Raw genomic sequence first — 136,083 nt, 5'->3', positions numbered from 1 at the left:
TAATATGTTTAACTACTTTAGTATAATAAATTATCTATCTATCTATCTATCTATCTATCTACTGTATCTATCTATCTTTTGTAACTGCCTCAGTGTTTGGGTAAAATATTTTGCGACATATTTTGCGAAAAATATTTTCGACAATGCCCTCCTCTCCCAAGGTATCAATAAAGCCTTCATCATCTTCCTCTTGTTCCTCCATGGTGATGTCCTCCAGCAACTCTGAGGTCCTGTCTGAGCCAGGGGTCATGTCCTCCAGGGGCTGTTGACTCTGCCTCAACAGGTATTGGACTCCAATGAGCTCCCCTAAGCAAGCATTGTAATAGGGAAAAAATAAAGGGAAATTAAAAAAGGGGTTCTCTGAAAGGTACACAATTGCTTGCATGCGCATAACATGATGTTTAATAGGCTATAGCCTAACGTTACATTCAGAACAATTTCGCCTCTTTATGATGACCTGACCCCATTAACTATAATAAACAAATACGTAGCAGCCTGAACGCCACTGCTTGCAGACCATGTCCATATTCCATAAAAGTGTCAGGTGTGCTGTCTTACAACTAACTTGAGTAACGTTAACTAATTCCGAGCATTCCTGTCTGTCTGAAATAAATAACGTTCACGTTAATGACAAGAATAACACTGCCACTGGCTTGATGCTAGCCTCAACTATGCTTAACTTGACCAAAGAAACGATATGCTAAAAGGCTACACATAGTCAGACGTCGGATGCTATTTACATAGTAATTATAGTAATTACAGTAATTACATACGTTCAGTATTTAACGTTACACATTAACTGAACATACATACATTAACTGAATGTTTTTAGCATTAGAAATCGCTAATGCTAATAGCCATCTGTAGTCGGCCAGCTAGTGATGTATAATTATCTGAATTCTGCATAACTTTCCAGAAATCTTTCCATAATTGAAACACAACAAAATAGCCATTTTATTAACAAAATATAAACAACATACCTGTTTTATGTTCTTGATTGCTGAGCTGGCAGATGAAACTGATGGAATGTACATTCAACGTTGTCAACAAATGACGTAAAGGTAGCACAAGGATTTCGAAAGATTGGACACCTGCGGTGATTGGAGAGAATTTGAGAGAAAGACTGATTGTGTACAGTCCCGCCAACAGCCGATGCCGGATGTAAAAAGCGGTGTAAGCCATAAAAACTTAACTGCACGTGGTAGACTTAAAACCAGCTACGGTTGTACTAAGGGATTGTATTATGCTCCTATAGACACCAAGAGTTCGTGGGGCACTAACCTTGTTTTGAGATAAATGCCTTTTATTCGCGATCTCTTGGATAAGTACTTCATTACCCACAATCCTGAACAATCCCACAATCCCACAGTGATGCCTCTGATTGGTGGAAAGTCCGTTATGGTCATAGCAGAGCCCGTCTACGGAGAGCCTTGCCACTCCGTATTAAGTCCCATTGTACCGAATTTTGGTTGCAGTTCCACTAGATTTCCACTGGGGGCGATCGCCATGAGTGCAGAATGAATGGGAGTCAATGGAGCTAGACGGCTAAATTTGCCTCTTTCACCTGATTGTCGTTGACAAATCTCAGATTTGATTGTAGTTTGTATAACTTCAACATGGGTTATAGGTCAAAAGTTGAATGAACGAGTACTTATGTCCTTTTGATTTCTTACAGGTTGGGTCGTTGTTGCCCATAACACGCTAGCATTGTGCTAATGAATGACGTCATTGACACGTTTGAAAGGCTTTTTAGAACAATTAAGTGACTTTAAAAAATATAATACTCAACCAAGTGTATTTTCTTTGCCTCCCCTTTCGAAAACAATATTCAAATTACTTGGAAAAAAATTATATCCAGAGAAAAGTGGATTTTGAGGGGTACAGCTCCATAGACCTCCATGCATTCTGCACTCGTGGACGAGCGCCCTCATGTGGAACCACAGAAGGAACTGCAACCAGTTCAGAAACCGGAAGTTTTCCGAGAGTGGCAGTTCTCCCCTTATTAGACATTCTCTGGTCATAGTTTGAAACTTTCTCAGCGGAAAAATATTGACAAAGATGGAGGAGTTTTTTACTGCCTATGGCGAAAATCTTAATGTGATTAAAAACTTTCTTGACTAATATTGGTACTTGTATCAACAAGGATTGGGGTTTATACATCACACGAACTTAGTCAGGGCCAATACACTATCAAATAGACCACTGTAAATGTTAGTTTAAACACTCAAACTTTTCAGGTAGGCTAGCACTAGCCGACAGGCTAACCTTTAGTATTTCCGACATTGTATGTCATAATGACATTACATAATGCAGCTAACATTAGCCTACATGCTGCAACACAGGTATGAATATTATGTTTTAGTGAGTGTCCAAAGGGTGAAAGCCACTTTAAATCGGGTCACATTATTGACTGTTGTGTGTCCGAGAGTCAGTTTGTGGGTTTTGTAAGGGTCAGCAGCATGAGGGACAAGACCTACAAAGTTGTGGTGAGTTAGCTAAGCAGGGAGGTTGTAATGTTAATGCTGCTAGCAGTGCTAGTTAACGTTAGCTAGGCTACTGTAGCCTTCATACTGTATGATTCATATTAATCATTAACCTAGGAGTACTTCGTGCATTTAATGAACATTTTGTGTAATAATTCACGGCAAATTAATAAACTGAATATGGTGGTCCAAGAGCAGACCATGCATCAGCCTGACTGAGCAGTGATGACAGCATAGGATGAGTCAGGTAGCAGCTAACGTTACGAAGCACTGCCGTTAACGTTAACTGCTTTCACACACACGATATAAAATACACGATGAAAAATATAAAATTCAATATCAAAACACTATTATTTACACGATTACTCCTGAAATAACTGCTATTAACTGCACATTCACTATGTAAAAATCACTGTTTGGAGGAAAGGGTTCGCTGCTGTCGCTGGTTGGAAATGAATGATTTTGCTCGGGTTCGTGCTGCTTATATATTTTCCAGTGAGGCCCGGTGGTTTATGGGATGAGTAGTTCCTTCGCTCGGAAATGAAAATATGTACACAGTCTTGTACCTTTGGCTTTTTTTGGATTTTCTCTTCGTTTTTTCACTCGAAATGATATGTTGTATGCTTATGAGTTATGCCGTAGCTGGTTAGCCTAAGACATGCTGTAAAACTCTTTAGATACGGATTTTTCCAAACGTCAATGGGACAAATGAATGGGAATCTTACATCCGGCACCTAACCGCGTTTTAGCTGTGGGCGGGACTGTGCAGCTCTATTGGATGACGAAACATAGGCCTGGACATTTGATTGGGGATACAATTTCTAAACCCACAACGTGGTTGGCCTTGAAAAGATGCTGTTAGGTACACCATTGGAGGAGGAGTACGGACCATCCGCTTGCAGGTACCACCAAAAGCCCAGGCTTCCAACTCAGCGGTTAGAAGCGTTCTTAAGGTTAGGGCTGTGAGGATTTACACGGGCAACTAGCACGCTAGCTCAGTCTGCCTCCGTTACACTCACCTCCCTAAATCCTCACTCCCATCCGGGTCACGGCACCAATGTCACAAGGTCGGTTCGTTCGCCGCTCACAGGCCTCGAACCTGCCACCTTGACACACACACCGGCATGGGAGACGACCGCTCTAACCACTGAGCTAAAAGCCCAGGCTTCCAACTCAGCGGTTAGAAGCATTCTTAAGGTTAGGGCTGTGAGGATTTACACGGGCAACTAGCACACTAGCTCAGTCTGCCTCCGTTACACATACACAACCTGAACCTCTTAAGACAAATATCTCCAAGCAAACACATATTTACTAGACACTGCCTGACCTGATGGAAATACCACAAAAAGCATAGAAGATTGTCAACTACCATCAGTGATGGCACCATTGATCTGTGCAATGCAATCGCATTCCTTCACTTAAAAGGAACTGTAAGCAATTCTGAGCCATTTCTAACCTGTACCACTTTTTGCTAGCCTGGAAAATCCAGATCCTGATAATCTAGAAAGATTAAGGGTCTGGCCAAGAACAATGTAATGGCCCAACTCGAGGGGCAGCAACAAGCATGCATTTTAAAATCTCACTGCACGCAATTGGATAACACTAGACCATGTTTACTCTAAATTATTTCGGACTTCGACGCAATTGGATAACACTACGACCAATGTATACTGTCCTCCAACGTTGCAGCGCTGTCTTCATCAGTTTAGCTGGTTCCCCAGAATGTTGGGGTAAAAGTAACGAGCATCACTGCTCTTTGCCAGAATGTCTCGCAGTGACAATTCCATTGTGCTCTCGCGAGAACTCTGGATTTCCAGGGTAACTTTTTGCAGCATTCAACAAATATCTCCTCTTTGTATACAGTCCTGGCTCTGTGAACTGGAAACAAACAACGTGGAGCAAGCCTGTCCCCCAAACATGACAAAACTGCTTCAGCCAATCACCAAAAGGAGGGGACGGGAGTTTGGGAGGGGTTTGGTGAGTTGGCTGTTGAGTTTTGTTAGTGATACGATGTGATGTCATCCAGAATTGCCTACAGTACCATTAAAGATTATGTCTGTAATGCTAATACAAACTTTTTTTTTTGACAAAGTCAACAAATGTTTGTCTTTGGCTGCCTTCTAAGATAGCATTCAGTGGCAGTGAAATATTTATATCTATAAAATGCTGCTTTCTAAAATACCTTTCCTTTGCCAAATTTGGAAGCAGCTTACAGGTATCTTTTGTGCTACCTTCAACCAAACAGGGGCGGAGCCAGACATTGTAAACATTCGGGGCTTAGCCCATTTAATTTAAAAAAAAAAATAACCCCTTAAATAATGACTTCTAGTGAATTTTGTGTAAACTAATGGACACATTGAGACTTAAAAAATGTGAAACTAACATTCAACAGATTCAAGGTATCTGACTGGCACACTGTGTAAAATTATAGTTTTGGGTCTTTCAAGAGCAATATCTGTTCATATCTGTTTAGCATGTACTTAGTTAATTAAGCGTTTCTTATGGTTTGTATATTATAGTATTTGTTTATTTTCATTAGACTATTGTTTGATATGACATTATTGTTTATTATTGCTATTCTCCTTCTTCCTCTTCCCTGATCTCATCTTTTTGACAAATATATAGAATATCTTGTACTATAATATACATAATATTATGATATAATTAGTATGGCCAGTCATCATGATACAAGAGTATTTTAGAAGGAATGCATTATCATCTTGACATAGGCGTTTCTAAATTATATTAATTTTGTAATTTAGCAAGATTATTCATTGGTTTAATCAGGTCCCTTTACACAGGTGCATAAAATCAAGCACCTAGATTATGAATGCAGACAGCATGGTGCCTGATTAACACACTTATGGAAAGGGCCCTTTCCTCTCAATATATCATTGTAATGGTTTTTTTTTTAGTTAATAATTAGTTGGGCAGCCAAAACAACATAACATGACTTTTATATTTATGTGGACTCTTGGATTATAAGATCTGTGGTGGTGGATAGGATATCAACAAGGTTTTAAGGTAGGCTAACAGTTAACATTCTTTTGTGCAACATATGACACTGAAAAGTTGACATGGGCAGATAACTGTTAATGGGTTTTTCTGACATTTCAAAACAGTGTAGCCTAATTTATTACAAGACGAGGATCACTTTGTTTTGGGAGCTGGAATTTCTTAGGCTTAGCTAACCTATGAGAGTACTGAATTTTCCGCCGACGAACGAGGACATTTAACGTTAACGTTAAGCATTTAGGGAGCTAGCCAAGTAGCCTAACGTTAGCCTGCCTAACTGACTGAAAGCTCTTAACGTGAAATCACCAACCTGAAACAACACCATCCGTCAGTTCACTGGGCGATGCTGTTGCTTGAACGGAGCTGGGTGGTCTTTTGAAAAACTTTCTAATATCCATAACGTTTCAACAACATGTACACAAAGTGTTTTATCACAGACTGTAAAAGTGACAGACTTCTGACAGAGGGTTTTTGGAACACCGAAGCCATGACGTAGCGTTGTCAAGGCAGCATTTTCACTGGATCTAAACAAATCAATCTAACCATTGAAATCACCATAGCGGATAGCCCAGAGACCTGGCATAGATCGTGTAGCAAGTCAAATTATTTTTCAATATTGGGCTTTGAAAATAAGGGATATATTTCCTCAGTAATAGAGCATTTTGTGACATTTATTGAGAAACCGAGAGGAAGTTATATTGGAAATAAGAGTTGTCGGGAATTTAAAACACTAAAAAAGATTCGGGGCTTTTGAAAAAAGATTCGGGGCTTAAGCCCCCTAAGCCACCCCCTAGCTCCGCCACTGCAACCAAAGATTCTTTTGAACATCTCTGCTTCAACTCCCACTGATTAAAGATAGCGGTCAGTATTCTGGCAGAGGTGTTCTGTGTTGCCATCTTGCTAGGCCGTCCGAAACAAAGTTCATAGCTACTACCTTGATGCCTGCTACAGCAAGTGACTTGTTACACAGTTGAAGGCATTGAGGCAGCAGACAGCTGCCTTCCATTTTGGATACACCCACTGTCTTCTAGTTGTCTATTCAGAGTGTACACAGTCCTGACATAAGTGAGTGAGGAAGTGTTGATAAACCATAAAAAGAAATGGGAAATCAAAACCAAATAGAGGACTGCTTCTTTAACTGAAGTAAAGTAGTGTCAACTGTCAAGTGCATAAGGGAGAGGATGTCAGCACCAGCCATCTCAAAGGGCCCCGGCTACACTTCTCAAAAACAACTATGGCACAGATCTTTTAGTGTGCTGTGCTGAAACTAGTGAGGGGAAGAATCTCCATTATCAGATAGAATAACTACCTTTGACATAATTTTTGTTTCATGGATGATTCATTTGCAACAAATTATTTATGTAATTTATTCACTTGAAATCAAAGTAATCTGATGGCTTCTTGTTGGCAATCATCTGCACACCTTAAAAAGGAAAATACATTTGAAGTTGATTTTTTATTATTATTATTATTCTGAATTTGCAATCCGAACCTATTTTTTTTCTGGCACTGCAATTAGTACGCAATTTTAATACTGTGTACAGCCGCCTTAACTGAAAGCTCTACATTAAACATTTACAAAGACACACATAAAACAAGAGCTAAATGGCCAGGATGAAAGTAATTACATAAAACGAATCAGCATGTGCGAGATTGGCTCTATGTGTGTGTGTGTGTGTGTGTGTGTGTGTGTGTGTGTTATTAAGAGGACAGCATCAAAGGTCACTGTTAGCAGTCACAGGCAAACAGAAATGAGAGGAGGAATGTGACCCTGTGGTCTGAGAACGTCATGGTGTTTGGTTAAAGGATCTGATCGTGTGTGTGTGTGTACGTCCAAGTGTTTCAGTGAGAAGGGGGAGGATGCTGTGAGAGAGATATAAATGGGAGAGGGAGAGAGAGAGAAAGAGAGAAGGGTGCTAGATCATTGAGAGAGAAAAAAATTAGAGAGAGAAAAAGGGTTGCTTGCTTGAGAAAGGGCGGAGAGGAAGAAAGAAGGATGCTAGAGAGAGAAATTGAGAAAAGTGGGGAGTGAGCGAGGCAGACATAGAAAGAGAGAGAGAAAGAAAGAGAGGGAAGGACTGACAGAGAGAGAGAGAGAGAGAGAGGGGGAGGGACTGAGAGAGGTAAGAAGCGAGAGAGGGGGCGCAGGGTTGGGGACCAGACATCACACTGACACTGTGCCCTTGAAGAGAAAAACACTCCATGACCAGACTGCAGAAAAAGGCCTTGGAGAGGCGCTGGGGAAAGAGCACCAGTGAACTGAATCATCACCATCACCATAATGAGAGGAGATCTGTCCTCAGCGACAGACAGAGAGGGAGAGAGAGAGAGAGAGAGAAAGGAAGGAATGAGGAGAGATTAGAAGGAGTGTGCATGTGAAGGGGAGGGGCAGCAAGGAGCAGAATATGGAAGATATAAAGGGCAAAAAGAGAGAGGGATAGAGAAAAAGGAGAGAGAGAGAGAAGGAGAGATGGGGAGTAGAGCAGAGAATACAGAATGAACAGAGAGAGAAAAGACAGGGAGAGAGATATGAAAGAGAGAGAGCGAGGGAGGGGCAAGTGCGTGAGAATAAGGCGTAAAATGAGAGAAAGATAGGATGAAGAGAGCAGGAGGACATAGAGAGAGGAGCAAAATGAGGAGCAAGCGACTGAACGAGAAATAGAGTGTGTGTATGTGTATGTGTAAGTGTGTGAGTGTGTGTGTGTGTGAGAGAGAGAGGGAGAGAGAGCAGTAGAGAAACAGTGACAAAGAGATAGAGGCAGGACTGGCAAGGCAGCAGATAAGTAGATGTAGTTATTTTGGATTCGGCTGCAGTGCTGACAAGCCAACATTCCAGGGTTAGATAGTGTGGGGTGGGTTTTTCACACTGCTGGGAGGCCGCGGTTGTCGCTGGAAACGACATCGGCATCGGAGAGGACGAACGCGCTGAAGGACGGAGGGTGTGGATGGTGTGCTGGTGCACAGCTCCGTGTGAGGGACAGGTCAGAAGTCAAACCCGCAAGTTCACAGTCAGATGACCGACGACGTGCAGGGAACGTCAAGGGAGAGTGATCCAGGAATGAGTGACAATAGATGCCACTTTCCATGCACGTTCCTGTCCTTGCCGTGATGGAGTATTCATTCATTTCCATAACAAGCCACCATTCATTACCATTCCCTGAGTCATCCGTTAGCGCTACGCTGAAGATAGAGGAGGAGGAGAGGAGGAGAGGAGGAGGAGGAGGAGAGAGGGAGGAACAACCCAGGCACCTCAATCTAATCTCCCCCCTCGTGATCCGCTGACCTTGTCACTTTATCAAAGCTCCGACCACTTCTCATCGCAGCCATACATCCTGGGCGCTCACTCTCCGCCAGGAGATGTGTCAGTCACGCCCGGCCCACTCCAGCCGCTGTCAATCATCTACGACAACGCCCGGCTCTCTGTCTCATCCATCACCGCCACTGCGTCCTGTACTGCTGCCGCCACCGCCACCACCACGGCAATGGCTGACTCTCTCATTACCCTCACGTCCACGGGCTGACCTGAATTACAAGTGCCGAGTCAGGAGAGTGGGGAGGGCAGAGAGATGGAGTTAGTGATAGAGAGATGGGGGCGGGGCTTGAGTAACGACCAATACAGGGGGGCGGGTGCCTCTGCACTTAGTTGGATAGACCTAAACAATGGGAGCTATGAAATAGCTTACTGCACTCTTAAAACGAATGTGATGTCCCTATCTGGACACAGAGATGTGAAAGGTGTAGGTTTTTGAACATTCTAAGTTCCGCAACAATTGAAGGTTCTAAAGATTCTATGTTGAATTCAATGAACCCAGATATTCTTTTTTTTGGGGGGGGGGGGCTTTTTATGCCTTTAATTGGATAGGATAGTGGAGATTGACAGGAAGTGAGTGGGAGAGAGAGTCGGGGTGGGATCCGGAAAGGACCACGGGGCGGGAATCAAACCCGGGTCGCCGGCGTACGGTACAGGTGCCCCAGCCAGTCGTGCCACTGCTGGGGCAACCCAGATAATCTTTAGAATGTTAATTTCCGGTGTGACGGTAGCCTACTCCTTTAAGGGTTAAAAAGACAACGCAAGTTGTGCTATTTTCAACACATTTTGTGCAACAAATTTAAAAAGGAAACAACACAAACTTAGTGGTCCCTATCTGGACACAGAGATGTGTTAAAACAACGCAAGTTGCGTTGTTTTCAACACATTCACAGTGTGTGAGCTGTAAGAAGAACACCCGAACCATCTTTCTTCTTCACAAATGCCTTAACATTGTTTACTGGTCGTTTTTTAAAGTTATTGTGCTGTCAATCAGGGTTGCCGTTGTCCGGTAATTGCCGGACATTGGCCGGAAAAAAACTGAAAATTCCGACAAAATTAAATCTCTCAGGTCAAATTGTCCGATTGAAATTGGCTAATAATCCCGCCCCCCTAACGCAATCTGAATTTGAGAATAAGCCTAAAATGTAGGCCGATACTAAAGCAAGCATACGTCCTTTGGGTATATTTGAAAGGAACAGGCTCTACCGTTTGAAAGTTAGCCTATTAGACAACACACATGCAGTGCACGCTTAAAACGTCTGTTAAACAATGAACGCATGAGTAAGACGGTTGAAACATGGCCAGGCCCAGGCAGACTAGCCTTAAACGAGGCCAGGCGCGATGGATGATTGTAAATGGGTAAGGCCTGAAGCCTCAGATGTCTGGTCAGCTCCACCACCACCAGAGAAAAAGCCGAAGTGTCGGGCGTATCTGTCGGAATCAGTGACGTTGGAAGTGGAGGTACAGGGGGTGTATATATCTATGCAGGGGGTGCAGTCGCTGACACTTGTCATTTTCCGTGTAGACCAGGGGTCGGCAACCCGCGGCTCCGGAACCGCATGCGGCTCTTTGATCCCTCTGATGCGGCTCAGCTTTTGAAAATAATTAATGAGTAGGCTATTTAATTAAAATGTATTTTATTTTAGTTTGTTCATTTTCAAAATGTAATATTGTAGGTCTATCAGAGTCATTTATAGGCCTATAACTTTCCACCTCACTTGACTCCGTAACCGTAGCCTGCACAATATTGTTACATTCACGGTTCGTTGCCATGTCATATCAAACAAAATCACCGATTTCCCTCCATTTCAGTCAACGAGAACACTTTAATTCTTATTGGTGATGTGTGCGCTTGCTGTAGGCTAGATAAGGAAAATGTCAAAAAGGAATCGGCAGAGGCCACAGCTTGCGAGCGTGAACACAAGCGGCTGAAATGGGAACGTTTCCATCCGAAGACGCGATTCTGAAAACGCGAAATGAACTGCGCCCGTTATATATTGCACACTGCAACGAGTTAGTATTGCTGTGATAAACCTATTCCACTTGCATGTGAGAAATCTTTCTCACATATGAAAAATATAAAGACAAACCTGCGCTCACGTTTAGGGCAATTCCGCGCAAAACTGTCACATCCATAACGTCAACACAATGTTGGCGTTATGGATAGGCTATATGACAGTTTTGCGTGGAGTTGCCCTTAAATGATTACAGCCTCAATTCTTGCATGAAACTTCACCTCACTGAATATGAGCCAGCCAGACTCCAAGGCCATCACCAAATCTAATCTCTGGTAGGCCTAATGTTCAATTTCGCCAATGACATGTCAACGAAAATTGAGTGTTGTTAACTATGATGTTACTTTGCATACCAAAGGACACTGGGAAAATAGGGGGTGGTGTTTAGCCTACATGGGAAGCCTAAGGCCTAAACTTCTGTCATTCCACTTTACATTTCAAGTTACTTGCACATTACTTTTAAAACTAATAGAAAATGTATAAAAAAATCCTCTGTTGAATGAAAGTAACTGTACGTTAAATATCCAAACTTTTTCTTGTAACCGTCTTTATGTGGCTCTTCTGAGATTAAATAAAAAGTATTTTGGTAAAAATATAGCTCTCCAGGCAAAAAAGGTTGCCGACCCCTGGTGTAGACAGACCCATGGCTACACTGGACATGCAACTGTGTTCTGTTCCCAGAGCATGCTTTCTCTGTCTATGATCTGCAGGGTTAGGGCCTCCTCAACAAGAAGATTGCTGGTCCGCGGATAATTTGCGGCACAATCAAATAGTATCATTGAACCGCGGACCAAAAGAAAAAGAAACTAAACATTTTCTAGAATAGGAAATATTTCTTAATTTAGTCAGTGTTATCAAATAAAGAGGCATAGCATTAGCGGGTAGTGTGAGCGCTCATTCAATGTGTGTGCGCATCTGCGCAAGTGAAACAGTTGAACCACTGGAGATAACATGGGTAGCAGCAACATACAATGTAGCCTATTTAAAAAAATGAACAAAGCGGATTCTTGCTGTCCATGAAAACAGCATGAGACTGGCTAGATCTTTAAATTGACACTAGTTAAGCATGTTAGGCTAATGAACATGTTGCATTCTATTCAGCCTGTCATTGTCATATGTCATTCTTTAAGCTACATAACCTGTCTCCAGTTTTCCTCAACTTGACTAATTAAGAAGCGATAATAGGATATTTGACCGGCATATCATTAAAATGTCCGGAAAACGAAACCTCTACCGGCACCATTTTTTTCAAGCGGAAACTCTGCTGTCCATATCTTGTACAATAGCCGATAGCTAATTATTCTATTAAAAACTATGAACACACAGTCATTGCATAATAACAGTGTGAACTTACAACATCTACTGTACATACACGCATACTTTCTGTCATTGCATTGATCCATTTCATATCAGATTCCATATTGCACATTATTTTTTTGCAGCATTGAGGGTGGTTATTGCAGTTGGGTAAAAACTGTGTTTGAGTCTATTTGTCCTTGCGTTAATTGATCTGTACCGTCTGCCTGAAGGCAACAGTTCAAACAGGGAGTGACCGGGATGGTGGGTGTCCTTTATAATGTTCTGGGCTTTTTTGAGACAACGGGAACTGTGTAGTTCTTCCAGTGTGGGGAGAGGACAGCCAACGATCTTTTAGGTGTTGTTGATGACCCTCTGGAGCACTTTCCTCTGAGCTGCTGTGCAGCTGGTGTACCACACGCACATACAGTATGTTATGCTCTCAATGGAGGCACGGTAAAAGGACACCAGAGTCTTTGTGTGATGTTATTCCTCCTGAGTATTCTCAGGAAGAACAGTCTCTGTTGGGCCTTTTTCAGCAGCTCAGAGGTGTTCACGCTCCAGGATAGGCTCTCCTCGATGTGGACTCCCAGGAAGCGGAAGTCTGCCACCCTTTCCACACATTCCCCGTTGATGATTAATGGCGGGATCTCTGTTTTCTTTCTCCTGTAGTCTATGATGAGTTCTTTGGTCTTTGAGGTGTTGAAGAGCAGGTTGTTGGCCCTGCACCATGTTGACAGCCGCTCTACCTCATCTCTATAGGCAGACTCACCCCCCTCCCACGAGAGATGAGCCCCACCACTGTGGTGTCATCCACAAACTTCACCATGGTGTTGCTGTGATGGACAGGGGAGCAATCATATGTGTAGAGCAAGGGACTCAGCACACAACCCTGGGGAGAGCCAGTACTGAGGCTTAGGGTCGTGGATGTGTGGTGACCCACTCTGACCCTCTGTCTGCGGTCAGAGAAGAAGCTATTGATCCACATGCAGGTGGTGTGTGGAAGGCCCAGGTCCTCCAGTTTGACCACTAGCTTGTGAGGGAGGATGGTGTTGAATGCAGAGCTATAATCCACAAAGAGCATCCGCACATAGCTCCCCAGCTGCTCCAGGTGTGATTACAGATAGTGCAGTATGGAGTGCTATGGCTAAGGCATCCTCTGTGGATCATTTCGCTCTGTAGGCAAACTGGTGGGGGTCAAGGCTGCGGGGTAGGGCTGCTGTGATGTGACAACGGACCAGTTTCTCAAAGCACTTCATCACCACTGGGCTTAGGGGCACTGGTCGGTAGTCGTTGAGGCTAGAGATGAGAGGTTTATGGGCAGGGTGGGACAGTGGACTGTGCCAGGGACTGGTTGAAGATCTTTTTTTGAAGATTCCAGCCAGCTAATCTGCACAGTCCTTCAGCACACGTCCCGGGACACCATCAGGACCAGCCGCCTTTTTTTTCTCGGGTTGATGGCCTGCAGCGTGCCCCTCACCTCATGCTCCTCAATTTTGAGGTTTACGCTGCTGTGGGCCGTGTGGTGTAGTGGTGCTGTCTCTGGTGCTGTGACCTCGAAGTGGGCAAAAAAAGATGTTCAGCTCCTCTGCCAGCGCGGGGCCACCTTCAGCAGCTCCGAGGTAGTTGGCCAGATGCTGAACTCCCTGCCACACACCTGCCTGCTGTTGTTACTGCTCAGGTGGTCCTCTATCCTCCTCCTGTAGTCTGCCTTGTCCTCTCTGATGCCCCTCTTCAGGTTGGCTCGGGCAGGGCTGTAGAGTTCTTTGTTGCTGGACCTCCAGGCGGTGTTCCTCTCTTTTAGCAGCTGCTGGAACCCATGTGTCATCCAGGGCTTCTGGTTCAGGGTAGACCCAGAAAGTGCAAAACTGGTGATATTGAGGATCTTGTAAACTCAATTTTTGTATCTACATGGCACCAATCATTATTTAGTCTGCAAGTACAATACTTTATTAATGTTGAGCCAATATTTCAGGTCTCTGCAACAAATGCACATGAAGATATTTAGGATAAAACAAGGTGATTGCATTTTTTGGTAATGTTCTTAGGACTAAAATGGTATGTGGGGTATGTATGTGGGGTTTGTGTATAAAGTGTCAATGATGTACCATGTTTCATTCATACATAAATACACACTTACTTGTTTATATTGTGTAACCTGATAATTTGTGGGTTTGCAGAGTACACACTCTCCAGTCTCTCAGATGTGGACGAGACGAAGACAGGTTACACTTTGGTTATACTTCTTTATTCACAACCAGATAAGACAACATGAAATCAAGAAGAGTAGAACAGAAACAGCTAATTGCAGACATAAAAACAATTGAGTGTAGACACAGCAAAACGAATAGCAATGAAGATAAGGAACAACTAAAAGAAAAACGGGAACAATTAGATAGAATACGTACGTCGGAGATTGAAAAGTTAATGACGTTCACAAAGCAAGAAAGCTATGATGTTGGGTCACTAAAAATACTGGCTTATAAACTAAAGAAACAAAAGTAGAAAGCACATATAACAAACTTAAAATCAGACCAAGGCACAATAATAACTGACGAGGATCAGATCGCAGAAGCATTTGCTAGTTATTACGAAAAACTTTATAGGGCAGAGGTAAGAGCAGATTGTGATCAAATTCACACATATCTAGGAAGTATGGAGTTACCAAAAGTGACACAAGTAAATGAAAAGTTGACAAATCCAATAACAGCATTGGTACAGATGCAAATACAGGGGTTGAAGGATGGGAAATCTCCAGGTGATGATGGCTTCACAAATTAATTCTATAAAGCTTTTAAAGAACAAATAATTCCGTTACTGGTTAGAGCATACAGGTACGCATTAGATAAAGGTAAGTGGGCCCAAACATGGTCATCATCAATAGTAACATTAATACACAAAGAAGGCAAAGAATCACTTCTCAACACAGATCATAAGATAATAACATCAATCTTAGCAAACAGACTAAAAGAAAACATTACAGACATAATTACTCCCGATCAATGTGGTTTTATACCAGGAAGAATCCTGGCCGATAATATTAGATGAACTTTGAATGTTATTGACCATGCACAAAGGGAGAATGAACAGCTATTATTGTTGACATTAGATGCTGAAAAAGCCTTTGATTTGGTCAGTTGGCCTTTTATGTTTGAAACAATTAAGGGATTTGGTATAGATGAGAATTTTTGTCAATGGGTACAAACTCTCTATAGCAACCCAGTGTCTACAGTTAAAACAAGGAAATTTACTATTCAAAAAGGCACTCGACAAGGAGACCCTCTCTCCCCACTTTTATTTGCTATATTGAGGTGCTGGCTGTAGCTATAAGACAAAATGTAAATATTAAAGAGATAAAGATAGGTAAAGAAACACACAAACTAGCACTTTATGCAGATGATGTAATTATCTATCTTACCTCCCCTGAAATTTCAATGCAACACCTACTGGAGGTGATTAAAGACTATAGCACAGTATCTGGTTATAAAATAAATGAAAATAAATGTGAATCTCTAAGTATTGGCACACAAATTAATCACTCTTTTAAACAACAGTATAAGTTCAAATGGGATACAGAGATGATAAGATATTTAGGTATTTTCATTAGTAAAGATTTGGATCACTTGTATAAAAGCACGCTTGAAAGGAAGACAAGGCAGGATTTAAATAGGTGGAAATTAATACCAGACGTATAGTAGAAACGATTAAAATGATGCTACTCCCTCAACTTCTTTTCTTATTCCAAGCCATACCTCTCCGATTACCAGAACATTTCTTTAACTCGTGGAACAAAATGTTTGCAAATTTTATATGGAATAATAAAAAAACAGAGTTAAATTTAAATGACTAACTCGACCGAAAGACGAAGGAGGGCTAGGCCTCCCGAATATACAAAATTATTATTATGCAATCCAAGTTCAAGTAATAATGAAGTGGATGAAAGGAGACCTAGAGAGAAAGTGGATTAATATGGGAAATGAGATGGCAACAGGATCAATAGGAACATTGCCTTTTTTAAAGAAAGAGAGACAAATGATGCATGATCCGGATTTTATACCAGGTAGAAGTGATAAGATTTTACAAGGTTGGGTTGGTAAGGGATTAGTTACTTTTTCACAATTTCTTGATAAAAATACAATAAACACGTACAACACCATGGTTGCTAGGTACGATCTGGAGCAAAAACACTTTTTAAATATATACAGGTAAGAAGCTATATTAAATATGCTTGGAAAATAAGCCAAAGATTTTTTATTACACCGAACATAATGAGTAAGTGCTCTCCTGCAACAGGGTCTGGCTGCTGGAGAGGTTGCGGAGAAGTAAAAGCAAACCACACACACATATTTTTAACTTGCCCAGTAATAAAGTCTTTCTGGGTAGGGGTAGAGAAAGCCAAAAACATTCTGGACATTAAGGAATCCCTCACATTCGAAAATTGGCTGGGCATTAATACACAACATAAGATAAAGGCTAAGGAGCGAAAGGTCTTTCATATATTGCACTTGACCGCACTGAAGCAGGTGACAAGGTTATGGAAGGAAACTTAAAACACCAGAACTACACCTGTGGTATAATACAATAAACAAAGTATTTGAAATGGAGAAGCTTACATGCATAGCAAATGGTAGTCTGGAAAGGTGGAATACAGAATATGTGTGCTATGTAGATAAGGTGGCAAGGTGCTCTGAAAGCATGGAAGGGGTCAGATAATGTGCACATGATGCATTTCATACATGCACGCACACAGACACACACACACTCACACACTCATGCACAAGCACACACACTTTTCTCTGTACTCTTTTTTTTTTTTCTGTTTCTGTTTTTGTCTGTGGTCCTTTTCTTTGAGCTTCGGCTGGTATGTATACCCTCTGGGTGATAAATGTTGGAAAAAATATAAATAAAAAATAAATAAAAAAACAGATAAGACAACATACAGTAGCCTACCGTGCGATCGCGATTGGGGAAACCACTACCCCCCAGAACCAAAACACCCAACACTCCAATGTATGGGGAACTAAAATCCTTATATGTTAATCATTTACCATTACATTAACACAATAATGGAGGAAGACTGAATTAAATAAAATGACATTAAACAAAATAATAATATAATAAAATCATTGTTTACAATTGTATATGGGCAAAACAATGATTTTGACTATTTATCTATGAATTGTATCTATGGTACAACACTGGCACTAAATACACTGAGCTACTTTCACATAGATTTTCAAGTGTCTACTAGCTACCCCATATGCCATTTTAATCATTTGAACATGACCCAAAAAAGCAACCTCCCCTTGTTTAATCCTTACCATCTTCAAACCCATTATATGTGGAGAGCTCATATATTGGTACAACATTAATAAAATATAGTATACATATATGTAAAGAACAAAATGATCGATACCAAATGCGTACAAAACAAGTTTATACTATCGTTAATGTCACTCTTTTTGCACTTTTTTTCCAAATCTAGGGCCTTGTGGAAATTCAATGAGAATGCCGTACAATCTTTTAATGGTTCAATCATACTGAGAACATGTTTGTCTTCCACCCTATAAAGTTTGGGCTGCCTATGAATAATACTCTTCATTATATTACTGCCCAAACATTGCTTACCAGACAATGTTATTTTCAGGCTGTAAAACTGAAGTAATTTCCAGGGCTGAAAATAATTGAACAGAAATATTTTACAGGCCTTGGTTTTGGGACCCATTCTTGATATAGACCAGGTTTGAACGAAATGTTCTGTTTGTGTATGTGTGTTCTGTGTGTGTGTGTGTGCATATGTTCTCTGTGCATGTGTGTGTGTGTGTTTGTGTGTGTGTAGGAAGCTGTTTAGTTAAAGCCTCCTTCTCAGCCCCCACCCCACCCCACCCTGCCCCTTCAACTCACCTCTTTCCTCAGGCACACACAAGGAGATGGCATTGATCAGGCCTGTGTGTGTGTATGTGTGTATGTGTGTGTGTATGTGTGTATGTGAGTATGCGTGTACGTGTGCGTGTGTGTGGTGTGTGTGTGTGTGTGTATGTGAGTATGCGTGTACGTGTGTGTGTGTGAGAGAGTGTGTGTGTGTGTGTGTGTGTGTATGTGTGTATGTGAGCATGTGAGTGTACGTGTACGTGTGTGAGAGAGTGTGTGCATGTTGGTGTGCGTGTGTGTGAGTGTGCGTGTGTGTGTATGTGAGAGAGTGTGTGGGGTGAGGGGGGCAGAGGCGATGGGCCGAGGACGCTCCTGGGGAGATTAAGTGGAAATCTACGGGAAGAGCGCAGGCTTCACGCCTGGCGGAGCCTGGCCCTGATGGGCCTGCCTGTGGAAGACCGCTGCTGAATGTCAAAACCCCCACGACCATCCACACCCGCCGACAGGCGGGCAGACGAAAACGACAGACACAAAGACAGACAGATGAGGACGCAGACGGGCACAGAGACGGGCACAGGGAAGAGAGCAGAAAAGGGGAGGTAACGGAGTAAGACTAACAGACAGATGGAAAAGACATGAGACATTTTCACAGTTACGCAGAGAGAGAGTGAAAAAGAGAGACAGAGAGAGAGAGAGAGAGTGAAAAAGAGAGACAGAGAGAGAGAGAGAGAGAGAGAGTGAAAAAGAGAGACAGAGAGAGAGAGAGAGATGTGAGGTAACAGAGGAAGACCGACAGACAGACGGAGATAAGGAGAGAGATGTGGACAGATGGAGTGTGATATTTGGAGGCCAACAGTAAGATGAAGAAGAAGGTAAGAGAGAGACAGGAGGTAGCCATGACTGGGGCTGGATGTAAAGGAAGAACATTTGTCCAGAGACAAAATATCAAGAACCAGCACACGTACTGTGTTACAGTCCTAATCATTCTCTAACCATTAATCTCCTGTGTCTATCAGAAAAAAATTGAATACTTATAGTATGCTTATACGGATATTGAGCATAGCCAAAGGGGAATACACTACATTATCATAGTTTCCCAACAACAGTTTATTCATGCATCCACACATACACACAAAAACACACAGACGCACAGACAAACAAAAATCCCTTTAGAACCTATTGCTCAATACAAGCCCCTCCCGGCGCTGACAGAAGACAAACATCAAGTTGATACACAGCCCCGCTTTCCCAATAGAAAAGAACAGAGTAGGGAGACCATCAGGAGCAATTTACTGGTGAGGCCGCAGGGCATGGTCTAAAGGACATAGCCTGATAAAAATAAAACACACAGAAGTAAAGTGACCACAGCAGAGGCTATCACTCTTCCCGGCGCTCGGAGAAGAGCTCCTCTGACCCTGCCACGCTTTTGCCTCGGAGGGATGCCTCTGCAGCAGGCACGACGGCCCTGACCATAAAACAAACGGACAGACATGCCACATTTGTACCGTCAGGTGTCGCTGGCCAGGGGTAATATTCTGTCAAACCTCGTTCCACCCACCCCCACCCACACCGCCATGCCATCCCTCAGGGTGATGCAGTGCTTCTGCTGCTGCTGCTGATGGTGGTGGGGGTGGTGGAGGTGGTGGTACTGGAAAGAGGCCCATCTTCTCCACCACCACCTCCCTACCTCCATCATCATAACTCGCTCACTCCATCACCGCCTCCACAGTATCAGCAGTGGAGAGCAGAGGAGGGAGCAACTGTTGCACAGGGGTGGCTGGGCTGACTGGGGAGATCAGGATGACATTTATTTCACAAAATAAAAGCTTGGCAAGTGAAGATCAGAGATGACAGGGCTTTGAGCTATAGCTCCTCTTGTATGTACGGTAGGCCTACTGCAACTCCACGCCACTTTTGCAGAAGAGGGCACAGAGCAAGGGTAGGAGAGCGCGCGCCACGCGACAGGAATGACAAGAGTGTGGCTGTCGCGAGCAGAGCAGTGAAAAACTGCACCTCTCAAACGAGGCGAGGGGGGGAAGAGAAGCAGGAAATTCAGCCCCCTTGTGAGAGCGAGGCATGGATGCGCAAAAAGCACAAACCCAATTATCCTCGGGGCGAGCGCCGCTGTTTTGCAGAGCTGGCGCGCGCTTAAGGACTCAACCACGCTGATTACACGATGCCTCAAGAGGCTTTGGGGTGGACACAAGACAGAGCCGGGAGTCATTTCCTTCTGCCAAATTGACTTCTCATTTGTTTTCGATCTGGGTACAGCCAGAGAAAAATGTTCTGTTTTTTTTGTCATTCTTGTGTCTTCCTCAATCATCACCAAAAGCTCACACGTCTACTCCAACCTATTTTTTGCTTTGATCTATGTTTACACCGTGTAAAAGGAATCACATTGTTTTCTTTTCTAACAGAGCAAAACATGGGACATGGAGGGGTGCGCATCAATTTGGCGTGTTTCCATTGTACATCCAGACTAAACAGTAAACACCAATCGGCATTGAAATGAAAGGGTAAATGTGCAGGCGGTGGCCAGCTGACAGATGGTGGCACGTGGGTGCGTGGAGGTTATTTTTGACCCAGTAGGATCATTTCGGCTGTTTGTTCCCATCAGTATGTCCAAAAGAATAATTTATTTTGCATCATTCTGATTTTGCAACATGTCCAATGCCTAGTCCTTTCTGACTTTTTTATATCTTAGATCCACACATTACGAGAAAAGACATTTATAGCTGGAATGACCCCTATATATTTATATTATCAAGATGCATATGGTATTTGTTCAATAGTTAATTTGAGAACCTTGGAAGGGAACGAATGCTATCTCTGCTCTATCCTATCAACTCCTAGATTTACCACAAATGGTTAGCCCTATGAAACAGAAAATCAAGAGGCAAAATGAAAGCCTAAGAGAAAATAGCATTTAATATTACAGATGTAGTTTTCCTTTTCTGCACAAAGTCTCATTAACATTGCCTCTTCATTTGTTGCACCGCACCACACCAGACCCCCTCATTTTCATGCAGGCCTATTGGAATCCCATTTGTTTTCCATCTAACTAGTCACCTGTGAAACAAGTTTTTAAACCATGGCTGGGGGGCACAAGTCCAATTCCTCCCCCTATTGCCTTTATTAGTGTTTATTTCTAACCATAAAACTGCCGAGAGGACACGCACAGCCGGCCACGGGTCGTTATATAGTTAAACAAAGTGACAGTATAGCACAGATCATTGCTGTATGGGAATTAAAACCGTTAGTCTGACTTTGGGATGGAGAGCAGCTTTACCAACATTGCTTTGGACCGCGCAGCACGTCATATTGAATAGGCTACCCCTTTTATTTCTATATTTGGAGCTGAAAGGGGGTTGTTCTATCTGTTTCAATTCAGCAGGCACAAACAGTAGCAGCCTGCAGTAAAAACCGCAACCTAACAACCTTATGCCTCATGAGTCAATAAGGTTTCACACCAACAAAATATTATTTTGGGCTGCAGTATCAAGGTCGTGCCCATGTCGTCAGGCTGTGGAAGCGCCATAGCTCCTGTTCACGTTACAAAGTATGCCTACATGTATGTAGAGTGAAGACTATGGGACAGACAGACATCCTTGACATAATAAACTCATTTACTAAGATGAAGCCAAAGAAGATATATATTCTAATAGTCACTTTTCATAATCTTACAGGGACAAGTTAGTTCTGGTAGCTTGTTCATTCACACCCACCCACATCCACACATTGAGCAGAGGGGGAAAAACACAGCCACAGTTACAATGTAGAAGAATCTCGTGTTTATTGAGTTTTAACACTGTTTTGTAACGGTGGTAGTGTTCATGTGAAATGCATGCAACAGAAGCTCACTCCCACTCCGAGCCACTTAACCAGCTGGAGCTTTGGTTCGTCGCATAGTCCGCAGGGATGCGGCGCCCCCACATCTTTACAAGGCGTGAGATAGGCATTACAGCCCACTAGCTCTGTCTGCCGACACACGCACAAGACAACAAAACATATTACATGATATGTGGGAAAAAATGACGGAAACGGTTCTAGGACGTGTGCGAGCAGGATTTGAAAGAGGGAGCTCTTGTTGTGATGTAACTGAGGGCATGTAAACAAACTCAAATCCTCGCCTGACTGCCCGTGACAGGATGCACTGGAGGGTAAGGAAGGGAGTCTGTTTTTTTTTTTTTTTTTTTTTTTTTGCTGCGCTAATGTGACAACAAAGAGATTACCTCCCATCTCCTTCCTACATAACTCAAGCCCATTCTAAATAGTCACCCTTTTTAACAATCCATTTGCACAACTCCTTGTCCATTCAGGCTCAAGTCCCAACACCTTACCCCCAACCCCTCCCTGTCCCTACCTGTCCTACCCCCTTATGCGGTTTGTCCCTGGTACTGTTGGTGGAGACGCAGGACGTCCTCCTGGGACACAATCTCCCATCCGTTGCTGTGGACGTGGTACAGGTTGACTTACCCGCCGCTGTAGGCGTCATGGTAGGTGGCCTGGTAGATTGCCCGGCGGCCGAGGTTGCAGGCCTGCTCGATGGTCAGGTCGTGCCGCAGGCCGCTGTCCACCACCCCGTAGGCGTAAAAGGAGCCCGAGCCCACGGGTCGCCACACGCGCGGTTGCCCTCGGAGTCCACATAGTAGAGCCCTGGAGACACACACACATGTAAGGGATAATGTATAGAACGCCGGTCATTGTCGGGAGATAGGTCCCGACAGGGCGAACCGGACCCCGACGCGCAGCGGAGGGGTCTTGTTCTGCCCTGAAGGGACCTATCTCCCGACAATGACCGGCGTTCTATACATTATCCCGCTTATTACACGGCTACTTACCAAAACGACACAATAAACTCCCCACGATATGACTCTTTAGCCTACATAGCCTAGGCTATAGCCTATTTGTTACCGTTTCATCATGGCTTTTGCTGAGAAACAAATAGTTCGCAACAACACACGCTGAACTTGAATCAAACATTCTTTAGAACACAGCTGATCAACCGTCTGCTTTCACTTTTGAATGAAGTTCCAATCCTTGCGTAGTGATATGAAAGAATTGACTTAGAAGCACAAAGCCCATTTTCCTTGACAGCGGTCTGTTATACTTAGCAACGGTCTGTTATTCAGAATTAGTAGACCGCCGAACGTTGGGAAGGCCCATTCAAGTGAATGGAGCATTCTGCAGCACTATGAAGAGCCGTATAATAAACACAAATAAACACACAGTCAGGAGAGGTGTGGAGTTCAGGGGCAAAGATTACACCTTCATATAACAACAAAAACAGTTAAAAGAACAGGGTGCATAATTCATGCTCCAGAAACCAAATCAATTGCAGTCATTAAACATTTACACACACACACACGCAATAATATTTAAAGGTCAAACCTCAGCAACACCCTCATCCTTGGGGAGAAATAATTATTATTATTATTGCTACTATTATTAACACTAATATTAGCATTACTAGTAGCATTATCATTAGCCCACAATTAATCCATCCCAGCACTCCCCAGCATCTGAAGGCAGCCCAGTACAGCTCCAGCACTCCCCAGCATCTGAAGGCAGCCCAGTACAGCTCCAGCAGGCCTCAGCCCATGTCCCCCCAGCTGTTCAGGCTCCAGCCGTCTCCCCATGCCCTGATTAAACAACAGGCCCCACATGGAAGCTGCTGACAAGGCAGCGGTGAGCGAGTGTGCAAGCGAGGGAGAGAGAGAGTGAGAACGCACTTGAGAGAGAGAGACAGAGAGAGAGACAGAGAGAGAAAGAGAGAGGCCCAGCTTCAGGCCTGCTCCAGGGCATCGCCCAAGGTGCTATTGATCTCTCCAAAAAAAAACACCCAAATTAATTATTGATCCATACCTGAGGACCTAACCCCGCACCTCAAATGATAAAAGACAGAGATTAGAATTGAGGCAGAGCGGGAGAGCGAGAGGGAGAGACGGAGAGTGTTGACGGTGTGGAATTACAAAATGCCCCGGCCTCGGCACCACCGTCACAAGCCATCAGGCAAACGTATATAGCCGCGTTACTAATAGGACTGGAGAAACAGCATGTTCTGGTCTGGAAAATGACACACACATGCACACACACACACACACACACACACACACACACACACACAGAATACAAGGAGAGTAGTTATGGTGACTCGCTCCCATCTGTGCTCAAGCAGGGCCAGTGTGCAGATGGTAAATTAATGAGATCAGCTCTGTCAGACAGACAGTCTCCAGCACGCAGCCATGCAAACCTGTGAGAAGGCCGAGATCTCCAGACACCTTGCTCTCACTTTCCATCTCTCTCCCTCTCTTTCTCTATTTCTCTCTCTCTTATGCACACACAAGTCCTCAGTTTTACTTAAGCTCATGTCTGCAGAAACAAACTCCAGAGAAGATGTAGGATTTCAGTCAGTTAGCTTGCGGACGATTTAAAAGGACCATCTACCGGCGAAACAGCCCTTCAAAAAAACGCAGTTGGGGAAAGCTCACAATAGCTTTCACCTGGTAAATTGAACGTTCCACACGCTCCGTTACCTCTGCCTGATAATCACTAGGGCTCTCCAGGAACATGGGGGCAATTTGCCATTCTGAACGTCTGAGGGCTGAAAATAGGTTAAAAGGGACGAGGGGAGGGGGAAAAAAACATAATAGCAGTGACTACTCACAAGCACACTCACAAGCCACCTCTCCTGTCAGGGGAGACGAGGAAGGGCACTTGAGCAGGAGGAAACATCTGGTACCTCCACAATGCAGTTGGAACTGTCTCAAAATGAAAGCCTCACATTGTGGTACACAAAGTGAGTGGATTTTGTCAAATAATATAATGAAGGATATTAAGGGGAGATTCGTATGGGTGTGTAAGAAGTCAATATAAAACTCGCAAGCATTGTACAGTGGGAGAGGCCCATGGGATACGAGGAGGGAGAAGGGGTGCTCAGCCTGGGGGTCACACGTGGGCGACTCCTTCCGCTTGGTTAGCCCCCCAGTGACAAGCCGTTAGGGCTGGATTCTTTTCAGAGGGCCTTTTGGAAAAAAAAGAAAAGAAAAGGAAAAAAATCCTGAGTTCTGACTGACATGCTTAGGAAACACATGGGCTATAAACAGCACGAGGAGACACTGAGCGCTCAGCTGACAGTCACACACCACTGCTTCGACTGGAGGGCAGCGCGGAGTTCCAAAAAAAAAAGAAAAGCAAAAAGAAAAAAGCACCCTAATAACTCAGCCACACATAAAAAGCCAGAAACATGAAATCACTACTCAATCCAGTGTGCTGAGATAGATGCTCGCTCGGCTTTACTGAATCCCCTTAACGGCGGTATTCTTGTGGGAGGTCCACGGCCCATCATGTCACGGTCGAGAGTGACGGACGGCCGGTCCCTGACTCCGCAGCTCGTCCGTTACAGGTGTGACGAAAGGGGAGGTGACGCCTGGTACGACTAAGCTCTTTAGCAGATATGCCACGGCATTAAATGTTATTACAGGCATATTTGTCAGGCTCTCAACTGTATGCCATTAAATCTATTCCTTATGGCACTTGGACACTTAATCACTCTGGGGGGAAAAAATAAAAGAGAAAAGAAAAAAAATGTGTGTGCCTGACATCAGTGAAACGGGGTAACGAGCTTTCTCTTAATCGAGATTGATTTAATTTACATGACAGTCACCTCTCCATTTAATCACCGGCATTGCTGCAGACAGCATGAATATTGAACTCTCTCTCCCCTACCTCTCATTCCTCTGAATCATTACTTTAGGAATTGATTGCCAGATTTACAGCGTCACTCTTGGTGTCTGGACAGTGGCGTACATTTTGTTTTTTGGGGGGGGGGGCTTTCCGTTGAAAACGTTAAAACTTGTGGCACGCTCCGTATAAACCCCATTGATCCCCCGGGGGCTCACATTATGCATGCGACCCGATTGTCCTGGCCGAGAGCCTCCGTCCATCATGCCACTGGTCTTTCCCAGCCCGCAGTCACAGCCGTATTGATTTCCCATTACGGTGTCACTGTGCTGGACCCATTTAAACACGTCGTCTGTGATGTACTGCCAGTTACAGCACTTTGTCTGGGCAATTTCTCCAAGTGGGGGCCTCACATCCCCTACATGTGTGGAGCATGTAGAAACACCTCCCCCTAGTGGCCAGGACTACAGCTGCAACCATGACTAATTTGTTTTCCTTTCCCCTCTGGTTAAATGAATTTGCTTCAGTACTGAAAATCCTGTATGAGTGATTTCACTGCAACTCCATTGAAATGTCACTCACTACAGTGCTTCTTTACTGGCTATAATTTCCTTCTGACACTGCTGTTATAAATTAATAAGTTCTAATTCATTTTCAATATACATACTTATGTCAGAACACTGTCTGTTATTCTTGTAGTTACATAGTTATTGGTGAGGTACACACTAAATGAACTCCCCTTTGCAGTGACACTATTTCAAACTAAGACAAATGAATGCAGCACAAAAGTAAACATACAGTCAAAAAGGTACCAACATCACCAAGGTCATGGGTTTGTAGTTAGGAATAAAGTACATACTATTGAGAGAGTGTTTCTGCACTTAAGACTATGACTAATTCACTTTGGATGAAATCATGAATATACATGTTAATGTAAGTGTAGAATATGCAGTTATGAATGCTTTGGAACAACAACAAATTCATAACATGATGAATCTGATGTAACTGACAATCAAATAAGTTGTTTTGTAAGCTTTTTCAAAGGTCTACAAATATGTCCATGATATTATTAAAAACACAAGGGATTGTGACGACTCCGGAATGTCCTCAACAGTTTTAAAAGGACATCTTATGTACAACAGGTGGGACCAGTCAACCACACAGGAGATATGAAAGATCAAATTTGTCCACTTCATAAATTCTGCTTTGCTTGACCAATGAGCCATGCCTCAGGACACTTAAATGCCTGTGAATTCATTTTTTCACATGAACAACTCATATACATATCTTTGGAGATTAAGATGTGGGGGTGGGGATCATTTACCTGACTGACTGCTGCTCTTGTCATTCCAGATAGACACAGGCCTACCTTTTTGTTTATGCACCACAGCACCAGAGTTCTGAGACACTACCCGCAGTGACCTCGCCTCAGACAGCATCTAGCCAAAAATGACATTTCATACCACAAGTCAATTGACTATATCCATTTGTCATTGGCAAATTGATTCCAAAATCTCTCTCTCTCTTTCTCTCTCACACACACACACTCACACACACACACACACACACTTGCAGTGAGGACTGATCCTCTTGTATCCCTCTCTCTTTCCCTCTCCCATCACACAACAATATGAATTTTCAATCAGAAGGACATTTTCTAATGACTAATTAAAGAACTCAATTTCTCTGCAGTCAATTTGTCGGACGCTAATTGGGAGAAAGCTGAAATGATGCATGGCTAATAATCCCCCAGTGCTAAAAAAAAAAAAACGCTCTCCTCCAGCTCCTCCACATTACATGACAGATGGAGTCCAAAGTCCTTCACACAAGTTAATCAAAACAACTTTCCTGAAGGAGCTTGTGTGTAGTGCTCTATGTCTATGTACATGGTTGCTAAACATGCCCCAGGAAATGTCCCCCACAAATCAAAACTGAACAACATATACACACATTTGCCAGGAAATTACTAGTACCGTCACCTAAAAGTAGAAAAAGAAAAGTACTATCATCTGCATTTGTTAAGACCAAAATCTACCGTCTCCTGACAATTTTAGACAATGACAGTCTGCACTAATATTCTATTTAATACAAAGTGCTGAGCTTTATTTCTTACCAGTTAAGTACTTTGACATTTCAGCAGTCCAAACGCAACACTATATGCCAGACAGCTGCACCACCAGCACTAAAACAACAGTCTGCACAGGCCATAAAAGTCCAAGTTTTATTTCTTGAAGCGCCCAATCCTTTTTAACACAGCAGCATGTCTACCCATTAATCACCTAAATCAAACGCTGGATTTCACCTAATAATGCAGAGAAACTTGAGTGACAGATTTTGAGAGAAGATTATTCTTGTTGCGCCTTAAAGGGCAGTGACTATTTTTTTTATCTGTTCCTTTTTCAGGCAAAAACAAGGAAGTGGGGCGATTGCATATCCTTGGCCCTGTCACACAGTATTAACTAAAGTGAAACAAAATTCCGCTGTCTGCATTCAGAGACAGATCCGGATGACCATGAAGGGGGACAAAGATATGGTGACCGTCTGCCTTGTATAAAATTGTATATTGGATTAGTACTTTTAAAGTTTTGTGAGCAGACCCACACAGACAGGAGGATCTGATTACAATACCCTTTCCCCAAACCAGGAGACAAGGGTAGTAAATTCTTTTTCAATTTGGTTATTTTTCTTTTTGTGTTCCACTGCAGAGATTTTTACATCTTGTCTTTTCAAGTAAATCCTATACTTATCATCCCCATTCTCTGCAATAACTTAATACATAAGGCAGAGAATGGTGCAAATAAGTTGGCAGACATATCACACTCCAATCAGTTAGCACTTCTTGTCTTGATGTGTGAGCATTGGCTCATCAATAACATGCAATGTATTTCAATATAGTCTCAGTGGATTTGTTTGTCACTGATCAAACAGCAAGTAAAGCAGTTAAAGAAAATAGCTGGAATCTCCAAATAGCAGACTGCAGTATTAACTGGCTGTATCACGACTGGAATGAAGAGGTATGTTAACCTGGCCCTCTCTTGTCCCAGCCACATACCATGGTGCCCTTGTGCCCTTGCCCATGCCCTTGTACTGGTACACCATGTTGGCCAGCAGCTTGGGCGCGGCAGCCACGGAGATGTGCTCCTCGTTGCGTAGCTCGTAGATGCAGCACTGCCGGGCTAGCAGCAGACGGTCCCAGAAGCTGCAGTCGGCCGTGCCGCCCGCCATGGTGTCCAGCAGGTAGGGACTGATCTCCTTCTTCGCTGTCTGCGAAGCGATGTACGAGCCCGCCATCGCCCTCAAGTCCACAGCCACGATGACAGCATGTTGGAACTGGGTGGACACTGAAGGGGTTTAGCATGCTTACATTCACCTCATCCCATTCAAACATCACATCACAAATCAATTTCACGGGCCAATGTTATGGCAACATTGTATCACATAAAATGTTCTTGGTTTAGAAGGATTAAAAACAAGCATCCATAAAAAACGGAATAATTTGTGCTTAGCCGCAATATTAGGTGTAGGTGTTTATCATGCATATATGAGAATGAAAGATTTTTTATAAGTTATCTTTCTGGCCAGAGGTGCTATGAACTGTCTGCCTGATGGAGCAGCTAAAATGACTATCAGAGGGGATGTGAAGGATTCTTAATGATCTGCTTTTCTTTCTAGTGTAAAGGTCTGAGAGTTGGGTCTGGGAGGTACCAGTGATTTTGGTTGCATGCTTTATTATTTTTGCTATATTTTCCTTGCTTCTCTTGGTCAGGAAGTTGTACCAGGATGCAATATTGAATGTGAAGACTAATTAATTTAGCAACACTGAATCATGCATTTGTTTAGTTTATGACACGATTTGCTTATTTATTTGTTTACACAAACACAAAGTTACAATTTTGACTACATTATTTAGCCTATACTTGATGACCATATGTGTTCTCTAGGGGCCCCTGTCAGTGCTGGGCCCTTAGAGTCATCCAAACCCTTTCCAATGCCAGTTGTGTCTAACAACAGTGTTGTGTTGACTTCTTGTGTTGAGGTGAGGCAGAAGTATGTTCATTTCATGTTTTAAAAGCAGATGAAACATCCATGAATAAAAATCATACAAATTTGGAGTCATGGTAGTCATTGTGTCCAGAAAACATAGGCTGGCATCCTCAAATCTTTGTTTTGCTTTCTCCCACCATAGTGGTAAAGTCCCTAGCAACCTCTTTCTCATGCATTTACAAAGGATCTGAGTAAGTGCCACAGGCCTGAAATCATTTGTGGCTTTGGCATGGGGTTTCTTGGGAACAGGAATGATACAGTAGTTGTCTCCTTCCATACCCTGGCAACAAAGCAACTGTCCTCAGATGCAGCCCGAAAGGATGGAGACCTTCCGCTCCTCCATACTGACTGGTGCAGAGATGCAGTTGGTGGTAAGGTTCCAGTCCACAGAATCAGTCCTGTTAAACCTTGTGTATAAGGTATTCAGCTCCTCTGCAAAGTAGGGTTCATCGGCCCATCATGATGTTTTGAGTCTGACCTGTCCATGCATCCCTCGTATCTCCTCTGGTGAGCTTTGCCATCTTTTTTATGTACCTCAGCTCCCTTCAGAGTTCACTGATGCGTTTTGTTGGAATATAGCCTGACCTGTTTAGTGAACAATCACACTGAGACAACTGAGTAACTAAGAAGACGAAATGTGCTGGCAAGGCATTTTCAAAGTCTTTACTGAGGTCACTGAGGTCATACTGTTTGGGGTGTCGAATCAGTCGCTCAGACTGTCAATGTACAATGTAACTGTTCCTGTCATATGGATCAACAGCAAAAAGCTCATCCTAATGTTCAGGAAGAAAAAACAGGTACCTACAGTTATGGCTATAGTTACAATATGTACAAGTAACAATGTCAAATGAGACACAGCCATTTTGTAAGCACTTACATACTTAGTACTATGTTCACATTCAGGTCAAAGCACTGCTACATGGGCGGAGTGATTTGCCATTAAATCTATTCCTTATGGCAGCACCTGAAAAGCTCCGGCATTACTTCTTCAACCCCCAAGGAGAAGTGCTTGTCATAATATAATAATAAAATAATATGTGTGCCGAGGCAAGCTCAGTAGCACACACGCACTCACACACTTTAGTAACTTTAGGATAACTTTTTAGGGATGCCTTTTTTTTCTCTGATCCACATCATCTGGAGAACAATAATGTATATATCTATGTACTAGTCATTCATTACATCATGCCACACTTGCATGGGCCTGATTCAGTAATTAATTCACACATGTGTACCACAACCAATTATTCATCTGATACACCCTCTCTACGCTGCTGAATAAGATATAAAAATGTATCAGATTCATACTCATGTCTGTGTACAATTTACAGAGAGAGGATTCAGGAAGTACCTTTTTCTGCCTGAACACATTACATTATGTGTAGGCCTATACTACATTATTGCTCTACGAGAAGCACCCCAAACTTTAAGAATTAGCGTCTCAGCATTTGAACAGTTCATTGGCAGATTTATTTGTCAGTGACCATGGGCAGAGTCACAGTGGTGCACAAGGATTTTTTTCTAGTCAGATGATGGAGGTGAATCAGGAAAATAGGCAGGACAACATGGCCAATCAGGCTGTGCAAAGGGATAGACCAAAGGAGCAATGGATAAGTTAGCCAATTATTGCAGACTGATGACAGAGAAATTGACAAGACCATTGGCAACCCTGAGTTGAAAAGTCAAGAGCTTGGAGTCAATATAGTGTCTATCATCTACCATCAAGCTAAGCTTCGGGTAATAAGTTAGTTTAAGTTCACTTTATGACGTTAAAAATGCAGGAAATAGGCTTAGGCCTAATATTAATTTACCTACCGACCCACTAGCAAAATTAATCAAACCATTTTGAGACAGCCACAGAAGCTGGCTGTATGAACTGTCAAGCCTTCCAACTTTGAATGCTATGTGGTTGTTCCATGCTCTGTGCATGACACTTACTGTTTACAATATGCTTACTTAGAGAAGAAAATGCTAGCACAAAAAAGTCATGATTTCACCAATTATTCCACTACGCCTATACAAAGTTAAGTAGGCCTATCCTTTATCATTTCGGTTGCCTTTCAAAACTGTCTACAAACATGCAACTAAGTGCAAACTGTAGGACAAAAATGTAGCCACCAAATAATCATGGCAATACCTGTAGTTTGCTCTTACCAAAACATCAAGTTGTTCCATAGTCACACAATTTATATTCTTTGCCTGACATGATTTAGTAGTTCTTCAGGACTGCATTTCATAAAAGTGCAATGGCAATTTTAGTATAAAAGAAAAAAAGAGGCATAATGAAATTAGAAAGAAATGATATTAGTCATGCCAGTTTTACATCTGATGGGAATAAGCTATTTGAAGGAACCAAACTGAGCCTATTCTGACATAGCTCTTTTTTGTTTGCTATATACAGATAGAGATGAAATAATGAAATGTGACCACCTACTTGCACAATTACTGTACTTATTGTTTACCCTGACACTTTTCAACATAGACTAAAACTTCTAGTTGTCTCACATGAAACCCTACATCATTTGGCTCATCCTCATTTCTTTCTAATCAGAGTTTTTCTTCTGCATCCTCTGTTCTGGTCACACATTTTCTTCTCTGTTTTTTTCTCTCTATCTCTCTCACTTTTGTGCATTCTCGTCTTCTCTGTCCCTCTCTATAGTACTCCTCTCTCAGGTTCTCTCTCTCCCTGCGCCTCCAACCACGGGCGGTGATGTGAAAGATGTCCACGTTGTTCCCAGAGTACGCGTCCCTGTGAGTGGCCCTGTACACAGCCTCCCTGGCCACACACACAGCCTCTTCCGTGCACATCTCCCACCTCACAGCACCATCCAGCACTGAGTAGGCATACGGGGAGCCTGAGCCCACAGAGAAGAGCTCCCCCTTCAGGAAAGTGCCATCACTGCACACATAGCAGAGCCTGGGACCAGATTGCTGTGTGATGGTGGTGTTTTGGGAGCTGATGAGGCTCTGATCTGAGGCTGTCTGTGTTTTCGTCCTTTGATCATATTGCGTCGACATGAAAGGTTCCACCCGACCTTCTGGGTCTTTCCATTTTCTTTGACTCTCAGACTCAGTGCGGCTGAGGGCACCCACTGGTGATGCAGCTGAAATACAAAAGCTAACAGGCTTTTCACCATCACTGAGGTCCTTGTTGCTTTTCACAGCCATGGAGACTTTGGATTCCACGGCTCGCTGTGCTTCTCTCTCCTTGCCTTGCTCCTCTCTATCCCATCCACACAGAGTCAAGGCCACACACACATCAGTTCCTTTAAACGGATGCAGCATCAAGGAGAGGAGCTTGGCGGCACTGACAATGGATAGCCTGCGCCCGTGGCGGAGCTGGTACAGACGGATCTCGCGGGCGAGGATGCGCTCCCATAGCATGCAATCAGCCCCACTGCCCGAGGAGGTGACCACCAGGTGGGAATGGATAGGAGTGATCTTCGCAACTTCCGGGCAAGCGACCAGGCCACCAGCACTGGCGCGAGAGTCGGCCGCTGCGATCACGCCGCCCTGGAAAGCAAAGGCCAAGGTGGTGGTGCCGTGAGACAGATGGAATGGACGTTTTACTGATGTAGTGGATGGATGAGATCTCAGAGAGAAGAAAGCATCTGTATGGTTTGCCCAGATGGTGTTTTGTGAATGAGGAATGGAGAAACTTAGAGGAACACCACTGTGCTTTGCTCTTGGTTCTCTCCAAGTGGAATTGTGTGAATCTTCAGAAGAGCTGTATAGTCGGTAAAGAGCAGAGTCATAAAATCCACACACATCTTGCAGAGCCATTTCTTCCACAAATGTAGGCCTTAAGAAAAAGAGATCTATTTAAAGGGTTCATCCCCCTCCCTGCAAAAAAACATTCACCTGCTGCGTGTGTGACTGTGCATTGGCGCGCGCGCGCGCGCACACACACAAATCCAAATCAGAAGGTTTTAAGAAGTTTAAATTACATGGGATAGGGCTTTTAACCTAACACCGTGATATTTAATATCCTGCTTGTATGTAATAACGCCAAACAATGAAGCGACTCTTCAAACACTGCAAAAGCTGACATGCATTTTCTATGCTTTTCTGGAAAAGACTGTAAAAAAAACTCTTAAGTGTAGCATCTAGTCTATTTTATGTCTGAAAATAATGCTGCTAGCATGTTAGCCTACAACAAATTACTAAACCAATTATTCTTGCCATTATTAATAGGCTATAATAACTATTGTATAGGTTCAAAATAAGTATGTAGCAACAATTTTGTAGTGAATACAGGACCACCATAATTTTCCCATATTATTAAGCTAATTGGAATCAATACATATTTTGCTGTTGGGGTGCTTTAGATTTGAATTAGCTAATGTGTTGGAAATCTCCAGGGAGGATATTTTGAAAACTGGATATTTTTGGGAAGGCTATCAAAATCAAGTAACAACGTCAGAATAAACCTTCAAACTCTTGTTTCATCTCGCAGGAGTTTGTCACAGAAACTGCTGGCGTACTTCGGTCATCTTGGCTCTACGGGTCAGGAGAAGGCTCACTCACCTTCACTTTGATTAGAACCAAAATGGCCTCACGTTTGCTATAGTCCCAGACGTCTTTACCATCTCCACTCGCTCATTCTCATAACCATGGCGTCTGGCAGTGCAATGAGCAAGGTCTCCTGCGGGAGAGATTTGGATTGTATACCTGAAGTAACGGATACCGTAGCTGCTGTGGCAAAACTTGGGTAAGCAATCTCGTGCATTATAAATAACACATTGCTAGTGTTGAAATAGCTGAAATAGGGAGCGTAAATCCATTAAAATTGCCGCTCGCATGATGTCTACACGTGATGTCTGAAGCTAGTGTACCACGGCTAGCAACCCCGCTAGTATTTCGAAAAGCTAGCTATAAACTAGCTTGCTAACTATGCCGGTTACTAGCACGTGTTGAATGAATTCACTGATAGTAACGTTAGTTAGCTAACTGGCTAACGAATTACTAGTTGAGTGCATTACCACGTTCCACAGTAGAAATTAACGTATTACCGAGGGTCAATAGCAAAGTGTATAACCTTACATCTGACCGGACAAAAGAAAGATAACCTGACGCTGTAACGTAAACGTTATCATGTTGCCAACGTTAGCTCATTCATCCTGATCCAATGGAACTACTGTTAGCTGTCACTTGGCATAATTTCCAATGGCCTAATGTTAATATAGGTGCACAGTTGACTATAATCAGAGTTATTATGTTAGTGCTAGTATGTTTAGTTTCAGAGTTATTTCAAGACTGTTGGCATCAACGACGTTAATAACCCCTCATACTCATGCTTGATGATGGCAATATACTGTTGGACCTAAAGTGACTGTTGTAAACTTATCATCAGCCAGACATAAACTGGTTAACTTAACTTATTGACATCGCATTGACAGGGAAGCGACCATACGTACATCACTTTCTCAGTCTCTGTGCTGCTGTTTTACGAACATTCCTCTGTTAATAAGTCATCATTTTCTTTCAGATTTGACTTCCTCTGCATGCCCCTGTTCCATCCAAGGTTCAAAAGGGAATATGAACTGGAACCTGCCAAGTCCCGAGCAGGGGCTCAAACCCGCTCAGACCTGCTGCTGTGTGCAAGAGGTGAGCTGTTCTGTGGCGGTCTCTCTGCCTGGGGGAACCTCTTTGCAACTAAAACAATGTGGTTTCAAGGCCAATGTTGAAATGTTCAGACTAGCATTTGTAATTATAAAGAGTCATCTTGATTATGAATGGCTCATTTTATTGCTGCAATGAATTGTTGGTTCAGATCAAGGGTTCACATGATCACAACCACCGCCCAGGGGTGCTGTTCTCTCTGGGCTGCAACTATTAAGTTCACGGAGGCTTTGAAAAAATACATTTGTCTTGTTTAGAATTAGGTTTGAGACAATGGCGCATCATATCTTCTATAACCCATGCTGTTCATCTCTTTCACCTAGACTGGAACACACTAATAGTTGGAAAGTTATCTCCATGGATAGAGGTAGACTCAGAGCTGGCGACCGTGCGCAGGAACTCTGAAGCAGTAAGTTAAGATTTCTTTTTGAAAACCATTTCAAACAGCCATGCCTGCCAGAGTGGCTGTTTTCTTTGTATTTCACAAAGGTGAAGAAACAGAGTACATGGATATTAATTTCAGATTTGACGTTCATTTCAAATTAAGTGATGTAGGAACTGACCATTGGTTAGTTCAGTTTAAGTGTTCTACAGTATGTACAGAATGGTCATGGCCTCTTGCTGTTAATTGTGTCCTCCAGGCTATGGTTCAGGAGCTGAATTTCTGTGCTTATCTGGGCCTACCAGCCTTCATGATTCCTATGAGAACGCCTCACTGTGCCAACCTGGCGCGAGTGCTACTCAACCACCTCCATACAGGACACCACTCCTCCATGGTAATGCCTCAAGCACACGAGCCCCCCCCCCCCCCACCCCCCTATCTGTTTACCACAACAACTACCCCCACTCATGTTGATTAGGCCATGGGCAAATCAGTCTTGACGCTGTAGACGATTTACTGTATTGATCTATGTATATGTCTGAGTGACCTCTTGGTGACCTTGTCCTCCCAGTTTTGGATACGAGTGCCTCTGATGGATACAGAGGATGTCCGTGATGACCTTATCGAGAATGAGCCATCCAAAAACATGGATGATGGCAGCAATGACGAGAAAACCTGGGGCTGGTAAGAGTGATATCTTAATGATGCAGTCACAATGCAGACCTCTTCATCGGCGGTCAGACAGCTGGATGTTCGCACGTCATGTTGCCTTTTGCCTGTTGTTTCTCGCTTGTCTCTTGCATGTTGTCTCATTCAGAAGTTGAGATTAGCACAATGTCTTGCATCGCAAAATTATTTCACCTGAAATGGCTTCATTTTATTAGCATTCCATTGTCTCTCGTGGCTAGTTGCCTCCTATCTGAATTAGGCTTTACTCAGTCCTTTCTGTCACATTACTTACACTCTGAAAAGAACTTTGAAGTACAAAGACAAATAAAGCAATTCAAAGGGGTAAGCATGAAAATGGAATTTTGGAGTCCCTTGGTCCACCCTAAGGTGCACTTTCATGAATGTAGGTGCAAGTGATGGGTTATGTCCAGAGGGTTATGACATGTCTTCATTCATGTGTCGTAGGTGGCATTCCTTCAGAACACTCTGTGACTATAACAAGCGGATCTGCTTAGGTAAGGTTAACATTACACAGAAAGGACATGTACTGAATTGCATACACTGTAATGTTGAGAATGGGGGGGGGGGGGGGTACAGATTTATGACAGAATTAAGTATGAAAATGTGATGGGAAAAGCTGAAACCAGAATGATCATCTCTATGAACATCTCCTCTATTCTTGTTGAAGCTATTGAGATTGGTGCTGACGTGCCTTCTGATACGGTTGTTGACAAGTGGCTTGGTGAACCAATTAAAGCAGCCATTCTACCAACCAGCATCTTCCTGACCAACAAAAAAGGGTTTCCTGTCCTCTCAAAGGCTCACCAGCGAATCATCTGCCGACTCTTCAGGGTATGTCAGGGGTCACAGTAGCACAGTAGTCTCTACATGTCTTAAAGGAGAAATCCAGCGAGTTATCACATAGATCTCTGCTTCTAGAGGTCACCGAGTATTGTCAATCGGTTTTATCTTTTATCTAGCTTGAGTTGCTACAGCCAGCAGCTAATGCAGCCAGGCAACTACAGTGTTACACTCTGTGGGCATGTAAATGGGAGCTCACGGACATTACTCGGTGACCTTGAGAAACTGAGATCTGTGAAAACTCGCCGGATTTCTCCTTAAAGTATTATTAAATAATCAGGAATCTGTTAGAATACTTTGTTTTTTTTCTATTTCAGCTGGAGGCTCAGTTTATCTTCAATGGGACAAGTCGGCACAGCGAGAAAGACTTCCGCTCATATTTGCAGTACCTGGAGTACCTCAACCAGAACCGCCCGGGACCCAACGCTTACGATATGTATGCTAAGGGCTATGAAGATTACCTGCAGTCCCCACTACAGGTGCGCGTGTGTGTGTCTGTGATTGAGATTGAAACAGAACAGAAAAAACAAAACAGAAAAAAACGTGTTAGCATTTTGTCTGATATGAGAATGAGCATTGGTATTATTATGATTTTTTTAATTCTAATTATCTATTTTATATGTCAAATAGCCTCTAATGGACAACTTGGAGGCACAGACGTACGAGGTGTTCGAGAAAGATCCCATTAAATACTCACAATACCAACAGGTGAGTTAAACCTGCTCTGATCAACTGGTTTTCCTTCCCCTGTTTCTCTTTAACGTCATTGTCAGTGTTCAAAGATGTGCCTAGTCATTCAGTATTCCCCTGTGCTTCCTTTGTGCAGGCAGTGTATAAGTGCTTGTTAGACAGAGTACCAGAAGACCAGAAGGATACTAATGTCCAGTAAGTGGTGTCTTTTTCCATAAGCACTCTATTACTTCACTATACACACTGTTCTTTTCTCCGCGGAATGATGGACTGAGAGATTCCTGCTTGTGCGTGTGGTCCCCTTTAGGGTGCTGATGGTGCTTGGGGCAGGCCGTGGACCTTTAGTAAACGCCTCGTTACGCGCAGCCAAGCAGGCCGACAGGAAGCTGCGTGTGTATGCCGTGGAGAAAAACCCCAATGCTGTCGTCACGTAAGTTCAAAAAAAAAAAAATAATAATTTTCCCCCCCCTACACAACCATGTATGAAAATTCCATATCTATTCCATGTTGTTTTTATTTGATAGATTTTGTATGTGAAAGGGGTTTCAGTCAGTAGTACTGGCTTGAAAAATATGTAAACAAAGTACAGTACAGTATTTTAACTGCAGGGAATCATACATCCTATGTTACCAAACAATGCTAAAAGAGAAAAAGAGGCTTGAGATCTTAGGATGTAATATTGAGCGGGGTTATCATTGCAGGCTGGAGAACTGGCGCTTTGAGGAGTGGGGCGACCAGGTGACCGTTGTGTCGTGTGACATGCGGGAGTGGGCAGCTCCGGAGAAAGCGGACATCATCGTCAGCGAGCTGCTTGGATCCTTCGGGGACAACGAACTGTCCCCTGAGTGCCTTGATGGAGCACAGCACTTTCTCAAAGGTAACAGAATGGTGGCTGGACAGACACAGGAACACATCTGTTCTCTCTGTGAGAATGCACATGACCCATTTCCGTCAAGTGGTATGGTGAAGTCGTACAAGGTTAGGAAGCACAATAGGTCAGTATTTGGTCCTTTTTGTTGATTGTCTGTATGTTCTTCCCCTCTGTGTTGTTGCTGTCCTCTCTCAGATGATGGGGTGAGTATTCCAAGCTCGTACACCTCCTTCCTGGCTCCTCTGTCCTCATCGAAGTTATATAATGAAGTGAGGGGCTCACGGGAGCGGGACAAGGACCCAGAGTGCCACTTTGAGACGCCCTACGTCGTCAGACTGCACAACTTCCACCAGCTGGCTGACCCCCAGCCGTGCTTTACGTTCACACACCCGACTACAGGTATGAAATCCTGATTGAACCAGAAGGGCTCTCGGAGAGCGCAGACCTCCGCCACAATCTTGCAATGTCAGTAAAAGTGAAACTAAATTTGTGGAGCAGCCCCGTGTGTTGGTTCCACTCCTCAATGCTATAGGTTCTTCCTAGGCCCATACTGCACCTTTCGAACAAGATTTAATGCTGCAGTCCATTTGTAACATTCCCCTGCCCGAGTTGCTCTACACGCGAATGTGACGTAATGTAGCACTTATAGCGTTCCCGTTTATCTTTGTGGGGAAGAACATGGACGCCACCAGGGCAGCAGCTGTCTCGGTAGTGCTGGGCGCTTGCCTAGAACACGAGAGCAAGCTCGGGGCTCATCTAAACAAGCTACGGGATGATTCACACTTACGTTCACATTCCAGCTTCATCACACTTACAATTTCAATATCAACAGGGGCAGTAGCAGGCTTGTTATTGTTAGCTACATTAGCCTTTTTAGCAAACCTGAAATGACGCGAGACAGCTTGGAGATTTCACACTTTCCCACATGGACGATGCAAAAGGAATGCAGCACAAGTACATCATGGCCCATAGTTTTGCGTAGTCCTGCTTGCATACAAACAAACTAAAAATGTAACTTCCTTTGCAGATATATATATATTGAAATTTTATAAAAAAGTGGAGTTCAGTTATGAAGACATAGAAGTACTTAACCGAGGCTTTATAGTTCACATTGGAATCATTTACTAATAAATGTAAGCCTTCCCATGCAACCTTGTTTGATGTACTGTACACTTCATAATGTAAAATGCTACCTGTTGTGCTTTCTTTACACCAGAATCTTATACAGACACTCCATATGCCATATACCTCATGACGTATGATTGTATGCTTGGACTTATGTGTTCTCTCTTGATCTCCCTACAGACATGAACAATAATAGGTACCAGTGCCTACGCTTCGCAGTGGGATGTAACTCGGTGCTCCATGGGTTCGCTGGCTATTTTGAGACCACGTTATATAAAGACGTCATGCTGAGTAAGGCTCGATCTTACAGTTGACATCAGTTCATGCTGTTTGTTTGTCCAAATGTTCTTCTGTTACTGCAGGGTTTCAAGTTGTCATGCACTGTGCTGGAATGTAGACGTGGACAGGGTTGTTTGAGATGGACAATTATATGTAATGTAGTGGTGTTGAAAACCTGTTTTGTAGTATGTAGTTTTGTGGTGGTGTAGCATCTGTTATTTCAAGTTTAAAAAAATGTATTTCCTTTAAATTCCTTTATTTTTTATTGATTAAATAGCTATAGATATGTATTAACTTTTCCTTTCACTCATTGTAGGTATACGACCAGAGACTCATTCCCCAGGAATGTTCTCCTGGTTCCCCATTCTTTTCCCACTCAAAGTAAGTTCTGTAATATGTAATCTACTGACACTAGCACACCAGCTAGCACTACAGTGCCGATTCCTGTCAACAAACATACATATTGTACCCTGCTGATACAAGCTTCAGTCTCTGGATTTTACTAACTGTGCCTTAACTCTTCTTTGTCTCCTTGCAGCAGCCAATTTCAGTGGCAGGTGGCGATCATGTTTGCGTGAGATTCTGGAGATGCAATAATGGGAAGAAGGTATGGTACGAGTGGGCAGTCACCGAGCCAACATGTTCTGCCATCCACAACCCCGCTGGGCGCTCTTATACCATAGGCTTGTGAAGACGGAGGATGCACACTTAAACATATCAGACCAACACACACACAAATACACACACACAAATACAGTACACACACACACACACACACACACACACACACATACATAAACATGTTGTAAATTAGTTCTGTGTGAAAATGAGTCTCCCCTCCTGCTGTTCAGGCCCTACCTTCAGAGCAATGGTGGGCATTATGAGTTGTCAGCTACCACTGAGAATTCCTGTAAATCCAAGGATTGTTTCTGTTTATTTGTTTGTTTGTTTGTTTTTATTCAAATTAAGGTCATTATTAAAACTGGATTTAGTTTGTAGGCACCAGAGAACAAAAAGTAGTAGAGAAGCAAGAGTTTACTTTTTTTTTTCTTTTTTTTTTTTTTCTTCTTCTTTCTGCTGTTCCGGTTTGTTTTTGAAGTACAACGAAATCTGTAAGTTAGCTATTAATGACACACCGTAAAACTTCGAATGTCACATTCAAGTGTCACAAGAGCCATATTTTCTAAGGCGATTTCTGTTTTGTGTTGTGTTCTGTACGAGTCAGCCACATCCTTGGTGCTACAGGTTAGAGGGAGATCTCAGAAACACAAGCCAGCTGAACCGACAGCCTTACCAGGCATGCATTCCACACTGAGATGCCATGCAAGTATGTCAGTGCCACACTGTAGACACACAGCAACTCCCACAGAGATTGAGCTTCCTGTGTCAAAAGAGGTCAGTTGATGATGGAGAAAGGAGAATCAGAAAACGACTGTCTTTCTCAGTTTCCCTTTTCTTCCCTTTTGTATTTTGTGTTTACCACAAAACCACAATTTCAACTAAAACCAGGAAAAAATATATAATAAAAATAACCCACGTTGAAATTGGACATGAATTGTGTACCTGTTTGTTTTCTGTGTTGTCATTCTCAGTATAATTAGACTAGAACTGGAGCAGAATCATAAGATTTCACAACGGAGGCTATGCCCCAAATGTAAAATGATGGTTCCCTTATTCCTAATGCAGCAGGTGGCATCACTAATAGAAATGAGAATGTCAAAACACAACTAAAGAAGCTTTAAGAAAAAGTTTGGTCTAGCAACAACCTAGGGTCTATTTTAGATGATGATTCGCAAATATGGCAGTTGTCTACATATCCCACCCTTTCCTGTACTTTAAGTAACAACTGCATTTTTGTCTTTTATATCCTTATCTTTATCAATTTGGGGCGAGATATGTAGCCTATAGCCTGGTTAACAAAACTCATTCCTTTCCAACACTTGCATCGCGACGGGCGCTAACTGGTTTGGCTGGACCAATGATTTCAATCACATTATTCAACGTTAATTCCTATTTTGACTAAAACTTTACAAACTGACACTCAACAGCATTGGCAGTCAGGAAACGATGTATGTGGGCCTACCTTTGCTGTAAATAAATGTACAAAATCTTACTGCAATTGTTGATGTTTGCATGCGTTGCTTACTAAATCATTCGACAAAGTAGTCTACAACAAATCTATGAAGTAGCCTGTCCAGGAAATTAATTGAAAAAAAGACTACTCTAATGCACCTTTTTGCATGCCTTTGTTAGATGAAGGTTATTTCATTTCTCACGTTAGTGCATCACATTTGGCTGCTATGATAATCTAAGGAAACATGTCCAATGCATCCCATTGCCATGCAGTCCTAGTTGTGTGATGCTTGACCCAGATCGCTACCACAGTAGTTAATTTGTGTAGTCCACATAAATATACATTTGACACTTGCAGACCATCTACCAATAGGCTACCACTTGCCGGCTTTCTTATCAAAACCTTGCACATTGTAGCCTCAGCAGCTAGGCCTCAGTGTAGGCTACTGTCTGCCATGTTTTTCTGGATAAGACCAATGAAGGAGACTACTCATGTAGGCCTACTGGAGATGTTTCAGAAAAGAGACTGGTTCAACAGAAGTTAACAGTTTTTAACATAAATATAGGCTTACATTTTCTCCTATAAAGTAACCTATGATGGAATACAGTCTATGCAGCCAATTAAACTGCTGAATTGAGATAGCCTACAGTCTGAGACCTCGTCACGACCAAAGGCTGTTATATGGAAATATGTTTAACATTTATATTAGGCTAGCATTTCTTTATGTCATTAGGCTACATGTCAAATTATGATAGATTGTTTAAATAAAGCATTGGCTTGACAGCGCATGACAAAGACACGTTTTCAAAGTTTCACTCATCAAACCACAAGTTCAAGAAATACTGAAAAATCATCCGTGAGCATAAACCATCACCGGTCATTGCTGTGCTGTATTCATAGGCTATTCATAATCACTATAGTTTGTTTTTAATGTATAGGCTACATATATAAAGGCTACAGATTGGACAAACACAGGAATGTGCCCTTGGCAAAGACAGTGATGGGCGGGGTCTGAGGAGTTTACTAAACCAGGTGAGCCAGACTGGGCACACAGGACACCTGACTGCATTCATTCTGCAGTCTTCAGGAACTCCGAGGACAGCGTCGGGTGTCTCGCTCTCGATGGATGGTTCTGGTCGTGCAGATGCCAAAAGAATGTCATGATTGGTCGAGGTTTATTCTTTCAGAGCTCAAGTTTGTCATCTTTTTGTGGATTTCTTTGTTCTATCTATGGAAACAGTTTCTGCGCATTTAAACTAAATTTAGGTCAGTTGCGCAAATACTCTTTTTCACTGAAAAGAGTGCGCTGTGCGTTGAGGTGTTTATCTCTAATTTGCGGGGGAGCGCATTTGCGGGGGAGTTGGTTGAACTACTGCGATATCCTGCTATGCTCACGTCTGCCTTATTCCCACCGGGTTGTGTGTTCTTTTTTGAGGATAGTAGCCTAGTCGGTTTATGTCATTACCACTTTATCAATATTTTGTCATTAGGCTACATCATATTTGTTCTGCTTAGTTTTTAACTGAGAGTCCTGAGGCAGTCTACCCTTGCCTAGGCTATAGGCTCAACAGTGCATAAGCTAGTCTTGATTAGTCCAGCGCTTAATTTTGGACAAAAATGACTGCTAGCCCTGGACTCAGTGGCAACAGTGTTCAGACGGACAGCCCAACAGACGAAGATGGAGGGCAGGCCGTTGGCCTAAAAAAGCAGATTGGTCTCGTCAGCGCATGTGGAATCATTATCGGTAAGTCCTCCATTATCCACGGCATCATCACAAACTTTGTAATGTGTGCGTGTGAGAGCTTTAAATGTAGGCTTTTTCCGTGTCAGAGATGAGTCCACGAATTTAGTCATTAGCCTATAGTGTTGCTGGGTAGGCTACTTATCAGAAAAATTCTACATTATTTGGAGAATAAAATTATTGTAGTTGCTTTTGTGGATTCATAGTTCGACTATAATGATCTGGACCAACACTTGATTGAGTGCACGATATGACACCAGCCAGTGTCTCCAAACTCATTGACCATATCTCTCTCACACGCACACACACAGGTGGATAGGCTTAACAAAAGGAAATAAACTTTGTTTAGAGTCTATTGTTGTATTGTTATAGGCTATATGCGATGCCGCAATTGATTGCCACAAATAACTATGAGGGCATTTTCTCTCCTTTGGGTTTTGTTATGCATTCAACAAAATTGTCTTTGAGGCATAACCAAAGCAAATATGCAAGAGAAAGGAATTCATGCACAGAAAAATATTGTGTAGGCCTACCAATTGTGTCTCTAAACAGGAAATGCTAGATGAAGGGTGGGGAAATGGCCCCTTCCCCTATCCAATCCTTTTAAGTGTGGTCCCACCGTGAGAGTGTGGGCGACTGACCTGAATCATTTAATTCCCTGCCAGTTTAATTATAGAAATGGGAGTTAATAGCTTAATTTGTATGTCAATGCACACCACATTCACTGAGAGATCTATTGTTTGCCCACATCAGAAAACATTTTGCTAACAATGTAAATACTTTGTTCCCTTATATTTGCAGGCAACATCATTGGGTCTGGGATCTTTGTCAGTCCAAAGGGGGTTTTGGAGAATGCCAGTTCAGTAGGCCTGTCACTCATAGTGTGGGCAGTGACTGGCATTATCACAGCCATTGGAGCCCTTTGCTATGCTGAGCTTGGTGTGACAATCCCCAAGTCAGGTGGTGACTATTACTATGTTAAGGACATATTTGGTGAAGTTGCAGGGTAGGTATTGCAGTTGCATACATTCATGGGTGGTGCAGAACATAATGGTGTTTTTGTGGCTAAAAAAAGCGATTGGCGTGTGAGTGTGTGTGTGTGCGCACGTGTGTCTGTGTCTGTGTGATTGCTTGTGTTTGCACACATGTATGCACACTCACAGGTTTCTGAGGCTATGGATTGCAGTGCTGGTCATCTACCCCACCAACCAGGCAGTCATTGCACTCACATTCTCTAACTACATCCTGCAGCCCCTGTTCCCCTCCTGCTTTCCCCCGGAGAGCAGCCTGCGACTGCTGGCCGCCGTCTGTCTTTGTGAGTACACCGCCCCACCCCCCAAACACACACACAATTTTTGATTTTTTTTTTTTATATAAATAAACAGCAACAACATAGCGCTCAGACACTCAAACAGCAAGGGCACACGCAGGGCAAGGGGGAAAACAGTAGTGATGTTATATCTTTTCTTTGTTCATGTTAAGTCTGGTAGCTGCATTCTGGATCAGTTGTAATCTAGCAAGGGTGAAATGCGTCAACACCAACAAAGGAATTATCCGGAGTAAAATGCACTTTAGATCGATTTACGGATGATTGGGGGTACATACGTTGAGTTGACATCAAAATCATGTCATTCGGATGTGTTTTGAGAAAGTTCGATTGTACTGTTTTTAGTCACAACTCGTAGCCTGGAAGTGAGCGGGGCATTTCAATTGCGCCGCTACAAAACCCTATTTTTATACCTCTTCTACAGTTCCAAACAACATAACACTTACGTGGTAGTGAGTAGAGGGTCCCTAAAGCCAAACCGAAGTATCCCGAGGTCTTTATGTGGTCGAATAGAGAGTCCAGAATGAATTTCATCAAGCCAGTACCTTTCCGGAAATGTTGCCATCTTTGCTGCCATCTTTGCCGCCATCTTCAGGGGAAAGTCCGTAGGAGTCTTATTGCTGAGTGTGTTGTAACACGCTCTGGAAATTCACAATTTCGTTGCGGTTTTTAAAAAAACAAAAAACAAATTTTGGCTTTGGCTTGATGAAATTCAAATTCATAAAAAAACTTCGGTTTGGCTTTAGGGACCCTCTACTCACTACCACGTAAGTGTTATGTTGTTTGGAACTGTAGAAGAGGTATAAAAATAGCGTTTTGTAGCGGCGCAATTGAAATGCCCCGCTCACTTCCAGGCTACGAGTTGTGACTGAAAACGGTACAATCGAACTTTCTCAAAACACATCCGAATGACATGATTTTGATGTCAACTCAACGTATGTACCCCCAATCATCCGTAAATCGATCTAAAGTGCATTTTACTCCGGATAATTCCTTTAATGTTTTATTTCTCAAAGATTGAGCCAGGGGCAAGCATGTGTAATGGATAGGGCTGTCAATCAATTAAAAAATGGCTCGGGGTCAAAGGTCATACGGAATCGATTAATCTGCTTTTTTTTTTTTATTATTCAGTTATTTTTTCTCAAATTAATGAATCAAAATTAATCAGTTATTTTGACAGCCCTAGTAATGGACATACAATAACAGGGCCTAAGGTACAGCTAAAGGTTGCAAGATGGGGATAAAAGCACCACTTTACCACTTTGGAGGACTTTCAAGGACTAGGCCTACATTTCAAACAAAATTAGCATGTTTTGGAATACGGAGCTAAATTTGTCTCAAGTTACAAATATGATTTTTTTTATTTGTGGATGTCAAAACACAAATGCAAGTCAAGAAATATTTGTGGATGTTGCCATCTACTGGATTGCGATTTCTGTGTGAAAGTAGGCCTATTTACGTGTGGATTTGTGTGACTTTCATGTGAAGAACGTCTCAAAAACACGTGGTGGCTTAGGTTTTACTGCCTCAGTGATATCGTTGTTGAAAACTCTCATTGTCTCTGAGTTTAATTATCTTGACATAATTCTCTAATTTTGGGGGAGATTCTCTCAGAACAACAAAGCAATACATTTCAAATTACCGGTAATTATGAGGTGTTCAATATCCCAGGCTAAAACTCCAGTGGTATTTATTTTGTGGACATGACTGAAGATTACTGAAGATAGTTCATCATCAGAGGGATTGTTTGTTGGAGATAAAAGTATCCTAACTAAATTTGCTGCAGTTAAATTTGTGGTGATTTGAGTTTCAATCAATCAGCACGTTTTCATGCCGGGAATAAACTGTATTGAATCAGTTTATTGCCCAAATTCCATTTATGTCAATATTCGGTTTTCTGTTAAACAAGCAAGTAGAATGTCACATTTTGAGCATATTCCTGTTTACATAGCATTCAAATAAGTCAGCGACGTAGCCTACAAATAGGCTCCCAACATCAGGACTTAAATCTCCGCTGGTGGAATTCCCTCTTTTGGCTGCATAATACAACGTCGTCAAGGTCTTCCACCTGTATTTCACTTCTTCAGGCGTACGTCGATAGCCAGCCTCATTAAAGCTGCAGTTGGCAAGTCTGACAGACTGAGGGGACTTAGCCAAAATGTTTAATGTTTACAACTCTCATGCCCCTCCCCCACTACCACCCAGCACCCTCTCATCGAGTTTGTGCTCGTCAATGCGCACCAGACTGTGATTGACAGCCAGATCTCACACAGCCCTGCTCTGATTGGACCAGAAGAACCGGGAGCTGTGGATTTTTGCAAAACAAATAACAGGCTCTAGGTGGAGGTAGAAGTGCAGGTTTTTTTCTAAAACTGGCTGATTTATGTTGTTCTGTCGGAGCATAGTGTCTGTTTCAGTGAATATGATGCAGCTTTAAGTTTTTTGCTAATCTTTTTAAAAACGTCACTATTACGAGATTTTCTCGTAAATTGGTTCATTTTATCCTAAATCTGTGCGAATTGATCATGTGCAGGCCTACAACACTTTTCCTTCTGGGAGCATATAAGGTGTTTTCATGACCTAATATTCCGTTTATGCTAGGGTGTGCAAACGGTTTATTAGTAAACCGAATATGGCTTTTTTCGGGTTTTTTAAATCAGAATAAGTTGTTTACAAGAGGCTACACGTATTCAGTTTAATCCCAATAGACTGATTCGAAACCGTTTATTGGCTGCATGGAAACGTGCTGAATTGCATATATTTGGAAAAATCCATGACCTGGATGGATTTTTATGTGAAATTATTGATGTAATAAGATTGTTGTGGTAATTTCACAACTGTTTGTGAAATTGAGTAATTTCACAACTGTTTTGTCTTGAGTAAAAATTGCACTATGTGAAATGTAAACTTATAGAAAGACAAACGACTCTATGACTAATTAAGCCAATGCCCCTAACCCTAGCCCTCTGTTTTTATAAAGAGAAGCGACTGCTGTTAAGGGAAACGTGTCACTCTGTCTCCTAGTGTTGCTAACCTGGGTGAACTGCTTCAGTGTGAACTGGGCCACCCGTGTGCAGGATGTGTTCACGGCTGGGAAGCTGCTAGCCCTGGGTCTCATCATCTGCATGGGATTAGTCCAGATCTGCAAGGGTATGTCTTTACCAACACATGAATAATTCAGTGTAAAGGTGGTGCCTTGCTCTCTGGAATTGTGCAATGTTTTTTTGTTTCTCATATATTTTTATTTTATGTTAATGCAGGTTATTGTTAAAATACTGTTAGGGGTGCTGTGGTGCAAGTGGCTACAGTGTCCGTACCACATTCGGGTCCAAGTGCCCATGGGTTTGAATCAGACCCGCGGTAATTTCTGGATTTCACCCCATAACTCCCTCCCACTCACTTCCTGTCTCTCTTCACTGCCCTATCTGAATAAAGGCAAAAAGTATACTCAAAAAGCACTGCTAACACCTCTGAGGATATCTTTTGTTTGTCGTTGCTTGATTTGAAGTTTGTTCATCCAGTTCAGCATTCTCCAACATTCAAGAAGAAAAAATAGCTCACAAAGCTGCCATTTTTTCTTTTGATAGTGTGTGAAGCATTTGCAGTAATACCACAGCCAGGGGAGGAGCCATGTCAGGAATTTGGATGGTGTAGTAAACCGCATTTGTGTTGGTTTATTGACCTATATTGGTGTTAATATGGAAACAAAAGAGCGGAGAAGAAGACTGACTGGAATGTTAGGGTTAGGTTAGGTTTGGGGGTTGGCATTTACAGGCATTTTCTATTAAAGGGCATGAGAATATGATCTGAGATTGGCACAAGCTGTCCTGTCTATGCCAAAGAAGATGCCAGGATTACAGTACATTTCCTCAATGGCATCTTGTGTATGTGTAACATGGTTGTGTGTTGCATGTTGGCTGCATGCTAGTTAGGTTCTACTGGCATGTGGGTTAATGAGGTTTTAACGGAGGAAGCTGTAAAAACATCAAGCTCCTGGAAATGGCAGTGATGGAAAGACATGGAATGGGAGTTAGGAATGAATGGGGCAAAATTTATTGCTGTTGAGTTTATATGCATTCTGTACACCAAAGTTTTACATGCTTATTTATGCTCTTTATTCATTTGTAGGGGAACATTACTGGCTAGAGCCAGCACATGCCTTTGACACTCAGCAGGACTATGATGTCGGAAGAGTTGCTTTGGCTTTCCTGCAAGGTTCTTTTGCCTATGGAGGCTGGAATTTCCTTAACTATGTTACAGAGGAGCTCATTGATCCATACAGGTAATGTGTAACTGATTTCACATTTTATGTTAATGATGCGTAAATGATATGTAAAGGATTTCCAAAAATTTCATTTCATAAATCGCAAAACGTGCGAAAATGAACTAGAGATCTTTCATTTTCAGGAACCTCCCTCGTGCCATCTACATCTCCATCCCTGTGGTGACATTTGTGTATGTGTTCGCTAATGTTGCGTATATCACGGCCATGAGTCCTCAGGAGCTGCTGGCCTCCAACGCCGTGGCTGTGGTGAGACGACACAAACACACACACTCCATCAGCCCCCTTTACTAAGCAGATTATACCACTCATTATGTAATGGTGCTTTTGAGGGCTAGTTCTTTAGGCGGGCAAAGATGTTTTTATGTAGTTTTTAAATTACAGCCGTTTGGCTGGCTTATCAACACTCAGTTGGCTAAGAGCATTTGGCCTCCTCTTTCTGTCTGTCTCCCAGACATTTGGGCAGAAGTTATTGGGAGTGATGTCATGGATCATGCCTGTTTCCGTTGCGCTGTCCACATTCGGAGGGGTCAACGGCTCCCTCTTCACTTCGTCTCGGTCAGTTCCTTCACCTCTCTCTCTCCCTCCTAATTCTCTTTGTCATATCACACAAGCATCATCACATACTACTGTCTAGTTCAATTTCCTATTGTGATATATTCAATGAAACAGCAATTGCAGATGTTTGCACACCCAATTCCAGTTATTTGGCTGTATTACACTTGCATATAAATTTGACAAAGTTTTGGGCTTGATTACTTTCAGCTTGTTTTTCGCTGGAGCGAGGGAAGGACATCTACCGCGTTTGCTTGCCATGATCCACTTGGAGCGCTGCACCCCAATCCCAGCATTGCTTTTCACTGTGAGCCTCCCACTTTCAGCCCTTTCCACTTCATCTCAATTCCTTTCACTTGTGATATTTTGCCATTTAATTTGTTTGAGAATTATTTATGTTACACCATTTTCCTTCAGTGTCTGTCAACACTCCTGATGCTGTGCACCAGTGACATGTACACGCTGATCAATTATGTCGGCTTCATAAACTATTTGTTTTATGGAGTCACAGTCGCTGGGCAGATTGTACTGCGCTTCAGGCAACCTGACCTGTATCGCCCAATCAAGGTATAGTTGATGGCCAAACAAAATCTCTTGAGGCATTTCCCTTACTGAATTTATTTACTTTGTTGTTTGTTGTTATGTGCAAATTTGTTGTTTGTTGTTGTTGTTGTTATTATTATTAAATCTGATATAATTCTATGATCTGTCCGTATGATCTTCCTTGGTTTTCCATCTTCACAATGACATGCTATACAGATCATTATTTTTGTGTAGATGTTGAACTGCTTTCCTCCTCTCGCCAGGTAAACCTAATGTGGCCAGTGATCTACCTGTTGTTCTGGGCCTTCCTGCTGGTCTTCTCTCTGTACTCCGAGCCTATTGTGTGTGGCACTGGCGTTGCGATCATGCTGACTGGCATCCCTGTCTATTTTCTCTGTGTGTACTGGGACAGCAAACCAAAGAGCGTCAATATTGCTATTGGTATGTGTTCCTTTTCAGTTTAATCTACCTTCCCTGGTGATGACATTTTTACATATATATACCCGGATGAGTTATTACCATATAGAACATGTTTTTGTTTACAGTGTTTTTTATTAATGTTGCCTTCATACTTTGTTTTTGTCTTACACAGCTGCTGTTACACACTTGATTCAGAAGCTCTGCAGGGTTGTCTTCCCCTCAGAAGACGAGAGCAGAGAGACTGTCACTAGTAATGAGACAGAAAATTTGAACAACTCATGCCACAAAAGGTCAGCATAGTTCTGTCCATGCAGATGCAGAGCGTGTGTTGGCTCTGGCTGAAGAGGAAAGGTCTATCTCACAGAATCCGCTCTGTTGCATTCAAAGGGTCAAAGAGCAGCTAATCTATTGTTATCTCTTGTCTTTGTTTTTTTGTATTTATGTCTGTCCATGTATGTCTGTCTATAGTCATGACTTGATCTGTGTCTGCTATTCAACATTACGTTTACATCTATATTACTATTGAATAAGTTCATTTTAAGCTTGACCAACTTTAATGAACTTTTAGGTTCACAGGAAAGCTCCATTTGCATAGTGCCTTCAAACACTCTCAATGTGGCTCCCTTAAGCTACTGACTGAATTACAAGCATTTTAAAATATATTATGGCCTTACCTTACCAGAGGAAGTGTTATTTTAATGTATTTGATGCCTTTGGTCTTGTATTCACATTTTTCCAAAACTGTATTCAATGAATTAAAAAAAGATATAAAATGCACTTGGAAGATGTATTGAAGAGGCAACCACATAGAATTGTGTTTACAATTTCATAGGGCACTTGTATTGTTTTTGTAAACATAAAGTTGATTTAAAAAGTCGTTAATATGGGCCATTGTCCTTTTTGACTTATTTTGTCTGCATTTTGCTTCCAAAAGAAATATAAAAGTATGGGGAATTGTCAATCAGATCATTCTATGATTAACTCTGAACTCAAATAATGCAAGAAGGACAACACGCACATGATCCCAGTGTGCATTCCCGTGGCTTTGTTTGAGCAAATTAGATCTATCTCAAAGATGCATAAGTCATGAGCTAAATATCAGGCTTCTGTCTGCTTGTAAATTAAGTCCACAATTAGGCCTAAATGTGTGTAGAATTCCTGCTGTAACACTGGAAATTTACTTCTGGGAATGGTTAAAGCATATTTGAATTTCTCTTTTTGGGTGACATTACTCTACATTTCCTAGTGATGTTGTGAGCAGTCAAAGAATACATGTACACATTTTTTCTATATAGAAATATGCTATAATAATGCAAGTTTGAAGCTCACCAAACATGGGTTGCTATTTTTGAAGGGACCGCTGGTGGCGCTAGTGCTGCTGTGAGGCTCTGTGTGAGCTGTGCTGTCGTGGATAGCTGCACTGTGTTACAGTGTAGGGTGGATGGCTAGCTAGTTAAATGTGCTATAAATAAATACCTCACCTCTGTAGCTAACAACGCCCCACCAGCATCACTAACTTGAATAATAACTGGGAATTATCTAGAGAACAAACCACCAAAATATTAACTCCCCCTTCCTGGGAGTTTATTTCCGAGGTAAGATTCATTTAGATAACCTAGCTAACCCGGCTAACGTCCAAGGTTAGGAAAGAAATACTTGGTTGAGTCGACAGAAATATGTTAACATTAGTGCATGTTCATAACGTTATTGTTCAATATCTGAGCTTTATCCTGTCAGTGTATATTTTACTGAAGTGATGCTATTAACGTTGTGCCACGGTCGAAGCATCGCGAGGGAAGAATTACATTTGTCCAGTGGGATGAAATCAACATTTGTCGCTAACTTACACGGCACAGCTGCAGTTTGTTTTCGATGTTACAGTAACGTTAACGTTAATGTGTGTCTTGACAGAAAATACTACGCAGTGAGGATCAGGCGTTAGTTGGGGAAATTATTTGTCCATTGGAGAAATGGCTAGTTTAGCTTCCCTGATGTTTTCAGCCATTACGAGTTTGACTTCACTGAAAACAATCGTCTGTGGATCACATTTCGCATCACGCCAGTAAACCACTTTTCCGAAATATTACAAACCTTTATATCTAACAATTTAGCAGCTTCGTCCATATTACCAGTACCTGACACTTGTTAGACTACAGAAGCCTACTGCTGAGAAGTGACTCCGCTATGCTCAGGTGTATCGTTTACACTTACACCTGCACCACGGAAGTACACCTGTGACCTCGCGGCTATCAACACAGGAAATGCTCGAGCACTACCGTGGGTTTTCTACACGACATATTTTAGACTGGCACAAGATCTTACCTTACCTTACCTTATTGAATCGATACTGATACGGATTGATCTGTTTGTCTGCCGGGGCTTTAAACATGGTGAGACTTATGTCTGATGGATTTAGCTTATTACCAACGTGTCTGTCAAGTGCGTTTTGTGGGCCATACATGTGCAATGTATTTTATCGTTCTCCCCTTACTTGTGTCTCTCTTGCATACAGGCAGACATGTCTCCATCAGTGCGTTTGCAGGAGATGATCCGAGTGATCCGAAGCGCCCGAACGCAGGGAGAGGAGCGAGGCGTCATCCAGAGGGAATGTGCGGCCATCCGCGCACAGTTTCGACAGGGCGACAATGGGAGCCGATCACATAACCTGGCCAAACTCCTCTATGTGCACATGCTAGGGTACCCTGCACACTTTGGACAGGTATGCGTCTCTGCACACTGCGCAGGTCAAATAGGCTTGACAGGTTTAGGCCAGAGAGTATGAAAAGGTGGATTGTGTTTTCAAAATTTTTACTTTGTTTTCTTTCCCCCCTCTCTTTCTGACTTCTTTCCTTTTTCTTTTAGATGGAGTGTGTGCGTCTGATTGCTAGCCCCAGGTATAATGAAAAGCGCATTGGTTACTTAGGTGCTATGATGCTTCTTGATGAAAAGCAGGATGCCAGTCTTCTCATCACCAACTCTATCAAGAAGTAAGAATGTAACTTTATCCCTCTTCAGTGTTACAGTTGTCCCTGAGTCCCTGAAATGTGCATGACAACTGTAACTTTTTCTAGAGATAATTGTTATCATTCATTCTTGTAAATTATTGGCCCAGACTTCAGGAAAAGGAATATTCTGTCACAAAATGTATTATCACAAAACATCAAATGCCATGGAGAACCTTCTAACTGAGATGCTATTACAGTTTATTTAATTATTAAAGCTTCTTTACATTGTTCATGAAAATGCCTTGCAGACTTTTAGAAGTCTTTTGCCTCTTTCATTCACTAAAATACTCTCTCTCTCACACACACACACACACAAACAGACCCCCCCATCTCTCTCTTTCTCTATCTATCTATCTATCTATCTATCAATCTATCAATCTATGTATCTATCTACCTTTTATCTTGATTTCTCTCTCCCTCATATACACACGTGCACATAATCTTAACGGTATGTCCAATATTCTTCCCAATTCTATCTTTCTGATTATTTCAGTGACCTGTCCCATAGCAGCCAGTATGTCCAGTCTCTGGCCCTGTGCACATTAGCCTGTATGGGCTCAGCAGAGATGTGTCGTGACCTGGCCCCAGAGATCGAGCGACTCCTCAGAGCCTCCAACTCCTACATCAAGAAGAAGGTAAACAACTCTTTCATCTCAATCACGTGGCCAGGATACACACACTTGCACACAGACACATACAGAGATGGTAAACAATTTCATGGTGCGGTCAGTGTTGGAAAATGTTTTGTTTATGTTTTAGGCTGCTCTTTGTGCTGTGCATATTGTAAGGAAAGTTCCAGAGCTGGGAGAGCTGTTCACTCCCTCAGCACGGTCCTTGCTGTCTGAGAAGAATCATGGTGTGTGTGTGCTTATATGGTTGCTATTTACCAACCTTTACAGATGTAATGTGTGCTTATTATGAGTGAGTGTATGGTGTCTAATGTTTTTTTTTATCTCTTGTAGGAGTTTTGCATGGTGCCGTTGTCCTCATCACAGAGCTGTGTGAACGTAATCCAGACACCCTTGACCAGTGTCGGAAGGTAGCAGATATTCTTCACTACACACATGCGCACGCACACACACACACACACACACACACACACACACACACTCTGATATATAGAGAGAGGGAGAGGGAGAGAGAGATAAATTGAGTAGATACTGTAGATGGAGAGTAACGTAACATATTTCACGTTTCTGTTTGATGGTCCATTCCTATTGCTACCAGGCTGTACCAGAACTTGTTCAGATCATGAAAGGCCTGGTGATGTCCGGTTACTCGCCAGAACACAACGTTGCTGGCATCAGTGACCCTTTTCTTCAGGTGGGCTGTGTTCAACGTTAAGAAAAAACTTAATCAGGATATTGCATAATTTCCATAACTCAAGGCTCAACACTCAAGGTGTACTCATGCACTTTTTCTGTTGTGTGTGTGTGTGTGTGCACAGGTGCGCATCTTACGTTTGTTAAGAATTCTGGGGCGCAATAATGACACGGCTAGTGATGCCATGAATGACCTGCTGGCTCAGGTAGGCTATGTACACGTGCACATGTGTGTGTTTCAGGGATGCTGTGATTAGTTTGGTCTTGTCCAGACTGTTCTTCACAGCATTGTTGAAACCCAACAACTGCAACAGAGATTGATCGATTGATTTCTATTGACACACATTGTCATAATGACACAGAACAGGAGAAAAAGCTTGTCTGTTAGTCTTCCTTGTTTACACTATGTAAACAACAGTAATATCTCTGATATAGAATAGTGTTGTTGCGATGTCAAAATAATTACTTTGATACAATACCATGCCAAAGTATTTCGATACCAGTACTGAATTGATACCATGGCAGAAACCTTAAACATCGGTAATAGAAGTAAAGGTATTTTTCTTTTTACTGATTTTGGCCTCAGAATGTCACAGGTCTTGGGCCTGTGTCCACCAATCGTGTTATTTGCGCTGACAGTGGCTATTTTCTATACAAATCCTATGAAGTTCAGTGTTCACAGCGCTCAGCGCCCTCGGCGGAAAAAAGCCCTAGTCGCTGACAGTTTTTTTCCGCAGCGCTCAGAGCGCTGAACGTTGAAATCTGTTAAACTTTTAGAACAGCGCTGGGCTCATCAATGTCACTTCTCTGGATGACCAATCAAAACTTGTGTAACCTAGCAACAATAAACACTTGCCCGAAGCGCTCTGAAAATTATTTTGAGGGCGCTGTCAGTGCAAAAAACGTAATTGGTGGACACAGACCCTTACTCTTGGTGTGTGTCCGCAGGTGGCTACAAACACAGACAGCAGCAAGACTGCAGGCAGTGCTGTGCTGTACGAGACTGTGCTCACCATTATGGACATCAAGTCAGAGAGTGGGCTCAGGGTAAGGTCCAGAGCAGCTGTGGGTAGTCCTCACCCTAAATATTCTATGGGCCAGTTTTCTGTATGTGGTTTAAGCTTAGTTTGAGACTAAAAGAGAACATCAGTAGAGATTCCCATTGAATAAAAGCTTTTAGTCTAGGACAAGGCATAATCTATGTACGGGACACTGGTACAATGTAACACTATTATGTATACCTTTTGTATCCAACATTTTTAACAAAGTATCTATCAATCTATATCAATCTATATTGCAACATAGTGCATTAGACATCATCCCACTGACACACTACAGATCCCCACTGCATAACACTTGTGTATTTTTAGTGTTTGTAAAGAGATGCAGAAAGGCTTTGAAATGATGAAATTGTGATTATTTTTAAAGCGGATTGTGGCCAATTATAACTCCTTCCTTTTTTCTCCATATTTCAGGTTCTTGCTGTGAATATATTGGGTAGATTTCTTCTAAATAATGACAGAAATATACGGTAAATATACAGTCATTTCTTTGCATGCCCTGATGCTCAGGGTTTGTCCCCAGGTCTGTGTGAAGGCTAATGTTTTTTTTGTGCTGTGCTGTCGGCACAGACTGCTTTATCCGTCCTCTGATTTTATCTGTGACTCTGGACCAATGAGATTATTTCCCTCAAGAGTTGATGTTACCTAGCAAGTTTTTCTTGATAGAAAACATATTTTCACATGACTGTTTATTATTATGCTTTTTAAACTAACAGTCAATGACTGTAGTGTTTTTATTAGAAATATGTTAGCTTGTTTTGTGTAGAGTCTGTGTTCAAAGTCAAACAATAGCATTTTAATTTCCATGTTGATTCCACATAATTCCATTATAAGGAATGTGGCAAACAGGGTATCGCACCATATGACTCCAGGTCAAATAGTATATCAGTCCTTCAGTCAAGAAAGAACTCGCACACCAATGTTGCCGATGCAAATTTTAATCCAACCAGTGATGAAAAGTGCAAAGTGCCACCAAAATGCAAAACATTTCAGTCCCATTCAGACCATCATCAGTGCGAAAGGAAGAAATTAATCATAGTTAATCACAACAAGATTGGGCGATTGTGTCTTTTGACAGCCCTATTAATTATACATTACATGTGTCTTCTTATTGCATTCACTCTGTCACTCTCTCAAAATCTTTTTACAGTTATGTGTCTATGACGTCACTGCAGAAGATTGTTCAGACAGACCACAATGCTGTTCAGCGACACAGGGGCACCATTGTCGACTGTCTGAAGGACCAAGATGCATCTGTGCAACGGTATGATGAGGGTCTTTCCCAAATTTAGCCGGAATGTATTGTAAACAAGGCATCCAGCCATTTCGTCTACACATGAATATGATGACCTGTCCTTTGTTCCTCCAGTCGGGCTCTCGAGCTGTCCCTGGCTCTGGTGTCAGCAGTGAACATTCGCTCCCTGATGAAGGAGCTCCTCCTCTTCCTCTCCAGCTGCCCCCTGGAGTTGCGAGCGCACACCACCTCGGGCATCTTCATTGCCGCCGACCGGTACTGTGGTCTCGTTTCCCTCTCCACTTGCCACTTTGACTCTGGTTCCTGTGTTTCCTGCACTTTCCTGTTTTTATATATCTGGGTGACCGTTACAGCACGATGTTGGCACTGCACACTACTGCCAGTGTCTCTCGATGCAGCCTTACTGTTGTCAACTTGACTGAGCATCTCTAGACTTGACTTGTCTGTCTGTCTATCTGTCTGCAGCTGTGGGCAGTGCCGCTCGGCACCCTAACGGTCTCTCCATGCATGGTGCGGTGTGCTCTCTATGGCTGAATCTCAATGTCCCCCCCTAAGGTCTAAGCCCTGAACCCTCACACACAACTGACATCAGTCGTAAGTGATCAAGTTTGCGAGCGTGTAAGGGTTCAAAACGCTAATAACAGGAATGGGACAGCACCTGTGACCGATCATTATACTGACAACGCAAAAAACGTGTCGCAAACACGTTTCGGTTTTCGTTTTAAGGCAGTTTGTTTACTGATGTTTTTTCAAGCTTCCAGCCTCCTTTTGGATAACCCCGTATTTCACGTTTCAACGCTATAAATTGTAGGTAATTCCCTTGAGTAAGGTGATCGTAGATGCCGACTTACAGAAAAGGGCACAGAAAGGGTGCGAGCGAGCCCTCAAGCACTTCACAATTTCGCAGTGGGACAGCCCTAAGCCCTCACGAAATTAGCGTGAATGTGCATCAAGGTGTGTGAGTGTGTAAGGTGAGAGATTGGGATTTAGCCTATGTGTCTGTCTGTCTGCTTGTGTGTTTATGTAGGCCTCACAGCTGAACCCCACTCTCTCTGTGTCTCTGTCTTATCTCTGTGTCTCGTCAGGTACGCGCCCTCTCAGCGCTGGCATATTGACACCATCCTGCATGTCCTCACCACGGTAAATACCCAAATATAACCCCCCTGCACCAGGGCACAGCCACTCAACATGCATGCCCCCATCAGGAGGAAGTACTTCTCTGTGGCACATGACACACAGTCGAGTTTGGGTGTTTACATGGCCTCCATTTAGTATAGAAATCCCCACCTAGCACATGTTGAACTATTATTTGCTTTGAACTGCTTCAGTGTTATTAAAGATATTATGCTGAAGCTTCTCATTTTCCCAAATGGTCCTCATGTGCTTTTGTAACCATTTTTTAACTCCAGTGGACTGAAGATCTTGTACCAAAAACAGCTAATGTTTTTCAACTAAATCCACGTAGAGTTTGAGATGACTGTAGGACTGCTTTATGAGATGATGCATTTAGCAGGAAGGCGTGTTTGTGTGCAGGCAGGGGGCGATGTCAGGGATGAGACGGTACCCAACCTGATCCAGCTCATCACCACGGCTGCCGAGCTGCACTCCTACACTGTTCATAAGCTCTACAGGGCACTGGTGACCGACATCTCACAGGTCTGTCACATTGTGTGTGTGTGTGTGTGTGTGTGTGTGTGTGTGTGTGTGTGTGTGTGTGTGTGTGTGTGTGTGTTAGTAGTAATTGGTAGGTCTGTCACATTGTGTGTGTGTGTGTGTGTGTGTTAGTAGTAATTGGTAGTGTCTGATCAGGATCCTCTTCTGCAACCCATAGGAAGGTGGGGTTACTACTTATCTATGTCTAAAGAACGTAATGACCCCTTTACCCGCGAGAATAATTCTGTATTGCTATTTTAATCAGTATTTGTCAACTGTGTGTGTGTGTTGGTCCCTCCAGCAATCTCTGGTGCAGGTGGCCTGCTGGTGTATTGGCGAGTATGGGGACCTGCTGCTGAAGGGGGAATGTGAGGAGACTGAGCCGGTACAGGTAAGCCCCAGAGCGCAGAACAAGCACTACAGGCAGCAAAACAGAGAGGAGGAAGTAGGAAGACAAAAAAGGCAGGCATGACTGCATTACTCGTTGCCAAGGATACATGAACTACTGATTGTTCTGTCTGGGAAGAGAATGCTTATATTTGTACTGACGTCTGAGTCATGGTTGATGTGAAAGCACTGATGGCCGGCGTGTTTACTGTCCACTTCCAGGTGACGGAGGATGACGTGCTGGATGCCTTGGAGACGGTACTGCAGTCTCACATGTCGTCACCGGCGACCAGGGCGTTTGCCCTCACAGCCACCATGAAGCTCAGCACGCGCATCACAAACAATGTGGAGTGAGTCACGCTGGTGGAGCAGGGGAGAGCCCATGAGAGCGCTCTGTGTGTGAATCAGTGCTGACATTACAGTTTAGCAACATGAGGAACAATATTAATACTTACGTATGCACTTCTCCCCCACCCCCCACCCTTTATCTCTCTCTCTCTCTCTCTGTCTCTCTCTGTCTCTCTCTCTCTCTGTCTCTGTCTCACACATCCATTTGTGTTGTCTAACTCTGACAGTCGTATAAGAAGCATCGTCAGTATTTACGGTAGCTGCATTGACGTGGAACTCCAGCAGAGGGCAGTGGAGTACAATGCGCTGTTCAAGAAATACGATCACATGAGGTACTGTACCTACAGGGTTGTGACCATTCAACAGAAGCGTGTACTTTTTTCATGAGAAAAAGGTGTAATGTCTTTGTATTTACAAAGGCTAAATGGCAATATAGGCAGTGGAGGGAGTAGTATAGTTGTTTTTCTGTATAATGTTTAGGAAATGTCCTAAACATAGAGATGAGAGTGGATGGTACAGTTAGTAAAAATTCTAAACTCTTTTGATCTCAGACCATGTTCCCAGTATTTATGCTCTGCTCTTATTTTCCACTAGTCTGTTGGTCTTAAGCTTTGGTTGCCAGATTGGCCCAGTGTGGTGATGAAGGGCTGTTCTTTCAGGGCTGCTGTGTTGGAGAGGATGCCTGTGATTGACAAGAACTCACCAGGCCACAGCAATGGAGACTTCACAGCAGGGTTTAAAGAGCCTGAGCTGGTCAAGGTCAAACAGGCAGAAACTGACCGGCCTCAAGAGACAACAGACCAGGTACACTTAATAATCTACTATTTATTTAAATATCACACTCGTGCAGATATCACAGAGCTTGCTTATTTCTTTGTTTGAGCTTGCACAGACTTTGTGATGAGCTCCTCTGTTGCTTTGTGACAGGCTTGTGATCTGCTGGGTCTGCTGGGTGATTCGGCCCAGCCCTTGCAGCCCAACCCTGCGCAGCCCACCACAGCCCCCAGCTCTGCCAGCACCAACATAGGCGGAGACCTGCTGGACTTGCTCGGCGGACTGGACCCCATTCCAGGTGAGAAAGACTGCTACTCTAAAATCACCCTTCAGCCTACTTTATTTGGCTGATAGAATTGCCTAACCAGTGCTCTGTCGGTTGCAGCACCAACTGTTACAGTGTACGAGAAAAATGACTTGAGTTTAAAGCTACAAACTGACAAGAAAACCGATATGGGAGTGACCGTCACCTTCACCGCCTTCAACTCCTCAGACACAGACATCAGCAGTTTCACTCTACAAGTGGCTGTACCCAAGGTCTGTTGAATTAGAGCATTCTTTTCCGTTTCTGTGTTTGTCTTTCATTTCTGTTCTCACATTTGGTCATGCCACACATCATTAAATCCATTGTGTGTGTGTGTACCTTAGCATTTCCACTTCTGACATATGAATCAGGTTATATTTAATTATTATATATATATAATATATAATATATATTTAGTCAGATGCCAGGACAAAGACTTTTCTTCTCTGTCCTCTCCTTAGAGTGTTCAGCTGCAGATGAAGGCTCCGAGTGGTGATGTCATCCCAGCCCAGGGTGCAGGTCATGTGACTCAGACTGTTTTCCTCAGCAACCCCAACAAGGTAAGTGTTCACCATTTATGGGATGCATTTCTTTGTTCTTTTACTTTTTTTCAATTTGACATATTATTCATTCATTCATTCATTCATACATACATACATACATACATACAAGTCATACATACATACATACATACATACATACAAACAATGTGACACTATTTACATGTGTCAAATATGAAATACCAAGACAAGCAAGGAGGAAAAACAAAAGCAAAGAACACACACTAATGAACATAAACAGGGAGAAAAGGTAGGGGGCGCTGACATGAGCCCCAGGGTCCAATAGTTTGCATTTCTATCAACTATCCTGAATAAACAATGAATGTATTCTAAACACCACCCTTCACATCCAGTAACAATGACATTTTTTCTCACTGGCCCTAATAACCGTTTTTTTCTCACTTTTTTTTTATCCTGCCAGGTGAACCTGAAGATGCGAGTTCGTGTGCAATATTCTAAACAAGGCTCTGTGTGTCAGGACATGCTTCAGATCGACTCCTTCCCTGCTCCCGCATGGCAGTGAGCTGCCTTCCCTGTCTGTCTGCGCACAGTCACTCTGTGTTCTCACCCCAGCAAGAGGGGCTTCTCTGCAGACTCTCTTTGGCAGCTCTGTGAAATACTGGTTGGTTGCTTTGTTTGGTGGTTTAACCACATGCTCTTTTGACCTGACCTGATACAGTCACTGGCCTGTGCTGCCAGCGGACATCTTAAGTGGCATTCCTATACATCATATTTCAGTGCGGTTCTTGTGGTCTGATTCAGCGTTGAGCATTGTTTGATGTCATAATGAAATTGGTCCAGCTGGTTTCCATTCCAACACAGAAATCTGGAAGAGGTGGAGTTCTATAATTCCAGTGAAAGAGGTGGAGTTCTATAATTCCAGTGAAAACGGAGCCTGAGGTATGAGTAACATTACCAGGCTGTTAATGTAGTCTCCACCCCTTATGAGCAGTGTAATTTTCGTGACTGTACCTGCAGAGCCCCACAGTGCCTCCATGCCTGTGTCTAATTAATAATCAAAATCAGGAGGACTTTGCATCCATTACCACTTAGGCAAACACTTGTAACACCTATACAGTATATCTAAACGTAAGCCATCATTTTGCTGATTGCACCAACCTGGCAGTCAGAAATGTGCTAAAGAAAAAAATAATGCAGATTACATTTAATGAGTCTTTTAATTAATGCTTCCATCCAAAACATTTTAAATCAAGGATTATAATTCATAATCTTTGGTTTAGAGTACATTGAAGCCATACATATTGTGAGTGCTTGTGTTTGTGAATGTAACTCCTTGGCACTGCTAACAACCTACCCCACTGACGATGCTACAGCTTTAACTCCACTATTTATTATAACTTCTTTTCCTGGTCCAGAGAACATTGCTGCTCATTGGTCAGGTAGAGCCACATGATCACGATCCCTGAATGCCTTACCTACGTTTTTGTATACCTCTTTTTTCAGCCCCTTTAAGGGCTACTATCCATCTAAAGTGCTACATGGAATTACATTTTCTCACATTTTGGTTGATGTAAGTTTCTTTAAGGATGGCAGACTGACCCTCTTGAGTTGGTGGGATAAACCCCCAACCAGTATACTTGCTGGAACACTAAACCTGGTGCACAGTCCTCACTGGATCAGTTCACTTTTTAATCTTTTACCAGGGTTGCTAGGACAACATTTTAACCAAAACCGATCATTCTATTACAAACCAGATTTGTGACATCATATCAGTATTTAAAAACTTTTCATATTGGCACACTAAATCCATCAAATCCAACTTCCACATAATTTTAAACGGTTACAGAATGATTTCCGCTTTTTTATCTCAAGTGTTTGATGGCCCTTTCAGTTCAGATATTTAATGAAGTTCACTACCTGGCCAAAAAGTCACAAACCCATTTTGTTGAACGACTTCAGCTTTGATTACAACATGTATTTGCCCTGGCACTGTTTTGACAACTTTATGCAACGTCACATTTATTTACATCCTGAGTAACATTCATTTTTTTGCAGAGGTCTTGACATCAGGAGAGTTGCACCAATCTGTGTCTTCTTGTCCAACACACCTCAAAGAGTTACAATGAGATGCTGGGTTAAATCTTGTTTTGTTTCAAACACAACTGAGGGAGCTTACCCATCCCTTCATGTTCCCTAAAAACTCCAGTTTGCTTATGATTGGGTGGACATGCCTACTCCACATTTATTTTCAGTGCATGGAGTCAAGGTTGTGTATGAAGATTTTTTTTTTTTTAAGTGGACTCCGAGAATTGACAGCTAGCAGATCGTGAGGATATTTGCTTAGTGTGACAGTGTGAGAGGGTTATGGGTTAGAAATCACTTACAGTACCTTTAGGCTCGGTAATTTTGATGTCTGAAAATTACTCCTTTTAGTCCCTTAACCACAATTTCACTTTCACAATTGACCCAGTTGAAACAAGCCCTGATCATTTGCTAATTTTAATCCGAATGACTATCCATTTTTTGGCCAGGCAGTGTAATCCTTTGGGGATACAGTAACTCTTAGTGTTTTTTAACAGCAGTCAAATCCCTTTATGGAACCTGTACAGTCAGTGTGTACAGAGGACCCAGTTTTCTTCTAGTAATAAAGCACAACCAGTCTCATGCACGTGTACGCATATGGGACTGGGAAATGTATGAATCATTCTGAAAAGTGATGTGGATGGACACTATGTATTGGCACAACCAGGGGAGATTGGAAAGCGAATATTTCTTTGTTTGAAGTGAGTTTCGATTTGTTGTCCTGAGTCATTTTTAAATAAAGTTTATTGTAAACTTTGGTCATCTTCAGTATTCAGTATCAATAATCATGTCAGTAACATTAAGTGCAATAGTACATTACAGACAGCCCTACACTTCAAGATGCAATATACGTGACATTTTCTGTTATGTTTTTTTATTCACAGGCAAGTAGCCCCAGTTCTATCACACTGTACATAACCATCATTCACACATTTCAAATATAACTTCAGGTGGTGACCACGACATAATCAGAACGAAAGATTTCACTATTGCGGGACATCCGTGGATTTGCTTGGAGATCAGCTGCTGCCACATCTTAGTTCTTGACTAAGATGCACTCCTTAGTGCTCCTGTGGCATAAGCAGGTAGTAGTAGTGACTGAAACTTCAAGGTTGGCACACCCTCAGCAGGGGAAGATTACACACATAACGGGGCAGGGCTGGGACAGTGGGAGACATGGCCTCCTCTCAGGGCCAAAACTAAGTGCAATACAGATCCTCCCTGGATCTTGTAGTCGGCAGCTGTTTTTTCATCATTCCTGTGAAAGAGGGGTTAGAAAAGCATATGACTCAAACGGGATGATTAAATGGAACATTCTGACAGGTACTACATAACTATGTAGGTGACAGATCTTAGTCATTTACAGTTACATGAATACCACTTCAAAACACCAATAATGCTTCACAACTTACATTTGTTTCCCGCTATAGATTAACCTCTGTTGTTGGGGAGGAATTCCTTCCTTTTCCTCCACCCTCTCTTTGATCCTTTCAACCTACCCAAAAGACAAGTTAAAAACTGCGGAATAACGGTAACAGTTACCATGGAGGATAATACTTGACCCCGATGTTTAACATACCTTATCTGTAGGCTCTATGTCAATTTCTATTTCCTTTCCGGTAAGAGTCTGAAAGAATAAAATCAGAAACGTTTGCAATCTGACCAGGTGTAACAGTAACGTTACAGGTCTAATTCCAGTGCTATATGCCTGTTTACATTAGCCTAATGTCCTGAAAAAAGCGACATTATACACTGCTCAGCGCAGCTGATGCAAAAACATGCCTTAACTTTACTGTAACATTACAACGGGGTTCACTTCAATAACGCCACGTGAATAGCTGCTACAATTTTCGGACACATACTATCACAGCAACCCATCTAATGCTATATGGCTAATTTACATGCGAGTGCATTAGCTGTTAACGTTACTTATTTTGAAAATTAGGCTGACGAAACAGCTATCGTTAGCTAGCTGTCGAGCTAACCATTGAACGTTGTCGTCTATATAGGAACCTGAAATTAAACGATAATAATCGCTAGATGCTCTTACCTTTACTTTGATCAACATGATAGCATTAACTTTAACACATACAAATGTATGTATCAATTTAATAAGTTAACTATATTGATAGCGTCTTTTTCTCGATGTACTAATAATTTGGAACACTTCTTTTGGCGGAAGATTTGATTTCACTTCCTGCGTTACTCACAAACATGACCGCCGCTAAACCAATAACCAAGGTTCCGGCAGTAGGATCGCTTCCCCAATGCAAAGACCTCAAATGACCTAAACATGTAGATTAGGCTACCTATTTCAGAGCATTACCATAAGTAAATTAATTTATAAATATTTTTAGAAAGTGTTAATATATAACCAAATGAATTATGACCATAACCACTGCATGTCCTCTCTCTTCAATCTCTTGGTTAGGCCTAGGCTAAGTCTTATGCAGGCATGATGAACAATCAACCAATGATGGAACATGCATTACACGTTTTCATAGCCTCTGTTAAACTAAAAAGTTTGGTGGAAGATCAAATAGTTGCTTTTTTCACAAAACATTGATTATTTCCCCTTGGGGATCAATAGAGTATCTATCTATCTATCTTATTTCTTATGGCCACCTTACACCAAACAACTTTGACAAGATCTTGTCTTGTCAAAGTTGTTTGGTGTAAGGAGGCCATCATGTGTTCAAGGATTGGTTAGGTCACTTGGCCAATTGGCTTGTGAAGAACAGACTTAACAGCCACAGGTGTAGAATATAGAGTAATTTATTTAACCCCCAGCTTTCCCCAGCAGCAATTGAACCTCACTGCTCAGGCCCCTGTAGCCTACCTTATGAACCATGATCCTTCAGAGAGAAGTTATTTTTTGGACAGTTGCTGTTTTATGTGTTGTCTTTGCAGATAATGGTAAGCATGATAATTTCAGACCTACTTCAGCTTAAATGATTTTGTGTTCCAACAGAAGACAATGTAGTCACATGTTCTCTTTCTGAAAAATGGAAAGACATCCAAATCAAATGTGGGGAAGACACTGTGTTGGTGAAATGGACGGTGGGACCAGAGCTGTCTATGAATGCGTCTCGGCTCTTACTTGGGAGCTGTTACGCAAACCACTTCTTCCCGCTTCCTGGGGGTGGAGGGCAAGCAGTTTTCCTTTATCCATTTAATGCGTGTAATTTCAGAAAACAGGTAAGTCGTTTTACCACTGTAACCTTACCCCCCCCCCCCCTCCACACACACACACACACAGAAAATATTCTACCATATTTGAGACTGATGTTCTTCTGGCTATGATTTTAGATGATTGGAGATAAGCTGATATACAAAAACACACTTGCATTCAGGCCAAGGCCAAAGCCTAAACCAGCTGCAATGTCCTTTCTTGTTGAATGTATATATACAAGGTAAAACTATATATTTTTTAAGTATACTTTATGGGTTACAAATCCACAGTCCTATTTCTAAAAGTATCTTTCTGTTTCTGTGAGAAGAGAAAGGGGTTGGGTTCCTCCCTTTCTCGACCCTGGTTTTGCCCGCATTCAGGGCCACAGCCAGCTCTACTTTCACATGGGGATCCTTAATAGTATGTAAACACATTTCAGAAACAAAACATTTGAGCCGTAATTCACCTGAATAAAATGTAATGGTGCATTTAATCTCATAATCGTTGTCGCCACAGAGAACCTCACTGGCCCAGCACAGTCAAACTCTTTTCCTCTGGGATCCTTCATCCCTGTCTGGGCATATGTGGAACAGCATGCCCATCAGCCCTTGCTGTTGCTCCTGGATGAGTGTGTTGCATCAAACGCCATAGAGCTGGAGCCAACAACACTGGTCCATCCAATCATCACTAACCATGGGTAAGGTGCACCATGCGTTTCTATCTAAAACTTCAGGAAACTGTTGCCCCAGTTCCTGAAGTTTTGTTTTGCTTATTCCATTGATTCTATACCTTCTGCAGGTGTCTCAATGATGGGAAGAATGGTAACTCAAAGTTTCTACCAAGATATGAATCCTCTGCAGTAGTTCTTTACCTGCAAGCCTTTAGATTTTCTCTGGAAAAGGAGGTAAGAGAATGGCTAAGCGAAGGTTGTAATGAGAGGGAAAAATTACCTGAAATGTATTAGGCGGCCACGTCAATAGCGGCAAGACAAGGTTATTTATAGCTAAATTCATTCATGGAAGTCTTTGTCCTCTCAGTTTTCAGTCTAGCCCAATATTCATTTCATTCCAGTCCTTGAGATGGATGTTAGTTTGATAAATGCTTTGGCAGGACTTAATAACGAACAACATATTTGCATTATAAAACGGGGCATGTAATTCTTTCTAGTACAGCTTGGCTCTGCCTAACCATATCAGATCAAACCTGTCAATTTTTGGAAAAGGGCTTTTAAGTCTATTTCTTTTCCACTAGGTATACATCCACTGTAAACTTGTGGCATGGGACCCAAATAGTTTTGATAAGGACAGGAAGATGTGCAACTTCAACAAGGAGTCTGAAAGGTAATGTTTCTCTACACTGACACATTTTGTATATGATGAGTTGCTTATTTTTTGCTTTACTTCAAAGGTGGGAACTTTTGGATGATCCTTCTGAGAGTGATGTTTGCCATTGCTGTGACTCGGTCTGCAAACATCGCATAATACGGGATGTGGACTTGGGTATGACCAAGTCATGAACTTAAAAATTTTGCCTTTTGATTATTGTCTGAAAATGTACCAGCAAGTGTGTGTCTGTACTTTTTTTTTAAAAACTTAAAGTACCTCAAGGGCTTGTTCAGAATGCAGTACTGGGACCACTGATAATCACAGAAAACTTATTCCAGGAAACCAACTAAAGATGTGGAATAGAGGTATGGTTTAGGATTTAAAATGTCCACTTGTCAACCAGAGCCAAATTACTTTTACTGTAAAGTTTGTTCTCTCTTGCAGGTGAGATGGAGATATATGATATGGAGTCACTGTCCTTACTGACAGGCCACGGAAACTTGAAGTGTATCTACCTCCATCTCATACTTCATCTTTAGTTTGAAATAAAAAATTTCATTTTGAGATTTATATGGTGTTTACTTATCTGAAATGGCCATGAATGCCTCTTTCCCTTCCCATATTTATGAGAGGATGGTGTCTAGGCGTTTAAACTCTCACATTGAAATTAACCACTCTTTGCTTTGGTTCCATTGCCGACCCTTTGACACTATCAGATTCACTTTAAGGATGTAGGAATGAGTATATAATAATAATTAGAAAATGTGATTTTGAGGAAATTACCAGTGCATGAACATATAAACATACTGTATATTAACATAAAATGCAAAACAAACTTTTATTTGGAAACAGTTGGCAGGAGGCATAGTTGATAACTGACAGTTGAAATGGCTGAACAGTTAGTTGAGTAGTTTAAGTTAAATTATTTAATATAGTGAATTATTGTAGTGAGGACATTTATTTTGAAACAGTTGTGAACAGAGGAAATAGTTGAACAGGATCTGTAGTCTTAAGAGAGCCAGATTGTATGCTTAAAGCCTGAGACAGAGTGTATTAAAAGTTAAATGTAGATGGATGTTGATAGACAGAAAGTTGAATGGATGTTGATAGGCAGATTGTTTAATGGATGTTGATGGGATAGTTTAATGGGTGGATGAGTGAATGGTTTGAAGAGGATGAATGGATAGAAAGTTGGATGGAATGTGCCTTATATCCTTGTAGAATGGAGAGAGTTGGCCTAGTTGAGCAGAAAGCAGTGGATACAGGTGCATTCAGTTTAACTGGCTTTTTGATGGGGCCTAGTTGAGCAGCTGGAAGTTGATACAGGTGCAAATCAAGTTAATTAGCCCATTGTGATGTCATAGTGCCAATGCAAAGTCTATGGGGAAAAATAAGCTTGTTTTTTATTAATATCTATTACGTATAGATATTTTTTTTTATTATTATCTATTAAGTATAACGTTTACAAAAGTGAAAAATACATTCCTCAAGTGTCCTTTTCAAGACCTACGTTACAAAGTTTGAATAAAGTTTCTACGTTAAACGGTTGAAGCTGAATTAGACGCAGAAATTTGGTGGGAAGAATAATAACTAGAAAAGCATTTCCTGAAGGAAATGCAGTGCATGAAAATGCAAAAAATATGATGTAAAATATCATACAGAGTAAAAACAAACTATATTGCTTGCTAGGTAGATGAGGTTTAATGCAGTTGGAATGCCTGAACAGTTAAATAGGTGGATAGTTTAAATGGTTAAATTATTTGAAAGGTAGATGAGGTTTAATATAGTTGGAATGACTGAACAGTTAAATAGGTGGATAGTTTAAATGGTTAAATTATTTGCTAGGTAGATGAGGTTTAATATAGTTGGAATGACTGAACAGTTAAATAGGTGGATAGTTTAAAAGGTTAAATTATTTGCGAGGTAGGCCTAGATGAGGTTTAATATAGTTGGAATGACTGAACAGTTAAATAGGTGGATAGTTTAAAAGGTTAAACTAGAAAAGCATTTCCTGAAGGAAATACAGTGCATGAAAATGCAAAAATATGATGTAAAATATCATAGAGTAAAAACAAACTATATTGGTTTCTAGGTAGATGAGGTTTAACATAGTTGGAATTACTGAACAGTTAAATAGGTGAATAGTTTAAATGGTTGAATTATGTTGTGGACAGAGGAAACAGTTGAACAAGATGTGTAGTCTTATTAACAGTCCCTCTCTATTTTGTTCAAACACACACACACACACACACACACACACACACACACCTATATGGACACATGCGCGCACACACCCACACACACAGACATTTGCACACACACAAAGTAAGAGAATGAGACTGTATGTTTAAAGCCTGAGAAACTGACAGTTGATGCAGGTGGCCGGAACACCTGGCTTAGGATTATAATTGCTTAAGTGCTCTATTATGATGTCATCAGCCAATGTTAAGTCTATGGGGAAATTTTGAGTAGTTTTTAATTAATAGTTTAAAAAGTATAAAAGTTACAAAGATGAAAAATACAAAGCCCACATGTCCTAAGTACGCAACGCAGTTTGAATGAAGTTTCTACGTTAAACGGTTGAAGCCTTATTAACTACGTTAGAAGAAGAAGAACTAGAAAAGCATTTCCTGAAGGAAATACAGTGCATGAAAATGCAAAAAATATGATTTAAAATATCATACAGAGTAAAAACAAATATTGCAGATAAACAGTTGCAATAGTGTTGCTAGGGTACATATGTTGGTTGTTATGCCAAATTAAGTGGTTGCTATGCTGGTTGCTTAGGTAATCCTGTTGGTTGCTATGGTGGTTGCTAGGTTGAAGTTGTGGTGATTGCTAGGCTGTTGCTAGGGTATTTGACATGGTTGCTAGGCTGTTGCTAGGATATTTGACATGGTTGCTAGGCTGTTGCTAGGGTATCTGACATGGTTGATAGGCTGTTGCTAGGGTACTTGAGGTGGTTGCTAGGCTGATGCTAGGTTACTTGTGGTGGTTGCTATGCTGGTTGCTAGGTTAGACTCATTGGATACTATGTTGGTTGCTAGGTTGTAACAGTGGAAGTGGTTGCTAGGCTGTGGCTAGGGTATTTGACATGGTTGCTAGGCTGTTGCTAGGGTAGTTATGGTGGTTGTTATGCTGTTGCTAGGGTACTTGTGGTGGTTGCTATGCTGGTTACTATGTTAAACTCATTGGTTGCTATATTGGTTGCTAGGTTGTAACTGTGGAAGTGGTTGCTAGGCTGTTGCTAGGGTATTTGACATGGTTACTAGGCTGTTGCTATGGTACTTGAGGTGGTTGCTAGGCTGTTGCTAGGTTAGTTGTGGTGGTTGCTAGGCTTTTGCTAGGTCAGTTGTGGTGGTTGCTATGCTGGTTGCTAGGTTAAACTCATTGGTTGCTATGTTGGTTGCTAGGTTGTAACTGTATAAGTGGTTGCTAGGCTGTTGCTAGGGTATTTGACATGGTTGCTAGCCTGTTGCTAGGGTACTTGAGGTGGTTTCTAGGCTGTTGCTAGGTTAGTTGTGGTGGTTGCTATGCTGGTTGCTAGGTTAAACTCATTGGTTGCTAGGTTGTAACTGTGGAAGTGGTTGCTAGGCTGTTACTAGGGTATTTGACATGGTTGCTATATTGGTTGCTAGGTAGATGAGGTTTAATAGTTGGAATGACTAAACAGTTAAATAGGTGGACTAGGTGGACTAGTGTGCCGTGAGCGATCATCAGGTGTGCCGCAGAAAATTACCCAAATGTCACTCACTGGTCCAGAAAAGCAACTGTTGCATCAAAGAATTTATAACCACATGCTCTCATTGATTGTATGATTGCACTATTTGTGGTATGCAGGCATTGTACAACGGGGCCCCCATATCCAGTATTCACAGAATCATCACATATCCAGTTCATAACAACAATTAAATTATAGATATAGTCACCTACAAATGAAACAGAGGGCGTTTGTTTTATTGAGCAGGTCTTGCATAGAAGCCATAATAAGGCCGTATCTGTGTATTATTTTAAATTGTATGTTTATTTTTTCTTCACACAGGATGTTAGTGTGCCGTGGGACGTTTTAAGTGTCAAAAGTGAAAAGGTTGAAAAACACTGGTTTAAATGGTTACATTATTTGCGAGGTAGATGAGGTTTAATGTAGTTGGAATGCCTGAACAGTTAAATAGGTGGATAGTTTAAATGGTTAAATTATTTGAAAGGTAGATGAGGTTTAATATAGTTGGAATGACTGAACTGGGTAGATGAGGTTTAATATAGTTGGAATGACTGAACAGTTAAATAGGTGGATAGTTTAAAAGGTTAAATTAGTTGTGAGGTAGGCCTAGATGAGGTTTAATATAGTTGGAATGACTGAAAAGTTAAATAGGTGCACTGAAAAAAATGACATGCAAGAATTACTTAATTTTATTTAGGTAACCATTTGCACTCAATTTAATTTAGCTACATCCAGCCATATAGATTTAGTTGAATTTGCTTAATATTTTCTTGCAATTAAAGCTAAACTAAATTGAGTAGTTACAACTAAATCAAGCCAAGCAAACTCCAATCAAATATTTTGAGTAAAAATTAGTATTAGGTAACCATTTGCACACAATTTAATTTAGCTACATCCAGCCATATAGATTTAGTTGAATTTGCTTAATATTCTCTAATGCAAGAATTACTTAATTTTTTTTAGGTAACCATTTGCACTCAATTTAATTAAGCTACATCCCGCCATATAGATTTAGTTGAATTTGCTTAATATTCTCTAATGCAAGAATTACTTAATTTTTTTTAGGTAACCATTTGCACTCAATGTAATTTAGCTACATCCAGCCATATAGATTTAGTTGAATTTGCTTAATATTTGTATATAATTTCATTGGTAAAAATTAAGTTAAACTTCAAATTCAGGTTAAATAGTATTAACTTAAATCTCAAACAGAAATGATATAACTGTCTTTATTAAAACAAATGTTCAACACAGAAACACACATATGAACACACATTGTGACCCTTTGCTCTAAAAAATAATAATTTTCCCGCTCTCAAACCAAAGCAAAGGCAGTAGTGCCAAAGAGAGAGAGTGTGAGCACCAAAAGAGAGAAAGAAAGATTCAATAAATGGTTGTGAACCTTTGACCAAAGCCAAACACCTTACCAGTGAGTGATTGTGTGTGTGTGTGCGTGCGTGCGTGCGTGCGTGTGTAAGTAAATGTGCCGAGATAGAATGACAGAAAGACAGTGAGAAAGAAAGAATGAGAGAAAGACAGTGAGAAAGAAAGAAAGGTTCACAACCATTTATTGAATCTTTCAAATCAAGTCAATCATGACTGTGTGTGTGTGTAAAAGTGTGCCGAGAGAGAGAGGACGAACGATAAAGACAGAGAGAGAAAGAGAGAGACAGCAGGGAAGAGAAAGAAGAGGCCCACTTGCCCATCTAATGATTTGGTTCTTAAGATTGAGAACCTTGGGTAGGAGCTTATCACCATCCATCTGAATGACAACTTTTTGCATGAATTTGTAATAGTATTGAAGAGTTCAACATTGATTCAATGTGTATATGACCCCTAGCTTCACCAAAGTCCTTTTAGGCAAGTCCCTGCACTCGGCAGCCATAATGCAATGCTTTTTTGGCACTCATCGGGCATCCTATTTGGCAGAAATGCGCGTGCGCAAGGCTTCACGACACCAACCTTACTCCAGCACCGAGTTCACAACACATGATTGGAGGATTTTTTGAGTGCTGTGTCTCCTCATTAGAAAGTCTCTGGCTTCACTGCACAGCCTTGTGCAACAGACCAAGGTTCCTCCAAAATGATGCCTCCATCCACAACGATGCCGATGTCCTCATGTTCCAAGGGGTGGTTTTCTCTTGACACCTCCTTGCCATGGATATCCTGTACAAAATTTAAAAAGCTGCTTTAGGTTGACGCTTGAGAAAAGGTACGAACTGGGAGCTGGCTTAAAGGTTTTTGGCTTAAAAATTGGCATAAAAATGCAATTTTTATTGCAATTTCAACATGCCCTTGGTTAGTGTTACTTACCATGTACATGTATGAGAGAATCATCATCTTCACCAAAATAAAGGCACGGGGTCTTGATGGCTGCCTCCCTCCTCAGATGTACAGTCTCTGTCTGTTCAGATACAGGGATATTAATTATTTTGTGAAAATACAATCAATACTCTAAATAATAATAACCTCTATTTATAAAGCACTTTTAATACGGAAGATTCAGTTCAGAGTGCTTTGCAACAGAAAACAGGCATTTGGCAAGCATTTCTTTCCCCTGTATTGGTTGAAACACACCCCATAATCACGTCCCAACGAAGCAGCGCCAGACTTAAATTCTGACAGGAATTGAGTATAACGACATCAGGCTAATAAGTGAGGCCATCCTTAAAAATATTTTTGTTTGCAGTAACAGCCAGAAAAAAAATAAAAATGGGTCGGTAGGTAGGTCAATATTTTTTTTTTCAAGATTCAAAGTAAAAAAAAAAGTACAATTTTGGTCATGGTGATTACGTAGGAATGAATTTACACAAATGTGCATATTGTGACGTAACTGACTGGGTCTTCAACCTGTGCCTTCAGGCGCACCATTGCAAACCTCATTCTGATGCAGGTTATATAGACCAGCCTTTCTCAAACTTTTTTGACCTGAGGCCCGGTCATGGCAGACTTTGGGGTCATAGGGCTCATCTACATGTACCCAGAAAGAAGGCTACAATAACTCTTGGCCACGTTATATTGAAATTTGACTATACAATACTCAATGCTATACAGTGTATTATACAGTCTCTGCTCTGTTTCTAAGGAAGTTCCAAAAAACGTCGTTCTATTAAGTTTCGTTAAATAAATAAATAGCCTTCCAACAGGTTGAAGCGGAGCTTTGATACCAACGTTATCGATTAGTTTCAGTTTCTCTCGCGCAGACGCGCATTGAATGAATGCTCATACCACCACTTAATTGTAGGGCTCCATGTTTAATGACATCGATAGCAGAAACGTTTGTTTTATTTTTTCGTCGATCTGCGGTTTCTTGATCAACTGCGCAGCAAATTATCAAATGAAGCACCGGGCCAAATTTCACTCCACGACTCCGCGGAACAGCAGTCTCCATGTTGCGGACCCATATTTTGAGAAATGCTAAATAGACCACAACCAATTGCAATACTCCGACACGGTCACCGTTAGACTGGGGGGGGGGGGGGGGGGGGGGGGAGGGATGAGAAAAGATCTGGCCACAGTTCTTCCAGAACTTCGGGCCAAGTAAAAGCGTTATCAGTTTGTGTGAATGAAACGAAGCGTAGGCCATAGTGTGACATGCGTAAAACCAATGGTGTAGAGATGACGCCACAGGGTTTTATTTAAGTGAGCCACGTTTGCATGTAGGCAATTTATATTCACAATACTTGGGCCTACTAAAAGAAATATTATTTTATTGCATTTGTATTGGTTGTTTAGAGTAAAAAAAACAATCGGTCGGTATTAACGCAAGTTTACAACCGGCAAGTCGGTCGGACTAAAAGGGGAAAAAAATAAATATTTGGGTCGGTTCTAAATTGACAGGGTCGGTCGGGTTACGGCAAACGAAAATATTTTTAAGGATGGCCTGAGTGTACCAGTTGGGGAAGGAACAATGTGAGCAACGGGAAAATGAGTGAGTGGGTAAATGTATGACGACTCATGTAGTCGTATCAACCCTGAGGAGTCCAGTTATAGTTAGACACAAAATTATAATGCCTCTATCTGTCGCTATGTTGTAATAAGGAACATAAGAGCAATGTGTGAGTAGGGTGACTATAAGTGATGGCAGTTGCAAATAGCAGAAACAGATCCAATGTGATCATTGTATGTAATATGTAAGAGAAGTAAACAATAATAGTAATACAAACTTACACCTTGCAAAATCCTCAAATGTTTGGTCATTTTATGTCCTTTAAACCTTCTTCTGGAACTTATGACCTTCTTCTTCTGGAAAACGGCGGTCACTGGACATCCAAGGTTACGCATCTTTGACCTGTAGCTTGCCTGAATACCCAAGCATTTCCTGATCCAGTCATCAAGCAAGGACATTTCTCAATACCTGTAACTAAAGAGGATAGAAACACATTTATAAATATAAAGTATACATTTATGAAATATACTTATTTAATACATACACAAATGGTACTAGTTAATCAAACGATTTTGACACTTCATTTAATTGACATGACACATTATCTTACAATCTACCAACAATAGCTACACAGCCCTGCTTGTTGGTCTGACTGTCCCCTTGAAGGGAAAACATTTCGAATTTCAACACCATGGAACAAATAAAATGTTCAAGCAATATCTGCTTAACAGGTGCGTAGCATCAGCCTGTCCAGATCGATCTTGCACTGCTGTTGAGTTTGAGAAATGCCACCACCACCACCATGCATATTCAGCGCTGGCGATGACATGAAATAGTGGTACTCCATTACTGACAGAATAAATAAACACGTTTCTAAACCTAGCGTAAATGTGGCTTTTGCCCAACATTGTCCGAGTTATGACCTGACCTAATCACTCACAAAACATGCGTCCTATTTCTTTCCTTTTTACATACCTTGGCCTGCATTCTGAGTCTCCAAACAAATGTATTTTGCAAACTCGGCATTGCTCAAGTTAAGTGTCAGTTGACTCCACAGGGGTCGGTGAAAACGTGTTTGGTCTGCTGCATAACGTGTTCGGTTAGCTAACTAGCAACGTTAAGGTCAACCATATTTCAGGCAAGATCTGTGTTCCAATTCAGTTAGCAGCTAATGTTAACTGTACAAACTTTAATGGGTCCACTGAGTTTCAACGACCTAAATTGTCTAACATTAAGGTATATATTCATTTTGAAGTTATTCAATCAATTACGTCGAGGAGGTAATAAAAGTAAACTTTAAGATGAACTTGTTAGCCCAGTTAACATTATATTGGAGTAGAACTGCTAGGTGAAGTTAACTTTAGCTAGCTTGCTAGACGATTTCTTAAATATTCAAGAAAACAGCTCTATCGTGTCAAATAAGGCAATTAAAGACACTCCAAATTTGTAATGGTAAACTGACTGTCAAATGACGTTTAATAATATACCACTTACCGTTAAAAGTCAAAAGCGAAGATTTCAAGTGCAGATCCCTTCAAGCCAACGGAACCGTTTGCAAAATGGAGGACAATCATCTTTTGGCAGCCAAATAAACGCATGCGCAGCACTGCCTCTGAAGCAAACCCCTTTTTTCTTGCAGATATTACTTAACTGAAATTAGTTTTTTGTAAAACACAAACAAATCTGAAGCAAACCCCTTTTTTTCTTGCAGATATTACTTATCTGAAATGAGTTTTTGCAAAACACAAACAAATTGAGTATATAAATACAGTTTCATTTAAGAAAAAATTACTACATGTCAAAATCACTTTTTTCAGTGTGGATAGTTTAAAAGGTTAAACTAGAAAAGCATTTCCCAAAGGAAATATAGTGCATGAAAATGCAAAAATATGATGTAAAATATCATACAGAGTAAAAACAAACTATATTGGTTTCTAGGTAGATGAGGTTTAACATAGTTGGAATGACTAAACAGTTAAATAGGTGGATAGTTTAAATGGTTAAATTATTTAGGTAGATAGTTGACGATAACTGACAGTTGGAATGGCTCTAATGTTTGCAAAAATGATAACTATGCTAACAATATTAATTAGCATGCTAACTATGCTAACCATGTGACTTGGCTAACTTAGCTAATCCTTTTTAGTAGTTATGCTAACTATGCTAACTAGCATGTTAACAATGTTAACATATACTAACTATGCTAACCATGTGACTTAGCTAACCTAGCTAATCATTTTTAGTAGTTAAGTTAACTATGCTAACTAACATGCTAACAATGTTAACTATGCTAACCATGTTACTTAGCTAACCTAGCTAATAATGTTTAGCAGTTATGTTAACAATGCTAACTAACATGCTAACAATGCTAACATGCTAACTAGCTACAGTGGGTAGGAGTCATAGTTGATGACAAGTAACAGTTACAATGGCTGAACAGTTAAAAAGTTCAGTAGTTTAAAGGGTTAAATTGTTTAACATTGAAATATTGTAGTGAGGACTTTTATTTTGAAACAGTTTTTGGCAAAGGAAGCAGTTGAACAGGATGTGTAGTGTTAATAGGGCAAGTTTGTATGCTTAAAGCCTGAGACTGGCTAGGCTGGATTCTAATTGCTTAACGGCTGTATTGTGATGTCATAATCATAATGTTAAGTCAATGGGGAAATTTTGAACAGTTTTTAATTAATAGTTTAAAAAGTATAAAAGTTACAAAGCTGAAAAATACATAGCACCCATGTCCTAAGTAAGACCTACGCAACGCAGTTTGAATGAAGTTTCTACGTTAAACGGTTGAAGCTGCATTAACTGCGTTAGAAGAAGAAGAAGAAAAAGCCTTGGAAGAACAGTACAGTGCATTTCATGCACTGTAATAATAAGAAGAACAGCGATAATAGTCCATTGAATTTATATGCAATGCAATAAGAAGAAGAAGCCTAGGAAGAACAGTACAGTGCATTTTCATGCACTGTAATAAAAAGTTTAGGAAGAACAGTACAGTGCATTTTTATGCACTGTAATAATAATAAGAAGAAGAAGCCTAGGAAGAACAGTACAGTGCATTTTCATGCACTGTAATAAGAAGATTTCGGATAACAGAACAGTGCATTTTCATGCACTGTAATTATTTCCTAAAGGATAGGCCTAAATGGCATGATTATCATGAGACCCTCCCAGTGTAATGAATGGACAGACCTTTCTGACAGTACCGACTGAACAGATATACATGTACATCTGTCATCTGTTTTGATACACTCTAAAAAATGTTGGGTTAAAAATAACCCAAATATAACCCAGCCGCTGGTTAACTATTGGACCAACACCACATTGAGTTATCCTAACCCAAAGGTCTGGGTACATTATTAAACCCAGCAGATTGGGTATGATTCTAACCCAAAACGCTGGGTTACATCAACACAACGTTAGTTAAATTGGCACAATAGACTGAGTAAAGGTAACCAATGTGCTGGGTTATAACTATATAAATGTTGAGTAAAATTCACACAGTATATTGGGTATAGATTCAACTGCTAGTTAAAATGACCAGTTGTCAGGTTTTCTAAACCCAGTATTTGGGTTGCATTGAGAGAAAATGGGCAACAAATAGCCATGCAATGAAATAAAACAGTTCGACATAATTATTTATTTGACAGTTTACTTTATTTTGAATGGATATAAAAGCAGCATCAGCATGTGATAAGTTACTTCCATGAAGACAGCTAGATTCCACGGTCCATTTGGGGGTCAGCCCTGTCTATCAAAGAAAGAAAAAGAGTGAATTAATCACTGCTATTGACAGAGCTTTATATCAAGACTTTCACGAACCATTATCAGTGAATGATGTTGACAAACATTAAAAATCCGAGACAAAATATTAGCGCAACACACTCGGAAACCATGACCACCTCATGGAGTTGTTTAACAGCAGACTGACAAACATACGTTCAGTAATATTAACGTTAGTGGCAGTGCTAGTTCTTCTACCCCTATTTTTTACAGTCTATGGTTCTACCGTTACCTAGCTCATGTTATTACACGGCTCTTCATAATGCTGAAGAATGCTCCATTCACTTGAATGGGCCTTCCCAACATTCGGTGGTCTGCTAATTCTCAATAACAGAACGTTGCTAAGTATAACAGACCGCTGTCAAGAAAAATGGGTTTTATGCTTCTATTTCACGTCTTTCATATCACTACGCAAGGACTGGAACTTCATTCAAAAGTGAAAGCGGATAGTTGATCAGCTATGTTCTAAAGAATGTTTGATTCAAGTTCAGCCTATGAGTTCAGCGTGTGCTGTTGCAAACTATTTGTTTCTCAGCAAAAGCCACGATGAAACGGTAACAAATAGGCTATAGCCTAGGCTATGTAGGCTAAAGTGTCATATCGTGGGGAGTCTATTGTTTCGGTTTGGCAAGTAGCCGTGTAATAAGCGGGATAATGTATAGAACGCTGGTCATTACTGGGAAAATAAGTCCAGAGCCCGTCTACGGAGAGCCTGGCCACTCCGTATTAAGTTCCATTGTACCGAATTTTGGTTGCAGTTCCACCAGAGTTCCACTGGGGGCGATCGCCATGAGTGCAGAATGAATGGGAGTCAATAGAGCTAGACGGCTAAATTTGTCTCTTTCACCTGATTGTCGTTGACAAATCTCAGATTTGATTGTAGTTTGTATAACTTCAACATGGGTTATAGGTCAAAAGTTAAATGAACGAGTACTTATGTCCTTTTGATTTCTTACAGGTTGGGTCGTTGTTGCCCATAACACGCTAGCATTGTGCTAATGAATGACGTCATTGACACGTTTGAAAGGCTTTTTAGAACAATTAAGTGACTTTTAAAAATATAATACTCAACCAAGTGTATTTTCTTTGCCTCCCCTTTCGAATACAATATTCAAATTACTTGAAAAAAAATTATAACCCGAGAAAAGTGGATTTTGAGGGGTACAGCTCCATAGACCTCCATGCATTCTGCACTCGTGGACGAGTGCCCTCATGTGGAACCACAGGAGGAACTGCAACCAGTTCAGAAACCGGAAGTTTTCCGAGAGTGGCAGTTCTCCCCTTATTAGACGATAGGCTTGTTCGACGAGGCATATCTGACTTGGAGTCTGTCTCAAATGGTGTACTTACGTGAGTACACTTTCGTGTAGTACACTATGTGCACTGTGTGCTTACTGGCGGAGTGCGCAAATTTTAACAAAATAGTATTGTCTCATATCAAACACTAACTCCGTGCACTTCACGGAAATGACGATCGCAAACATTTTAACATAACTTTATTGGCGTCCTCAACTCGACAGTGACATGGTCATACTGTGTCAAAACATGAACCGTTTATGTTATAACTTGCTTGTACCTCCGTAAAGTCTGTTTTCCACTGCTGCTGCTTCAGCTTTCTCAACCGCAATTTCCACGAGTTTGAAAACGCTCCCTCCCCTTCCGCTATCTGGCCAAGATGGCGTCCGTTAAGGGCGAAAAGTGTCCAGCGTTGCACACTCAGCTTTTTGACCGTTATGAGTGCACCATCCGGGAACTTGCAGCGCCCTTCGTGTCGTTGGAATTGTCAGTGTGAACACCCTCATGCACTCAAATTAGGTATTGTAAGTGCAGAAGTACGCGATTTGAGACAGGCTCCTGGTCTGGCTTTCTACGTAAACGTGATCTTCAGAGGCTAGCCGGGGGGAGCTACAACAGAGGGCAGCTCATCCCGGACAGACAGGCTACAGTCTGCCTGACGTGACTCGCGGGAGACATCGCGGGAGATATCGCGGAATGTTGTTTGCAATAAACACAGCAGAACTTTCATTCTTACTCATTAAAATGAGCATGATGATTGACGAAATAAATTCTTATGATGTAGTTTAAATAAACCACTGTTGTCATACAGTTAACAGGCCTGCATTGTAGCACATAAATTCAATATGAAGTGTTTCCCTTATATGTGTGTCTATCTATTTAGCCAACAGCAGAAAATAACAGAATATCCAAACGTTTTCAGTAGGCTAGCCTACCATTGTTGCAGAAATCACGTATAAGAAGGTATCCCTTCGATTTCTGTTTATTTTCGCATATTCCAACATAAGGAAGCAGCATGAGCCTCCAGTCATAATCGTCATGAGGACATTCCTCCCAAATGGCCCTATCACGTCTTTGAACTGACGTCATGAGGGCGTGTTTCAGCTTGTGGAAGGCAACTGCAAGATCTGTCTGCAGGCTAAGACTCCCGCGATATTTTAAGGCCATGTGACATGGTGTCACGGTGGTAAGTCCCTCCCCGGCTGACAGAAGTCGGACAGAATTTCTAACCAGCAAGCATTGCGCCCATCCCAGTATGCATTGTGTTCAACCCAGCATGCATCACATCAAGTCAGATCTGCACAGATCTGCCGCAAGACGAACTCGCCTATTCCTCCCAAATGGCCCTATCACGTCTTTGAACTGACGTCATGAGGGCGTGTTTCAGCTAGTGCAGCTTGTGCATTCAAGGCACTTCGGAATGACAAGGACCGCCCCCGTGGCTACTTTGTTTTTCCCACAGCAAGTGTTAATGTGCTTTGCCGTCGGAGTGTGTGACAAACACGGATGCCACAACAAAGGTTAAAACATACACTCACTAATCCTAAACAAACAACTGTATTTGCTTAAAATATAGTGTAAGATGCTCGTGAAAGAAAGATATGCAGCTTTCAAGTGACAAAAACAGCAAATTCCCAAGTTCACATTAAAACTGTTGGACATGAAAGGCCACATGGACTACAAACGAACAACAATGTGACGACAAAAGTGATGACGAGCCCCTAACTGGGCAACTCTGTTAGCAAAATCTAGCCCCAGTTTCCGACCTCTGACTCAAACATTAAGTGACGTGATTGACGCGGAATGATGATGTTTTCACTCGGAGAAAGGTTTTTCCGAAGCCCATGAACGCTAGGAAAATCTAGCCCCAGTTTCCGACCTCTGACTCACACATTACGTGACGTGAATGACGCGGAATGATGATGTTTTGCCTCGGAAAAAGGTTTTTCCGAAGCCCATGAACGCTAGGTAAGACTCCCGCGATATTTTAAGGTCATATGACATGGTGTCACGGTGGTAAGTCCCTCCCTGGCTGACAGAAGTCGGACAGAATTTCTAACCAGTATGCATTGTGTCCATCCCAGTATGCATTGTGTTCAACCCACCATGCATCACATCAAGTCAGATCTGCACAGATCTGCCTCAAGTCGAACACGCCTTGTGTTAAAGTTAACCCTGGTGCTGGGTAGTGTGCTCACGTCAGGTGGGGGAGAGGAGGGGCGCTGTCCTAAACTATCAACCCAACAAGCTGGGTTACAGAAAATAACCCAACATGAGTAAAAATAACCCCACACAATGACCCAACAGTTTCAACTCAGCGTTTGGGTTGAGAAAATAACCCAGCATTTTTTAGAGTGTACATGTACATGTGTACACTAAACCTGTGATCTGTAATCTTTTTGAACCACTGGTATCAAAATTCACTTGAGAAGACGTTTGCCATTCACACGATAATTGTCTGCACCTTGGCAAGACAGCTGCACCTGATGAACATTGTGCCTAACAACCTCATGACGAAGTTTCATGATCACCAGCTGTGACATTTCTAGAGGTATAAAAGGGGTAGCTGTAGGAACAGGTGTATGCTCTGTTACCATGGCTCCTGTTTTCTATTTGGTCACACTTATGGTTGTCACTGGTGTACAAGCAGGTAACCATTGTTTTGTTTTTTTAACAAAGGGAAATTGCAATGTGTACCTTTATTGACCTGATGTCTTTTGTGACAGTGGACTTCTCTGTGGAGTGTGGGGAAGACTTTGTGACTGTAAACTGGCCGATGGGACTGCAGCATGAACCAGACCTTGATCCCTCTTTAGTCCGGCTGGGTTACTGCTCTCCAACCAGCATCTCTGTACTTCCGGGTGGTGCACAGGTTGTTTTCCCGTTTGTGGAGTGGCGATGTGGGGCAGAGATGATGGTAAGTTGCCTACTGCTTTATGCTCATGGAGATGCTAGGGAGTGACTCTCTAGCCATAAACACAGCTTAGATGCCAAAAGCCTAAATTCAATTGAGTTTGCCAAACCATGTGATAAAAACTCAATGCATTATGGGGCTAAAGGGCAGCTATAGGCAACCAAAACATTCAATGCGTATAGCTTTGTGTTTTTGCCCTGTTTACCCACAATGAATCACGGTGATTACGTCACATTAGCGACCTCAACTGGAGAGCATGGATAAATGATGAAACCTATATGGTGTACTGAAGTGAATTAGTGTGGAATGGATGCCAGTTTATATATTTGTTAATTCTCCCCTCTCCTCTTAAGGCATTGAAGGAGAATATTGTTTGGTCTACTAAGCTGACCTATAATTCTGAGTCGGGAGCTGTTTTCCTCCTTCAGGCTGTTGTTTGTATGTACCAAAGGCAAGTGGGGCTATCCAAATTTGAGCTTGGATACACTGCTCATGATCTATGCACTGCACATCTTGGATACACTGCGCATTATCTTATTTCTTTAAACAGACTATCTACATGACCTACCTACATGTTCATCTTCTGTATTGTTCTCAATAGGCTTGATGGTTGGCTTCCCCGTATTTTCAGACCTGTCATTGAAACCTTTGGCACTAGTGAACTGGTGTTCAGTATGAGTTTGATGAATGGTAGGTGTCTTGAATTGTTAGTAACCCATGACCCTTCCCACACACCAGTTTAGAACTTTTACAGTTGCTTGTACAGACCAAAGGACACCCCCCCTCCCTCCTACTTTTGGAAGTAAAGCGGTTCTTAAGCAGTTACTGTGTCCACAGATGATTTCAGTGGTCCAGCGGTGACTAGCCAATACGATCTAGGCAACCTCATCCCCATTTCTGCCTCGGTGAATCAGCAGGCCCACCAGCCCTTGCTGCTGTTGCTGGAGGAATGTCTAGCTTCCCCGGAGGACCGGCTGGGGCCTGAGACTTACCCTATTATCACCAACAAAGGGTTAATGTCCACTTTAGCATACTGGCACCAATTTAAATTCGAACCTTAAAGTGTATGCTCAATAGCTGGATCCTTGAAATGGATTTCTCCTTTCCAGGTGTTTCACCGATAGCCGCAAAACCATGTCCAGGTTCCAACCTCGTCAAAGAAACTCAGAAATCCAGCTCTATTTGCAAGCTTTTGCATTTGCTCTTAACCAGCCGGTACCGTTTCACTTAACAAGTATAACAAGGATATTTTGGTGTGCATGAACTCTGATCTGACGTTGCGTCTCATCAGGTCTACATCCACTGTAAGCTTGTGGCATGGGAGGAAAACGGCTTTAACGAAGGGAAGAAGGCCTGCTATGACAAGAATGGAAGGTAATTTATGCAGTTTTATTTATTTAACCCCCGCCCTCAAGCATCCATCTTTAAATAAGAAAATTGCAATGGCCAACAGTTGGGAGCTCCTTGACAACCCGGCCCAGAGTTCTCTCTGCAGCTGCTGTGACTATGGTGGTGATTACGGCTGTCAGTCCAGAAAGAGGAGGGCAATAGGTATGTTCAAATTTCCTGTTGACCCTTTGTGTTGTGTCCTGTGTTCCTTTTTTTCCGACAGGCTTAGATTTTTGTGTTTTTCCTTTTTTAGGTGGAAAAAGGATGACCAGGGATGCTGTGGTTGGACCGCTGGTTATTGTCAATGGGAAAGCCAGTTCAGAACGAGACAAGAGAAAATAATTACCCAATAAACATTTTTCTTTTTGAAGACCTTCTCTGTCTTCATTTGTAGGTGATGTGGGGATGGTAACTTGGATTTGAGTTCTGCTTGAAGATGCAGTCTGCATATTTTGGTTGCCCAAAAGGTTCTTTGTGTGTAGTCCTTATTTGTGCAATCCCTGAAGGGTGCAACTCTAAGGAGGTTTCAAGCTGAATGGATTAGTTTAACCCCTCCGCTTGACAGTTTGATTCAGCAGATTGACACACTCAAAGTTAAAGCTGCAGTTGGCAAGTCTGACAGATTGAGGGGACTTAGCCAACATTTTGAATGTTTACAACTCTCATGCCCCTCCCCCACTACCACCGAACATCCTCATCTAGTTGCTCGTCAGTGCGCACCAGACAGCACCAGACTGTGATTGACAGTCAGATCTCATACAGCTGTGCTCTGACTGGACCAGAAGAAGCAGGAAAGAAGCGGGAGCTGTGGATTTTTGCAAAACAAATACCAGGCTCTATAGGTGGAGGTAGAAGTGTGCTTTTTTTTATTTATTTTTTTTTTTATTTCCTAAAACCGGCTGATTTATGTTCTGTTGGAGCATAGTGTCGGTTTCAGTGAATATGATCTTGCCAACTGCAGCTTTAAATGCCGTACTTGCACAAAAGGCTCTCAATGTGGCCACTTTGTTTTCTAGTGGAGCGTTAACTGTGTAACGTCATCTGTTTTGTTCTACCAATAATAAAAAAATGTAACTCTTAAATCCTTTTTCGTAACGTGCTGATTTACTAGGTACAACACACAACCGGGTTAGTGTAGACACTAATTACATTAACAATAGCGTCAGGTTCAAACACGCTTCACCAGAAACAAACGAGCCGTACATGCAAAGAGCCCATTTTCTCTACCTGTAACATAGGTGACCACTAAATAGCTGAGGAATTGGCTAATTGGATCAGCTTGTGGTGCACAATTTGCCTTCATGTTGCCGCCTGGGTTTTCCCATGCTGCCTTGCGCGCGCGATTTGAGGTCTGACGTTAGCCAGGATAGTTGCCGCCATTGTGTGAACCAAAACGAGGCTACAGGGTACACTGATTATCATGCTTTTTCACCATGCACCTAGGCTACTGGCGACTGCATAGACCACATCAATCCTATGGTTTGTGTACCTTGTAGCCTTGTTTTGGTTTACGATGGCCGCCACATGAATATAAGGCAAGTTTTGAACAAATGGTTAGCAGAGTTTTTCACCTCTGAACTGCAAGGTTGTCCACGTTCAAAGTGTTTACCTCTGGAATGTTTTACAATTCCTTCATAAGCTAGATGTGTAACCTGGATGCTGGATTTGTTTTTTGTTTTTAAAGATTGTTCATCAGATTTGAAGATATCCTAAATAGTTTGGAAATATACAAGAATTGAGCTCTTTCTGGATCTTATGCATATGCAAAAACAACTTGTTTTTTATTCATTCTGATTCATGGCCCACTTTTCAGTGATGTGAGTTTGGTTTATAGTTATAATTGTTTGGTGTGTCAATTGTGTCCCCGACCATTCTAGGATTTCGTATAGCCTACAGACACCTGTATTGGTGTTAACTTGACAATATAGGCTACATCAAAGACTAAAAACCCAATTAAAATAAATAGTATAAGTATAATAATGAAATAAAATATTCACAATAACAACGCTATAAAGAATTGACGAAGTATCGACATTAGATGTTAAATATTAGGCCCTCTATGACTCTGGACCAGACATCAACTCTGGACACATGTATCACGTCACGTGGACATTAAAAACAACACAACTTCCTGGGCTTGTCAGTCTGTTCAGGAGCAGGCTGGAGTAGGACTTTACAAGGTATTGGCTAGCTAATTTTTTAGATCAGTGTTTTGCAGGTGAGTAAACTAGCGTTAATTCGGCTCAACAGCAAATCATATTTTTTTCTATGTCCAAGTGTCAACGATTTCTTTTTGACAACTACTGACCACGAGCTAGCTAATAGCCTAGTTTAGGTTAACGATAGCTAACGTTATTTATCTGATGGCTAACATTATCTGATGGCTAACATTAGGCTGTTGAGTTAACTACGTTGTTTACCTAGGATAGTTAAGTTAATTATCTGTTTTTGAATTGATTTGAACCAAAGGACACATGGATGAATCCATTCACATAGTTTTTTTAATTGATCAAACTAATTGGCCTTGTAAGCTAGCAAACATGGCTAATGAATAGAATTCCTTTGCCAAGGTATGTCTGTCTGATGTCTGTCATGTCTTCTGCATTACTAGGATGGACTGGTTCCACTGCAACAGATGCTTTCGCAGGGAAGGGAAGCATTTTGCAGTCTCCAGCTGTGGTCATATTTGCTGTGAAAAGTGCATCAAGCCAAGTAAATGCTAAAATAATTTGGCTAAAATGTAATGTTAATTCCCTAGTATAATGTTAGCTAAATGGTGCCATAAACGTTAAGTGACTCTTCTCCTTTTAGAGCAATGCAGTGTTTGTGGAACTGGCTGTAATTACTTACCAATATCGAATCAGGTCAGTAGTAGGGGATTTTTTGAAGTCATTGTTTTATGAAAAATGTGCAATGAATTAACAAGTGTGTTACAATTTCTCAAACATATTTTCCATATCTGGGTGGGGGGGTCTGCATTCCACATTATCTGGAAAGATGAAACCACAAGAACAGGTCTATTTCCGAGATCCAGTGAAGCTCATTCAGTCACGCATGGAACACATTTCACAGGTCTCTTTTTAGCCAACACAAACCTTCCATCTAATCATTGGCCTCGTAGTCTGCAAAATATTTTTACGTTATTATTTTGCACCATTAGATGTGGGATGACAACACAATGTTCTGTGATTGCCCAGATTGCTCAGTTCCAGCTCAAACAGATGGACAGGGTTATGACTTACCACAAAAAGAAATCACTGGAGCTGGAGAGAAGGCTGAAAGAAGTCACGGAGGAGTGTTACAGGTGGAGATGTAACCTTTGGTATCCATTGTGCTAAAAGTTCTAACTACCCCTTCATGATTCTCAATCTCATTCTCCCTTCCAATGGTTTAGGCTGAAGAAGGAGAATACTGAACTTAAGAAACCACTTTCACAGTGGAGGGTAATAAAAGTTGTAAACAGTTGTTAATATAAAATATGTTCTTTTTTTTGTGCCATCACAGTTGTGCTCACTAATGGATGTTTTCAATCCCAAAGGTATCACCAGGAAAGTTTCAACATAATGGGTAATCTTATTCTTTGTTTTATTTAACATTTCTGCTTTCTGATGTTTCTTGTCTTCATGTCTAGTACACATTTCAGTGTAACAGATCAAAACTGCTATTTCTTTGTGTAGGACCCCTCAAAGGATGTCCTTACCCATCGCTGTTACATCTCCAGGTAACAACTCTTCAACATCTTATTTTGATAGCTCAGAGTGTTGAATTTTAACCTTTGCACTTTTGTCCTCTGATTATTAATTTCTTGTGGCCTGTACTCAATACTCGTTAGTACTAATATTTATTTATTTTTGTTTGTTTGCCATTTGCCCAGTTACTGCTGGTCAACAAAGTGTAAGGTAAGCCTAAAGATAAGCATAAGCTTAAAGAGTACATTCATTTACATACAGAAATTACTTTATTATGAACTTAAACAGGAACTTAAACATGAAGTATCAATTGACATATGTGCTGCTTGTTTATTGAAGTCGTCAAGGAGCTGAAGATACTCTGGAGAGATTCCGAGAAAGGCAGACAAGATACTCTATGCATGTAAGTACACATTTTCCTGAGGGGTTTTCCAGAAAGGAGGTTTAACAAACACTGAGATAAAACTTAACCTCTGGGTTGTCTGAACCTGTGGCGACTAAACCCGAGCTGTCGGTTCCAAAACACCGGTTACCAGTTAGTTCAATCAACCCTGTGTTAAATAACCTAGAGTTGTGCGTGTTCACGGCGAACTTATAAAGGCATCATCTATTGAGAGTCAACCATGAGTGAAACCGGCGAAACGAAGAGCACCGTATTTTTCAGAGGCGGAGTTGTCGTGGCTTACGAGGAGGAGAGAACTGTAATAACAAAAAAAGAGCAATACTTAAGCGTCTGCGTCCGATACCTTGCTTGGCAGAGAATAGCCTAACTGACCACTGAAATGCGTAGGCCTACTGTTTAGGATAGCCTATTTAATGTCAAAAGCACAATTAAATAATTCAGTGGACATCACGTAGGTTATTGTATTGACTGCTTTAAATGATGCTTTCTTAAACTAGCCTACCTTGTCACAGATTGAGTGGGCCATAGAATTCTTTGAGAATCCCAAATGTAATTTTCTATTTTAACGCGGGTTCTGCAGCTGTGGGCCAAGTTAAACTTTTGCGCCTCCATCATCGGAAGGGTGAAGAATGTCGGAAGGCATGGGTAGCCTATTGGACACACTTCGGTGCACATTTAGAAAATTTAATAGGCTAAGTGATTCTGACCTGCCAGTTGGTGAAATTACACTCTAATGATCCTCGTGGGTTTGTGTCCAGGAAAACGAATGAAGTTGCGCAGGAACTGCTTTAGCGCAAGGCAAACTTTACGCACCGACCGACAGCTTGCCGATATGCTCTGCATCTCCAATACTAACGTTACAAAAACTCCCAGTCGGAGAGCGATCATCGATGCACATAATTTCAAGTATTTGGAGAGAGGCAAAAAGTGTAGCCTATTGAAAAACTATTTTATCCCAAATGCCATCGGCATTCTTAACCAAACTAGTGACAACACGCATACCTGGCTGAGCTGTTATGTAGTCTATATTTAAACTTATTTATTCATTTTCTATATGTTTTCCCTTTTTTGTAGCCTACTGCACTGTAATTATATCTTCAGTGTGTCTGAGATGTTTTTTGTCCATCCGATGTCTGGTGAGCAAAGGCAAATGTCCTATGGTGTTGGCTAGCTAAGATTTATTTTATTCTAATCCATGCGTAGCCTAATGTAGGGATGGAGTCAAGAATGCTTTTCAAGTAGCCTAGCCCAATTTAGGATTCAGCGGAAAAACTATAGCACTCTTGAAAAACTCGTTTGGAAAAGAAAGGATGGGCTATCATGTGATGTCGTGGTCTTATCGCCCTCTCACGGCTAATTCCACGGATAAATATTACATGATTTTGTGCTTCTTTGTCAATCGGACCTTCTTCAAAACGAAACGTCATTGTGTGACAAGTGTAAAAATAGCGGCCCGGTTGAACATGCACTGAAATAACCGAACATAACCTGGTAGGGGGTAGGTTTTGTTCAGGTTAAGTTCAGAGCCTATGTTACCATAGTTACTTACATTGCCTGATCATTTTTGAGCTTTCTGGAACTGAAATCCCAGGTTTACCGCTAACTCTGGGTTAACATACCCAGTTAAGCCAGTAAACCTGCTTTCTGGAATACCCCTCTGTAGGGCAACTTGGGCAGGGAAGACTTATTTACTTAAGCATATATGTGTAATGTCCATTCTCTCTGGCTGAAGACTCCACCAGGCTCTGTCACCTCAGTGTCCAGTCTTGGCTCTTTCCATGATCAAGGACTCAGTGAGTATAGTACCTCTGTCTTCTGTTGGGCCAGTCAATGTCCTAGACTGTATACGTAGTGTGTGTGTGTCTGTGTGTAGACTTACCCGTCTGTATTTGTTGACAGGGACTCCAACCTCTGTCTCTGTGCACACACCCACAAGGTAATACTTAACATTTAGAAACTGCAGAAAATCACAGTTTAAGTTCCATTTATGGTTTAGTCTACAGCTTTAGTTCAATATCCTTTGGTCAAATTGCTCTGCATGTCTCTTCATGAGGGATAAAATATCATTAGCTATTTAGCGCGAATGTTAACTATAGTAAATTATTGTAACATGCTGAACTGTCTGTTCCCCACTTGCAGGTCAGACCTCATGACCCCGATTTTCCAGTTCCAGTTTCAGCATGGGTCAACCCGGCCCTCTCCTAGACCATAGATGAAATGACCAGACCCCTGGTAAACACTAAACCATGAGTCTTGATGATACAAATTAAAGGAAGACATCAGCATTTGTCATTGTGTGTTACTTTCTTGACATATTCAGTGACATGATCATACTCATTCTTAGGGTCTTACTTGCATGTTTTCAGTTAACTACTGTATGTCTAATTGGTAGTTAGCTTGCTAGATAGTGGCTCTGTAGACCAGTCAATCTGTCTGTCTGTTTACAGGTGTACAAGCCAGCTAACTTGACTAGTGTTGCCAAAGTCAGGAAATTCTGTTGATATAGGCCACATGCTATTATAGGCAAAATTTAGTAGTGTAGTAGACATCTACGTAGGGAAATCTATGACATGAAAAAAGCATAGTTGAGACAAAAAGGTGAACAAAGTAAAGTTTTTTTTAATGGTACATTGATATGGTATACCTGCTTTTAAAAGGTGGAAAATGTTCTCCACATAACAGATATATGTTGGTTGTAGTCTTCCCTCGTGGGCCACTGACAGGACTGGAAATGCTGCTTTATCCCATCTAGTTGCAGTATTCATTTATACACTGGAATACCTGATTAATCTCTCCTTGCTCATCTCCTCCCACGTTTTTCCATGAAAAGTGCAGCTTGCCATTCTGAGCTCCCGTGGCTGGGTGAACATAGTGAAGAGAGTACGCCTAAAACAGACGGGTCATTCCACGCCAACTCAGCCACCCATGTACATGACACCTCTCAGATTTTGCTGAAAAGCAGTGAAAATATGCCTTATGTTATCAAACCAGGGAATCTGAAGTTTCAGGTCAATATCTCAAACGGTTTGCCCGTGGCGTCCATTTGAATTTCGGGTGCCACGGCCGTAATTGACACATTGGAATTTCACATTTCATCTTTTGCCATTTTTGGAAGCCCATAACGTCTGTTCTAATAGTGGTAGAAGGCTGGAAATTGTAGCCTGTACTACACAATTCTGGAGGCAGAATCAACATTACTTACTGTTTGGGTGAGAGGTGGGTCACCAAAGTCCTAAAAAATGTTGACGGCATGTGTGATTTTTCACTTTTTGGGTGGCCTTAGCACCACAATTAATGATCATATTTATTCTAAACAGGATTAGTTGTTATGTGTGGGAACCTTGCTCTTGCCAAAATTAATTTGAAGGGTATGGTACCACTGGCGGGGGTTTTATGGGGGTCCAAAAACCCTCTCCGGCGGAGGTGACTCTTGGAACCCCATATTTGGACCCCCAAATGACCATGTGGGCACTTGATGATCCTAATGGGGATTTATACCAGATAAAGATACATATTTGTTCTTTCTTTTAATGAAATAACATTTTTGACTATGAAGCTCCATAATATGAATTTTATTCTTCATAATGCACCATTTTGGACATTGTTTCCAGAAGTCTGGAATGTAGATCAGGGAGAATTTAGTGATGATAAAGCATGAAAATAGTGGAAATAACTTAGTATTATGCTCAGTGACAATTAAATACTGAGACTGTCACAGATTAACCCCTTATCCCCCATGAAAGAGACCCGCCATCAAACTTTTAAAGAACTAAATAACAAGAATGTTACATAGTGTAAGAACTAAATAACAAGAATGTTACATAGTGTAAGAACTAAATAACAAGAATGTTACATAGTGTAAGAATGTTAAATAGTGTAAGAACTAAATAACAAGAATGTTACATAGTGTAAGAGTTTTTCCTTGCCGCTGTCACTCTCCAAAGAAAATTGAATTGAAAATTGAATTGAATAGTGTCTTTAACTATTATCCAAGAAATTGTGGAAGCAGTGGCATAATTTTGTCATGGTCCTTTTGGTGAAGTTTGTATGGGCGAGCACTGCGTCCATAGATGTCTGGCACACTGACTGATATGTTGGAATGGCACCCAACAGGGGATCTGTCTTTGGTCCGATGGTCATGTGAGGATGTTGTTGACACACTTCATTCACTTCACACAACATTCCAGACTTCTGGAAACAATGTCGAAAATGGTGCATTATGAAGAATAAAATTCATATTATGGAGCTTCATAGTCAAAAATGTTATTTCATTAAAAGAAAGAACAAATATGTATCTTTATCTGGTATAAATCCCATTAGGATCATCAAGTGCCCACATGGTCATTTGGGGGTCCAAATATGGGGTTCCAAAAGAGTCACCTCCGCCGGAGAGGGTTTTTGGACCCCCATAAAACCCCCGCCAGTGGTACCATACCCTTCAAATTCATTTTTGCAAGAGCAAGGTTCCCACACATAACAAATAATCCTGTTTAGAATAAATATGATCATTAATTGTGGTGCTAAGGCCACCCAAAAAGTGAAAAATCACACATGCCGTCAACATGTTTTAGGACTTTGGTGACCCACCTCTCACCCAAACAGTAAGGAATGTTGATTCTGCCTCCAGAATTGTGTAGTACAATGAACTACCACACCAGTTTCCAGCCTTCTACCACTATTAGAACAGACGTAATGGGCTTCCAAAAATGGCAAAAGATGAAATGTGAAATTCCAATGTGTCAATTACGGCCGTGGCACCCGAAATTCAAATGGACGCCACGGGCAAACTGTTTGAGATATTGACCTGAAACTTCAGATTCCCTCGTTTGGTAACATAAGGCATATTTTCACTAACCTGACCCTAGCCAGATGAATTTCGTTCCGCTTAGCTCCGCCTAGTTTCACTCACATCCATCTGGGACCTCTTCCATTGAAAGTGATTTCTGCAACCGATTTTATGGTACAGCCAATCAGGACGCAGGGCGGGAGTTTCATAGATGTGACATAGCGTAGAAGCGACTGTGAGACTGTTATTGAGTTGGCTTCGATGTGAGTGGTTGAAGTAGCACGTCAATAGATGACGGACAAGTGGCTTATTCAATCATATGCAAGCATTTTTTGATTAGGCCCAGCCTTCTGAAGCAACACTTCAATGGATAGGTTCCAGATGGATGAGTGGAGCTAGGCGGAGCGAAATTCATCTGGCTAGGGTCAGGTTATATTTTCACCGCTTTTCAGCAAAATCTGAGAGGTACCATGTACATGATACCCCGATTTTGTCTGTTTTCACTTGGAATGACCCAGACGCTAACGTGTTTGTACATATGCCCCAGACTGGCTTGACAGCAAATGAGGCTATGACCTTGTCTGAAAAATAAACAGATTCAACAACTCTGTCTTGACAAATCCTGACCTGATTGGTAGGTTCAATGACCATAAAATACACACACAACATGATTCAAAAAGTTAACCCACTGGAACTAACCAATGCTAGGGATTCCACCGCAGAGTTACCTGTATGGCCGACACGTTTTGGCTTCTGTTCTTCAGAAGAGAAGTGCATGTTTTCCTAAATCTGAGGAGAGCTCTACAATAAATGCAGAGTCTGTCTACTATTAACAAACTCAACCTCCTTTAGCATTACTATTACAAAGTCATCTGAGTTTCCTATCTAGAGCCAAGGCCTTGCTGACAGTCACCTAAATAACTGGTAAGTATTACAAGAAGTCCTCTGAGCATTACTGATAGTACTTGTCAACCCAAGTTAGGATTTCTGAGAGAGAAGGAATGACTATCAATCTTGTTCTCCTCAAGAACAATTCATTTTGTGCTGTCCCTGATTACAGAGGTGGTACTAGATTCTAGACTCATGCTTAACAGCTTATTGTGATGTAAAAGTTTTCTCATATGGTGTTGCCCTTTTAAGCAGCTGGCCCACATGTATAACCAGAAAGGAAATACTAATACGGGGTCTTTTCACATCAGTGCTTAAAATATGTAAACAGACTAAACATGTCTGTTTATGACTACTTCAATAAATGTATTTAATAATGACAATTTAATAAAATATAAATATATTGGTTCTATATTCAGTATTCATTGTATGGTAAACATAAAACATAACAGACCAAATACAGACAGTGCATTCAGTCCAGTTTATTACACCAAAGAGCAACATTAGATTCATCTACTACAAAGAAAAAAAATACCTCAGTGAGGTTCATTTGACAGCAGATTCTACAAATGCTCAGCACATCACTTCAATTTGCCATCCTCATGAACTAAGATTACCACATTTCTAGTAATTGTTTACTTGAATTAACCTCAAAAATGTATGGTATTGTAAGAAAGAACCAAACAATATTGAAATATTGATCTGCAACTTGGGTGAGAAATTTTAAAAGTGAATCACTAAGCACTGAATTGATGTGTTTATCATGTAATAGACTCTAATAGACACAAAACTATATACAATAAATAACCATCAGGCCTAAAGTTCAGTGGAATGCAATTAACCCCTAGGATGATATTCAAGAAATATACAGTATTAATTAAAGCAGCACTAAAATGGAAAATGAACCAAAAACATTTTTGTCAAGGTCAAAGTGAATACCATGGTCAGCTCTAAATATGCATTTACTTTGTAACTTTGCAACCACTAGTATCAAAAGTTCCAGGTGTTTTCAGGGTTCTAAGAATTCACAGTAATTGATCAATTGATCACATGACAGGAAGGGAAGACTTCAATTCTGAGGCGTTTTCTGTGATCCAAAAAGTTATATTTCTCGTAACGCAGACTCATACGTAAGGCACACATTTATTTTTGCAGCTTAAATTCAAAGGGTATTTCATAGAAGAAAGAGTGCTTTGCACCTTTTTAGGGGTAGAAACAAGAACTTTCAGGGGGAAACAACAACTATTAAAATAAGTAAAATAACAAAATATATTTTGATCTAAAGTTTGTCCATATAATCATCAGGGCTTGCACTAATCACTTCAAGTGCAAAATGTCTTCATAGGACTAGATGATTAATGGGACTGAATTGCTTGTCTTAGGAGTTGAAAGGAATGAGATCACACAAAGGTAAAAGTCCAAACTATCTCAGTCCTGCTATCTACAGAACTAATATACAGTACCTGGGTAGGACCAACCAATGTGTTTAACACTCTAAATGTAGACTATATTAAGTTAATAGTAAACTGTAACAATTATTTCGGTCTAGCTCTAAAACAACAATAATACATACAACCAAAGAGTTACACAAATGTGTCAGGTAAAAGAAAACAGTGCACAGCAGATAATTTTGCCCATTCCTGACAGCACTGGCTTATTGTTTCAACCAGTTCAAAATAAGTAATGGACATATACAGCACTCATTCATTCTATATTCAATGAATCTTTTACTTGGAAGACCTAGAGGGCCACAGCAGCTTAGTACAGTAAAATTAATGCAGTATTGTCCAAAAGCTCAAAATGCATTTGCCTGACAAGCCCCTATCCCTGCATTGCTGGAGAAGAACAGACAGCCAAAAGAAAGAAGAAAAAAAATCAACCTGAACAGTTGGGCGGCCAAGGCCTGTATGGTCAGTCAGTAACACTGAGTTCAGAGGGCTTTGACTCTTGGTCCTGGGATGCAAACCAGTCACGCACCTGCTGGTAGCTCATCTTTGACTTCCGGCAGAGAGCATCCAGATCTTTCTCCTGCAGCACTCCTGTCTGCTGGTAATACAGCTCGAGTGGTTTGATATCGGGAGAATCCGCTGCTGTTGCTGCTGCTGCCGATGCTTTGGTGGTGCTACCTCCTTGAGACTTGCGCTTGCGGCTACCGCCACCCCGAGAGCCCCCACAGCCATTGGTACCCGCTCCTCCTCCATTTTGCTGCAGTGCGATTTCTGCCAGTATCTGTTCTCGGAGGCCCTTTACCCACCGCAGCTGCCCGTTTTTCACGGCGTAGCGGGTGTCGCCAAACCACTGGATGACATCGGCACGAGGCAGGCCGGTGAGTTCGACCAGCTGGGTGTAGTCTTCGCTCGTGGGCCACTGACAAGACAGGAAATGCTGCTTTAGCACATCTAGCTGCTCTTTTGTCTTGCGAGGACGGCCAGCTGCTGTGAGCTGAGGGGAGGAGGAAGGGCTGGAGGCAACTGGAGGGTTCACTTTGGCTGAGGATGTCACCTTTTGAGAAGGCGGGCCGCTGGTTGAAGACCGTTTGTGAGGTAATGCCGCAGAGGCTGGCGGAGGGGTGGCGGAGGGAGACGGGGACGAGGCATTGGTTGGCAGCGCTGTGGGCGCCTCTGGCTCAGAGGGCTCCCTGATCAACTTTAGGGGTTGGTCCTGGTCCCTTGGCACTTCCTCCTTGGCTTTCGGCTCCATGGGTTCGTCCTTCGGTATGCCAGCTGGCGGCTCATCTGCCGAATCTTCACTCTCTCCCTTCGTTATGGTGCCTTCACCAAAAGCCTCCAGGCGATTGGACAAGAAGTTCTTAAAGAAATCACTTTCCCTCGCACCATTACGGACCACCTTCCCACGAGGTAGCGCCTTAGGGTTGATCCCATTCGCCTGGTCTCGCGGCTTGTGGGCCACTAGCGGTAGGGGCTGGAGCTGCTGAGATTCTGTCGGGGTGGCCGGCTGAGTGTCACCCTGACCTCCCTTAGGGGGCGAGGTAATGCCTGGTCCTGCACGGCCGTTCCTGAGCTGGTACCGGCTGTCACTGAACCACTTGCGGATATCGTTGCGGCTCAGCCCCGTCTCCTCTTGCAGGCGCCGCAGTTCTGCCTCATTGGGCCAGTTCTCTTGCAGGAAGCTGCTGCGGAGCAAGGCCAGTTGTGCTTTGGACTTCTTGTAGCGACCCTGCCTCTGTTGCTGAAGGCTGAGAGGAGACTCCGGGGGACCCGGAGAAGTGGCTGTGATGGCAGGTGTGTCCACTGGGTGGCGGTAATAATACGAGTCCTGTGGGGGTGGAAGGGAGGAGCGGAATTTTGGCACACTGGGAGGGTTTGGGGACTCTGGTTGATCATACCTGACTCTTTTTGCTGGGTTCTTCTGAGGAGAGCAATGGGTTGTAAATCCCTTCCTTATGTCCTTGTCCTCCTCAGTCTTCCCCTCATCCTCACACTTGCCGATGCGCTCTGGTCCTGCCAGCTTGCGCCGCGTCTCCTCTATCTCCTCGGAGGTCCAGCTGATGCCATACTTGATACGCTGCACCATGAACCAGACTTTAACCTTGTCTAGTGGCAGAGCACAGAGGCAAGCCAGCGTGCTGAGTTCTCGTGACGTAGGATATGGGAACACATTGAACGCTTGAACCAGCTCTGGGACAGTGTCCAGCTCTCGAGTTTGGTCGGACTGTGTCCACACCAGTTTGAGTCCCTCTGACACCAGAGGGAGGCAAACCACAGAGTTGTGGTTGGTGCTAAAGCTGACGACACCGCCACTGTCACCCCCATTGTGTTCTGCCACGGTGTGATCAGAGGGCGACCGGAGCTTGCCATTTGTGTTGTGATAATGGGAGGCTTTCAGCGGTCGAGGGCTGGTGTGCTTGCCGTCTCGCTCTTTGTTTGACAAGGATCCCTTGAGAGACTTTGCCTTCATGTTCCCATCCAGTCCAGTTTGTTTGTCAAAGTCGCCGTGTGTCTCCATCGGTGACGTGCCACCGTCTTCTCTTTTGTTTGTATTCCTAGGGGTGGAAGAAAGAAAGAAAGTAAGGAAAAAAATTGTAGCAGAACATGTGATTGTAAAATAACCTCAACATATGACCAGCAATGGATTTTTTTTCTTCATGTTGTGAGAGTGACACAGATGTTTGGCTGAGTATAAAACGTCATTGTCACGCTGCCACATCCTTTGATGAGGAAGTCTCGCAGCCAACTTCTCACTTGAAATTTTACAGATCTAACAGCTGTGTCCCCTCCCCCTCGCCTCCTGACCATCCCACCATGAAACCGCTTGTAACCCTCTCTCTATGCTTCCCACCCCTCCCCCACTTTCACCAGACTATGGGGGACAGACTTTATTGGGTACAGGGTGGATGGGGTAGAGTTGGGTGGGGGTCCCTTTGCTTGCCCCCGTCTTTGCTCACCCCTTTCCCAGGGCCTGTTTTGTCTCCCTTTCTCAGTCCACACTCGGCAAACGGTTCAGCATAACCTCTAGGGGGAGGAGGTGTGGTGCTTTTGGTCTTCCAGTCTGAATTCAAAAAGAGAAAGGGTTTTAAAACACAAACAGATCAATAGTTGGCTGTCTAAATATCTTGTCAACAGCTACAGGCAGATATGTGATGAACTCCTATTAAGGAGTTGCTCCTATTCATCAAAAGTAACTTGATCACTAGCAACCTACTTTAGTGTTTAACATCACACTATTTTGGCCGTTTGGAAAGCTAGAAGACCCCAACTTATTTTTGATACAAGTCTAGGCCTACATTATTTAGACAGAAGAAGCTCAACGAGACTGTGTCCTTTGCCACCTGGACTCTAAAATATTGTTATAACACAAGCAAGTCAACTCTTCTTGGCTAGTTGACCTACTAACAAGCTGTAGGCCTACATGAATTGAAAATGGCCAAAATGTCCTGTGTAACGACATCAACACATACATCTCATTATTCATTCATACACCTGCTACATTCATTCATATTCAACGAATTAACTCGCATGACAAACAGAAAGCGCAAACTCTCTTGTATGGATGAGGAGTTAACGTTAACCCCTAACTTAGTCTAACCTGTAACTGCATCCCTCCATTAAAAAGGGAAGTTAATCAATAAAATAATTTTACTGAGATAAGCTTACAGTTGAACAATATTCAAGGAGTGAAACAAACCAAGTGCTGTTGGTCTACAATTTAAGTAAAGCTTTGACCACGTTCACTGCAAGCGTGTCATATATTTTACATCAATTCGATTTGTTTACGCTTTCTAGCCAGCCATTAACTTAAACCAGAATTCTGCCAAAGACATGCGCGTTTTCTTCACTTTAGTAATCTTTTCGCGACTTGGTCCGGTGTTTAAACAATGAATGACAACAACAATGGCAAACGTCACTTGATAATGGCATCTGGGATTCGTAAAACATATCACTGCATTTGAGGCAGGTGTAACTGTTTTCCATGATTTTAATTCAAATTGAGATAGCCAGCCAACGATAGTTTAGTTTCACGCTGCTCTAAAGCTAGCTAATAACAGCGCATTGCTAAGCTAAGCTTTAGAAGTTTGACGCAGTTGGCAAATGAGGTTGTGTTAACAAATTGTATCCAAGCTAATTAAAATTAACTTTACCGTCCGTCTGGGTCGAACATTTCTAAACGCTTTCCTGAGAGAGCACTTAACTTCGTGTGTATCCAACAAAGACAGTGGCACCCTTTTAAATGTCTATGACAATACATCCCATCGATCTCGCAAACTTGGTCTTTGTGGCGTAGTAACTAGTGCCTATGGTCCGAAACGGCACAGGCGCAGTGCCACAGACACGCTTCAGTACCACCTACAAAAAAAAACGAACTTACCTCAAAATAAATCAGCCTTTTCGCTCTGTAAAGTCCTAACAGTGTGGACTATTCTTCGTCTCCGTAATCCAAATAGTTAACAGTGATGAAGACAATGCTGCTGCCGCTGTCTGACCCTTGTGTCGCTTGCCCTCTTCGAACCTTTTCCCCGAGCGATTGTCTCGGACAATAATTCCAGTGTCCTCCACACCAGATAAAGATAATCTGAACAAACTTAATCTAATACTTCACTGTTCTGTGCATTTCATTGAGAGCACAGATTCGTTAAAGCTACAAACACATTTTATCTCAAGTGTGTTAATATTAACTACACGTATTGTTTAGCAGCCCTTTGGTCCGTTGCGCTTTTGTTCTGGCAATCCCAAACTGTTTTTCCCCCTGTCCGGCCAAATCGAGGCTAGGCGGAGAATCAGGAAACTCACAGCCTAGGCCCCGTATCGCCTTCAGTGACGAAGCTAAGGGTGTGTGCCAGCCCATGCTGGGCAAGACGAGGATTGGATGAACTAGGGCAGTGGCAGGAATGGCCATTCGATTTAGGACGAATCCTTTCAACTTGCGTAGTCTGTCGCCATCTTCGCCAGGTTCACCTTAAAAAAATGGTTGTGTCAAAAGCTGTCTTCGTTTATTGCTGACGACAAAATAGTGATACAACTTTTAAATCAAATAAAAAAAACAGAGCAAATGATTTTCTTAGTTTTCCCACTTTTATTTTTCGCCATTATACGAGTAGGCTACAACTGACAAAAATTGTAGGCCTAATAGGTGAATTCTGAGATCTGTAGGCTAGCCATACAGCACATTCTTATATCAAACCTAGGGTAAGCCTAGGTTTTCTGTAAAAGGCACAACTTGGAAGGTAGCCTATAGTGTTGCATTGTTATAATATCTCAAATCACGTGATAATAAAAAGTTGTTGCTGTTGAGCAAGATGATTACTTCATATTGAAAAAAACATACAAATTAGAAAACTGTGAACATGTCCTTCCATTTCACCATATGAGAATGTGCACACAACATAAAAAATGACCAAAAAGTATTAGTATTGCACTTAATAAATTCAGTCAACAATCCCAATTGTAGTTTTACACCACCATGTGTTCACTTAGAAACGTCCACTTGCTAGTGTGAGGATGAATCGAGGTACACGAAGGAATGACGGAGTGATGGAGGAGAGCCAAGACAGGTAGGGCACCTGAGTCAACGCAAACTTCAAGGATGTGTAGTCAAGTACATTGCGTCCTGAAACAGTCAGTGTTGGAGGAAAGAAAACATGCTTTAAAATAATGCTATAGCATAGGTTGCCCTAAAGCAAGGTAACTGATATTCAACATAAAATTAATATTACCATCAACATCCTTTAAGTTGTAACGTCTCGCCAGGTCACACGTCATTAGAACCTTTCCCGTGAGGGACATCAGATTTTGATCTTGATGACGAAGAGGAAAATGCATTAATACATATTGATAGATAGATAAACATTTAATTTATCCTGGGGGAAAGGTAGGCATCCAGTAACTTATGACACACACACACACACACACAGAGCTGTGAGTTTATTTTTACAAAGAAATAATCCCATTTTCTTTAGTTTTGATGACACCATATTATTCTGCTCTTAAGGTAACTGCTAATACACTGCACATATTTATATCTAATTTATCTATACTTTGTATATCACATTGCACTTTTCTGTTTTTTTTTTGCACTTATGGTTAGATGCAAACTGCATTTCGTTGTCATAGTACTCTGCACAATGACAATAAAGTTTAATCTAATCTAATCTAATCTAATTTTACACCTTACCTTTGGCCAACTCAACAATGCATCTGCCACTTAGCTCTGTAGTTTCTCCATTTGCAAACACATCTTTGAACTGTTAGAGGAAAAGAAAACAAATATTAAAGATTCTGCAACTGGACTTTAATGCTTGGCCTTCCACATAACACATTGGGAGTTAATGGCCACCTGCCTTACCTTTGGGTCAACCACGAGAGGTTGATCTTTCTCGAGTACCATCTTAGAGATCAGTTCAGTCTGCACTGCGCCTGGCCACAGACTCACGGACGCCACTCCTCTGCTCTTAAGCTCCACTGCAGTGTCTGCCGCAAGCCTGTCACACTGTCACAAAGAAGCAGTACAAAACACAGGTGGATGAAGTCAACTCAAAGTGCAGGCTGTCTGTCTAACAGCCATTTCACCCCTGATAATTGCAATATACAGCAAAACGTGGCAGGGTGTCAATTTATTTTCATCAAATCACTTTCTCCCAGATACTTATGATGCACATTGGAGAATACACCATATACTGTACATACATACAAATACATTACACACACACACACACACACACACACACACACACACACACGTTGTATTGCTCCAAGCCCAGTTTTTGCACAGTGAATATGGATCAGGCTCCTTCAAGATAAGACAGACATACTTTTTGCTGCATGCATACAGATAGCAGATTAGCAAGCAATCAGACAGCAAATTTATTCTGAGAAGGAAAAATAAATCCTCATAAATAAATATTTTTTTGACAAAAAACAAAAATTTAATTCCCATCACGGTTAGATTTTTCATCATTGTTTACATTGTGAAAAGATGAATTTTAGATATCTTCTTCCTCATCTTTAACTGGGGTGCTAATAAATGTAGAGGGCGCTGTATATGCGCTAATAATAATTTAAAAAATATATAGTAGGCAGATGGACTCACAGCAGCCTTGCCAACTCCATAGGGAACATTGAAGAGATACCGCAGTCCTCCCATGGAGGAGATCACAATGATTAGGCCCTTTCCCTGGGCCACCATCAGTCTGGCAGCATAGACAGAGCAAAAGTAGTGGCCTCTGCAGAGTTTAAGAATAAGTATTGACTACTTCAGAAAGAAAGAGAGAGGATGCACTATGGTCTTTAATAAGGTCAGTAAAGTAAGATTCCTTCGTGTGGCCATAATGGATCACATTATCAAAAAGCAGGAGATGATGTCTCACAACAGAGTTGATTTGTAGTATTGAGAGGTACCATCTCCTCATATGACCATAGTGAATCACATTATCTAGAGGTGATGATGTCTCACAACAGAGTTGATTTGTAGTATTGAGAGGTACCATCTCTTCATATGACCATAGTGAATCACATTATCTAGAGGTAATGTTGTTAAACAATAAAGGTCATTTTGTAGTATTAAGGGGTGCCATTTACTGTCATCATATTATTATTGTTGACTAAATACAATACCTCAGTCCTGTGTTGTTAATTGTATCCCATATGGATGGATCAGTTTCCCAGAATTTCTTTCCCATGTTGTCAAATAACACCTGTAATATGAATCACTCTTGAAACCATTGAACAAACAGTTACCAATAGTTACTACTGTATACTGAACATGCCAATGCACTGTATTAATATTATCCAAAGTAGTCACACTTTAATTATTTATTTTTTTAGCAGATTGGGTAAAAGTGTCTTACATTTGGTATATGGAGGTCCCCTAAGCCTAAAGGTCACTTTGGGTAGAAGTGTCTCACATTTGATATATGGAGGCCCCTCCAGTGTCTCTTACCTGTACTCCAGCATAAGCGTTGTTTACCAACATGTCCAATCTGCCATTTTGCTCCTCTTTTATTCTTTCAAAGAGTGCCTCAATGTCACCCTCTTTTGAGGAATCACATATCACTGGTATACAATTGCCTCCTCTTTCTTTGACCTGTGAAATTGTAGAGTAGCCAAGTCAGTGTTTCTCAACCAGGGTGCCACGACACCCTGTGGTGCCGTCCGGCATCCTCAAGGGTGCCGCAGAAACGTGGCTGACACTAGGCTAATAAAATGAAATTGAAATGAATTATGGTTATGGTTATGGTTATGGTTATGGATTTAGCAGACGCCTTTGTCCAAAGCGAATTAATGCATAATTTTGGAATCTTTCTTCTAGCTTTATCACGCAGTTAAGTAAGTGGAGGCCACATCAGAGAAAATAGTTCAGATTACTTTTTCTAACGTTGAAGCTGCAATCATGGTTTGGAACATAGCCTGTATGACATCTACAAATATTTACAGGCAGCGCTGGATAGTGGATTAGTTGTCATAGCGTTGTGTCGCTGTTAATTAGCCAGCAACATGGACAGGTTTTTGAAAAGAAAAGCTCCAGAGTCTTAACATCATCTTCTTCATCGTGTGGTCATTCAGTGAAGGAGGTAGAGACCTAGCAAGACTAAGAAACGACAGTATGATGACAATTACCTCACGTTCGGATTCATCTTCCAGGGTTGGGTAGTATCGCGTTACAAGTAGCCTAATGCACATGAGTAAAAAAAGTATTTTTTTCGAGGAACGACAACTTTCCATATCCCTTTTTCAAAACTGTACTTCTACTTTCACTCAAGTACTTTTTTGAGCAAGTAATATACTCTTTACTCTGCTACATTTTCAATTGCCTTTCGTTACGAGTAGGCCTACAAGTTTATTATCGGAGGAGAAAGTATCTTGAGGGAGAAAAGTGCACCCCTCCCTCGGTGCACAACGGTGTGGGAGAAAAGAAACAGGGCTTCAGAATGCATCGTTACGTTGCCCCGCGATTATAAAAGTAATGACTGGCCTGACCATGTTGTAGCAGCCTACTACACTACTACTACTCTATATATGAGAGCTGTGGACCAGGAGTTCTATGTGTGTCAGTCATCCATTCCTGCAAGAATAGAGCGGTTGTGTGCATCGTCTCAGGCCCAAGTCTCTCACTGAGTAAGTCACACTCTTGTGTGTGTGTGTGTGTGTGTGTGTGTGTGTGTGTGTGTGTGTGTGTGTGTGTGTATGTGTGTGTGTGTGCGTGCGTGAGTTGTAGTATGTTACATGCGTTATGCATTTGTTAGTCTTCAGAGACAGTGTGTGTGTTCTAATGATAATCTACATTGAAAAAAAAAAGGTGGAGAAACACTGGCCTAAGTAAAGGTAGCCTACCGTCATCTGTACCTAAGTGTCTCGAAAAAAAAAAGGTGGAGAAACACTGGCCTAAGTAAAGGTAGCCTACCGTCATCTGTACCTAAGTGTCTCGAAACATGACTCAATTTCACTATCCATTTTTAGTTATTCAATATGCCTAACATGATAAATGTTAAATAACTTTATTGTATAAAGGACAATTAAAGCACACAGATCTGCTCATGGCCTCTGTACTCTGTAGGTGTACTATGCAACATGGAGTCTGGCCATGCCCCTCACCTCAGCTGCAGTGTGCTTCAAGGTGTTCTCCTGGCGACCAGTGATATACACTGTGGCTCCAGCTTCTGATAACTGCAAAGCGATACCTCTACCGATACCCCTTGAGGCTCCCGTTACCAAACAAATCCACCCAGACAGCGCCATCTAGTGGATGGGAAAATACTGTGTGAGGCAGAAATGGACTAATCTGAATTAAACAGCGCCAACATGGGGAAGCGCGAGCCAATCGAATTTCGTTGCTAATTTATGTGATCGCCTTTTGAAGGCACCGTTATGCAAGTTCATTTACGTAATTTTCTAATGCACTGTAGAGTGTAGACATACCTAAATTAAACAAAGCAGGACTTCAAATTACGCTAACAACATAGGCCAACAACAAAAGCTGGGACTGACTGACTGACTTGACTGAAAACACTGAAACAAACACAAATCTAACATTGCCTGATTTGTACAAGCATGAGCGATTGAGGAATGTTTAGAAAGCCTACGTGAGTTATACACACTAACGATACTTAAATGCAGATGGTGACAACAGCATACTTACAAATTCTGCATGACATTCATTCGCCTCAATAATGCTCCTAGCCTAACTAACTAACGTTAGGCTACATTAAACAAGTAGGCTAGCCATGCAAGCTCTTACCGTCGTCAACTAGTCGATCAAATTTTAGGCTACTTCTGATTCCTCAGTAGGCTACTGTTCCAAAATGCGCAATCAGAGATGACTAAACAGAATAGCCTTGTCATTGCTTTTTGCCAGAAGACTACATAACTGTGTGGAAGTTCACCACTGATAAGCAAACACCACAGCCCGCCTCTCTACCGTAACATTTGTAATAAGGCCGCTACATTTATTGCAATGAACATTGGATTATAGGCTATCTTCAGATGAAATTGGCACTAATTCATTGTTGACTGTAAGATGCTGCGACACACACACGAACAAAACAAGTTTTCATTTGGATTTAATATCCCAGTGTCTACTACAGTCATTACATCTTTTACAAACTTTACAGTGATTTTTGTCATTTGTTCTGACCTCTGATCCCATGGCAGGTCCTTCCACTAGTGTTTGATGGAGTTGTGAAGATTATTTGTACCCATATTTAGTGGACACATTTTAACAACCGAATTGGTGCCCACAGCAAACCCAGGATATAGGACATGAGTGAAAGTTATTTTAACCGTGTGAAGCACATTCAGAGTGTCAGATACACTGAAGAAGGACAACATTCCTGCCTTGTAGTCTAGGTAAACGCCTACTCTTCCTGAGTTCACATTTGTGGGAAGAGATAGGACCGTTTCTATGTTATTGTGCCAGAATGAATGGGCTTTACTGGACAGGCTTAGTGTCCAGGACTTGTCATTGTGGCCGAGGCCACTTTCATGTCCCTTCCCTTTCCTAGTGATTTCTCTGTAGGACACTCCTATGCACAGTCCATGCCGCTCTGTCCACTCTGCCTCCCAGTAATGGCATCCTCTCATGGCCTCCTGGCAAAGCACCTGGGGTCGCATGTCAAACCTCTCAGAGTTGTCCGTGGAGAGCAGAGTCAGACTCCCACCGGTCACCTTTGTGTTACCTTCAGACAGGTACAGGCTTTTGTTGGCTGTCTTGGGGTCAAGAGTCGGCTGACAAGCCACTGTAGATGACAAAGTGAGTTACATATAATATATATATAATATGTGTTAATTCATGCTCAATACAAATGCATGAAGTGCAGTCAGTAAAACATACTGAAATGTGTTGACTATCTAATGACAATAGTGGCCTGTGCATAAAACATTATCTCAAATGGTATAAATAAATACACACCCTGTAACATCTCATCTCGGATCCATTTCCCTTCAATAAGGCGCACTTGATTAACTACACAGACAGAAAAGAGTGGAATTATAGGTTGTTGTAAAGAAAACAGACAAAATAACTGCGATTAAGCAATCAGATGTGGTGGTAGCACCTATTGTTGTGATGATCCTTAATTCCTTCCGGCATACGTCGTTTAGTTTGTCTTTCAGGTTTGCGACAGATGCTGTCACACATCCAAAAGAGGTGTATGTATTGAGAGCAATGTTGGTGTTATCCCGGAGTGTTTTGCATGCAGGGAGACGGTCAAAGCCCTGAGAGGGTGTGTTTTGCAAAACAAAACAAATTTGTGAATATCTGAGGAAAACAAACGACTGCTAATTTGTATATCAGGTGTCATATGTTATACCAAAGGAACAGTTAATACAAAGGCCACATAGAGGGTGAAATGAAATGAAAAAGTGAAACCTGCAAAAAGAAGATGTGATCCTGTGTATGCGCAAGCTTTTCCAGCTCGGAGAGTCTCATCCGTAGCTCTGCTATCTCCTGTTCTAGCTTCCTCCGGACCCCCTCGGCCTGACTCCCCACCACCATGTCCTGGTCTCGGATCATCTCCTTCACCTCAGAGCGCCCTCTCTCAAGGGCCTGGATGAGCTCTGAGAATATGCTATCTGTGTCCTCGGTTGCTGCCAGGGCAGAGTTCTGTGAGGAGAGAGTGTCCAACAAACAGGTAGCTCAGAGAGGCCTGTGGTACACTACCAAGTGAGGTTACTGACCTATCCAGCTAACTTCTGACTAACCACTTATCTCTGAAAGAATATGTAACTTTTGGAACAAAAGATGTTCTTCAGCAATTACTCCTTAAAGCAGCACTGAAGAAGATTAGCTCTCAACAATCCAAAAGTAAATAAACAAGTACCCCCCCCCCCCCCCCACACACACACACACACATACAGACTCTCATACACACTTTCATTCGATACATTTACATTTTATAGATGGGACTCAAACAAATTGGAATACATACCGTGAGTGTAATCATAGTCCTCGCCAGATCTTGCACAGAATTTTCCTTCTCTCCTATCCTTTTCAGGACTCTCTTTTGGGTCTCACAAAGCTCCTTCTGAGTAAGCACACAGGCCAAGAATACATATTAATAGTAGAAATGAACAACGGATGCACATACTTTTTCTGATTCCATGTTTCTACCACATTGTCTTACAACATTTTGGCATGTGTATTGGGCAAGAGAAAATTAACATTAAATCAATATTTGCTAGGGGTATGAATAAGTCTGTACCTGACTGTAATTACTTCTAGATGATTCAGCTAAGAGACATGCTCTCACTTGCCCAAGCATTCTTGTTATGAATGCCAGGACAAAGCAATCCTATGTTTATTACACTGTTGGAAAGCTTCATCATTTGAGCGTTGTCTGAAAAATTCCAACTTTAGGGTTAATTCTTGACTACTTGATTTATCCAGAAATAGCATTAGACACAAACCTCCCTCTCACTCCTCTCTGCCTCTGGCAAGATGCTGTCATGTCCCTTGTGGTCGTCCATCATGCACTGGTAGCAGATGCACTGTCGGTCAGTGCGACAGTAGAGCTCCAGTAACCTGTTGTGTTGGGGACAGAGCTTCTGCTGCAGCTTGCCAGTGGCGTTGACCAGCTTGTGCCTCTGGAAGGCCGAGGACAAGAGGTGAGGCTGGAGATGAAACTCACAGTAGGAGGCAAGGCACACAAGGCAGGACTTGACGGCTTTGTCCTTAGCCCCGGTGCAGGCATCACAGTCCACATCGCTCGGCTCGGCCATGCAGATGGCCAGAGGGTGAGGGCATGGAGTCTGGTTGGCCATGTTCTTAAACTTCTCCACGACCTCAGCCAGCACGGTGTTCTTTCCAAGAAGAGGCATGGTTGTGAAGCCATGTCTACACTGGGGACAGCTGTGGACTCTCTGGTTGTCGTTCCAATAGGTTTTGATACAGCCCATGCAGTAGCTGTGTCCGCACGGAATGGTGACAGGTTCGGTCAGGAGATCAAAGCATATTGGGCAAGTAAAGTGGTCCTGATCCACAGCAATGCTGGATGCTGCCATGTTCCCGCTTAAACTGAAGCCGTTATTGGAGTTAGTTTTGTTTTTCCTGAAGGGCTTTGAGTGAATCAGAAAGAATAGGAGTGGCCTATTGAATCTGGGCTAGGGTCCAACCGTCTACACAGACAGACAGAAAGTGCAAAAGGAAAGGGAAGAGAAAGAGAAACTCAACTGTTGAGGGGCAGTATTTTAATTAGATGTATTTGAAATACATATTTAATTAATTTTGCGTATTTTGTCATTGGTATTTTGCAGGATTGCAAAAAATCAAATGTAGTTTGTAACAAAATACTTTGAGGGATTGTATTTAGAGTATTTCAAATACTTAAGAAAAATCTGTAATTTTTTTTGCAAATAAGCCGAAATTTCACCACTCAGGTAAATAAACCTATAACCATGGAAATAGGCTATGCTTATCACCATTGTAAAAGATTTTGCCATATTTTCTGATGTTGGCAATGGCAATCATGTGACACACCCTGTAGACCGGGTGCTCCCTGCATTTGTTTTTTGTTTTCATTTTGTCCCATACACTGTCATCAAAGGCCAACCATGTTACATTTGTTTGAAATGCAGTTTTGATTCAAATACCTACTGTAAGGTCTTCATATAGTATTGCTTTTATTTGACAGCTTACTTTTCAATAAATGCATTTGTTTATTGCATTTATGCGTTTATTTATGCAATTGGTTATTTTGCATTATATATTTTAATTAACATTTAACAATGCTTTGTAGAAATTCCATTTATAAAAGCAGTAAAAGGGGAAATATCCAAGGGAAGTGAATACTTTGCACTGTACCTATAAGGTCTTTATATAATATCTTCTGTGCTTTTGCTTTTATTTGGCATCTTACTTATATAAGTATGTCACTGATGCTCTAAAAAGAACCTCTGATGTTATGACCTTTCAGTAATAATCAAAGACCCATTATTGTGTGGGTATTTTTGTATTTTCAAATTACTTCTTGTATTTTAATGAAATACATTTTTCACATCAGTATTTTGTGTTTTATATTGTTACATTTCATTAGCCAGTATTTGTAGTTAACAAAATGTGCCCCTGTGTGTGTCATCACAGTTGGGCATTCCTTTCCCTGACAGAAGACAGAGAAGAGACTGATGCCAGTCCAGAGCAAGAGGGACATTTGATTAAAGAGAGAGACAGAGTTATCCTTTATTAAATTATATTGGGAAAAGAGGAAGCATTTATGGACTGTCCTGCTACACTCTTACACACTTACTAATCACATAATTAACATACCGTGGGTATTGTATAATACAAACACAGCACTGTCCAGTCTTGGTTATTGTGTGGTAACTGGCTCAGCTGCACTGTACCGCCCTTGAGCAAGGCACCTAACCCCTCACTGCTCCCCGAGTGCCGCTGTTGTTGCAGGCAGCTCACTGCGCCGGGATTAGTGTGTGCTTCACCTCACTGTGTGTTCACTGTGTGCTGAGTGTGTTTCACTAATTCACGGATTGGGATAAATGCAGAAACCAAATTTCCCTCACGGGATTAAAAGAGTATATACTTATACTTACTAAAAAGACAAATCAAGTGGATCAGAAAGACACATATGCCTTATGTCTCTAGGCGACATGCAAAAAGAAGTCTGTGGCAGCAAACTTTATAAATCAACATTTGATGCACCACCAAAGACATCAGATGGTTCATGGTATAACATGAGCTACATTTTTAGGGAGCCAAAGGAGAGAGAAGTGCTGTATGAGTGAAGGCATAACCCATGATTAACTCCTCATTTTATCCACTAGAGGGCAGACTGTTATACACTCTCAAAAATAGGGGTACGGTTGGGGTACACTTTTGTTCTTTTAGGTACAACTTTTGACCCTGTACCTTAAAGGGAACAAAATTGAGCCCCTAAAGTACTAATATGTACCGCTCCTGGATCGATCATTAATGTACCTTTTCGCAAAGGGACCATATTTGTACCTAACGGTACAAAAAGTCCATGGCCTGTCACTCAAAAGTTGTTGGGGGAGGAGATTCGGGACGGGAGCAACCGTTATTTTCCCCCTTAACTTTGTTCATTTCACACACCAAGAAATGGAGCAACTTTCAGTGAGGAGCTTGGTGTGAGAAAACACATGTGCAGGATGGAATAATCTTTGTGGAAGAGGAGGCAAAGCTATTCAGAGGTAAGGTGTAGTTGCAATTTATCGAAATTCGGTTTGTAAATTGTAAATAGCCTACTGTTACAGTAACTTGGCTTAAAGGCTAACATTAGCATTCGCTAGCAATATTCGCTAGCTAACTAGGTTAGCTATGAATTCAGATATTTTTAAATGGAGTTCAAACTCCTTCAATAATGCATGTGTATCCATGTCAATGTTAAGTTTTTGTGGAAGCCAACTTTCACTAGCAATCATTATCCTAACTAGCTTAGCCCATAGATATATGCGCATATCCTAGCACTGTTAGCCATACATAGCTGCTACTTGCTAACTTCCCTGAAAGGCTGGTTTAATATCAACGGTAGTGCAGGTGAAAAAAGCCTGGTATGTGCATACATGCAGTAAGCATGATCACTCTCAACACCGTCATTTTGTTTAGATGAAAATGAATTAGTTGAGTTGCCTATGTTCACCAAAACATCCTGTTTGTCATTGCTTATCTAGTTAGAAGCTAGAGGGAGCAACTCAGAACCATTCTATAATGTTATAAAGTTACTCAGAGCTTGATAATGGTCTAATGTAAATCTAACGTTAATCCTTCTCACAGATACCCATCAAGGCAGAATATGACCACTTGGAAGTAAGCTTACCTTTCCTAAAGGATCTAATGGCTACGTAAGTTACCCAACTTGGTGTTTTTTTTGTAATGGTATTTTTCTTATTGATGTTACATATAGAAATGTACAAATACATATAGAAAAGTATTGCATAATAAATTATGCAAATTATAATAATACAGACAACTTTTAGTCCAATAGCAATTTATATATTGGTTAAGATTATCTTTGTGCTATTTCATTGTTGTGTCATTTTGTTTAATTATATTATTATATTGCATGGCATTTGTCTCTCAAACTAGTGGATTAGGCAGCTTTCTTCATGAAGATAGAGTGAAAAGGAGTAAGGAGAAGTTTGGGAGAGTCAGCCGGTCCATGGAACTTGTAATGACTCAGCGCTGATCTATGCCAGGTGAGCAGATTGATATAGTTACATACATGTATTAGACAAGGTATTTTACACAATCTGTCTGAGGCTATTTATTTGTGTGGTTGAAAAAAATCTTATTCTGAGGTTTGTGCATTTTGCTTCCAACAGATGTAAAACCCCTGCTGTCATTGGTGAGGCTACCACTGCTATTGAAAATATGTGAACGTCCTGTAGATCAAGTAAGGTTCCAGTCTAAGTCAAAGTGGATATATGCAGAGGAACAGAAGTTGAAGAGGGGGAAAACAGCAGCTTCTACTGCTGTTGACCTTTACTTAGCACACTCTCCTGAAGAATATGTTGGATTTCTGCCAGTTTTTGAAATTGAACTTTGGTGCCTTTTGAGACTCTTGCCTTTTTAATGGCTCGCCTCATGATTGGAAGGATTGGAGTGTATTTTCTGATTAATTGATTTATTGGTGAGGTAATGAACATTGTAACAATATATTGTACAGTTTTACAGGCTTGCTAATATTTCCCAAAGGCTTGCACATTGTTTTCTGAGATACTACTCTAAAATGTCGCTATATGACTCATTACATCACACATATCGTTCACTCAATTCCATGGTGTATGCACTGTGAATGAGATCTAAGATCAAAGCTACTAAGTTACTGCAAGGACTTTGTTAATTTTGCAACGTGTAATGGTTATGGCAAGCAGATACTGTATTTTCATCACTTATACACGAGTATTAACATGAACTTGAAAGCATACAAGGTTTGTTGAAGTAATTACTAACTCAAATATTGGTATTTTATAGATCATATAAAGGTGTTATTAGTGCTATCGTGCAAATTAATATATTTTTTTCCTTCTGCGTATAAACACAATGTGGCTACTCAGGCAAAATATTGTAAACCAAAGTGTTTTATTATTTACACTTACATTAAGAGTCATAACATGTTTTATGTGAATATGTATATTGATATGGATATAAGATACTTTGATGTTTTGATATGAATGTGTTTTTAATATGAACATGTTAACATTTATTGTACCTGTATTCATGTGAAGTATTGTGTGTTATATCCCCTCAGAATAAACATTTAAATGTACTTACTGGTTGTGCATATATTTTAGTTATACCACCTTAAATTTTCACTGGGGTTGTACCCTTGAAGTACAGAATAGTACCTTTTAAGGGTACTATGTGATAATGATTTATACAGGTACATTTTAGTCATTGCAGGTACACTAGTGTACCTTGATGGGTACAGATGGCTAGGGTACACAAATGTACCTGCATTCATGGGTACAGTATTGTACTTCAAAAGGGTACTGCCCCAGCGACAAGCATTTGTACCGACTTAGGTACACACTGGTACTTCCATTTCTTAGAGTGTACTGTAGCCCAGAGCCGTATATATCTCTATATACGGCTCTGCTGTAGCCAGATCCTACAGGCCTGTCAGAAGTCAAGATATTGGTGATAGAGGTGAAGTCACTTGAAGCACATTTAAAAGCAGAGATGAGATGTACAAAAGTACTTTCCAGTTGAGGTCAATAAATTGGGAGTAAAATATCACGATTGCCGGAGTGCTTTTTGATTAACAGAGAAAGCTCATTTTGATTACTGAGGACAAAACTGAATGCTGAAAGACCCACAAACAAGGAGGAACTGAAGGAGCCACAGAAAAAGCCTGGCAAAGCATCCCTTGAGAGGAAACTCAGTAAATAGTAGGCCTACATTTAGCTACTTGTAATGTATACATTTTAGTGTAGACTTTCCTTAAAATGGAATAAAATGGAACTTGGCAGTCCATAGAAGTTTAACATATTGTTAAAGCATTAAAAACACACTATCAATGCACTAATAAAACACTGTTGTTTTGGGGATAATATACCTTATACACTAAGCATCAACTGAAATATTAAAGTGTTAATTAAAGCACTGAAGTATAAATTGTTTGTGATCAGTTTATTATGACCACAGCTAGCGGTCAGCATATAGGGATTGTCAAAGTCCCCCCCCCATCTACTTTCTGAATTTTTGGTCAAGGATTCCTGGGACACGGAAACACTGGGGCACATGAAACTTGCTGGGCATGTAACCCCACTAGACTTTTACGGAAAAAAACATTTGGTCCCCGGGGGGCACTCCCCCCTCCACGCTGGGCCCCCCGAAACCCAAACAATGCAGTTTTTCCTAAATAACTACCTGAACCGTGGCACCGAGGATGAACATTTTTTATGGTATGTTGGTCTCAAGGGCCCACATTAACTTAGCCCATAACCACTCATTTGTGATTTGCACCACCCTGGTAAAAAAAATAAAATTCATCCATTGGGGCTGCGGGGGGTGAGTGGTATATAATAAATCCATTCATCCATGGGGGGGGGGGGGTATATAATAAATGAGTTTATGTGCAGTGACTGTACACACTCATCGGCCTGTAGATGGTGGTGTTGAGCGAAGGGTTGCTGGTAGCGGGTAAGAGAGGAGTCTTACACACACTTACGTAGTTTGTCCACTAGATGGCGCAGTAAGCTCTGCTGCGACAGAGCCGCTCTGTGCTGCAAGGCACGTTCATTGCTCCACTTCACTTCCGAAAACCACAATGGATAGTTTACGGTTTCACAGGATGATTTTCAGGTGAAATGTGATTCCTATTTCTTCTTGAAGCCTAAATAAACCTGAGAAAGTTTATCCGACATTGTTTTTTCTGCAGGTAGGCTACTAATCTTTCACCAACTTGATTGAGATCCATAGGTAAAATAATGTTAACGTTTGCATAAGTTGAGTGATGGAGGCGAAATTGATTGTCGGTGTAGTTGTGAAACATAAACGCGGTTATACTTAAATTGATAACAGCACTGTAATTGTCTCTTTTCAACTGTCATTCCATTGTGTTTTGACCTACTGACAGGAGCTAAGTAGGCCTAGTTAGCCACAAAACTAATGTTCGCCAACGCACCCTGAACACCAGGCTAGGATATTTCTGCTTGCTAATTAGGGTTTTCTGCTGTTGACCCGCTCGCAGTCCTTGATGGTCCTGTCAGCCGCGCTGTAAAATGTTGCAATAAGAACATAACAAGTCTAAATAAATGTGAGCAACCTAAACTTTCATTCCCAAACACTCACTAGACTACGTGCAGTGCCAAGTTTGACGTTGTTTGGATTGGTAGGCCTAATGCATGTATCGTTAAATATATCAGTAAAAGCAACACATTGCACAGGGAGTGGGACCAGAGACTGAGGGGGTAGCGGATTTTTGGCAGCACTGAAAAATGCTAGATGTTTGGATAATTATCATGTCCGACTCAGACATCAACAATTAAGGCTCCCTGTATGCAGTTTGCTTGCATAAAATGATTCAGTGGAATTTGCAACAACACGCCAACAAACACGGGTATGCAGTGTCTATTCAAAACGACGGAAAAAAATGATGTGCATGTGAAAAAACAGGGTTTTGAAATCCTGCGCTGCTCAGTTAGCTCCTGTGTTCACTTATATCTTTAACACATCATTGGCTCAAGAGACAGTTCCTACTTCCCTTAAGCAGTCTGTTATTGTTCCAGTACCGAAAAACAAAAGTCCATCATGTCTGAATGACTACCGTCCAGAAGCCCTGACGTCTACAGTGATGAAGTGTTTTGAGAAGCTTGTGAAAAACATTATCTGCTTATCCCTCCCTGCCTCCTTCGACCCCCTCCAATTTGCTTACAGAGCCAACAGGTCTACAGAGGATGCCATCTCAAACCTCATGCACACCACCTTAACTCACCTGGAGGAGGGGAATGGGAATTATGTGAGGATGCTGTTCATTGACTTTAGTTCAGCATTCAACACGATAGTACCTCTCACCTTGGTCACAAAGATGAAGGCCTTAGGACTAAACACCAGCCTGTGTCACTGGATATTTGACTTTCTCACCAACCGTTCACAAGTGGTTAGAGTGGGGGGTCTGACATCTGACACATTAACCATCAGCACTGGTGCACCCCAAGGCTGTGTTTTGAGTCCACTGCTGTACAACATCTACACACATGACTGCAAAGCCAACAGTAGTCATACCTCCATCATCAAGTTTGCAGATGACACAGTGATCTTGGGCCTGATTAGTAACAACAATGAACAGCTCTACTTGGATCAGGTTCATGAGGTGGCACAGTGGTGTCAATCTAACAGCTAGACACTGAATGTCAATAAAACCAAGGAAATGGTAGTGGATTACAGAAGGCAGCAGCAGAACTACAGTTACACCCCACTAATGATCAGCGGGCAACCTGTAGAGAGAGTCACAAGTTTTAAATACCTTGGTGTCCACATTACTGAAGACTTAACATGGACTGTTAACACTCAATGTTCTGAAGAAGTCCAGACAACAACTCTACTTCCTTCGTCAGCTAAGGAAATTCAACGTTTCTACATCCATCATGAAGGCCTTCTACACTTCAGCGGTTCAGAGTGTTCTAACTGGTAGCATCATCACCTGGTATGGGAACTCCACAGTTAGAGATTGTAGTACTCTGCAGAGAGTAGTGCGCTCAGCTGAACGTACTATAAGAACTCAACTCCCTGCTCTACAAGATATATATTCCAGAAGAGTACTCCTAAGAGCCCAAAAGATTCTGAAGGACTCTTCTCATCCTAACAATGGATTATTCCTACCGCTGAAATCAAGAAGATGCCTATGTAGGCACAAATCCAGAACTGAGAGACTCAGGAGAAGTTTTTATCCCCAGGCCATCCGAACTCTGAACTCACACTATACTGACTTTGCACACATTCACTCCTCAGCACTCTCAAACATTTCCCAACTCTGAACTCACACTATACTGACTTTGCACTCATTCACTCCTAAGCACTCATGACCCCCCCCCCCCACACACACACACACACACCTACATGACTTTTAGCACTTTTACATCCCTCTCCCTATGCTACAGACCTTTTATTTATTTTCTTATTTCATCACACGTCAAAACACACACACACACACACACACACACACACATCTGACTTTCTCCAACTTTTGCACATCTCCATAGAACTTTTTATTTATTATTTTTGATTTCTCCTCCATCTACCCATGTCCTTGATTGCCTAGCCTTTCTGCCCCCCCCCCACCCCCATCCCCAACACACACACAAAAAACACACACACTTACATCATCACTGTCATCACCTCACATACATACAGCACACTGCTTGCTACAGTAAGCCTCCTCTACATACTTGCTGCACACTGCCCCCCCCTCCCTACATACACAGCACATTGTCTTCAGGATCTTCTCCAACCCACATCCTCTACATACTTACAGCACACTGCCCCCACCTACCCACACACACACTACACACACACACAGTCACTGCTCCACTCCCCTCCCGCCCACACACACATCTTCACTGTCATCACTCACATACATCATACATACAGTACTACTCTGCTTGCAATAGTAAGTCCCTTCACCATACTTGCAGTACACTGCCCCCCCCCCTCTCCCCTACATACACAGCACATTATTTAATTAGGAAGCTTCTCCAACACACATCCCCAACATACTTACAGCACACTGCCCCCCCCCCCCCCCCCCAATACACAGCACATTGTCTCATGAGGAAGCTTCTCCAACACACATATTGCACACTGCCCTCTCCCCACATACACAGCACACTATCCCATCTCCCTTGTCATCCCCCCAACACACACACCAAGACCCCTGGCAGTTGGGTTAGCCCCTTGAGCCGTGGATCTGCCCAAGGTTTCTTCCTTTGTAAGGGAGTTTTTCCTTGCCCCTGTTGCTCTTGGGTGCTCCTTGTTGGTGCCCCCCCCCCAATCCCAATCCTCCCCCACCTTTCTTATGCAGCCCTTGCCACTTAATCTACTGAACCCCTCTTCTACTGCACTTTACCCCCCCCCCCCCCCCCCCATAAATGCATAAATAGGCTGACACCAGACATAATTTCACTGCATTTCTTACTTCCAGTAACTATATGCATGTGACAATAAACTTCCTTGTATCCTTGTATCCTTGAAAAATAGCCCAGGCCATTTTGGACTTGAGACTTTGAATAAACAAATTTCGATTGCAAGGTCCCAAATTAAAACGAGCGATATGCTAATGTCCCAAATTTAAAGCTGCAGTTGGCAAGTCTGACAGATTGAGGGGACTTAACCAAAATTTTGAATGTTTACAACTCTCATGCCCCTCCCCCACTACCACCAAGCACCCTCTCATGAGTTCATGCTCGTCAATGCACACCAGATTGCACCAGACTGTGATTGACAATCAGATCTCACACAGCCCTGCTCTGATTGGACCAGAAGAACCGGGAGATTTTTGCAAAACAGATAACAGACTCTAGGTCAGGGGTCGGCAAATAGTGGCCCGCGGGCCAATTTTGGCCCGCCATCTATTCTAGCTGGCCCGCGAGATGACGTTAATTTGCTGTTTAAATAAAAAATAAAAAAAATGATTTTTTTTTTAACCCCATGTTTTTAAAAAGAAAAAAAGGCCTACAGCAATCCCATCAATTTCAGAACATTTATTGAGGTATAGATGATAGTTCTACTAAAGTGACAAAACAACAGGTGGAACATCCTTGCAGTTATCCATGGCGCACAGGTCGGAACGGTATTGGCACGCGAGTGCGCGTAATCTTGTGCAAAAAACAAAACAAAAGTGTCCTGTCTCCCTCTTCCAGTGGGCAAGGTCAAAAATAGCCTATGTTTAGTTAAATTAATAGGCTTGGCATTAATAAATGCAGGCAGGCTCAACACATACCTCTGCTTCCATTCTTCTTTGTAGGTCCTGCATTCTGAATCAATTTTTCTTTTCAAGGCTTTTGACAACGACATTTTGCATCGATAACTAGCATATAGCAATGTTCAGCTAATCATTTACACGTCATCCAAAAGAATAATATTTGTACACATTAGTTACGGCAAGTTGCTAGGCAAGTCGCCTGTTTCATGAGAGACGACAGGAGATGCAGCAGGCGGCATAAAACAGCGCACATAAGCAAATAAACGTTTTTAATGGAATTAAGGATTATTATTGGAAGTTAGATTAATAATTTAAATAGTAGGCCTATAACACCCCCCCCCCCCCCCCCCCCCCCCATTACAAAAGCTATGGCCCGCGATGCCATTGTCTGAAAAAAAATTGGCCCGGGTCCAAACGTAATTGCCGACCCCTGCTCTAGGTGGAGGTAGAAGTGCCGTTTTTTTTTTCTAAAACCGGCTGATTTATGTTGTTCTGTCGGAGCATAGTGTAGGTTTCTGTGAATATGATCAAAAAAATCTTGCGAACTGCAGCTTTAAGAACGTTTCAGAATGCCACACAGCTACAGACAACGATTGGCAGACAGAGCGAGATGTCACTTATGCTGAACTCACATCGTTGCAAATTTCATGATGATGTATCATTCCACAAAATGGTTTGTGTTCTGTATCATAAAGTTATTCAATAGGCCAAGGTCGTAGGTTTGGTCTGAGCTTTGGTGGGGACACACCCGAAGAAAAACAAACACTCAACTCTTTCACCAGCCACTAAAATTATTAAAATGTGCTACTGTCCAACTACAATCCATGATTAAAATGTGCTACTGTCCAACTTGATCTAACTACACTGTGTAGCCTACATAATCTGATTTTAATATGTAGGCTATATTTAACATTTATTTTCTATTTGGTCTGTTATGAAATCATGCCCATTTAAGCACAGCTCAGTTTTAAGAAACTTAAATACATGCATGCTTAGCATTTTGTGAAAAGAAATCATTAAGGCTACATTGACAAACTCTTAACCGTGAGCTGCCTGTATATTCTTTGATTCTAATATTTACAGATATCTAGGCGATGTAAGCACAGCTCAGTTTTAAGAAATGCAGCCGAAAGACCATGTTGAATTTTGCTATAATTTATTTCAAAACCGGATTACTCAACTATACACGGGAATGCGTTACACCTTTGTGTTCGGTAAGGTCTGCTGTTTATTCTGATATATGGTTTGTCATGTGTTGTGTGAAGAGTGTGTAGGCCTACCTACGATATTCCACCGAGACGAATGGATGTGGAGATGGGCGCAGAGAATAATTATTAAATCTCTTGAAGTTATTTTTCTCGCGAACTGTTTATCACAGCAAACAGTGGCTAGCTAGCACCGTTTAAAAGCTGAGAAAAGGCTCTTTCATGTGACACATGTGTGATGAGTAGCCTACTTCTCGAGGAGTTCAACAGAGAAGAATGGGTGAATTTGGACGCACTTCATGCTTAGTGAAGTAAAGCTGAAGCGCTGCATGCTGCGCAGGAGACTGCGGCTCACTGGTAGTTATTATAGGTAACTTCAAATCAGCGCGATTTACTCATATAGGCTACTGCACATTACAAGATCTGTACGAGATGATCCGCAGCACTGAAGTGAGAAATGATTTAACTCTTTGTTTAGCGCATGTGAGCGCTTTCCCCCCCATTTCAACCTGAATATTGGTGGGGACATTTCAGTCGTAATTTGACATTGGTGTGGACACGTCCTTCGGTCCCCACGCAAATCTACGCCCCTGCAATATAGGCTTAACAATAAAAGGCTATTATAATATAATATTCAATGTTCATTATTGAATGCTTAGCTGGAATGATGCTTTTCCATATAATCTTTTTTTTAAAGGAGAATTCCGGTGTGATATTGACCTAAAGTGTGTTGAAACATGATACCGAGTGTGAACGTATAGCTCATCTCGGCTTGTCCCCTGCACTCAGAAATCTGGCGCTAGTTAGCCGATGCTAGCAACAGTTTTTCGATGAGGGTGCCTCGGGCATCGGCCTAGCCATGCAAATAAATTACTGTTTTACACCATTTACAAGGCTCAAAGTAGCTCCATACTTCATTGGTAGACTTCCTAGGGCCTTGACCTTTAAAATGAGACATTGAGAACTTTGAAAAAGCACAGGTAGTTTATTTACAGGACGATTTATACAGACAGTACCTTGAGGAAGTTTACCGTTCGCCGCCATCTTGAATTTAGTCACGATAAATTATGGCAAGGGATCAGATTCCAAAAATAATTTCGTGGAAATGCATGGATTCCAGTTGCTGCTACTGGACCCACCGCCACATCCCCGACATGGGTCCCCTCCCCTCAGTATTCGGGCCCAATGCGCAACATCGTAATTAAAATGAAATCGATACGTTTCGGATATCAACATTTTTTTCTCGCATCATCCATGAATTTGAGGGATTGACAACTATTTACACCACTCTCGTGCCCTATGTTAGTCATGGTGACCCTATTTGTATATGTAATTTTTTGCATTATGTTTACGTTCAGATGTTACAACATAGACTACAATATGAGAAGTAAAAACAAATACCTGCAACTTATTAAATTTCTTTATTTATTGTCAATTTTTACAAACGAACAAAGCCTGCTGGGAATGGGGAAATGTGTTTACACAATGAGGCTAGCATGGGACAAGAACGATTGAGTGGATTGGTCATACTCTCCATAGAGAACAGCAGAGCCAGGCAGTTGGGTTTCAACGATATCAATGACTTTGCTGAATAGAAGGCCCGTAGAGTGAACTACTAATAGGTGAGTTACAGGTTGCTTTTTTATGGAGTAGGCATACAGTATGTGAGGTGCACTTTCTGTGACCTGTTTGTTATAGGCTAAAATAAGCAATTGCACACGCGTTGCAGTGTTTTCCAATGCTTATCTTGATGGCTATTTAATTGGTCTATGGCTATGGCTATACGTTATCTGTGTTTCAGTTTCAGAATTAGGGGGCATTCAGAGGGAGCACGATGACTAGTCAGGTAGTCCATTATGATGTTGCCGAATCTCCATTACACACATGCAATTTTGTCGCAGGTGGTGGGGGTGGTGTCGGGGGGCAATGAAAATGCTCGCACCGGAGCCCAGCAGAGCTATGCCACTGGTTCAGCCATAGGCACTAGTGCCGTGTAAAAGCCTTGGGTACATCCAGGGTTGTAAATGAATTTTTCTGATCACCAGCCAATGTGGCTGGTACCTTTCTAAAGTTACCAGCCAATTTTTGCCTTCATAATTTTGTTTTATAAGTTTCTTATATTAAAAAGGAGATATCAATTATCATCAACAATGACAAGCCAGCTGGAACCTGCCACTCGTTTTCTCTCCTTCTAATGCGCGCTCAGACGCGCTCTTAGTTAAATCAGAGTAGTATACGTTCAAGTGGATCTTAATGGAAAGGACCCGAAAAGTATCATCTTTATGTAACATGCTGTTGGTGCATGTTGACATTGTAAACTTTCTCTAACAAGAGTGAAAAACCGTTTGCAGTAAAGCTACTATTTATTGGCTAAATGTTGGTCCCTCTGTCTCTTGGTGCTCTACACACAGTATGTGATGCGTGTGGTGGTAGCGACAGCAGTGATCACTGATCAGGCAGCTTTTTTAAACTGAAACTTTTCGCCTACAAGCTCCTCACGTTCCTCTCCACCTTCAGCTAACTCCATAGAGAATAAAATAAACACAATGCGTTAACTGCGTTAATATTTTGTAACGCGTTATGTATTTAAAAATTAATCGCTGCGATTAACGCATTAATTTTGACAGCCCTACTTTTTACGTTACTTTACTAGCTAACTCCCTCTTCTTTGTCAATGCGCCCTGCTCTGGCTCTGTTCATTCTTCTTTTTCCTTGTGTTTTCTAGTAGACGCTCTGTTCATTTCCATGGTCTCTCGCGCTGGTTTCACTGCAAACTGCGCGCAGCCAATGGGCGTATGAAACGTCATCAAGCAGCATTACGGCACAGTGTTCATGGGAAATGTAGGAAGTAGTGCCAGGGGATAAATGACTGAGAACAGAGCCTTATGTATCATGCACGTAATGCCTCATACATCACCGGCCGAACTGGCTAGTAAGTTTTTATTAACACCCACCAAAATGAATTTTAACCCGCATTTGGCAGGTTGGCGGGTGTTAATTCAGAACCCTGGGTATATCCATTACCAATGCCATGATCACAAGTGCCATATTGCTTTTAAATTTTTTAAAAAATTCATTCATTCTTCACTCCAAAAAATAGTTCCAATCTTAGTCTTAGCTTCTCCTGTTTCCCAACAACACAACACTTAAAGCAGACATAAAATAAGAACCCTTTTTAGTGGGGCAGTTATGCATCAGATTTGGCAGAAAAACTCACAAAAGGGGTCTGATCAGATGGGGTCCAAGACGGCCGACAAATGTGTTAGGTGAAAAGGGATGGAAAGCATTCTTCATACATACTCATGAAAAAGGTCCTTCAATTATTAAATAATTGAAAATAAAAAATGTGGCTCCTGTGATACCATATGCAAGTTCATGTACAGTAGTGTGATCAGAATTTGTGTAGTCAGAAATAAGAATCATCATATCCAACAAAGATAATATAGTGATGCAGTTAAGCTCACATTTTCATACCAATTGATCATTTTATGATGAAACCCATCAAATTTGATAGACCCGTAGGTGGAACGACCACTAATTCCTACCAGAGCAGTGGCGTCTCTGTCTTCAAAAACCTCCTCTCCTAGCACTACAAACAACTGGACATGCTTAATCTAGCACTTACCACTCACTGTCCCTCCCTTTACTTTAACATTGCTTGAACTGTTATCCATATTCTATGTGAATAATACTCATTGCTGCACTAACATATAACAATATTATACAAACCATAACACATAAGCGCTTAAACAACTAAGTACATGTTGAACTGGAATGTCTTTAGACCCCTCTTAAACTACCCAAAACTACCACAGGAACGGAGAGCACTGGGCAACTCATTCCACCAACATGGAACCACTGAGGAATAGAGTCTTGAATTAGACCTAGTTTTTATGACTGGTCGACATAACAGACGCTCATCAGAAGACCGCAGTGGGCGGTTGGGGATGTAAGGCTTGATTATTGAATTAAAATAACTATAGGAGCAGATCCAGTCAGTGTCCTATAGGCCAAAGTGATTTAAATTGAATTCTGGCTACTATAGGGAGCCAATGGAGAGTAACTAGGAGAGGAGTTACATGTGTCCTCTTTGGCTGATTGAAGACCAGGCACAAGTACATGCCGATCTAGTTGGGGTCAGTTAAGTTGAGTCAAGCTGGATGTTAATCTGTTGGGGAAAAGCTGTTTTAGCTGGAAACACCAAAAAACTCTGTTTTTGAGAGATTAAAGGAGAATTCCGGTGTGATATTGACCTAAAGTGTGTTGAAACATGATACCGAGTATGAACGTATGTCTCATAGCCCATCTCGGCTTGTCCCCTGCACTCCAAAATCTGGCGCTAGTTAGCCGATGCTACCAACAGCTTTTTCAGTTGTGGTGCTTCGGCATCGGGCTAGCCATGCAAATAAATCACTGTTTTACACCATTTACGAGGCTCAATGTATCTCCACACTTCATTGGTAGACTACCGAAGGCCCTGACATTTAAAACGAGACATTGAGAACTTTTAAAAAGCACTGGTAGTTTACTTACAAGACGATTTATACAGACAGTATCTTCACGAAGTTTAGCGTTTGCAGCCATCTTGAATTTAGTCACGATAAGTCGAGTGACGAGTAAGAATGAACAGGTATGATAAGGGATCAGATTCCAAAATTAATTCAGTGGAAATGCATGGATTCCAGTTTCTTACAGTAGCAGCAACTGGAATCCATGCATTTCCACGGAATTATTTTTGGAATCTGATCCCTTATCATACCTGTTCATTCTTACTCGTAGCTCTACTTATCGTGACTAAATTCAAGATGGCTGCAAACGCTAAACTTCGTGAAGATACTGTCTGTATAAATCGTCTTGTAAGTAAACTACCAGTGCTTTTTAAAAGTTCTCAATGTCTCGTTTTAAATGTTAGGGCCTTCGGTAGTCTACCAATGAAGTGTGGAGATACATTGAGCCTTGTAAATGGTGTAAAACAGTGATTTATTTGCATGGCTAGCCCGATGCCGAAGCACCACAATTGAAAAAGCTGTTGGTAGCATCGGCTAACTAGTGCCAGATTTTGGAGTGCAGGGGACAAGCCGAGATGGGCTATGAGACATACGTTCACACTCGGTATCATGTTTCAACACACTTTAGGTCAATATCACACCGGAATTCTCCTTTAAGCTGAAGGTGCCGATCTTTCATCCAGGCTGAAATATCCTTAAGGCATGCAGAAATCCGGTGGGAAACGCTAGAGTCATCAGGTGGGAAAGACAGGTAAAGTTGAGTGTCGTCTGCATAACAGCGATAGTCAAATCCATGGGAGCGAATGGTCTCACCTAAGGAAGTGGTGTAAATAGAGAAAAGCTATTTTAGTTGTTCATTAGGCTACAATGCAAGCAACCAGCACTGATTAGCCTACAGCTTATGCTAAAATGGAATGATATTTCAAACAAAAAGGTATGTGTAATCACTTTCAGCAGCAGGCTTTCCGATGAAATTAATTTAATGTAGTTATTGTAGGCTATTTAGTAACCATAACCACACCAAAATCCATATCAGTTCAGTTAATTTAAGCAATGCAGCATCTGACCAAAGTTGCATACCTTCTTAACATCAGGTCAAACACTCTGTCATCTCTAAATTCAGTAATTTGAGCCTATAAATTAAACATGTTATGAAATTGCTTCACTTTCACTTTGAATGAATGAAAAGTTCACATCAATGCAAAATGCGAAGTGATTACTACTTGTGAAGAGCCAGAGTGGGAATGTCCTTGGATAATACCACTCAGAAATTAATACATATTTTGGCCGGACTTAACTGTTCTTTAAATCATACCAAAATGCAAGCAATCAGCACTGATTGGTAGTAGTGAGGTGGGAAGCTAAGAACAACAAAGAAAGTCAAGGGATTTGATACTTTTTTCAGTCAGGGAATTATCAAATGATCTGATTATGCAATTATCAAAAATATATATATTTTCCATGTAAAACTTTTCTTTGTTAAGTTAGTCCATATGCTTTCTGTAATACTGTGGATGTGTTTTGTCTGCTCAACACAAAGGCAAACTGTTTTTGTACATTAACGTTAATGAAAATTCAGCTTTTTAGTTTATAAATGTTCCCAATTTTACATTGAGAACCTTTCAGGACAAGACATTAATTCACATACACATATTTTAACGAACAAATGTGCTATTACTAATTTACTATGCATAGGCTATTACTCGGTTGCTGGGCTGTTGCTGTCAAAGTTTATGTGGGTCGTTAGGGTGTTTCTACAGTTGTAGAGGTTTGCCATGGGGGTCACTGGAGTGCAGCTGTGGTTGTCAAGGCGGTCACTGCCTCCTGTAGTCATTTTGATGGACATAGTACACAGACTGGACAAAGGGCATAATGTGTCCTTGACCTTACTATATTAAAATAAATGTGTAGATTATAACAAATATCTAGATGCGTTTAAAACTCTGGCATGCTGTTGCTTTAAATGGAACCAATAGCTGCATGTTTAAATATAAGGAATGTATTGTCTTCCAGAAAATAATGGATTCTCATGAGGATGCAACTGCACCAGAGGAGAGTCTTGATGGTTAGATTTCCCTTTCTCCTTATATCATAACTTAACAATTAAAATGTCTCGATAATAACTTTTGTTAATCTTCTGCAGAGGTGGAAAAAGTACGAAAATATTGTACTCATACCAATACTTTGATGAATTATTATTCAAGTACAAGTTAAAATACCGATCTGAAAATGCACTCAAGTAAAAGTAAAAAGTAGTTCATTTAAAATGTACTTTAAGTAAAAGTTACTTAGTTACTTTTTTTTGGACGGGGGGGGCTAAGGCAGCCATGTTCATGCTCCCAGTGTGTAGCGCTGTAGCTGCAGCAACTCGAGCTAGGTAAAACTGATTGTTTCAGTTTTGTTCATACCTACAGTACTCGGTGACGTTGAGAAAAATCAAAAATGTGAAAAATCACCGGAGTTCTCCTTTAAGTTTGAGCAGCAGTTGATTTTCAAAGTTAGTTGCACTCATCCTTGGTCACTTTGCAGTGAACAGTAATCCAGCACAATTGAAAAGCCCCTCACAGGCAGCTGAGGCAGGCAGGCCAATGTTGAGTTGCAGAGAGTTTTTTTATATTTGGAAACGAGCAGAAGGTTCAGCAGATTAAAGGGCGTCGAACTGGGGAGGAAAGTGGGACGTATAGGGCCCCAATGGAGGAGAGGGCCCTTTAAAAGTGGAATACACAACATTTTCACCAGGCATTAGTAATAACTCAGGTAATCCACACATACAAAATCCAAAGAACTCCAACAACACGTAGAGTCATGTGTAATGAAGTGGAATAACAGGGAAAAAGTATTGAACACGCTAAGAAAAAGCACTAAGGCAAGGAAAGGGAAGGAACGAGCTGGAATCTGTAAGTAATTAGTAATTTCTATCTGTGCAAATTAATATAAGCTTGGTTAGTAGCCTACATATTGATGGGCTATAAAAAGGTTTTTCATTACGAAGGTGTCACACAATAAATATTTCATGCTGGATAAAAGCAAAAAGCTCTCCCAAGACCTTTGCAACCTTATTGTTGCAAAACATATCAATGAAACTGGTTACAGATGCATTTCAAAACTTCAGAATCGTCCAGTAAGCAACATGGGAGCCATTATCTGCAAGTGGAAGGAACATCACTGCATCATCAACCGGCCATGCACAGGATCTCCTCGCAATATTTCTGACCAGGGAGTCAGAAGGATAGTCAATTCCAAGAGCCAAGGACCACTCGGAGAAAGCTCCAGAAAGACTTGAAGGCAGCCAATTCAATTTAATTTAATTAAACAGTTCTGGAAGTAAGTAAAGTTCAGGATTCACAAGAGGGACCCCTGGAATCTGTTTAGAACAATGGGCCAAAATCACACCTGATACTGCGACTAATACGTTTTGTCATACAGGAAATGTCTTGAAGCTGTCATTACAAACAAAGGCTTTTCCACAAAGTATTGAAAAAATTTCAGTAGGCACGTTCAATACTTTTTTCCTGTGTCATTCCACTTTATTACACATAACTCTTATGTTTGGATTTTTTATATGTGTGTTAATATAATGTGTGGTGAAAATTTCCAATAGACTCACTGGAAGTTTAGGCTAATTACTGAAAAAAACATTTAAGCGTTCAATACTTATTTCCACCATATATTTATTTTACCTGAATATTTTAACTTCCAAATTAAATGTCAAACTGAATGTCAGACGAAATTTAAAGTTTGACTGACTAGATTTTGTATACAACATAGTGAAAACTGTGTAAGGTCACTCTCACTCTCCCTTGCTAAAGAGCTAAATGGTTTAGCCGAGTCCGCCTGCACGATTCATAAGGTATCTTTTGTTTATTTAGTTGAGCATCGCTAGTAGGCTTAGTGGACCACTAATTGTTGTGCTGCTGGTGCAATGTCTTGCTCCAAGCCAAGTCAGGTTACCAAAAACAAAGGCCAAAACGGAAAAAGAGAGACATTAAAATGAGGGGAAACAACTGCTAATAAACTTGTTTCCAAAGAAAGGTGAGCACAAACGTCAAAACACAAAATCCCATGGTGTTTGCTTGAATATCTTCGCAATCATTAGTGCTAAAACGAACAGAGACAACCCATTGAAATAGCGGAAAATACATACACATGTAATCTGATGCATCTCGTGATCCATCTCCATCACTTTCAGAAAGACTGCATGGCGCCAGCTTGATTCATGTCCTGTTGTAGGCTAGCCTACATGCTGATCATTATCACTAGGCTAGTGGTTTAGGGCGTGATTTTTTTCCGCTCCCTTTCTGTTTTCGTTAGTCTTAACTTTTTTTTTTTTCTCAAGTAAAGGATAAAAATACCGATACGGATTAAATTAAATGAATACGGATTAAAATACCGATTTTATAACTTATTAACTACTTAAAAAATACAAAATACACAGAAAAACTACTCAATACAGTAACGTGAGTAAATGTATTTCGTTACTTTCCACCTCTGATCTTCTGTCATGTTATTCAGCTTCTCCATCTGCAGTTCAGCCTCCACAGAGCCCATATCAGCAGAGGCTCACATGGGAGTCCATCAGCTGTCCACTTCCAGGATCCAGATGGAGATGTTGCCATTGCGTGACTACATTATGGATCTCAGTAAAGAGTAAGTAGCTCTCCTTGTGTCCACGATAAATTTCCCTTTGGCATATACTGCACCATTTTAGATAGCCATGTCAGAAATAAATATCATTATTTAATTTATTTCACAAATGTGCTTTTATAAGTGACTCACAGTGTAGTACAGATATAGATTTTATATTAGTCCCAGGATCTTGCTCTAACAGGTGCTTTACAGTCACAGTAACAGTTGGTAATCAATTTCAATGTTTTGTTCTGAAGGGAATGGGATTCATTTTCTGATGCTATGACCAACCCTGTAAGTATAATTGGTCTTAATTGTTCGAAATGTTATGTTGCAGTGTTGAGACAAAATCAAATGGTTTCTCCCCTTCAAAACAGGTGACAAAGGCACATTTTCTTGAAGAGGACCCAGAATTTTTGATGGCACCAGACGAGAGCCATGGCTATGTAAATGTCATCGGTACTAGGCCAAAAAATCCATCAATAATCTACATTGAAGATGATCAGGATGTCATCAAACTTAATAAGGGGGTCCTTACCAAGGTCATCCCTAAAGCAGGTAGCAGGTCATCTCTAAGATTCTGTGATGAGCCACTCATGAGCTCATGCAGTTCTTCTGGAAAGAGGTATGTTGTGCCAATGCCAATGGCCTGGTAGATTGATTGAGGTGATGGCTGTAAGTTTGTGAATGTATGTGCTTGCTTGTGCGTCTGGATTGTGTAATGGGATATGTAAATAAAACCTTTGAGCTTGTAGAGACTGTTATGGGCTAACTCCCAACTATTGTGATTTTCTTAAGGTCCAGCACCTCCCTACAAACTACTTCATTGCCCCAGCATGGAATCACAAAGGAGCATATCCTGCACAATGTCCAGAGGAGTCTTACCAATTTGAATGAAGCTGGCTTGACTCCAGATTCAGAAGAATGGATTGACGCCATTGTGACAGAAGTCACGCAAACAATACATTCAACCTTTTCCAAGGCCAGGTCAGACTTGCAAAACTCATCAAGATTTGCACTTTCACTTCAAAAGATCAAGAGTATTGAACTGGTGAAAAATATGTCTTTGAAGTTGAAATCATATATGGCTCAACAACAGCCAAAACAGCCTTCTTCTCTTGTGGAAGACATTGAAAACAATTCCATATTGGTTTCAACTGCTGCAGAGGCAATGACTACCATCATACAGGAAATGGAAACATGGGTAACACTCCATAATAAGGTGCTATAATAAATAGCAAACTAGTAATTACCTAACCCTTTGTTAATATTTGTTAATTGTTACTAACATATCTATTTGGCACAAGTTAATAGTTTTTTAATCATTAATTAAATATTAGTTGTTTGCATAAAATCTGTATGTTAATGTTTTAGCAAATCTATTAACTAATATTGTATTAATATGTGTTAATAGTTAACTAAATGTCTTTTTGGGACTAATTAACAGTTATTTCTTGCATCATTTAAATGTTAAATGTTTATTTGCAAACTATATGTTAATAGAAAAGTTAATGACTTATTATTATTTAACTAATTGTTATTAAACTGTGCTTCTGCCTATCCCAATATGAACCGCTCTCCATAGGACCCTTACAATAGATAGATACTTTATTGATCCCCAAGAGGAAATTCAAGAAAAAAACACGGAGCTACCTTGACATGCTGCCACTGTTGTCAGCGCCGGAACCGCTTGCAATAAAGTTGGTTAAGCTTAATTAATATATTAGTAGTATATAGCTATAAGCGTTGGCAATAAAGTTGGTTAAGCTTAATTCATATATTAGTAATATATAACTATCAGTATGGGGGACCCTTATAATAAAGTTGGTTAAGCTTAATTAATATATTAGTAGTATATAGCTATAAGCGTTGGCAATAAAGTTGGTTAAGCTTAATTCATATATTAGTAATATATAACTATCAGTATGGGGGACCCTTATAATAAAGTTGGTTAAGCTTAATTAATATATTAGTAGTATATTATAGCTATATGTGTGGAGCCCCTTATAATAAAGTTGATTAAGCTTAATTAATATATTAGTAATATATCAGTATGGGGGACCCTTATAATAAAGTTGGTTAAGCTTTATTAATATATTAGTAATATATAACTAGTCAGACGGTGAAGGGACTGAGACCAAAACTGGCTTATCACATTTATTCCTTTAGGAAAAGTTAAAACAAAACAACAAGTAGTTGAATGGGCTATATTACATGCATCATTCCTATACCATCACTGTCAGCCCTACTAGCGACATGGAATGTTCAGGTGCACAGAACGACAGTTTATTAATATTCTGAGACTCACTAAACACTCACAGACGTAGACCATACGGAGGTAATGCATAAACATAATGCTAAACTAAATGTACATTCATTTCCTGCTAGACTGAATTGCACTTTCCATGCACACTAAACTAAACTACACTGAATGCATGGAAAGTTGCTAGCGGAGTTTACAGCTAGTCACGTTAGACTGTATGAACTCGTGGTCATAATGAAAACATTAATAAACGTTGTCTAAGTTGCTAGAATTGCACCCAAGTCTTAGCAATACATGTAAAGTAACATAATACAGGTGGTATATCAAAGTTTTCAACTTAAACAACATTTTACAGTTACAAAATTAAAACAAAGTGGGGAGAGCTGTATACAGTCAACCTACGCAATCATACCGCTTCTGATCGGCTATGGCAACAATACAAGGACAAAACGCAGCAGAGCTGCAGTATAGCGTTTCTCCAAAGGGGGCTCCAAAACACCAATCTCAATAAAGCTGCTTAATTACGGCAAAAAATCACGTAAACACGAAACTACATTTCTAACTCATTACACCCCCCTCCCCTGAATTTCACCAAATTCAAGCAGCAACCAAATAGTACTTCCAAAGGCAAAGAGTACACTACTTTCAAAGACTAGACAGAGGGTCACCAATTACAGGACAGCCAACCACAGAGGTATCCAATAAGGATGAAGTGGAAGAAGAGGAGCGCAAACTCTCACACAACCAACCACTGGCAGTAGGGTGCCTACACCCCACAAGACCATAAAGCCATAAACCATAAATTCCATAAATTCTCCACAAAGCTAATCAGAAAAGCTAGATAAATAATAATATGTCATTAACTTTTATATTAGCATAGGCCTATAGTTTGTAAATAAACATTTAACATTTAAATGATGTAAGAAATAACTGTTAATTAGTGCCAAAAATATATTTAGTTAACTATTAACATATATTTAATAGTAGATAATAGTAGATTTAATAGTAGCTAATAGATTTGTTAAAACATTAACATACAGATTTTATGCAAACAACTAATATTTAATTAAAGATGAAAAAACTATTAACTTGTGCCAAATAGATATTTTAGTAACAATTAACAAATGGTTAGGTAATAACTAGTTTGCTATTTATTATGGCACCTTATTATGGAGTGTTACCGAAACATGTTTGGATGAAACCCATCCTACTAAAAAGCAACTTACTACTATGAAGAGGGCTGTTAAAATGCTGGCTTGCCAAAGTGTTTCTTTGAAGGATATCCCTGCTCTTGGTACTCTTGGTACCGATGACCTTGGTGAGCTCAACGTTTCTAAGAAAGAAAAGCTTGATCCAGAATTCAGGTCAAGGTTCAAGCATTACATTGGACAAGCTCTCAAGTGAACAATTCCGCACAAAGGCAAAGAAGACTATCAGTGATGTTCTCACTGAAAAGATCAAACTAGTGCATTCCACGTCTTCAGCTGGACCTTGTTTTCCAGAGAGTAACATCATTATGGAAGACAAGGATCTTTCCTCTAGCTGCTCTCCTCATCCAGTTCACCCTTTTGGTTCCATGATCCTCGATGCATTTGTGGAGGAGATTACATCAATAATAGAATCCACTGAATGTGCAAGAGAATCACTTACAAATGAGGAAACAGCAAGTGACACCCAATTCGGTGAGCCCTCGGTGGTACCAATTACTCTTAAAAATCAGACTGTTGAAGTGGCCAAAGGGCTTTACAACAAAGTCCAACTAAAGATCGGGGAGTTTTTCAAGAACCCACTGATGTTGTGGCATAAAGGCATGTCAATCCCTGATATTGACAAAATAGAGGCCCCGCAGGTGACGGATGCTTTTTCTGCTCAGAACCCTCAGTACTCTGGTGTTCAACCAACCAGTACTTGCAGCGAGCAGCTTCAGCCCCATACCATGCCATTTCTCAGAAAGACACATAGTGATGGCACACATAGTGTGGCTTTAGGTGAATTTAATTTGACCCAGACTCAGATTGATGAATGCACGAAAGAAGCCTTGAAAGGGGTCCTTACCACCTTCTTGTCTAAGGAGTCTGAGAAACCATTTTTATCTTCAAGCACACTGGCTGACACGTTTGTGGAAAATTTAATTTTACAACTGGATGATCTGATCTCTTCATCCTCTTCAATGACCTTAGAGAGCAGCAGTGATCAATCCAACAAGAACTCGTTTGAGAATGTCACAAGGACCTCTGATTCAACATCCAGAAAGTCTTCTTCTCATGCATGTCTTCAAAAACTGTCTAGTGAAGGGTTTCAAACAAATGCTCTTAGGGCTGTAAGCGAAGCCGTACTTAAAACAGTAAGAAGCCATAATGCTAGTGGCACACTGGATCAACATTATTTGCCAGGAAGGGTTCAAGTGAGCTCCTTCTTTTTCCTTCCGGTGGAAAGAGAGGCTTCTGACACTGGAACATTTGAGCAAGACAGACCTAATGTAGATGTAGATTCTTCTGCATCAATAATGGCAGATCAGTTTGTGACAGACCTGCAGGGTTGTGTTGAGTCTTTCCATTCTGTCAAGGTGGAATGTGACAAGCTACACAAGGGGAATTTCTTCTCTACAGCTTCAAAACTGTGTCAAAATTTGCTGAACAAGATGGAAGAGTTTTTTGGTCAAATATCTTTCAAGGGAATCTCAGATAAACAACTAGTGAAGGAACCTACAGACGAGCTTTCCATCAGTGAGGGTGAGCATTCCCCTTCGGAGAAGCACAACATCCACTCACTGATCGATCCCAAGGACACCACCAAAGGGATTCTGATCAAGATTTTCACATTATACAAAGACAAGACGGTGGGTGAAAATGCAGAGTGTGATACTGCTGTTGAAGACCAAAATATGATTCTTGAAGCTTATTTTGCTGAGTCACCTGTTCAAAAACTTAGTGATAAGGATTACACAGACAAAACAGTCCCTTCACCTACAAAGCTTAGCAAGAAACTCTCAGAATATGAGTTTCAAAGTAAAGCTGCAAAACTTGTGAGTGATGTTTTATTGCTCGCTGTCCTGAACAGACTCTCTATATACACACAAAGTGGCTGGTGCTTTTTTATTCCAGGCAGACCCACAAATTTCTTCCCTGGATGCAGGGACGCTGCTTCTGAATTAGTCACAGAAGTGACTGATGTGGTGCAGAAACTTTTGGAAGCCACAACTGATATGAAAGACTGCACTGATATGGATATATACAACCTTCATATAGCATCTCTCAAACAACTGAAGATGCTATTGAGACAATCTGGTAGCCTGGCGGGCCAACCTATATCATTGACATGTATAGTCTGGAATTGAATCATTCACCTGCTTAATCCAAGGGGCAGGCAGAGAATTGTCTTTCAAACTGCCTAGGCATGCAATAGGCCAGCGCTACGACCATATCCGTATCCGGTCGGCAAAACGGCAAATACATTCTTCTTCGAAAGGAATGACTTAAGTGCATTGTGTTGCTCTACTTTCAAAGAAAAGCACA

At 41.4% G+C, this 136,083-nt stretch overlaps 11 protein-coding genes and 1 long non-coding RNA gene across 14 annotated transcripts; 6 read left to right on the top strand and 6 right to left on the bottom strand.

The window, feature by feature from the left end:
- Nucleotides 1-22,366: 22,366 nt before the first annotated feature.
- psmb5 (proteasome 20S subunit beta 5) lies at nucleotides 22,367-29,024 on the bottom strand (the record flags this gene model as incomplete). The annotated part of the gene is given in 4 exon segments (XM_076293132.1): nucleotides 22,367-22,602; nucleotides 22,605-22,646; nucleotides 28,698-28,737; nucleotides 28,740-29,024. Coding segments are annotated over 4 exon segments (603 nt in total), but the record flags the coding sequence as incomplete, so codon positions are not given.
- Nucleotides 29,025-32,264: 3,240 nt separating this feature from the next.
- Nucleotides 32,265-33,500, bottom strand: psmb11a (proteasome 20S subunit beta 11a). The gene is made up of 2 exons (XM_076293131.1): nucleotides 32,945-33,500; nucleotides 32,265-32,650 (listed from the first exon to the last, which is right to left on the bottom strand). The coding sequence occupies exons 1-2, from the start codon at nucleotides 33,498-33,500 to the stop codon at nucleotides 32,265-32,267; spliced, it is 942 nt and encodes a 313-aa protein (XP_076149246.1).
- A 772-nt stretch (nucleotides 33,501-34,272) lies between these two features.
- Nucleotides 34,273-41,765, top strand: prmt5 (protein arginine methyltransferase 5). The gene is made up of 16 exons (XM_076293758.1): nucleotides 34,273-34,428; nucleotides 35,206-35,324; nucleotides 35,663-35,748; nucleotides 35,981-36,115; nucleotides 36,293-36,405; nucleotides 36,856-36,905; nucleotides 37,079-37,242; nucleotides 37,569-37,730; nucleotides 37,882-37,959; nucleotides 38,078-38,136; nucleotides 38,249-38,371; nucleotides 38,643-38,818; nucleotides 39,008-39,211; nucleotides 40,118-40,228; nucleotides 40,533-40,597; nucleotides 40,755-41,765. The coding sequence occupies exons 1-16, from the start codon at nucleotides 34,331-34,333 to the stop codon at nucleotides 40,905-40,907; spliced, it is 1,896 nt and encodes a 631-aa protein (XP_076149873.1). The 5' UTR covers nucleotides 34,273-34,330; the 3' UTR covers nucleotides 40,908-41,765.
- A 1,552-nt stretch (nucleotides 41,766-43,317) lies between these two features.
- slc7a8b (solute carrier family 7 member 8b) lies at nucleotides 43,318-52,040 on the top strand. The gene is made up of 11 exons (XM_076293759.1): nucleotides 43,318-44,034; nucleotides 44,833-45,037; nucleotides 45,195-45,346; nucleotides 48,383-48,508; nucleotides 49,487-49,640; nucleotides 49,766-49,889; nucleotides 50,095-50,198; nucleotides 50,406-50,502; nucleotides 50,613-50,762; nucleotides 51,002-51,179; nucleotides 51,331-52,040. The coding sequence occupies exons 1-11, from the start codon at nucleotides 43,908-43,910 to the stop codon at nucleotides 51,456-51,458; spliced, it is 1,545 nt and encodes a 514-aa protein (XP_076149874.1). The 5' UTR covers nucleotides 43,318-43,907; the 3' UTR covers nucleotides 51,459-52,040.
- A 502-nt stretch (nucleotides 52,041-52,542) lies between these two features.
- ap1g2 (adaptor related protein complex 1 subunit gamma 2) lies at nucleotides 52,543-64,628 on the top strand. Of its 2 annotated transcripts, none has more exons than XM_076293756.1 (22): nucleotides 52,543-52,753; nucleotides 53,671-53,877; nucleotides 54,021-54,145; nucleotides 54,657-54,798; nucleotides 54,923-55,019; nucleotides 55,126-55,202; nucleotides 55,391-55,486; nucleotides 55,611-55,691; nucleotides 56,434-56,532; nucleotides 56,961-57,016; nucleotides 57,697-57,810; nucleotides 57,916-58,056; nucleotides 58,887-58,941; nucleotides 59,335-59,457; nucleotides 59,756-59,845; nucleotides 60,064-60,191; nucleotides 60,417-60,521; nucleotides 60,849-60,993; nucleotides 61,117-61,261; nucleotides 61,349-61,500; nucleotides 61,729-61,827; nucleotides 62,249-64,628. In XM_076293756.1, exons 2-22 carry the CDS (start codon nucleotides 53,677-53,679, stop codon nucleotides 62,348-62,350), a joined length of 2,373 nt encoding a protein of 790 aa, XP_076149871.1. In that variant the 5' UTR covers nucleotides 52,543-52,753; nucleotides 53,671-53,676; the 3' UTR covers nucleotides 62,351-64,628. The 2 variants fall into 2 exon arrangements, with proteins under 2 accessions (XP_076149871.1, XP_076149870.1); XM_076293755.1 differs by lacking the exon at nucleotides 52,543-52,753 and adding an exon at nucleotides 53,409-53,548.
- Nucleotides 64,597-66,075, bottom strand: nedd8l (NEDD8 ubiquitin like modifier, like). The gene is made up of 4 exons (XM_076293757.1): nucleotides 65,921-66,075; nucleotides 65,450-65,497; nucleotides 65,283-65,365; nucleotides 64,597-65,128 (listed from the first exon to the last, which is right to left on the bottom strand). Exons 1-4 carry the CDS (start codon nucleotides 65,936-65,938, stop codon nucleotides 65,008-65,010), a joined length of 270 nt encoding a protein of 89 aa, XP_076149872.1. The 5' UTR covers nucleotides 65,939-66,075; the 3' UTR covers nucleotides 64,597-65,007.
- A 903-nt stretch (nucleotides 66,076-66,978) lies between these two features.
- On the top strand, nucleotides 66,979-68,700 carry LOC143135047 (zona pellucida sperm-binding protein 3-like). The gene is made up of 7 exons (XM_076295776.1): nucleotides 66,979-67,068; nucleotides 67,180-67,283; nucleotides 67,371-67,462; nucleotides 67,559-67,739; nucleotides 67,841-67,946; nucleotides 68,294-68,382; nucleotides 68,450-68,700. Exons 2-7 carry the CDS (start codon nucleotides 67,180-67,182, stop codon nucleotides 68,556-68,558), a joined length of 681 nt encoding a protein of 226 aa, XP_076151891.1. The 5' UTR covers nucleotides 66,979-67,068; the 3' UTR covers nucleotides 68,559-68,700.
- A 19,271-nt stretch (nucleotides 68,701-87,971) lies between these two features.
- LOC143135046 (E3 ubiquitin-protein ligase RNF212B-like) lies at nucleotides 87,972-91,674 on the top strand. Its single transcript, XM_076295775.1, has 12 exons — nucleotides 87,972-88,071; nucleotides 88,171-88,223; nucleotides 88,357-88,431; nucleotides 88,557-88,663; nucleotides 88,754-88,802; nucleotides 88,898-88,926; nucleotides 89,037-89,080; nucleotides 89,234-89,258; nucleotides 89,388-89,451; nucleotides 91,184-91,244; nucleotides 91,351-91,387; nucleotides 91,591-91,674. The coding sequence occupies exons 1-12, from the start codon at nucleotides 87,972-87,974 to the stop codon at nucleotides 91,661-91,663; spliced, it is 717 nt and encodes a 238-aa protein (XP_076151890.1). The 3' UTR covers nucleotides 91,664-91,674.
- A 3,913-nt stretch (nucleotides 91,675-95,587) lies between these two features.
- homeza (homeobox and leucine zipper encoding a) lies at nucleotides 95,588-101,359 on the bottom strand. Of its 2 annotated transcripts, none has more exons than XM_076293753.1 (3): nucleotides 100,952-101,359; nucleotides 99,531-99,634; nucleotides 95,588-99,128 (listed from the first exon to the last, which is right to left on the bottom strand). In XM_076293753.1, the coding sequence occupies exon 3, from the start codon at nucleotides 99,089-99,091 to the stop codon at nucleotides 97,037-97,039; it is 2,055 nt and encodes a 684-aa protein (XP_076149868.1). In that variant the 5' UTR covers nucleotides 99,092-99,128; nucleotides 99,531-99,634; nucleotides 100,952-101,359; the 3' UTR covers nucleotides 95,588-97,036. The 2 variants fall into 2 exon arrangements, with proteins under 2 accessions (XP_076149868.1, XP_076149869.1); XM_076293754.1 differs by lacking the exon at nucleotides 100,952-101,359 and adding an exon at nucleotides 100,725-100,918.
- A 276-nt stretch (nucleotides 101,360-101,635) lies between these two features.
- Nucleotides 101,636-106,976, bottom strand: dhrs1 (dehydrogenase/reductase (SDR family) member 1). The gene is made up of 9 exons (XM_076293751.1): nucleotides 106,814-106,976; nucleotides 106,171-106,314; nucleotides 104,519-104,662; nucleotides 104,194-104,273; nucleotides 103,670-103,802; nucleotides 102,926-103,069; nucleotides 102,755-102,824; nucleotides 102,297-102,377; nucleotides 101,636-102,190 (listed from the first exon to the last, which is right to left on the bottom strand). Exons 2-9 carry the CDS (start codon nucleotides 106,312-106,314, stop codon nucleotides 102,054-102,056), a joined length of 933 nt encoding a protein of 310 aa, XP_076149866.1. The 5' UTR covers nucleotides 106,814-106,976; the 3' UTR covers nucleotides 101,636-102,053.
- Nucleotides 106,977-107,120: 144 nt separating this feature from the next.
- On the bottom strand, nucleotides 107,121-110,096 carry LOC143133845 (E3 ubiquitin/ISG15 ligase TRIM25-like). Its single transcript, XM_076293750.1, has 6 exons — nucleotides 109,480-110,096; nucleotides 109,002-109,097; nucleotides 108,443-108,676; nucleotides 108,129-108,288; nucleotides 107,984-108,037; nucleotides 107,121-107,810 (listed from the first exon to the last, which is right to left on the bottom strand). The coding sequence occupies exons 1-6, from the start codon at nucleotides 110,071-110,073 to the stop codon at nucleotides 107,236-107,238; spliced, it is 1,713 nt and encodes a 570-aa protein (XP_076149865.1). The 5' UTR covers nucleotides 110,074-110,096; the 3' UTR covers nucleotides 107,121-107,235.
- A 2,654-nt stretch (nucleotides 110,097-112,750) lies between these two features.
- LOC143135045 (uncharacterized) lies at nucleotides 112,751-113,497 on the top strand. Its single transcript, XR_012988774.1, has 3 exons — nucleotides 112,751-112,884; nucleotides 113,129-113,238; nucleotides 113,365-113,497. It is a non-coding gene; the product is annotated as an uncharacterized LOC143135045 (long non-coding RNA).
- The last annotated feature ends 22,586 nt before the right edge of the window (nucleotides 113,498-136,083 follow it).

This window comes from Alosa pseudoharengus, unplaced genomic scaffold, assembly GCF_046254945.1.
Source record: "Alosa pseudoharengus isolate Yale_2024_CS ecotype anadromous, Long Island Sound unplaced genomic scaffold, YU_APseudo_1.1 YU_APseudo_1.1_scf_2, whole genome shotgun sequence".
Classification (NCBI taxonomy): domain Eukaryota; kingdom Metazoa; phylum Chordata; class Actinopteri; order Clupeiformes; family Clupeidae; genus Alosa; species Alosa pseudoharengus.
Note: the sequence above shows the minus strand (reverse complement) of the source record. Positions and strands in the feature narration are given on the sequence as shown.

What these genes read in the sequence shown, in the direction of transcription:
- psmb11a (XM_076293131.1), bottom strand. Translation starts at nt 33,500, where the DNA reads ATGGCTCTGCAAGATGTGTGTGGATTTTATGACTCTGCTCTTTACCGA. An exon ending in CTTGACTCTGTGTGGATGGG is followed by an intron (nt 32,651 to 32,944) that starts ATAGAGAGGAGC and finishes CCACCATCACAC; the next exon opens with AGCAATCTGGTCCCAGGCTC.
- prmt5 (XM_076293758.1), top strand. Translation starts at nt 34,331, where the DNA reads ATGGCGTCTGGCAGTGCAATGAGCAAGGTCTCCTGCGGGAGAGATTTG. An exon ending in AATACTCACAATACCAACAG is followed by an intron (nt 37,960 to 38,077) that starts GTGAGTTAAACC and finishes TCCTTTGTGCAG; the next exon opens with GCAGTGTATAAGTGCTTGTT. An exon ending in GTTCACACACCCGACTACAG is followed by an intron (nt 39,212 to 40,117) that starts GTATGAAATCCT and finishes ATCTCCCTACAG; the next exon opens with ACATGAACAATAATAGGTAC.
- slc7a8b (XM_076293759.1), top strand. Translation starts at nt 43,908, where the DNA reads ATGACTGCTAGCCCTGGACTCAGTGGCAACAGTGTTCAGACGGACAGC. An exon ending in ATATTTGGTGAAGTTGCAGG is followed by an intron (nt 45,038 to 45,194) that starts GTAGGTATTGCA and finishes GCACACTCACAG; the next exon opens with GTTTCTGAGGCTATGGATTG. An exon ending in TCCCAGCATTGCTTTTCACT is followed by an intron (nt 50,503 to 50,612) that starts GTGAGCCTCCCA and finishes ATTTTCCTTCAG; the next exon opens with TGTCTGTCAACACTCCTGAT.
- ap1g2 (XM_076293755.1), top strand. An exon ending in TGAATGACCTGCTGGCTCAG is followed by an intron (nt 55,692 to 56,433) that starts GTAGGCTATGTA and finishes GTGTGTCCGCAG; the next exon opens with GTGGCTACAAACACAGACAG. An exon ending in CGCATCACAAACAATGTGGA is followed by an intron (nt 60,192 to 60,416) that starts GTGAGTCACGCT and finishes TAACTCTGACAG; the next exon opens with TCGTATAAGAAGCATCGTCA.
- nedd8l (XM_076293757.1), bottom strand. An exon ending in ACATAGAGCCTACAGATAAG is followed by an intron (nt 65,366 to 65,449) that starts GTATGTTAAACA and finishes TCTTTTGGGTAG; the next exon opens with GTTGAAAGGATCAAAGAGAG. An exon ending in ATCTATAGCGGGAAACAAAT is followed by an intron (nt 65,129 to 65,282) that starts GTAAGTTGTGAA and finishes CCTCTTTCACAG; the next exon opens with GAATGATGAAAAAACAGCTG.
- LOC143135047 (XM_076295776.1), top strand. Translation starts at nt 67,180, where the DNA reads ATGATTGGAGATAAGCTGATATACAAAAACACACTTGCATTCAGGCCA. An exon ending in TCACATGGGGATCCTTAATA is followed by an intron (nt 67,463 to 67,558) that starts GTATGTAAACAC and finishes TTGTCGCCACAG; the next exon opens with AGAACCTCACTGGCCCAGCA. An exon ending in TTCAACAAGGAGTCTGAAAG is followed by an intron (nt 68,383 to 68,449) that starts GTAATGTTTCTC and finishes TTTACTTCAAAG; the next exon opens with GTGGGAACTTTTGGATGATC.
- LOC143135046 (XM_076295775.1), top strand. Translation starts at nt 87,972, where the DNA reads ATGGACTGGTTCCACTGCAACAGATGCTTTCGCAGGGAAGGGAAGCAT. An exon ending in GCATGGAACACATTTCACAG is followed by an intron (nt 88,432 to 88,556) that starts GTCTCTTTTTAG and finishes GTGATTGCCCAG; the next exon opens with ATTGCTCAGTTCCAGCTCAA. An exon ending in TTTCCATGATCAAGGACTCA is followed by an intron (nt 91,245 to 91,350) that starts GTGAGTATAGTA and finishes ATTTGTTGACAG; the next exon opens with GGACTCCAACCTCTGTCTCT.
- homeza (XM_076293753.1), bottom strand. Translation starts at nt 99,091, where the DNA reads ATGGAGACACACGGCGACTTTGACAAACAAACTGGACTGGATGGGAAC.
- dhrs1 (XM_076293751.1), bottom strand. Translation starts at nt 106,314, where the DNA reads ATGGCGCTGTCTGGGTGGATTTGTTTGGTAACGGGAGCCTCAAGGGGT. An exon ending in TGAAGCACACTGCAGCTGAG is followed by an intron (nt 104,663 to 106,170) that starts GTGAGGGGCATG and finishes ACAATTTCACAG; the next exon opens with GTCAAAGAAAGAGGAGGCAA. An exon ending in ATGGAGTTGGCAAGGCTGCT is followed by an intron (nt 103,070 to 103,669) that starts GTGAGTCCATCT and finishes TCTTTGTGACAG; the next exon opens with TGTGACAGGCTTGCGGCAGA.
- LOC143133845 (XM_076293750.1), bottom strand. Translation starts at nt 110,073, where the DNA reads ATGGCAGCATCCAGCATTGCTGTGGATCAGGACCACTTTACTTGCCCA. An exon ending in GGACTATGATTACACTCACG is followed by an intron (nt 108,677 to 109,001) that starts GTATGTATTCCA and finishes CTCTCCTCACAG; the next exon opens with AACTCTGCCCTGGCAGCAAC. An exon ending in ATCACATCTTCTTTTTGCAG is followed by an intron (nt 108,289 to 108,442) that starts GTTTCACTTTTT and finishes ACACCCTCTCAG; the next exon opens with GGCTTTGACCGTCTCCCTGC.